Source organism: Melozone crissalis, unplaced genomic scaffold, assembly GCF_028551555.1.
Source record: "Melozone crissalis strain CALT ecotype California unplaced genomic scaffold, PUWL_Pcris_2 ptg000012l_1, whole genome shotgun sequence".
In the NCBI taxonomy this organism is placed as follows: Eukaryota; Metazoa; Chordata; class Aves; order Passeriformes; family Passerellidae; genus Melozone; species Melozone crissalis.
Genome location: NW_026535790.1, coordinates 8,443,492 through 8,566,959, shown reverse-complemented (window position 1 = coordinate 8,566,959; position 123,468 = coordinate 8,443,492). Strand labels below are relative to the sequence as shown.

The following is a 123,468-nucleotide window of genomic DNA, read 5'->3' as shown; positions in this document are numbered from 1 at the left end:
TGCCTGGCTGGGCTGGGCTGGGCTGGGCTGTCCTTTTCTCTATTAATTCACTTAAGATTTTTTTCTCCCATAAATGACTGAGACAATGAGAGCTGCACGGCTGAATCATGAGCTTTTTCTTGTGCATTTCCCTTGGATTTAATTGCCTGAGCAGTGGTTCAGCTCCTGCCCTGAGGCCAGGATGCCGCAGAGTAGTTCCCTTTGACAGAGAACAAAAATATCTCGGGACCAAGACCATGCTTTGAGCAGCTCAGAGAGAACATTACAGACTGGCTGCAGCAGTGAGCCCCCTCACCAAAAACCCCAAAGCCCTGTGATAAATGATGTTACCCATCTGTGCAGTGGGGTCAGTGTTAATTCCCACAGCTTTAGCACATCCCAAATGTCTGCAGCAGGGAGAGAAGGAGCAGTGGGGCACAGGGAGGTGAGCAGGGTTTGTGCTGTGTGGGTCCCAGTGGATGTTGGCTTAGCTGAGGTGCCCCTGCTGATCTGCAGGAGGGTTTCCCATCCCACATGATGCCATCTGCTCCCTGCTGCCAGGGAATGAGTGGGACAGTGGGAGCCAGTGGGGACAAACCTGCTGGGACTTGGATCTCCTTCTGGGCAGTGTGAGGGCTCGGCTGCAGCAGCCATGCTCCTGAGAGAGGCATGAGTCAGGCTGCATTTATACAGCCTGCAAGCTGCTGGTGTGTAATGGCACCTGAACTAATTGCCAAAGCTCGGTGAAACTTCCAGCAGCACCAGATCCCCTCGGAGAAGCTCAGAGCTGCCAGGGGCTCCTCCAGGCTGGGGGCCCTGGGAGGGGGCTGGCTCAGCACAGGAACCATGTCATGCCAGGGCCCATTGTGCTTTTGATTGTCCCCTTTTGGTACCCCGAAAGTCTCTTCCTCTTCTGTGGCCAAGGATTTCCAGGTCTCCTGAGGAAACTGCCTTGGTGGGGAGAGCTGGCTGAGGGCCAGTGCCCCGTCCCTGTTTGGCACAGCTCTGCAGCACAGTCACCTAAAAAGGGTGGCTGTGTTTCTCATTAACCACTTTTGCTTTGCTGGGGCTCGGTAACTTGGCTGGAAACTTTCCCTCCTGGGTGCAAATTGCCAGAGCTGATCAGAGGTAAAGCACAGATCTGACAGGAGCACAATTCCCACTGCGGTCCCTGCTCAGAGAGCCCGTCAGCCTTGAAGGACACAGAGCCAGAGCACAGGTGATGGGAGAGAGAAAAGATTCACAGCTGGCACTGTGCATGTGGGTGCCTGGAGCTGGTCAGAGAGGACAGGGCTGCTCTGAAAGAGCTGATGCTGCTCAGCAGCCCTGGCTGCTGTCCCCAAGCAGGGTCCTGGGCACTGCGCTCCTGCTGTGCTGGCAAAATGTAGCTGTATTTGGGAATCTACCAAAAAAGTCTAGTCCAGCTCTCAGGGTTACCATGGCAACTAGATATTTGCTCATTTGTATTTCTTGAAAATTATACTGGGCTGCTGATTGCCTCGTTTGTGCAGCTCTTTGTCAGGACGCCAGCAAATCCCTGTTTGTCAAGGGCTGTGAGGGAGCGAGTGCTGCTGTTGTTGAGCAGATTTCTGAATGGGAACTCTGCTGGAGTGTGGGTGTGTTATGACAGCGTCCTCCCACAGACACCCAGGAACAAACCCCTGGCCTAGGAAGAGGGTGCTTGCTCTGCTCATCCCCTCTGACATCATTTGTTCTTTTGCTATTGCTTGGGTTAACATAAAATCCAAGTGACTTGTGATGGGAGACTCAGGCTGGGATGGGGGAAGGCTTGACAGAAAGCTCTCTTCTTGCATGGAAAGAAACTCAAAATATCCTCTGGCTGTTCTTGAGACTCAGACACAGGACAGGAGAGCAAGAGATTTACCTGTGTCCCCAAGTGTCCAGGGGAGGAGGTGAGAGCCACACGAGTGGAGGGGCCCCAGGAGCAGCACCCACAGTGAGATGGGCTGGCTGTGCTGCTGCTCACAGGGGAATAACCACCCTCCTCTGCTTCCAGAGTGCACAGAGACTTGCAGCAATACCAGCTCACATTAAATGCTTATGGGTTTTGGTATTGCAAAGCTGGCACAAACTGTGGAGCAGTGGGGAAAGGACGATGCTGCAGGGCTGGCTGGAACTTTCAGAGGCGGCTGGAGAAGAGGATAGGGCAGGTTTCTCTTTTTATGCTGAAGGAAAAATGAATTTGATTTGGATGTTGTTCAGGCTCTTTGACCCTGGGTTCCTGAAAGTGACTTGACTCACAACCCAGCAGCTGTTTGAGAGCTCAGCATTCCTTGTCAAGTGTTTGCTTAGCAGCAAAAAGCCACTTGCCATGAGCTCCTCTTTCAGCTTGTTGAGATAATTAAATTTAGGGCTTGTCCACATGGGGATGTAAGACCTTCATGGGGTCCCTCCCTGCTCAGAGTGCTGGCACAGGTGCCCTGTGGAGCACAGGGCTGCTGCACCTCATCCCCATCATAGGCAGCTGCTCTGTCCCCATAGCACAGCACAGGCTGCAGCCAGGAGACACTGGATGTGAAGATCCAGGCAGAGGGAGAGGAAGGAAACAGCAGCAGCACAGGTTCAAGCAATTAAACGTGGTATTTCATCAGTGTGGAGGGCAACTGCTTACAGGAAAGGGCCATGGCCTTTATTAATCTCCAAAGCATTTTATGACATCATGGTCCCAAATAAATGCTGAATGTAAATGGTGAATGTAATAATCCAGTATGGATAGCTGCTCTGGATTTAGGTGGGTTGTGAAAGTGATTGTAATATAGCAATAGCAATAAGATTAACAGCTCTAATGACATCTTAAATGCCAACTTTGCAGCTTGCCCTTTTTTCTGCACTGACTCCATCAAGGGATCAGCAGGAGGGGGCTGAGGGCTGTGTCCCTTGGCACATGATCCCTCTGATCCCCCTGTGCACCTGCCCCACTGGGATTTCAGTGTTAGGGCCCCACAGCCACACAAGTGAGGCAGAGCAGCTCCTGCCCTGGCAGTAGCACAGTTACTGAAAATCCTTGCTCAGATTTGATGGGTTTGGCTGTATTCTGCTTCTACAGCAAGTTCACCCTTCCCTGCACATTGCCCTGGCCCCTTGGTGCTCCCTGCTGCAGGCATGTCCCTTGCAGGGTGACTGCCAAGGCAAAGCCACCAGGCTTCCAAAGCATCCTGGTGCTTTGGTCCTTTGAACCCTGGGTACCCCAGGATGTTACTTTTGGGAAAGCACTGGTGAATTTTTGGGGAAGGAGAGTAGTGTGTGGCTTTGGGTGGAGAGGGGTGAGGTGATGATGAAGGATGTGGCTGTCCTTGCACTCCTGGTTTTAGGAAACAGCCATACAAGACACAGAATGCCTGTCAGGGTGGGATTTTTAACCCCAAAATGCCAGTGCAGGCTCTCACTGCTCATGGTGTCTGGCAGCTGCAGCCACCACATTTTCCCTCCCATTACTTTCTCTATTTTTCTGGTTTAAACTGGGAAAACCCAAAAAAAGCTGCTGTTTTGTTTGAAGAGTTCAGTGTAGTGAATGACCCATTTTTCTTCTTGGATGAGTCATGGATCCTCCTTTGAAAGATCTCATTATTAATATGCCATTTGGGGCATACGTCTGAATTTTCCAGCAGTTTCCTTGTCTGTGCTGGAATGAACCCACAACACCATCATTAATGGCAGTGGAATTGCTTCTAGATTTATGTCTTTACAGTCTGTAGTTTGGGCTAAACCACCTTTGGTTTCAGGAGAAGTGAGATCATCCAGGAAAAGAGAAGGAGCTACACAAGTACTTTTGGCAAGATGGAATCTGATCTCTCTTAGTTTACCCAAGGCTGTTTGGTTTTTCTGTGGGGCATTTCTGGCTTGCATTCCCCGTTGGAAAGTCAGGCAGGCTGGGTGTGAGCAGTGCAGCTGACACAGGTGAGTCAGTGCAGGGGGGATGCTGGGGTGCAGGACAGCCACCGTTCCCTCCCTGGCCTTCACGTGTCTGCTCCAGGCACACAGGGGTTCGGGAGCCCATCTGCAGCCCCGTGCCAGCTTTGTCATCGAGAGAGCCTCTTGCCACCCTCCCTGGTTTGGCACGTGTGTCCCTCTTGGCATCCCTGGTTTCTGAGAATGCACTGCCATATGTTGGATGAGCTATGGGCCGTGGGGAGGAATCACGGCTCCCACTGCTGCCATCCTCTCCCGCCAGGATCTGTTATTGATGATGCACAGCTGCTTAGGGTGGGGCTGTGATCAGGCTGGGAAGGCAGCCCCGAAGAGCTGGGTTGGACTCGGAGCACAGAAAGACCTCAGAGCCGGGGTAGCTGCCCTGCTGGGGCTCTCCAGACCTGCCAGATGGGCCCCGGGGCGCTGGAAATGCTCAGCCCCGACACGGACCTTAATGCACCGCAGATGAGATTATCCTAACGCAGGGAGCTCCCGGAGAGCCGCTGTGCCTGTCACCGATGGGCTGTGCCTGTCACCGATGGGTGCTCTGTAGCCAGGCTTCCCCTGGGACAGGCACCGTGTCACCCGTGGCAGGGCACCGCTGCCACCCTGAGCCTGTCACCCTGAGCCACCCTGAGCCTGTCCTCCTGCGAGCCGCTCTGCCGGCTGAATTTACCTGCAGCTCTGCCCCCTTAGCTCCTTCTGTTTTCACAGGGATCGTAGAGCACAGCCCTGCATCCAAAACAAACTTCAGGTTCTTCTGTTTACAAAGCTGGGACTGAAAGCTGCGACCTCAGGCAGCGGCAGCAGCCTGGTGGGGTCCCACAGGCTCCTGGGGATGCGCCCCAAAGGACAAAGTCAGGCAAGAAATGAGGATAGAGTAGGGGGGAAAAAAGCAAATGGAAGCAATCATCTGATGGATCTATTATTTGGGGAAAGGCAAACACTAGGATTGAGGTTTTCCCCCGAGTTTCTCTGCTGGAGATCTGATGGTGCACTCGCACAGGTCGGTGTGCACTGGGGGCACTGGCAGCCGCACTGTGCGAGGGACAGGGGAAGGGAGACTCATTCCAGACGCAGAGCTTCACCAAGGATGCTGTTAAATTTTTTTTTTTTTGTCCCCCAGACAACACTCAGAAGATGAAGAACAGGTCAGTGACATCGGCAAACGCCTGGATGCCCAGCCCATCCCGCACTCAGGGCCGGAGGGGATGACAATGTCACCAACGGATGAGGCGTCCGCAAAACCATTCCTGCGTGTCCTCCGCGGGTGCCGCTGCTCGGCGGGGACCGGGGGCTACACAGGAGCTGCACCGGGAGCTGCACCAGCGGCTGCACCGGGGGCTGCAGGGGAGGCTGCACTGGGGGCTGGGGGCTGCAGGGGAGGCTGCACTGGGGGCTGGGGGCTGCACGGGGGGTGCACCGGGGGCTGCACGAGGCAGCGGCCCCGTCCCTGCCCCACGCGGTCCCCGCAACCGCCCCGGCCGTGTGTGACACCGACTGTCCCCCCGCCGTGCCCCGCTGTCCCCGCTGTCCCCCCGCCGTGCCCCGCAGCCCGCTGTCCCCGCGGTCCCCGCTGTCCCCGCCGTGCCCCGCCGTGCCCCGCCGTGCCCCGCTGTCCCCTCTGTCCCCGCTGTCCCCGCTGTCCCCGCCGTGCCCCGCTGTCCCCGCTGTCCCCGCTGTCCCCGCCGTGCCCCGCCGTGCCCCGCTGTCCCCGCGGTCCCCGCTGTCCCCGCCGTCCCCGTTCCCATCCGCGGGAGCGTGCTGCCATCTCCCGGCTGCGCACACCACCAGGCGCGGCCGCCCGGCCCCGGTGCCCGTGGCACGGAAATGTCCCTCAGGCGCTGCTCTGCCGCTCTGTGCGGTGTCACCGCTGCTGCCTTCACCCTGTGGGTGACCCTGGTGCGAGGGGAGAGCCCCGAGCTCTGCCCGAGGTGTCACCGTGGTGCCACCGGACAGCCCGAGCTGAGCATCCGAGAGATCACGCCGTGTGCTGGGACACCAGCAGCTCTTTTTTCCAAACAACATGCCAAGCGGCTTTTTACTGTTTCAGCCCAACAGAGATAAAGATTTTCTGTGATTTTGAAAATTATTTACTGAAATGGAAAGTCTCAGGCCCACCTCTCTGCTTCAGGGGCACGCTGCAATATCCGGAGCCACGTAATGAGCCCTTTCCTGGGCTTAAAAATGGAGCTTGGAAGCTGCAAACAAGTGAGTATTCTATTTTATATACAGTGTTTAGTCTGTATGTGGCCAGGATTGAGTGGTAACTACCACCACCAGGCACAACAGGTTTCAGGGATGATCTTCAGGAAGTAGAATATCTGATCCCTCTCTGGTGAGCCCCATCCAGAGCTAAGCGTGACTCAATCCATCCATCCCCACAAAATCCACCAGTGTGATTTCTCTCAAAACAGATTGTGCTCTGACAGCTCCAGGGTACCAGCAGCTGTAGAGGTTATTTGTTGGAATGACAGCCCTTCTTTTTCATTTGTGTGAGACCATATAGCTCATCTGGGGTTCTTTGAAAAGGAAAAGAGAAAATGGAAATTTTTGGAAAAATGTAAGTGAGTAGTTGTGGCTGCTGAGGCTGGATGCAGGAAATGCAGCCTGACAGCTCACTTCCCACACCAGGCTGGGGCTGAGCTGCCCCCCACACTGCAGTGACATGTTCTGAACCCCTGGGGCTGGGTTGGGCTGTGTGATCCCTCCTCCCCTGGTAAAGCACCCACCACTGGCACTTGGTGCAGCTCCACCAGAGGTTTGGCTGCAGCTGCAGCAGGGCTGAAATACCTCCTGGGGGTTCACCCTGAGCAAAACTCTCTTTTGGGATGAATGCTTTTGGGAGAACAGCCCACTGACAGTCATCCTGACCAGCATGTGTTCTACAGGTTCCTCCTATCCTTCCCATGGTCATAAAGCAACGTTTGAGCAGCCATTAAAAAAAAAAATTGCCTGGGGAGATTATCAAGTCAGAGTGTGCCAGGTGTTTTGTTGATGCAGATGTGATCCATTTGTATGTGATGTCTCTGGTAGTGATGTAAACTGGTTTCCCAAATATAAGGCTGTCAATAAATCACTTATCTGACACTGAAAAATAAATTTCAGTGATGCTGTACTGAAAGGAGGTGGGGGGAGCATGGGATGGGGCTCTGCTCTGAGCTAATAGCCCATGGCTGAGGATGAGAATGTTAAATTGGTGCAATTCAGGCTGTTTTTCTTGTCTCTGCCCGGATCAACAGCAGTGAGTCACCCCGGCAGAGCCATCAGCTGCTCACAGCGCCTCGGTGTGCCAAACCTGCTGCTGTCTGTGTCTGCCTGGGGCAGGACTGACCCCACCACCCCCAGCTCCAAACCATCAGCACTCCATGCTAACACGGGCTCAGAAGCCAGGCACTCCACGTTTCATTCTCAACACCAAAAGAAGCCGTGCCCTGCTGCTGTGCTGGGCTGGCAGAGTCCGAGTGGAAGCTGTAGAAGAGGAGCAGGAGATGGAGGCCAGAGCTGCTGCCTTGCCAGTCCCACAGAGGCAGCCCTGAGGGTCTGGGTGTTGTGGAACTGTTGTGACAGCGATACCAGAACCCTGCAAGAGGAAGCAAAGCCAAGCTCTGCTTTGAGCCTGCCCTGCAGCCCCTGCACTCTGCCCGCCCCTGTGCCACCACAGCGCTGCCAGAGCAGCCCTGGATGCCAAACCAAGGCTTCACCTCCCCACCCCAGCTCAGGGAGGATGCAAGGGCAGCAGGGTCAGGCCCAGCTGAGCCATGCCAGCCCCCTCTGGGCCTGTGGAGCTGCCTGCCTGCCCCAGGGAGCCTGGAAATCGGGTGAGGAGAGGGCAGTGTGGCACTGTGGTGAATCCAAATTCAAGAGAACTCCTGGCCTGTCCCCAGATCCGTGACTGGAACTCCCTGCATGCACCTCTTGCACAGGGCTGTCAAGGCTGGTGGGGTCATACCCTTCCCCATCCATGGAGATATTGTAGAAACATGTAAATGTGGCACTTAGGGACAGGGTTCAATGGTGAGCTTGGCAGTGCTGGGTTAACAGTGGGGTTAAATAGCCTTAAAGGTCTTTTCTGACCTAAATTATTCTCTGATTCCATGATGAGTGCTCAAGGCTCCCCATGGCCCTGTGGATAGGAGGCACCCCCACTGTCCACCCCAAAACCTCCTGGTAGGAGGAGCAAGCCAGTGCTTGGCAGGATGGAGAGGGGCAGTGCCAGGGCTGCAGGCACTGTGAGGCCTCTCTTCCACATCTGAACACACACATGGCCAGTGGCTGGGGAATACCTGGGTTTATCCAGGAAAGCTGCAGGACATCGATGTCACAGAGCAGCTTGATATGATTTGGAAAGGCAGCAGAAGAGCCTCAGTACTTGTCATTCTCCAGGCTTGACCAGCACAGCTTAGGAAAAGCTCAGCCAGCTGGAGCTGGCCCAAGGTCCTTGCAGGTACAGGTGTGGCACCTAAAACCAGTAAATTCTGAGACCTGCTGCCAGGACCTGGGAAGGGCTCAGTTTGCTACAGAGCTGAATATCTCAGCAGCTTTTCAAGGTCGGTAGAGATGCCCTTTCGCCTTGGAAGTCCTTACCACCGCAGACCCTCTGCCTCCTGCTTTGGAACGGGAATGTGGCTGCAGTTAAAGGGGCAGAGCCGAGAGCTGCTGCTGCGCACAGAGCCAGGGCTGGGAGAGCCTGAGCCTGCAGAATCACCGCTGCTATCATCAGCACACCAACCTGAGCCTGCAGAATCACTGCTGCTATCATCAGCACACCAGCCTGAGCCTGCAGAATCACCGCTGCTATCATCAGCACACCAACCTGAGCCTGCAGAATCGCCGCTGCTATCTTCAACACACCAGCCTGACTGACCCTCTCCCCTGAGCACCAACCCCGCAGATATCAATCAACCGGCAGGCAGATTAGATCAATTGGATTTCTGCATCTAAAGCTGATGCCCACTGATTGGAAAGCACTCCAGAGCACAGGCAGTTAACAGGGAGGTGTTTCCCGTTTGTTTCTCAAAGGAGATAAGGGTACACAATGAGAGGGGGCAGAGGAGACTAGGCAGCTGAATTAACAAAGAGTTTGGTATGCTTCGGGTCTGAGGGTTACAACAGCCTCAGGAATTCGCTAATTAGCTGTGTCAGATCATTATCTTGCCAGCCAGTGAGTGAAAAAGTAATTCAGTTTAAGCACACTTTTTTTTTTTTTTTTTTTTTTTTTTTGTTTTGCTCCTTGGAAGCTACTTGGCACTGCTGCATCTCCACGTGTGGCTGTGGTGCTGCCCAGGTTTCAGTCATGGATTCCCCGGGCTCTGTGTGACACGGGGACACGGGGACACGGGGACACAGCCACCCCCAGCCCCTGGGGTGACACTGCGTGCAGCCTTGCTCCTTGCTGCTGCAGGAAAGCAAAGGAGGAGAAAACATCAGGATTTGGGGTTTTTTGGTTGGTTGGGGTTTTTTTTGTGGTTTGGGAGGGGTTTACTTTGGGAGGGGTGTTGGATTTTTGATTTTGCTTTTGTTGTTGTTGTTGTTTGTTTGAGTTTTTTTCTTGTCTTTTTTGTTGTAGTTTGCATCCAACAGGCCTCTGAATAACATCTCAAGGATGGGACCCTTTAGAAAGGAATTCAGTCCTTAACTTCTTTCAGTCATAAAGGACCACATGTTTTGGATAATATTGAATTATTTTAAGAATACACCTTTGGTTTTCTGAAGGAGACACTGTGATAAATTATGACCGCAACTCCCAGCCCCTCTCTTTAAGTCTGGCAGGGGGTGCCCAAAGGAGGCTGTGACCCCATGGGAAGCCCAGGCTGGAGCAGGGTCCTGACAGGACCTGTGCAGAGAGGAGCCCAGGCTGGAGCAGGGTCCTGACAGGACCTGTGCAGAGAGGAGCCCAGGCCGGCAGGACCTGTGACCCTGCAGGGACCCCACACTGGAGCAGGCAGTTCCTGCAGCCTGTGGGGGACTCACACCGGAGAAGTTCATGGAGAACGATGTCCTGTGGGAGGGACTTCATGCTGGAGCAAGGAAGGAGTGTGAAGAGTCCTCCCCAGGAAGGAGGAGGAGGTGTTTGGGTGCCACAGCAGAGGTTCCTGCACATGCTGGGTGCATGGTGAGACGGGCTGTGTCCCCATGGGAACCACGGTGGAAATTGTCCCAGACAGGCGAGCAGGAGCCCCTTGCTGCAGCTGGGATCAAGGATGGGAATTCAGTGCCATGTCAAACCCCATAACCAGCCCAGGGGAGTGGGGCTGACATCCTGCTCTGCCTCCCCTAACACACAGCACGGGGAGTTAGCTGGAGAAGCTGAAACAATTGCTCTTGAATACATTCCAAAACTAATTTAATACACGATGTCTGCTGGGACTGGGTGAGTCAGAGCACTGTGATGGGACTCTGAATGTGCTGCAATTTATTTGTACTGAAGTTTAAATAAGATTGATGGAGCCATAAAGCCATTATTGAAGAGGCTTCATGGTGGAGCCCAGAGGGAAAATGAAGCATAGCAACAGGCTCTCGATTCTGTAACATCCTCCCACCTCACTGTGGGGTTGTGATGGTGGTAGGTCTTTGTCAGCTGGTGTGGGTCCTCAGAGAGCTGTAGGTGGCTGTAGACTGGTGTGGATGGCTGGCACTTGTGAGAGTCACCAGAGCTCTGCAAGAAGATTTCCCAGGAGATGAGGGGTGGCTTGTGGAGCTGTATCTAGTAAATAATGGAATAGTTAGGGTTGGAAGGGACCTCTGGAGATCATGCAGTCCAATGGCCCTGTCAAGGCAGGGTCACCTGGAACAGGTCACACAGGAATGCATCCAGAGGGGTGTTGAAGGTCTCTGTAGAGGGAGACTCCACAGCCTCTCTGGGCAGCCTGTTCTGGGGCTCTGCCATCCTCAGTGTAAAGTTCTTCCTTATGCTGAGGTGAAACTTCTTGTGTTTTAGTTTATGGCCACTGCTCCTTGTCCTGATGCTGGGCACCACTGAAGGACCTGGCACCATCCTCTTGGTACCTTTGAGATATTTATATACATTGAAGTCAATCTGGATTTCTGGTTTGATATGAGATTTTGTCAGAAGCTGGCCTTGAGGAAGAAGGCTTGCAGCCCTGGTGAAGACTGAGGCCAGCACAGTGGGGATGATTGCTCAGTGTTTCCAGTGCCTTTGCCCTGCAATGGACCCCAGCAGCAAAGCCAGCCAGGCTGGAAGCTGTAGGCTGCCCATCTGCCACCAATGCTCTTGGAAGCAGAGCAAAGGAAATTGGATGGATCATATAATAAAACTAGAAAGGATTATTGGCTTTGGTTTGCTTTTCAAAGATTAAGAAGCTCTTTCAAGTGTCTTCATTTATCACCTAGATATAGACCAGCACAGACAAATACATTTATGGTGCAAGGTATCTCTAAAGGTCTTTCTTTATACTTCACAGTTGTGAGGTATCAAACCCTCAGCTCTTTTGTGATGATTCATTCAAAGAAAGCTGTAAAGAGCAGCAGCAAATAGAAGTGAAGCTGTGGCAGTCTGCAAGCACAGGCTGGGCATCCCAGGGTCCCAGGCAGATCCCAAGGTCCCAGCAAGTGCTCAGTGTGCTTGGGTGGCAGGGATGGTCAGGAAGGGTCACAACAAGCCTGCTCCAAAATGTTTACTGTCCTCCTAGTTTGGCTGAACCCTCTCCATTTGGGTTTGTAGAAAGGTTTGGTGGCAGCTGCTGCCTTGAGGTTGCTGCAAATGTGTGGCTGACACACACGGTGTTTCCCACTTGGAAATCTCTTCCCAAATCTCAGCTTCAGGGCAAGAACAGGAAAGACTGGGGATGCACTAGGATTTCCAGCTGGGATGTTTCTATCATTACTGAATAAAAAGTGCTGAAGAAGAAAGCTTCTGGGTAATTCAGTCTGCAACTGGGTGTGTGTGACTCACCAATATGTTGACATGTACTCATTTTAGTCAAATCTGGTGTTTGTTTCACTGGTAGTGTTGATGTACGAAAGGCATTGAAATTAACTGCTGCATGTTAAAGATCAGTTAGGTTTCACTCCCACTGAAAATGACACTGGTATTTGGAAGACGTGCACCCATGGCTCCTTTACACTCACAGGGAGATTTATGGCCCAGCTGCAGAGACGCCATTTTCTCCGCAATGAACATCAACAAAATTTGGTTTCTAGCTCTGCCCTTCCTCCACTTGGGTATGATTTTGTGTGCTGGGAGGAAGGTTCTGGAAAGAGCTGGCAGTTCAGTGCCAGCTGGGAGCCACCTGCTGCTCATCAGACCCTGCTGCCTTCTCCTGGAGCTTCTCCTGGGTGACCAGGGGAGCTGATGATACACACCACGTGTGCTGGCTGCAGGTGCAAACGTCCCCTGCTGTAAAAGCTGCACCCTGGAAGCATCACCTGCCATAACAGCACCTTAGCGGGAAGAAGAAGCATCATCCCAGGTACCTCCAAGGCAAGTGATGTGGGGTCAGTTTGCAAGGCTGGTGCCTGGGGCTTTGGACTGCTTTTTTAGAAAAAGACACGAAGCAGGAGAATGTGTGGTTAAGGTACCTGCCTGGGTTACCAAGAACACTGAGTTAAGCATGTCCCAGTTTCCACGGGCATCCCTGTGTGGGTGTCACCAGGCTCAGCTGGTGTGCTCCTTTGCTGGTTTGAAGCAGGGGGTTTTGCTGCTGATTTTGTACTCATGAAACTTTGGATACAACTTACCCAGGATCTTGAGCCACTCCTTTAAAGGAAAGTGGTATTTCAAGGAGTTAAACACACCTCTGGGATGCATTATTCAAAGTAATCCTTAAATGTGGGGTAGCACCTGCCTGGACTTTCCTGTTCCTGCAGTGGGTGGTGCAAGGAGGTGAAAGAGGCTGTTGCTCAATGCCTGTGACTAACCAACCCTTCCTGCCACAGCTGCTGCCAGGAGCACACTCCCTCCCTCCCTCCATCCCACCTCAGCCCTGCTGGAACCTGGGGTGCTCTGAGAGAGCAGATCTGGGCCAAAACACCCCTGGGGAAAGGGAGCTGGGGGGTTCTTTCCACCCTGATAATTTCCCTGATGTGGTAATGGGGCTTGGAGAGGGGCTGCAGTCAGGGGGAAGACTGTGCCCAAGAAACACCCTGCTGCTAAAAGAGAGGAGAAATGGACAAAGTGGGGTGATCCTTGCGCTGGATCCGTTCCTGGACTGGTTTTGCACTGTGCTTCCCCAAAGGTGTAGTGGCTTATTTTGGGCAGGGCTGGTGCCAAAGCTGGTGGAGAGAAGGCTCTCCCCTTGTTACGAGGGCAGTGTGCTTTCACCAAACAGGTAAAAACAGGGCTCCTTCCTGCCATTTCTCCCTCTTCCACACCTAGAGCTTCAAACGCTGCTGTGTAGAGTATATGTATGCCTTTCCCTGTGTTTGGTTTATGCTGTCTGCCATCCCTGCATGAGGAGAGAGGCAAACTGGGTTTGGTATAGATGAGGTACAAAGTGATTTCAGCTGCTAGGAGCAACAGACCGAGGAGACAGAGGGAGCTGTGTGCTCTGCCTCGTGTTTGTAGATGTCACTTGTCATTTCCAACGGTGTGTACGACTTTGTCAGTTTAATCAAATTGCTCCTTCTAACACTAGATTTGCCCAGGGGCTTCTTTCCATTCCCTCCTGTGTTAGGTATGAGGCACGGGCAGGGAAGGGCTGGGCACAGGGCGCGGTGTGCCAGGGGCTGCCAGCAGCGCTGTCCCTGCCCAGGGCCGGCCCCTGGGGACTCCGGGGCAGCTCTGGGCCACCAGAGGAGTGTGTGGCACTGGCGCAGAGGGCAGCAATGACAGCCTCACGTCAGCGGCTGCTCGGCTGTCTCGCCTGCTGGGGACTATTTTTAGCCTTATCGCAGAAGCGCCTCCTCGCCCGCTGTAGTTGCTTAGCAGCCCCGCGCTGCCTGGCGGGGACGGATGGGGATGATGATGATGATGATGATGATGATGATGATGAAGGCACACGTGCAGAGGTTTCCTGCGGGCTCCTCCGGCCCCAGCGAGCCCGGAGCTGCGGCTCTGTGCCCGCTGCCGGTGTCCCCTGCAGGGACAGCCCCGGCGGCTCCTGCATCCCTGCCCTGCGCTCACCCCTGGGCAAGCAGAGCCTTCCTTCCCTCTGGGTTTGCTCTGCTTGGGGACAGACATCAGGAAAAGGGGCTTGGGCTCCACACACGCCCCCCAGGAAGTCCCGACTGCGCGGCCAGGGAAACGCGGTGCAATAACCCCTGGCAGGAGGCTTTGTTTACTCTTTGCTGAGCTGGTTTACTTTCAGATGAGCTGTTTTCCCTGACGTAATGTAGAATTGCATGTGTCAACAGCAGCCTACCAAGATTGCTGCTGTCTGAGAGGGGAATTATATTTGTGGTACCCTCAGTTAGAATTAAGGCTCTCAGAAGACAAAAGCAGTTATTTTCTCGAATTCAAAACTCTGGTACTTAAACTATATCTGCTCCAATTGATCAAATCTATTGAGCTACAGATAAGCCTGTAAATACATTAAGCTGAAGAAAGATTTGTTTTATGTCTCCATGCCCTGACAGGCTCCTTTTAAAGCAAGAAAATCCTGAAATTAGTCACTGCAGGTACAAATACAACACACACTCAGGACTTTTAGGGGCTGCTTTCCAAAATGGCAGGAGCCCAGGCTGATGCACAATTGTAAGCACGGCACATAATTTGATAAACCTGAAAAATTAGGCTGAGACTGTCTGTGCATTTTGGGGCACATCATATTCCTGTCTGCCCAAAACCCTCCAGGAGATGCTGCAGCTCCTGTTCCTGCACTTGCATCCCCCCATCATGTGTGACCAGACGTGTGAGGAGTGTGTCCAAGCTGGAGAATGGTGATTCAGAGCCACAGAGCTTTGGGCACAGGCAAAGGAGGCTCTGGGAAGAGGAAGGCAGCAAGGGTGTGCAAGGAGGGCTGCTGGAGTGGGAAACTCTTTGATCTGGGCAGTGGAGGGAGAGACTGGAGGACTAAAAGCCCGTTGATAAGCCACTGCCTGGTTATCAGGGAGGGATGGTCGTTGCAAGGACAGATGCTATTTCAGGAGGATGCTGCTTGTGAGACAGAAGGTCCCTGTCAGGCACTGGGGCTGGAACACTGAAGGCAGGACAGGGTTTCTGCTGAGTGTCAGAGGCTGCCAGGAGGAGTCCAACAGCATCCAGACCAGAGGCTGGATTTCCGCTCAAGGGAAATGATCCCTGAATATCACACCCTGTTTAGTCTGGAGTAGGGTGTGCTGCTATGGGGAGGGGTAAGAAGCGTGAGTGCTACCATTCAACATGAAAGCCCTCTGTGCATACCTGTAGTCCTATTGATTTAGCATAAAAAGGCAGAAATCAAATATCAATTCAGCCTTATTTGCCAGCTTGGTCCCCAGATTATGCATTTTTAGAAAGCCATCCTACATTCTTTCTTCTCGAGAGTTATAGGCTGCCACTGTGGGTAAATGTCAGCCAAAAATTAAGTAGGGTGTGAGAATGGGGCAGTCATGCATTTTCTGCAGTTGATGGTGACACCAAGGACCTTTCCAGTAGCTCGTGCTACTACCCAGCTCGCTGGCAATCCAGCAGAGAGCTCAAAAGGAAACATAAAGCTCTGAGGAAACATAAAATCCAGTGCTACACAAGTAGTGCAAAAAGAGCTGGTGTGGTTATGATTGGCACCCTGCAGTAATCTTTAATCACTTTAAGATTAAAAGGCAATTTCTGAGCTACTGGAAACTCAACATTTCAGGAAAATCTTTCCCTTAAAGCATGCTGAAGTGATGGAACGTTTCCCTTTCACGTTGTCTTCTTTAACTGATGTACAGTAAAGGATGGGGAGCCAGTTACTGGGTAGGTTTTCCAAACAACCCTGGGGAAGATGGATCTGGCAGAAAGCAGCACCAAGGAGTGGAGAGTCCTGTCCAAGGCAGCCAAAGGCAGGTGTGTGTTTTTGCCATGGTCCCCAGGAGCTGATGGAGAATGCAGTGCTGAGGTGTGTGTGCTCCCAATCCTCTGCAAGTGCAGCCTTGTTTCAGTGTCTGGCCCGTGTCCTGGCTGAACCAGCCCAGTGTGTGCCTGACTGTCTGCACTGACGCGCTGGGGTGGTGCTGGAGGGGTGATTCCTTCCCTTTTGGCTCCTGTTTATCACATCAGTGCCTGTGCCCCTATCGATTGTTTTCAGGCATTGTGCAATGCTAAAGAGCACAGGTAAAGCCCCTCCCTCTGCCCCTGTGAGAGATGCTTTTTGTGCTCTCCTTCAACCAGCTGAAACCACCAACCCGTGCCTTTGCCAGCCCAAGCCCTCGCTGGGCCTTTTGATGTGTTTAATGAAACACTTTGTGCATCCAAATTCCAGATGCCTCAGGCTCTGCCACCTGCTGCCAGCTGCTGCTCACCTGGGCTTTGCTGCAGCTGGGTCCAGGCCTTGGGAGATTTTTCTATCCTGTAAAATAAATTTGAAATAAGAAATAAGGTTTACATGGTTTAGGACAAGGCTTTATCCTACTACTTGTTTGCTTAAGGCTCTTTGCTTTGGCAAGCATGTCAGGAGTGGGAAAGGAAATGAGTGTCACCATTTGTCGCACATTTAGTAATGTTGCATATAGAAAGGTAAATGCCAAGTGTACATATGCCATTTTATAAATAAATGCTGGCAGAGAAAGGCGATTTCTACCCAATTATGTGCCCTTTTGGATGTAAATGTTATGGATGTGTGGTAATATTTGGCCATCTGCTGCTGACAGCAAGAATTGCACGGGCATGGCAGGAGGGAGCCCCTTCACATTGGCTCCTGCAGAAGTTGTGGCCAGGAGGGGGGACCCGAGGGACCCCAACACCCTGAGAGGGGCTTGGGTCTGCCCCACATGATGTGAGGGGGCTGGCAGCCTCATCTGGGCTTCCTGACATCTGAAGAAACCCAAATCCAGTTGGATCTCCCCATCTTGGTCTGTAATAGTATCTGTGGGTGGCAGGCAGCAGCTGGCCCTGCTGGCCCGTGGCAAGCTGTCCCAGGCTGCTGGGGAAGTCTGTCTGTCTGTCTTTCAGTGGCTGGAGGTGTCTGTAGGAATGCACCTGCCTGATGTCTGTGACCCACAGGGTCATGGAGCACACCTGGGAACAAAGCCTGGGTGAGAGAGGAAAAGGAGAGGTGTGAGGAGAAAGAAGGGGAGGTGAACAAACACACAGGGTGGTGGGAAAGGTCTAGATTAAAAGGAGGTGGGAAAGTTGGTATTGTGTTTACAAAAACAGTTCTGTAAGGGCATGGGATTTGGCAGCGTGTCCAAAGGAAGACACTCAGGTGAGCTCTGACAATATCTGAGTGTCTGATCCTCCTCCCATCAGAGGGAGCTCTCAGAAGCTCATCCCTGACACCCCACAGCACGTCTGGACATCTGAAGACTGTCAGCTTTGCCCACATGGATAAAAGGCATTAAGGAAATATCCCCTGTTTTTTTAAGATATGTTGTGTTTTCTGCCCCATGTATGGGGCTCTGCTCTCACACCAAGTGTTCTGAGCTCTCTTCAAGTACTGTGGATTTAATTGGCTTCCCAGGCAGGCACCTTGCTCCATGGTCTGTCTTGCTGGCAGCCTTGGAGATATTTTGCTATTGTTCTCTTTCACTTGGCACACAAGTGTCTGCACACAGTGTCCAGAGTAGCCAGGCCCAAGTCACTGATGACATCATGGTCTCTGGAAGAAAAACTTCCTCAGGGAGTAGGGCAGTGTGTGCAGCTTTGGGCTAAGTACAATAAAAAATCCCCTATTTTGTGGAGAAAATGAAAAACATGCTCAGAAAGACCACAGGGAGTAATAAAGCTGACTGCTAGCAGAAAATGTGCTGGGTGAGCCCAAAGTCAATGCGCTTGCACTTAATTCTGTCCCAGCAGCTACATATGTAGGATGAACCCAGCTCTCAGCAAATTCATCCTTGTGCCTTGGTGGTCCTTTCCCTCTCACAGGACAGTCTGTGGTCCAGAAGGACCTGGCAGGACTGAGCAGCAGCTGAGCTGCAGGAGAGGAGTGCTCTCAGCAATCCTCCTGTCTGGGGAACCTGGCCCTTCAGGAGCCTGCCGAGCCCCAGGTACTCACTGCAGTTTCCCTTTCCCTTCTTTTTCTTTCTTTCCTTTTATTAAAGCTGACTGCTGGCAGCAAACTGTAAAGTCTTCTCTGTTGACATTGCTGCAGGAGAATTCCTGGGCTCTTCCTGATTTGCAGGGAATATTGCAAACCCCAAGGAACGGAAGACTCAGCAAGGAGGGAGGGAGGAGGAACGGAGCTATTCAATGGTCCTGGGAGATTTGCATCTGTCAGCTAATAAATGCAGTAGAATAACAATGAAATTAATTTTAAATCACCTAAACAATCCAAGAGCAATTACTTCATTTAATTATAAGCAAGATGAGGGAAACAATGGGATTTAATTTCAATAATACGTCTACCAACTCAGCTATTATTTTAATTTAATTTAAAGTGACAGAACTTCCTGCATTGCAGTACTCTGCTTGAAAATACCATGCTTTACCTTCACTATTCAGTCAATAAACCATGGTATGGACTTTGCTTAATATTAAGCACCTGATTGAAAAAGAAAACAGGGCCCTACACTTTGTTTTGAAATTACATTTCCAAGACTGTGCAGCAATATCTGTAATGAGAGCTGAAGTTCACTTATTAAGAATATTTTTTAGATCCCTCCAAGTATTGTAGTTCCTGTACAGAACACACAGCCATCCCAGGCTCTCCCTGAAAGGGCTCAGCACTCAGTAGGATGTGAAGGGAGTCTTCCAGTAGTCCCAAGCTGGAGCAACATATCAAAATCTGGGCAAGTAGAAAGAGACATGAGAGCAAAAGTAGCAGCTGGATTTGTTGGCTGCAGGAGAGCTGGTGAATGGCACAGCTGGAGAAGTTTGGGCTTGCTGTCTCCTGTTTTTTTGCCTTTTTTAGTTGCATGGTTTTTGGGTTTTTGCTGATATTTTTAGCATTATTCCAGTTTGGTAGCATTTAACTTGGTTGCTATAATAACTGCTGCAGAAGCTGTCATGAGGGAATTTATTCTGTCTTTGTGAGTATGTTTGCACTGCATGAAATAAAGAAGGCCTGAGGCAAGCTATTGAAGAACAAGGAAAAGACAAAATATTGACTCAACAATTCAGTGAGCATCGTCTGCCCACTGTGCTGAACAAGGCGTGGGTCCTACAAGAAAAGTCTCCTTGATCACGTTGTTAAAGAATGTCTTGAAAGGCAAAGAGACAGGAGTACTGGAGACAGCTGCATGGCCTTGAGTAAGATTGATAATTTTTGAATACTTGACTTCACAGCATATGAATATATAAAATTCATACATGATTCATATAGGTATGTAAAGGAACTGATATATCCAGCCATATATTTCTAACTCTTGTAAATCAGTGTTAGTGGTTTAATTTATTCTTGTCTTGGTGCTTGTTGCTTTTATTAAGAGCAGTTCCTTCTGATGTCCTGAGTCACTTTAGAGAGAAGGACATGAGGATCCAGCTTTAGCTCCTCCAGGCAGCTCTCTCAGTCCCATGCCTGGGTTGTTGTCAAGGAGACATATCTCTGGCATACATCTTCTCTGTGGTTTCTCCTCTTAGTATGCTTTTCCATTGCTATGGAGACTATCACAAACTCATTTAGCAACTCCCCGGTGCCCCACGAGGAATATGTATTTCATAACTCACTCTTCAGAACAAGAAGTGCTGTTTAATTTTTGGCTGCTCACCTGCATGTCCAGCCTGCCTATGCCAGGGACTGTTTGTGCTGAGCCCAGATGAGCTGACACAGCGTGGCTCTAAGGGCAGGGCTGCACTTAGAGGTGACTTCAGTGGGGATGGTTTGGAAGCTGAGACAAGCCTGGTGTGTGGGAGGTAGCCAAACTCTTGCCCTGGCTACTTGGCATGGCTCTCTAGGTCCAAACCCCTCTCATTCTCCAGATCTCCAGCTGGCATTCCGCTGGATTCTGAACAGAGGTGAAACCAAGAAAAGTGCCTCCCTCTAAGAGTGCAAAGGAGAGGGAAACAGAACCTCTCAGCTGCAGGGCAGGAGGGAGGGAGCAGTGCAGCAGGGCTAGCAGGGGCAGGGAAGCAGGGAGAGGATCCCTGGCTGGTTTTGTCAGCCTCCTGCTGCTGCAGATGGGCTGCACCCCCTCGGGGCAGCACCAGAGTTTGTGACAGTCCCACGGTGGCACTTAGGGAGCTGGGGCACAGCTGCGCTGCAGACAGCAGCAGCCCAGCAGTAGAAGTGGCACCAGCAGCCTGGAGGAGCCCAGGTGTGTGCACTCAAACCACTTTGGCCAGCACAGAAGTGTAGGCTTTAATGAGAAAAGCAAGACATAAGAGAAGTTATCACTTGGGATTTACAGCAGCTGCTGCCCAGAAAAGCTGTCACTGCTGGCTGAGGGGCCTGCAGCAGTGGGTTGGAGCACACCAGAGTATCTTCCTTCTGGGACACAAGGGAGAAGGATCTGGCAAAATGGTCCCACAGGGACTTAATGCCATGGAAAGATCCCTTCTAAAGCTGATGCAAGTAAGCAGGAGAAAATAAATGGGGCAGCTATGAAATAATCAAGTCCCCTGTTCAAGGTGGGAATTACAGCTCTGTGGTGAGACACTGAGGTGGCAGCTGAGGCTGAGGTTCCCAGCTCCCTGCCCTGTTTCCCCACTCCAGTGCACAATCTGACATATTAGCATAATCCTCAATTCCAGCTTGCATTAATGTGTCACTCCATGCCCTGCAGTACCTCAGCAGCACACAGACTCTCATTTGCCTACTGGGGCAGGGAGGCCATGGCAGCTGAGATGGGGACAGTGACTCTGTTACCTTCCCTAGGTAAGTCAGAGTCCATCTGGACCCTAAAGTCTGTAAGTAGCCCCAGAGCATCCAAATCTCCACCTTAGTGCTACACAGGGCCATAAATATTCAACAGGTACTAAGAACAGCTGAACCCAGCTAACAATATAAATAAATAAATAAAATGAAGTAATTAATCAATTCAGTCATTTAACAAAAATGTACAAGTTTACATATTTTACAAAGGCATGTGATTTCTAATGAAGTAAGGTTTGGGAAACCCAAAGGATTCACATCTACCCTGTCACTTATGCAAATCACTCTCTGTTCACTGATTTATAGCATCAGTTGGCTGCACATGAAATTGCTTTAAAATGCTGATGTGCATCTCCCTGATGTGTATTGGGCTGTTCCCACGAGCTGCACTGAGGCTGGCTCAGCACAACCCGGAGCTGGGCTGGTGTAGGATGTGCACCCCAAAATCTCCCTCTGCATTACAGAGCCAGCACACTCACAGGCAGTGCAGAAGGAAAAGAGGAGGGAAATGCACTAGAAATCTACCCTGGGCAGTTAATTTCAGTATCTCTCAGCAGTGATGGGCTGCTTTGTAATTTGCTTCAGTGCTATTTTTAATCCTGTGAAGTTCAAAAAGTAAAGGATATATTTCACTCAAACTTAGATTTGTTGTTTTCAACTTGGATCCCAGATTTGAAATTCCAATTAGTATCCATAGAAATGTGTGTATGTACACACTACACATGGGATTGTATTTCAGGGGAGTAGCTATGCCCAAGCAGCAATTCCATGTGCAGCTCTGGTTCATATGGCTACATTTCTCAGAGGCACTTTTTTTGGTCTCATCGTGGGTTTTCTTCTGGGTGTTTAAAGGCTTGGCTTGCTCTTCAGCTGTGTGTTGGTGAAAGCTTACAGCCAGGATTTATGGATTTGCAAACATGTCATTAAGGGGTTGGTGGATTGGGTCTGCATGCTTGGAGCTAAATTCCATTTATCTGGAGAGTAGGTGTTTAACTAATGGCACATCAGACATGGGATAAATGCAGGGCAGCTTCTAGTGTCAGTATTTTACAAAAACATCTGAATGAATGAGCTGAGAGAACAAAACATCGACTGTTTTTATATTCAGTGAACAGAAATAACAAGAAAAAGCACCATGATGAAGCATCTTTGTGCATTAGTGATTATTGCAAAGTTAATTTTATTCATTCTGAAGGATCACCATATCTGTAAGACCGTGGAACAGCAAGTTCAAGAAACTGAAAGAACCAAATAATTGCAAACCATATGTTGAAACAACCTAATTAATATCTCAAATAAGAATTTAAAGGAACTTGTGCAAAAGAAAACAGTAAGTTTATGTAACATTTCTAGCTGAATGAAAGGCTGACTGTGTTTGTTAACAGGGCTGTAATGCTCTGTGTGCATTGGTGCACAGGCTGTGGGTAAGAAGGATGGTGGTGCTACAGGGAGCTGGGAAAAAGTGTAGCATAAATGTGATCTAGGAGAACAACGAGAAAGAGACAGAGAGAGATGTCCTCTGTTTAAGGCCTCATTCTGCTTCAGATGATGAAGCTGTCTTCTATAGCAGAATTATTAGACGATATGTTATGTTATGCTTCAAGATGCAAACCTGATCAAGGTCTGACTATTCTAAACATTAAAAAAAATGTAATTTCTGCCTGGAAAGCTTTATGATACACAGCAGTTTATAGAATAACATATTTTTAAGTGAGCAATCACAAGTACTGAGGACTAAGGAGTATGACAAAATAAAAATTTGAAAGAACACGTCAATGGGGCTTGATGAGATATGCTGTCTTTCTTTTGCTTATTTCTGAGTAAATCCTTGCAGTTTGCTCTGTAAACATGCAAAAATTGAATTAAAATAATTTTATGAAGGCTGAAAAAAAGCAAAACTTGAAAATCAGAGAAAATTCAGAAATCAGGTTGACTGGGAATAATGTGTGCTTTTCATGTACAAAGCCATATGCTATTTTTTCACCCTGGCCTGGAGATGAGTCAAAGTTGCTTTTGAAGGAAGCTGTGGTTTGTAAGGCTGTTGTTAGAGAAGCTGCAAATTGTAGTGATTTATCCAAGGCACTATGGGAAGATGATTTGCTGGTTACAATGCGTGTATGTTATTTGGGAAATCAGATTCCCTTTTACATAATGCTAGACAGCTCTCCCACACCAAGCTTTTCATAGGCTCAAAGGAATTCTGAGTCCTTGCACTGCATGTATCAGGCAGTAAAAGGCAATTTATCCTCCTTTGATTCAGACTGAATTGTGTCATTATTGAGCCATGGACACAGCCTTTCTCACAAAAGTAGCATGCAATAACAACTATGCAGGTGAGATTTCAACCAAGCAGTGCCTGGGGCCTCAATTCCCCTTGTGGAGACTTTGAACCCTCCTGGGTTTGCTCTAGATAGTGCCAGTGGCTGCTGTCACAGGGATGCCCATACTCTGCAATGCCCTGCTTGCAGAGGAACCAGAGAAACTGCTGTTGCTCCCTGTGTTTACCCCGATTTTATCCACATGCCACTATCCAAGTCAATTTGTTTTCTGCTGATGAGCAGATATGTTTTCCCACCCTGTTAGCATGTTCTCATCCAAACATCCAGAGATGTGAAAGATTTTGTCTTTTTACCTGGTTTTGTATGAAAGAAGAGCTTACATGGTCCATTGGCCAGCAGATGAATCATGGGCCCTCTAGGAATTCCTCTAGGAATTACTTTTGGTTCCATTGCCAGCTTTGTGGTTGGACACTTCAACTTGTGAGTTTCCACAAAAATGCCCTAGAAAGGTTGTGGGAAAACCTGAGTGGTGCTTGATAAATGTGTGCAAAACTGACAGAAAATCTGGTTGCACATCACATAAAATTAGTCCTACAGAACATTGTCTGGGTCAGAGCACTGAACTTTAAGAGATAAGGACTTGCTGTTTAAATCTCTCTTTCTGGACTCATGGCTCCTCTCTTTCCTGCTCTGATGCCGTGTGTTTTCTCATAAAGGCTGGTTATCGAGCTGTCTCACGAAGTATGACTCAAGTGACATCTCTACTGATCTCATCAAAGTCTTTTCCAGAGGCTTCAAGGAAAGATTGAGAGATAAGGACTTGGTAATGTTGAGATCTGGAACACATTAAAAAAACAGGTAGGAAAATGAGCCTAGAAAAAGCAATTAAAGTTAGAGAAGATTAAAGGATAAATACCTTGGGGGAGTTTACTGTATGTTTCACTTCTGTTTGTGCTGCACCTTTTAGACCAATTTTTCTTTTCATTTTCATAGCACTCCACTATCAACATAAGCACCAAACTGATCTAAATTAACAAGTTGGATTCATTACACCATTCAAACAAATTTCCCTGGGCTTATTACACCTAAAGGCTTGATACTTTCCTGCCAGCCTCTTTCAAATTACCCTTTCAACAAACATGACATAAACTTGGGTCTGCAGATCATGAAAATTTATATGCAAGAGCAGTTATTTTAACAGGTGGAAATTCTCAGATTCACCAGAAAGGTGAAGCATCAAGTACACCATTAATTTTTCAAAAGGGCTTCAGAGTGTAATAGTCTTTTACTATTGGCATCCATGGTGAGAGCTAACTGCTTCTTGCTGCAACTCTGCCTTTCTCTGCAGTGCAGCACGGAGCACGCCAGCTCTGCTCCACCACTGTGCAGCATTTCATCATGTGCAATTGCTCGTGAGCCCCGATTCAGCTTTTCCCTCCTGCAGCATGCAGTGCTTCTCAGGCTTCTGCCCAGGCTCTCAGGGATCATGCAAGCAGCACAAATCTCCCCACAGCCCCCTGAGCAGCCAGCTCTTGCAGCACCATGAACTGATCTGCAGCCAGGCTTGGCTTGCAGGTGACAGAAATCTCGGGCAGGACAGCATGTCTCGCTGAGCAGAGGAGAGGGAGCTGCTGCTCATGGAGCACCTTGCAGTTGCTGTGAGTAAAAGCACATTTGATTCTCAGCCAGCACTGTCTACACATCAGACATTCAGCTGTTCCACGAAGTTTGATTTTCAGAGACGTTGAAAGATTTTTGTAACGGAGTTGTTACAATGCTGTCAATTTAACTACGTAACACACTGCAGGCAGACTATGACTTTCCTCTAAGGAGCTCTGTGTGGATTCCAAAACTCAGAAAAGGATTGCTGCAGTTCCCACTCTCCTGACACCAACATGGACACTACTGCTTTGGGTTATCTCATCTTTTTTACCCTGGCTGAAATTTAATACATATAATATGACTGCATGTATCTGCAAAAAAAATTACTCTCCTACTATTTTTCCTTGGACTTTCAGGACCTAAAGTTTTAAAGACCTGAATCTGGTTTAAGTTATGTATTTATCTAGTCAAAATTACTGCAATAACTACTTGTTTAGAAACCTGTCACTTAAATGGAAGTGCTCAGTTTTTATGTTATGTATGACTGTTGCTGCTAATATGTAATAATATCTAGGACATTTAAGGAAGTATACACTTAAACAGAAAAACATACTGTTAATAAACAGAATATGAAGAAACAGCTTATATGCACAAACAAGGACTAATGTAGCCCATGATGTAATTAATCTGTGACAGGTTGATGTCTGTGACAGGAACTCAGATATTTTCTCATATACTATGAGTATGTACATATGTACATAATGCTAGGGGATGTATATCTCAGCTAGGAGATGTAAAATACCTCAAAGATGTAATAATCATAAAGAAATTCAGGAGAGCAAGTTCTAAGAAATTTAATGTCTTCTATTTGTTGCTCTGTTGTAGAGGAATACTGTTCAAGAAAAGATATCCTCTAAAAGACCTTGAGGAAGTGGAGCAGATGGTTGTATGTGCTATCCCACTTAAATTCAAAGCGGCTTTATAAATACTCAGAAAAAATAAAGCAATATTTCCCTAGTCTTTTATACAAGTAAAAGAAGCTAAAAGTTGATTTTTTGTTGATATTCAAATTGGAATTCCAAAACAAAAGATTGACTATTTTACACTAAAATGATTTTCAACTCCAAACTGGTGGTGAAATAATAGTTCAATATATATTGTTATTAAAATTATTTGTACGTTGGATTGCTGTATCCATACACCTTATAGGATAAGGAAACATTCCAGTTTGGGACGAGACAAGGTAGGCCTCAACAGGGGCTGCAGCATTAGTTACTGATGGACAGTGTCCCTGCTGGGCAGAGATCTCTGTGGATCCCTGCACCTGCACAGGTTTTTAATGAGAGCACAGTGGGAGTTCTGGGGGAGCTCCTGTGCACGCCTGGGGGCTGTGCCTGAGCCGCCAGTACAACATGTTCTGGACACCCTGTGCTCTCATGCCTGCACAGACTGGCCACACATCACGTGTGCTCTGAGACTGCTGTGCCCAGAATAGTCTGTGGGGCCAGTCGACTGAAAATTTGGGTGGTTGCTGCTAGAAACTGGGTTATGCCATCAAAACAGTAGAATTGGCAGGTATAGGGAGTAAATCCTCTAAGAATCCTTTCTAATTTTTAAGAGGCATCTATCTGAAATACACAGACTACAGGATCTTGGCGACTGGTGCTTCTCTGCTCTGGTTAAATACTGTTTTGCTCCTTGGCTTCTGTCCTGTTTCCACAAGAGGAAATAGCATCTCTTTCCCTCTCATGGCTGGTGATTGTTTTTCTCTCAATCTGTAGCTTTATTATGAATCAGAGGGAACCAAGGGCCAGGAGTGACTTGCAATCCTCAGCACATGCTGGTTTCTCCAGACGTACTGCTTAGTAAGGAAATAAATTAGCGAGGGGTAAAAGACGCAATATGGTGCTTACCACCCAATTTCAGCACATTAAATATATACAATCTGCACTTCATTCCCACTAAAAATAACACTCAGATTAATGCAGCTTTCTTTGATATATTAAATAGAGAAATCACTAGCATGAATTACAAAGCAGGGAAAGTGTGGTTCACGGTGTCTGTCACTCCAGAGCTGTGCATTAGGATGGATGTGGGCAGTTTGATGGAGCAGAGTGAGCATACACCCAGGAGTGAGACAGGGCACATATCTCCACAAGTGTCATCGACTCCTTCTGGAATTTAAGGCAGGTCTTTTAAGTACATATATTTCTTTTTTGAGAGAGTCCATATTTAAACACTTTAATTTTTAGCAAGACCTCAGAATGTACAGCTCCAACTGATGTCTGTGCTGGCTACTCAGTATCCGAGTTCCAAACTTGAGGACTGAAATTTAGAAGGCAGTTTTGAAAATCCTGGCCTCAGCTTCCCTGGGTTTCTTAATTCCTAGTGTGATATCTGAATGGCCTTATCCATCTTTGGCTGATTGAAATCTGCTGAGAAAATGCTGTAGGAATAATTATTACTCTATCTCACAAATCTTGATGAGCTTTTTAACTAATATCTTTAATACCATTCAAATTTCACAATATAATAATATTTATAGAAATATATCTAGAATATCTTTTATTTTGGTAGCTACATAATATCTTACAGTGTTAAGGCTGTGCACAAAAGCAGTTTAGAAAGCTGAACATCACTGATCCATTTTACAAATGGAGACAACTGCACTCTGAAGAGGGATCTGCATTAGACCACACAGACTGCAGCAAATTCACCACAAGAATACAGGATTTCTGATACAAAATTTACTTTACTGAACACTAAATCAGTGGTTCTTAAACTCCTGGTGGATACAGGCAGTTGTTTGTCATAGTATCCAGGTTGCTTTCTTGCCCCCCCTGGGAAAATTAATTGGAAGTGTAGTTAAAAATAAGTTGCTACTATTACCTTTTTCCTTAAGTGATTCATGTTTGTTACCCGTGGGATGCTACTCAGTAATGAAACGAAAAGAATCAGTTGCTGCATCACTGGGGCAGAGAATCTGCTTGACTTAATTGGGAAGGGTCAGCAAATTTGCAGCAAGTACTGTTGTTATACTTACAGAAAATAATTTTGTGGTGTATTGTGTAATTTTGGATGTCTATCTCAATTTTGAAGGACGGGAAAAAATCTGTCATGGCTTACGGAATTGATTGGCTTTGCAAAACTAATTCACTTAAGATACACAAATGTACATCAGTTGAAAGTCAGACTGATGGCCAGGGGTCATTGCATAGAAGTGGCATTTTATTGTGATGAAGCCTTGTGATGCATTTTTTTCTTTTTGTCCTGAAATTGATCTTGAAATCGCTGTGTCTTGCAGGCATTGCTAAGTGAGTGCAAGGCAATAGGAGTGTATCAGCAGGGTGAGGGCTGCCCAGCAGAGTCCGAGGGAGGCGGCAGGATGCCATCTGTCTGAGGGAAGACTCCAACAGAACCCTGGCATAGTACAAGGATTTCTAATATGGAAATAGGCGCAGGAGATTTTCAGAAGTCTCCTCAGGTCTTGCAGTGGTCTCCAGCCTCAGATATTGCTATTAAAAAAAGATTTTGTCTACTCATGTCTCTTTGCTGAATATCTAACTAAACTATTGTGATTTTTCATAACTAAGGAATAGTCTGCTGTCAGGAATTGGACTTAATGAATCAGCTATTGTAAGTTTCCAGACCTCGCAGGAAAAATAAAAATATGCCAGAGACGGTGTACACACCTTTTTTTTGGGAAATGTCTTAGAATATCTACCAAATGGAGGTGACCTTTTTTCTCTCCTCGGAATTGTCTGCCTCCCTGGTAAGAGATGGGCTTTGCCAACAGTGGGCACCAAATGCCCTTCCAGCAGCTGTGAAGATAGCTTTGGAGGATAGCATGGACAGCCATGGAGATACATGGATGTGCATCCGGGCTTAGAAGGACACTATTTGGCTTTTGAAATGCATTTTAGAAGGTTCCTGTAAGGAAGATGGGGAAACCTTAGGGGTTCAGTGTTTAATGTGGGCCTGGGCAGCATTCTGCTGATGGCTGCTGAACATCAGACTCCCCGCCATTCATGGACGGGCGGTGTGCCCTAATGGGAGAAGCGTGGGGATGGGGACCTGTTCCATCCGGAGGGACACAGCTCCCCACAGACTCCAGCCGGGCGTGGGGCAGCACGGACAGACCCGTGCGGAGGGAAGGGGGGATGGCAGCAGGGCAGGGTCCGCCCTCTAGCCCCGCTCCGGTTCTGTCAGCCCCGGCTGTTCCCGGGGCTCAGGGGCCCCAGGCCCCCCTTACGCCTTGGAAACCTGGGAGCGCCGGGAGTCCCCTGAGGACTCGGGGCGTGAGATCCCCTGGCTCCCGTCAGCACTCGGGGTCTGGGATCCCCGGGCTCTCCTCACAGCTGGGAACTGAGAGCCGCCGCCTGCCGCCGTGTCGCGGGCACACCGGGACTCCTCAGGCGCCAGGGTGCCCTCGGGGCCCGGGGTACCCTGACCCTCAGGATATCGTCTTAAGCTGCGCCCAGGGGAGGTTTAGGTTGGCTATTAGGAAGAAATTCACAAGAAGGATTAGACACTGAAATGGGCGGCACAGGGAGGTGGTGGAGTCACCGTCCCCGGAGGAAAGACTGGACGTGGCACTCGGTGTCATGGTACAGTTGACGTGGTGATGTTCGCAGAGAGGTTGAACCCGATGATCTCAGAGGTCTTTTCCAACCCCAGGGATTCCGCGATCCCTTCACGCTGCTGGCGTTGGGACGCCCCGGCTGCCCTCCCGCACGGGCCCCCCCGGCAGCTGAGGGCTGTCACCGGCTCCCCGCAGGGCCGGGGGCTGACACCCCTGTGACCGCCCGGGGCGGCGCCGCCGCCGGCCAGCCGCTCCCGGGGGAGGCGCGGGCGGAGAGCAGCGGGGACCCCCCGGGCGGGGATCCCGTCCCGCGGCTGCCGGAGGCGGAGCCACCGCCCCCGCGCCCCGTGCCCGCCCTCCCGGCGTGCCCCGCGGAGGGGCGGGCGGCTCATGTCCGCCATCCCGGCGTGCTGCGCGCCCGGGCAGCAGCCGGAGCAGCCGCGGCGGCCGCGTCTCCTCCCTGCGCTGTGAGACAGCAGCACCGCCCGCGGAGCGCGAGTGAGGAGCCGTCGCCCGCGCCTCTCCCCCCGCGTCCTCCTGCTCCTGCTGCTCCTCCGCCCTGTCCCGCGCCGCTGCCCGGCCGGCCATGCCGTCTCGGGCAAGGTAATGAGCCGCAGAGCCCCGGGGTCTCGGCTGAGCGGCACCGGCAGCAGGCAGCACTACCACCCGCGGGGCTGGAATGACTGGCAACCCAGGTGGGCAGGGCTGGGGCCGGGGGCGCGGGCTCGGCGCTGTGAGAGCGGGGCGGGCGGCTCGGCCGGGCCCCACCGCCGGGCCTGGGGGAGCGGGGCGGCGGCGGAGCCACTTCCTGGCGGCCGGGCCTAGCGCGGGCGGGCCCAGGCGGCGGGACGGGGCCGCGTCTGCCGGAGGCGGGACGGGGCCGGTGTGTCAGCGCTCGGCGGGGTGGGAGCTCCCGCGGCCTGTAACGAGTGCGGCCGGTGGCCGGTGTGTGCCTGCGGGCAGCGCGTCCCTGCCTGGCGGCCGCGGCGCGGGGGAGCGGGGGTGGGCTCGGGTCCCCTATTCTCAGCCTGGTTTGCAGCTGGAGCACAGCCAGGGAAGAGCTGAGGCTGCAGGAGTACTCGTGGTTTTTTGAGGGTTAACGCCGTACTACATAGGTTTATTTTGGATTTTTTTTAAACAATCAGGGGAGAATAGTTGATCTATATAAGCGCTCAACCCAGCCTAGTAAAAATGTGTTGTAAGGCTTTAGGTGTGTTTACATCTGGCACGTTTTAGTAAAATTCAAAATCTGTTCACTTCTTTAGTTAGGTGTAGAGAGTGTATTTCAGCTCCTTATTATTTCTAATCTATCTCATGCCAGTGTATTTGCTCTGCTGCTCAGTCTTGCTGTTTTCAACGTCAAAATTGTCATGTAGAAATCCTAAAAAAAATTGATGTGTCTTAGGTTTTTTTAAAAAATATGTTTGTAGAGTTTTTGAAAGTTTTACACAACATGGGACCCTACTTACAAACTTTCCAGTAGAGACCAGAGTGGCACATGCTTGGGAATGTATTGACAGATGATGGTCCCAGTCTCATGTAGTTTGGACTAGAAAAATTGGGTAAATGAGAAGGTCACTTCAGCATTTACTGTGAAAGAAGCTTTCCTTTTGCTTGAACAGCAAACAGGCTAACAGCCCAGCCTCTAGGGCCAGTGCTACAGGCTGTTCAATTCTTAATGGTCTATGGGGCATGGTTATTTAAATTCTGATTTCTTCTGTGATTGAGATACTTGGTCACATAACTTACTCTTTTTTCCTCACTTAAGAACTTATGAACATTATTGGTGACATTTTCTTAGAGCATCTAGATTTTTTTTTGGGGAGAGAATGAAGAAGATTGATCTCGTACTCCTTACCTACTTCTTCAGTTTTCTTGGCTGCAGTCAGTAATTCTGGGCCCTAACTCATGACCTTTCCACCTGGAAGAAATTGGATGTGTCTTTGCAGTGGATGACTTCTATAAATGGATTTTTCATGAGTTCTGTCTTTTTATCTAGAAAATACATTTTCTGAGGGCTAGGAAGCCGATTTTATCCAATGTAGTATTGCCTACAGAGGCTTCAGTAGAGTTAAGGGTGACAGTAAGAGTGTAGCTGCAGAAATGCTTTGCCTGGTGAAAAGGTTTAAGAAGTTACCTCCATGTGTGGCTCTGGTGTGTTCTCTGTAGTCTGGTGCCTCCTTAGCTCTCAAGTGCAGCTGTGTGACCTGGGCTGCTGAAATAATTGTCACAAATTGCCACAAAGCCACAGCAGAGCCAAAGCTCTGAGAGCACCAGGGGTAGTGTGGCAGCCTAAAGGAGCCTCAGCATGGATAGGGCCTTGTTCTGTTACCATCACACTGTGTGATCAAGAGCTTCTGCTAAGAAATAGCCAACACCTCTGTGTTGGTCCTGACACTTCTCAGAATTTAACTGTATCATTTCCTTTAAACATTACTTTATTATTATTATTATTATTATTATTATGGTGGGGGATACCAGGAATCAGAAACATTCACACAATCCTGAACACAGCACATTTTCATCTATGTGCAGTGCTCCATTTTTTTACATCTCAGAAAGATTGATGGGAAACCTGAGTCTACACTATGAATTTAAGGACAGTGCAGAGATTAAATCAGTCTGTCTATTTGGTGTTAACTAATTTTTGAAAGTGATTCACATGCACGGTTGAAAGGAGGTCTGTTATATAAAACTGACAGTCTGTGTTGCTTTCATAATTTGAAATATGATCTTGGACAAACCCCACAACACAAATATACCCACATATTCTTTCCTTCCCCTTTCTGCTGGCTGTTTGTTTCATTTACTTCAGGTGATACTGCTGGTGAATGCTTTCTTGCAGGGTGTGGAAGAGGTGAAGGAAGTGGCCCAAGCAGTGAAAGCTGTAATAATTGTAGCTGTTTCAAGTTCCTAAGGGCGAAAAAAGGAACTGCTGATACATGGGTGTATCATCAGATGGATTGTTTTCAAATGCACTTTTTTGTGTGTGTAAAAGCGACTAGATTAATTTTCATTAGTAGGTCCAGATTTCCTCTCAGTTTTTAGTAATGCTGGTCAGCAGTGGGGCTTGTGGTGAAGAGTGTGAAACTGAAAGTTGGAGTGCACAGCTTTTTTTTAAGAAAAAGTAGTTTTTAATGAAAATGAGATTTCTTTTGTGTGTGTGTGGGTGCAGTCATACATTATGGACTGGTTTTCCAGCAGTGTGTGTGCAAATAGTGCTGCCTGTGTTACAGAGGAAGAAGTTGTCCTGATGTGCAGGGGGTATCACTTTGTGCACTGCTGTGTGCCAGACTCAGTTAATAGCAACACAAAAACTTTGTAGACAGATGTTGGATGGATGTGACAGAGAACACTAAAGGATTTCTTGAGAAGACTTGATAAGATTTTGTTTCCCCCTTCTCCTAATCTTTGCAGCTTTCTAGACCTTTGCTTCTTTCTTTCTTTTCTCTTTGTTCAGCAGATCTCACTGCATCTTCCCTGTTACAACTCTTGGGGCAAGAAATAAAATGATTTCCGTGTGCAGGCCTTGTGTGTGAGCAGAGTTCATTTGTTAGAGTGCTGAGGGCTAATTATGGACTGAAACAAGCAGTCCTGCTCTTTGGGAGGAAATGCAGGAGTGTGAGTGCAGGGTAGCAGGTTAGCAAGTGCAGGGTGCACTGTGGCATTCTTAGGTGAAAGTGTGAAAAAGAAGATAAGATTTTAATTAACAGGACCTCTCTCTCCCTCACCTATCATAAATGTAGGTTAGCAGGGGAGGATGTGGAAGAGTGTAAAACAACATCTTTTACATCTGAGCAATTTTCCATAAGTGTCCTATTAGGTTTTAGTACTGAAATAATGAAAATGGCATGTGTCCTCTCCTGCAGCATAAGTCAGTGTTACAAGTTACTAATTTCTGTTAGCATGGTGCTTGCCAAACCAAGTTACTGCCTGGTCCTCATGGGTTTAAATCCAATGAGACAAGACAGTAAAATATGGTCTCCTTCCAGGTAGATTGTGGCCCAAGCAGCCCTACTAGCAAATTGGCTGGAAGTTTGTAACTGAGGACAAGTAAGTACCCTGTCTTTAATTCAGACAGGTTGGGAGATACTGGCAGGGAGCAAAGAAACTCTTTAGACCAAATGGCCCAGGAAGGTGCTGCTCAGAGCAGTGCTTTGCACATGGCTGTGAGGGGCAGAGCAAGCTCTCACTGTGGAAATTGTCTGGTGATAATGCTGCATCCAGGCAGTGAATGACAAACAGGTGATGGTAGCAGTGCTGTGTAGAAGGAAAGTTGAGACAGAGACTGTTTCTTCTGTGCTTGCATGTAGAACAAAGTACCTGTAAAATCTTTGTTAGAAATAGGCTGAAACCATTGTTTGCATAGGTGAGAGACCTGAAAGTTGGCAGCATAGTGGTGTTTGAGGATGTTGCTGGGATTACCTAAGAATGGGTGTAGAGTCATGCAGGGTGAAAGTGGATATGACTTCTGTCCCTTCAGGGGTAGCTGAGAGAGAGGAGAGCAAAGGCTGAGATAGGGAAGGAGAGAGAAGAGTAGTCAGTGATGTTAAGGTAGCTGAAAGAATGAGATGCAGGATCAGTTTTAAGGTTCCATTGTGAAAACATCAGTGGAAGCCTTGGGAGGAGATTCAGTGGACTGCCTGTGGGAGATGCTGAACAGGAATGGGTTCAGTCTGGAGTTGCAGCCATAATTCTTGATCTCCTTTCTCATTTGTTCAAGTATGATGATAACTCTTTGATCTCACACCTTCCCAAGCTTTTTTTGGGTTTTGGTAAAATGGAGGAGCTGAAATTTGTAATGTAAGAACCTTTGTTTTTAATGTGAAGATAGAGGAGAATGAGATGTGAGAAAGATTAAAGAAGATGAAAGTGTGTCAGTGGGAAGCAGAAGAAACTTGGAATGTGGATTGTTTTCCATTCAAGAACAGCCATACTAAATCAGACCAAGGGTTCAGCTAGTTCAACATCCTGTACCCCAAAATGTCTGTTGGAATTCACCTGTGGAAAAAGAAGAGGATGTGTAAATGTGATACCTTTCCCTGACATTCCCTTCTCATAATGCCCAGTGTGGAACAGAATGAAATTGGTGAGCTGCTGTCTAAGAAGGGAGTGAAACAGAATCAGAGGTGATTTGAAATGTTGCTGTGATGGCAGGTAATTGTCCAGCAATGGAGCTGGCAGAATTGCAGTAGGAAGATAGTTAATTAGTTATTTCATGAATAGAAAACACAGCCACTTGTATTTTCTCAGCACAGAGAAGAAGCAGAAGTTGGCTTTGGGGTGGGCTGTGGCTTGGCAGGATGGACCAAGTGATGAGAAGATCATGGCAAAAGGAAGCTCTGCATGCCAGTGGCAGAACAGTCAGAAACTTGGTGGGAAGCTGTTAATTTGGGTGAATACAGTGACTCTTTAAAGTTTTAAATATTTTACTGATACAGAACTTCAGTAATGAAGAATTTATTGACATTACTTCAAATAAACTTGGCAAATAGAGCAAGTAAGCAAATGAAGTCAACTGACTTGGGTAATAATAGAGCTCACTCAGTAGAGTTGTCTTGGAATAAATCTTTCATGTAGGTTCTGTACTTGAAAATAAAATCAAATAGAATAATTAAGTGATTTTTGTCTCAAAATATTGTCCATATGGCAGGGTTGTTCTGAAAAAGCTACACATAAAGAACAGTGTACACTAGATTGTAGCAAGTTTCTTGGACAAAAATTCTTAAGGCTTCCATATAACAAAAATAGCAACACATTTTTGATCTATTTTTCTTTTTTTTTCTGGGTAAGTTAAACTAGTTGCTCTTAGCTGTGCTCTCTTCAGTCAGACAAATTGGTAAGTCAAATCATATTTATACTTTTGATGAAATGAGATAGTAGACTTATTTTTGAATAGTCTGTTTCCCTTTGTATGCCAGTGGAAAAAAATAAGCAGCCTTTTTGAAGAGGGAGGACACACTAGTGGCTATTTCTGCTTATTTATGTGGGTGAACTATTTTCTTTTCCTGTTGGACAAAGGCAGGTTTAAAATCACCCTGCAGAAAACTGGATGCAGTATCTTCTGTTTGAAGATATTGCTAAAACAGTGTCTGCAGCCACTTGGTGGTGATGGGCAATCTTCCACCAGAACCAGACACAGATGAAAACTCTCATGTGAGCTCTTGAAGTACTTTGTTTACTCTCCATCAGTGAGCTTTTCAGGTAGAAGTAATGCAGTGTAGTCTCTTATAAAGTGCCAAATAATAAACTTTGGAAGCTACAGTATGAGGTAATCATAGTCATGTTCATCCTTGCAGTTTCCCATTTTGATTTCATCTAATATAGCATTTGTATTTTTGCTTATCTGTTGCTAACATTGTACATTGAGACTGTCAATATATGATGTTTGTTAGATGTGTGGCAGTGTCAATGTATTTAACTTAAATTTGTTTTTACATAGGATAATGCTGAGCATTAGGTCTGTCCTGTAACCTGCCATCTGCTTGGTGCAATTTCAGTGTAAATATCACCATGTGAGCAGAGCTGTGCTCTCCTGAAATGCAGGCATGGGCTGAGGTGACCAGCACTACAGTCCTGCCCATTGCCTGGGGGAATGGCTGGAGGGAGGCAGAAAATGTAATTATTTTTAAGACTTTGAGAAGTACCTGAGCACAGAGTGCCTACCTGAGTTGTGAGGGGCTGTCTTTCAAAATCATAACCACATTCCTGATGTGAAAAATGGTATCTTTGAGAAATGCATTTGGAAATGGAGTGTGTCTGCCTGTGAGTGTGCACAGCAGTGTCACCCAGGTGTCTGGGGCACAGGGGCAGGTGGCAGGTGCTGGGTCACAGCCCCAGCTCTTGATGAGCCCTTGCCACAAGTGCCCAGAGTGGTGTTGCAGGAGCCCACAGTGCAGCTCTGGAGTTCCCTTCCCACTGAGGAGTGGTGAGTGCCCCTGGGCAGCTGGAAATGCTCAGGTCTGTCAGTCCTCTGCTCTGCCTCTGCTGTGCAGCTCCTTGCAAGCTCCTTCCCATTGGAAATCCCCTTTCCAGGCAATACAGGCCACAGCAGTTGGTTGGTCACAGAATACCAGCATCTTTCTAGGATGATTTTTCTCTCTGCCTCATAAAGATTGCCAGGAGTTTCTATCCTATTGAAGCTACACGTTTATTGTAGTGGGAACAGTGTTGTCAGTGGGCATTATTGTCTCTTAAATTGATATATGGGAGAAAAATTACATTTTTTACTAAAATTGGACTCACCTTTTAGTTGGTGATAAAGTGTGAGCAGGTTGGCTTGCAGTTGGCTGTTCCAGAAGCCAGAATGAAGTGAGTGTGTGGATTTTCCTGGGGAAACAATAGGCTCATGTGTTTTACCACAGTGGAAAATTTTACAAAGCGTTCACAGGCTGTCCTGTGGGAAGTGGGGTTAGCTGAGAACATGTGTAGTCCTTCAGTTGGTAGGGATGCACAGAACAGTGTTAAAAATTGTATATTTAATCAGCTTTTCTACAGACAGAAATTTCAGTGTTAATGGCTGACAATTAGAGATGATTCAGTTTACAGCACATTGCCTTAAAAAAAGCAATGCCCTTTGGGATGGTAAACATAAGAAGCCATCAGTACTTCAATTTGCCAGCTGAAAATTTGTCAACCTGTTTCATTGAAAGGCTAATGTTATTGCTCAAAGTGAACTGGGAGGTTTTAAGGCAGGGAGAAGATCTGGGGTCTCTGTGTATGTCTGGAAATTTGTACATGATTTGGTCGCATTTGAAGTTCATACCATGTGAAGTGCAGAACTTTCCCGTTCAGCATTGCTTGGGTGAATGATGGTGGAACAATTGAATAAAGATTTTTACAATCCTAGTAAACTGTCATGAATAAAGACTTTAACTAAGGCTTTGCCTCTAGAGTAGCATAGCCTGTTTTTCAAATAGTCCAAGCAAGTGCCCAACAAAGCAGTAGATGTGATGGCACAGTGGATACTGAGTGAGAAAAAGTGTCTTACTGTCTATGTCTAAAAATGAACTTGCTTACAGTGCAAAAGGGAATAATACCTGCCAAGCAAATATAATGTCAACTTTCACTGTGAGAATATGGAAAAAGCAGTTTTCATATTGTTCCAAACTGATGTATAATGTATTTTAACATTCTCAGGAGAATAAAATGTGTGTCTTTAATTCCAGTTGGTTTTGCAAGTGTCAGTGCTCATGGTATTCCTCTTCCAGTTGTACTGAGGCTGAGCTGTGTTGGACAGTAGCAAGGCTTTAGTACTGCTTAAGTAACAACTGCTTATCAAAAAGTTTACCTGTGCTTTTCCCTTTTGGCCTTGAGATGTATTTCCCTTTTTCCTAAATTTGTCTACCAGTTCTAATCACAGTGTTGTCTTGCAAAGGAAAAATGAAAGAAATTTTCTTTAAGGACATGTGGTGTTTATCCTTACGCAAATTGTAGTTAATTTACAGAAGTGATCTGTCCTGCTTTTTTGCTAAATAATCGAATGAACTATCCAAGAGTTTAAGTAAAAATAGTAGATCTTTAGAGTAGGGAAAGCTTGTTGTGAGTAATCTGAATAGTTTGATTCCAAATACACTGGAGTTGAGTGAAATTCTGCTGACTCTCCCTTTGGATGGGTATTGCTTTATTTGTTTTAATGTCATCCCCCCATCGTTGCTCGTAAGAGTGCATTTAAAGTGATTGGTTGAGTTTATGTTCTGAAGTCTCATGCACACATGTTTATTATTAAAGTCCTGTATGTTTAAAAATTAAACCATTTAGTGTGTCCAGGAAGAAGAGTTGATTTCATAATTCTAATATTTTCCCTTAAAAGTTTAGTCTGGTCTATGTCAGTTTTCTGATATGAGAGTGGTTTGAAGCTAATGCAGATTTTTTTTTAAGTTGCCTTTCATCTGCAGACATTTACACTTAAGGATCACAGCTCTTAATTTACCTTTCCGTTTTTTCACAGTAAAGTCTGCTTCCTTCTTTTTTTATTTTGTAAAAACTTCAGATGTGATTTTTGTGCTGATGATCAGTTACATTCTTCCATCTAATAAGAGGGTTTATGTTGCTGAGTAAGGCCCATGGCATATTACATAAATGTTCATCTGTAGGTTAGTGATGACTTTCACAAATGATAGGCACTGTGTCATCCAGCTGTGATACATACCTGGACCTGGTTGTGTTTTATTTGTCACCTCTGGGAAATAATGTTTTCCTTGTACAGACATGTAACTGGAAAGAGACTTGAGAAGGTCATCAGAAAAGGCACTGGCACACTAGAATGCATTTCCTTTGCAAGTTGCTGTGATAATTAGTCAATTCCTGTCCCAATGTGAATTTAAGGTCACTTTTTAAGCAACAGGTTAGACAAACAACTTTTTTGACATAGTGAAATACATTTGGGATTGTCATTTAAGTATGTTGCATTTGTAAGTGAATGTGAATCCCACTCCTGTTATATCCCTACATAAAAAAAATATTTTTCTCTTTGTAGAACTGACAGTGCATCAGCTGACCAGGACAATTTAAAATATTCTTCATCCAGAGATCGGGGCAGTTCTGCCTCCTATGGATTACAACCCTCAAATTCAGCTGTGGTGTCTCGGCAAAGACACGATGATATCAGAGTCCACACTGACATACAGAATGAAGAAAAAGGTACCCAGATTGCTGTTTCATGTGTGATTGTGAGGGGATGAGCAGGGAAAGGCAGGAAACTGAAATGGTGGAGAAACTCTTATTTTGTTTTGGGTTTTTTCCTTCCCTTTCCCCCAAAAAAGGCTGTGAACTGATTTGTCTCATTGCCACTGTATCAGTGTTTGGGAGATTTGTCAGGCATCAAAGAAGTGCTTTGGTTGTTGTGAATACTGAGGAAAACATGCAGTTGTGTTAGGAGAAGAATGCAAGAAGGGCTTGATGTATTAACAGAATTAGTACTTTTTTCTGAAGAGTGATATTCTGGATGTGTCTGGTCTTCAGGCTGTAATTTCTTCCTGAATAGTTTCCAGTACTTCTGGTATTGGATTAAATGGGCTACAAGGCTGATCTATTGCCTGTTGTAGCCTTTCTGCACCAAACTGGAATCTTTATTCAGTAATCAGTTCTATATTCTTATAATTAATGTCAGTTTCTACTTTCATGTACCTCAGTCTGACTTCATGTAAATCATGTGATGTCTGATTCATACATTTTTACTGGTTTTGGTTTTTTTTAATCCTTAGGATGTAAATACTATCTCTAGGAAATAACTAAACAGTCAGAATCATATCTTTTCTGTAATTATGAAAAGTCTGTATTCTGATTTTTTTCCCTTTAATTGCCAAATACAGATATCAAATTGGAGGATTTCTTACTTGCAGAGTCAGTTTTGACTATGTAAATCGTCAGGCAGGCCAGATTCAAGAAAAAATCTCACAGGAATAGTAGTGTGGGAGTTTTTGTTCAGGAACCTAAAAAGTAATTTGAACTCCCCCCATTTCTGACTGTAAATAATTGCTGTATCTTAGGGGAAATTACAGTTGGATGCAAATTAATTTTTTTATAAGTAGAAGGTAGTGTTAGTAGGTGGGAGAAGCATGAAGCATGTTTATCTGCATAGTTTGAGAACCTTAAGATTTGTTTTACTTCAGTAGAGAAACTGCTTAGGAGGTGAGTGTATTTGTCTGTCTGCTAATGTGGAATGTTGTACTGTGTTTGACACAGACTGGCATAGGGGGTTGTTCTTGTAATTTGAAGGGTGCTGGTATTTAAAGAATGTACTGGCAGTGCAGTGAAATAGTAAGTTTTGGACAAATTCAGAAAGGTAGTTTGTGAAGTTGCTGGGGAAGTGCCATTTGAGAAGAAAAATGTACCTGGCTCTCCCTCCAGTGCTGTGTCTTGCAGGGCATGTCTCTGCTAGCTCAGCACTTTGTGCTGTTCTGTTCAGGTGTGTCTTGAAAAGAAGTGATTAGGATATTCTAACTATAAAACCAAGTTCCAGGTGTATCTAGTTCATTTTTATTATTGGAGAAATTTGTAAGCTTAAAGATGCAGAGTAGTTTCTCTGTTTACTAAGATTTTTCAGTTCATCTGTTGGAGTCTGTCAGCATGGAATTTTCATTTGAGATCTTCTGTCCTGACTTCCATACACCCCCTACCCACCTCCCCCCAGCTTCTGGTGTTAATAATAAAAATCACTTACAAATTGATAATTTTTGGAAGTTTTTCAGGTTTGAAAACCTCCAAGGATGTGACTGTTATGTTTAGGCTCAAATGCATTATTGCTGTTAGAAGTTACTTCTTTCATAGGACAATGTGCTTTGTTCTGAGAAAATTAAGTGAAAGTGGCACACTTGCTTGTTTCTGTTTAAAAACTGAGCTGTAAAAAATAATGTTGTAAATCTAAATAGATACAAACTATCTTTGCTGTAATTGTAGTTAACCAATTACAAGTAAGACTTTGCACAGGGTTTTCTGTAATGGTAGGGCAGCCCCATGGGTATAGGGATGCACAAATGTATACTGGTAGTTAATATCTGCTTTTTATCAAATATTTTGCCTTAAAGAAACTTGTTAAATCTACTAAATTTGTTAAATCTACTAAGGTCTAGATTCACCTCAATGTTTGAACTCTACTTTTTTATCAGTCCATTAGTCTGTTAGGCAGCTTCTTATGGGGAGCCACCTCTCCTTTTCCCCAGACCTTTTATACATTGAAGCAGGTGGACTTGTGGAAATATCTCTTCTGAAAGAAACGTTGCATGTTTTTTAATGTTCTAGATTTAATTTTATTGGTTGATTCTTCCCTGTCTTGGACAGGGAAGGCACTTCAGAAATGTTCCTTGGAGGTGAGTCTAATACATTGAGTGAAGGATTGGGCAGGCTCAGGGAACAGTTTTACTTCTCTGCAGTATTGAGGGGAAGAACCTGCCCTCAAAGTGCTGTGGCAGGCTGGAAAATTTCCAGTCTCAGCATTTGAGTGTGTTTATTCTGGTGGATCTAGGAGTAAGATCAACTGAATTACTCAAAATTATGCTTTTATTTTCATTTTCTGTTGTTACCAAAGATGTATCTTAAGTGGGAGAATGGAGAACATAGGCTCCTTAATTGAGGGTGATACCAGTATTAGTGAAAATGTTGACCTTTATGTTTAAGGAGAGTTGTTCAATCTGTGCAAGGAGTTCATATTTGTCTTTTCAAAAACTTTTTTTTTTTTTGGCCATTTTACTTAGCTTATGTGATGGATTCATAGGAAAAGCAGGATGGAGATTTCATGTACATAAAGGAGCAAATAAATGAAAATACCTAGCCATATGTACTGGCAGTTTGACCTTGTATTTTACAAGGCCTTTCATGTCAAAGTAACGATAAGAAAACATTAAATGCAACAAAATTGATATTAAACTTTATGACAATAGTGGTTTTTTTTTTCATGTACAAAAAAAAGACAGACAAGATTCTTAATGTGTGACCTGGAAATTTACAGGAAATAACAAAACATTGATGCGTGTGGAAGTGAAGAAGGAAGCTAAAGGAGGTGGTGGAAGATAGAGCTGCTAATTTACATATGAATTGAATAACTCACAGCTCAGCACCCTGGGAAATGTGTGGTCTGAGAGCCTGATCTGATGTCACATTGGTTTGTCCACAGGTGGCTACAGTGTCAATGGAGGATCTGGGGAAAATACTTATGGTCGGAAGTCGTTGGGGCAAGAGCTGAGAGTTAACAATGTGACCAATGCTGATTTTACCAGTGTTCCGCATGGGAATCGTGCTTTAGCCACAAAAGACATGAGGAAATCACAGGGTAAGGACATGGCTGATATTCAGGAAGAGGATATCTCTTTTGGCAATATTTCTCATGTTCAGAATGTGAAAAGAAGTTCTGTGGTTATGCAGTCTGTATGGATTTTATTTTATGTGATACATGATCAGATGTTGTTGATGGAAACATGTTTTGCTCATTTTTTGTCTTGTTTTACTGTTCTTTGTGCTGAGGCTTCCTCCATAGGTTTGGCAGATCTCTCAATGACCTGGCTTAGGCTGTTAATCTTTCAATTTCCTTTAGATGGCTTTTGAACTCTTGCTTAGATTAGCCAGATTTGGCAGAGACATCTCCAAGAAGGAGAACTTGCTTTGGATTTGTTGCAAATGGATGCCTGAGTAAAAAATTGGTAATTAATGAGCCGCAGTGTGGGAAGAGCAGCAGTGGTTGGGAGCAGCTCAGCTGTTCCTGTTCTCCCTGGGCTGCAGGACAAGCAGTGATCACGTCCTGTCACTGTGTCCTGAGCCTGCCACTGCTCCTGCTCCCTCTTGCTGAGGAACAGAGGCCAGGGAGGAGCTGGAAGTATCCTAAGAATGTGGGCAAGGTCTGGGGAGATGCAGCAAGAACAAATTTGGAGTTTCAAGAGGGTGCAGGAATGCTGGGCTTGTGTTTTTGAGGAAGAAGGCTTCACTCTTCCCACCATTTGAGGTTTGAGTCATAGTTAAAAAAAAAAAGTTATTCTAAGCATTTTTTGAATGGAAATAGAAACTTTATGACTAAGCACTGTCACTTATTGCATCACTTAGTATAAGTAGTAGTTGAGCCACTGGTAAAATCTGCCTGCTTTATGCCAGGCACATTATAAACATGAGGACAGGCTGTTTCTTGTCAAGAATTAATATTTCAGAGGAGAAAAAAGAATATTCAGTGTACATTGCAGTGGAAGAGCTGAGGTGTAAGTGGTGCCATGACTGTTTCAAAAATGTGATTTTAGGAATGGATTAAACTCAGACTTTAGAATCCCATTCTGGTGTCTTGGTCTAAAGTTATGTAGTACTTTTAGTGTCTTTTTATGTTTATGTAGAGGAAGTAGAACACTCTTAAAATGAAAAAACTTTCTGCCAGTACTAAATAATAGTTAATTCAAACTGTTTTCCTGGGTATGTGAGCATCCCTTTAATACTTAAAAGGTTAGGATATATAATTTTGGATTCCTGAAGTTGCTGCCTATGACTTGCATATTTTCTCTCCTTGAAATGTCAGATTTCAAGAGTTTGTCCTTTTGAATGTGGCTGTCTTTGATTGTTGTAGGTTTCAGCAAGTCATTTTGGTTTTTTGTGTCTTTAAAATACAATGGGATTATGCTGCAACAAGATTTTGGGTTTTAAGTTCTTTGATGTTTTCTTGCTAGTGTATTCATTAAACTATTTTTAAAATAGTCTTCTGTGAATTAGTGTGTGGCTGAGACCTTGCTGAATTTTCACAAAGTGGATGTCACAGGTATTTGTTAACTACTGCTTTGATTAGTGTAGCTTCTTTTGTGTTCTTGGTTAATATTTTTTGCTTCTTTTTTTTCCCTAAAGTTGTAATTGTGACTTAACAATTAGCTGACCCTATGGGGGAGTAATGCCAATGTAGATTAGCTATGAACTGAAGAAAGAGAAAGCTGCCTTAGTCACACCAGATGAGTGATGTCTAGCAGAGTAGAGCAGAAAGCTCTGTAGCTGTCTTGGATTTTCTCATTAGTCATGTTGAGTAAGGATGCCTCATCATACTCTATGAATCCTCTGATTTGAACCACCATGAAACATTTAATGTTAAACTTACTGAAAGAAATTTTATTTCCTTTTTTCTAACGAGGGCAATTAACTATTTGTGTGAATTCATAATTTGTCCCTGAAGCAGGTGAGCTGCATTGTGGCCATGTCTGGTACTGTGTGCTGTTGGCCAGGTTTGATGAGGTGTTGCCTTAGGAAGGTTCATTCTCCCCCATCATAATCTGCTGAAGTGAACAGCCAGGTCCCTCTTCATACTGGGGGCTTCTGTTCCTCAGTAAATGAAGAGCAGATCTATTTTCCTGTTTGAAGCAGAACCCTGCTACCTATCAGAGAGAAATTGTTTGTTTGTAGTTGCTTGAACTTAAATCTGGTTCTTTGCTTCGGGAAGCAGCTTGTTTTTTCCACAAGGTTTTCTCAAAGTATTGTTTGTTGAATTATTTTTGTTTATTCTACAAGAAGTTTGGTTTAATCTTACCCCACACCATTTTTTTTAGTTCCATTTATGTAGAAGGAAACAGTCCAGATTTTTGTGTGGAAGTAAGACACTTCTGCTTAGTTCTGAATGAGTTCAACAGGTACTGGGCTGTGCCCATGAAGAAATGAAATATTTTGGTGGCTAAATTGGATTTTACATTTAACTTCCTTTTATGAAAGTTTAAAACCAATCAGGTTTTATTTTTAATTATTTTCTTAAATGACTATTATGACTTATTGATTCCACTCATACACATATTGGACAACACAGTACTGCTGATAAATGCTGTAGGAACAAATAAAGAATTTCTTTTTCTAGAGCGACCGTTGTCTTATTCTGACGAGTCTCGACTGTCAAATCTTCTTCGGAGGATTACTCGGGAAGACGACAGAGACCGAAGACTGGCTACTGTAAAGCAACTGAAAGAATTCATTCAGCAACCAGAAAACAAACTGGTCAGCAATTCTTCCTTTTCCATTGCATTGGGTAGTTCTTGTTTTATAAAATTGTCTTTTTCAAATCTGAGTATTGGGATGTGTCTGCAGGAATATCTTGTATACAAAGAATTTCATTCCACACGAAAGGAGAGTGTATTCCTGGATTGTCTGTCTTGTTTCCATAATTCAGGAAATGTTTTATTGGGATGTATTGCCTTAAGCTAAACTGTTGAATGCCTGAACTAATGTAGATTAGCTGTTAGAGGAATTTACATGGCATGTGTGTGGCTTTCTTTGACTGCTCTTAGGAATAGCCTCTGGATCCCTCAGAAAGGAAACAGAAGGAAAGGGAAGTGTTGTTGTCTTGTTCAAGAACTGCTTCTGTATTTTAAATTAAAAATACACAGGTTTTTTATTCTTGTGAACAGCTCATCTTAGAGCTACTCAGCTTTCTAACTAAACATCTCTGTATGTGGGAAGAGAACTAAGTAAATCTTTTTTCATTACATCTTTAGGAGTTCTGGTGGTTTGCTGAAGTCTCTAATGTCCTCAAGTGTTTTTTAAGGATATGGGGATGGGAAGGGAAGTATCCCACTGTGGGTATAAATTTTTAATATTACGTATTTTGAAATGAAATATTAAAGAGCATATTGTCTGACACATCTCCCCCACTGTTTTGGAAAGCTTAAGATTTCTCTAAGTACTGAAAAAGCAGGAAGTGATGGTTTAATATCCTGCCACTCATTTGCAAGCAGTGCTCTGATACTTTAGCTGTGGGATCTGTGTCTGTCCTTACTCATAAGAAATTGGTTCATTTTCTCATTGTATGTTAATTAACCAGTGATAATTGTACTCTTTTCCAAAGGACATGAGACTTGAATATGGGGAATATTCTGGTCTGTGCACATAGGTGTAAGCAGCCCTTGTGCAAGCCTGGTTAACACTTCAGCTTTCCTCTTGTTGCTACAAGGGTTTAGGAAGTAAATGTCTTCCACAGTTATTCTGTGGTTATTTTTAGAGACTTCCATTGTTCTTCATGAGCTTTTTCCCATTGTAAAATTTTATTTTGTAACTGCATTTTATTTAGGTTTATTGGTATCTCAGAATATACTGAAATTGCCATTGTAACGTCTAAGTCAGCAATGACAAACTTTGTTAGTGGTCAGAATATTAGAAGTTTGTCACCTAGAAGCTTCTCTGAGCTCACTAATGAGAATAAGATCAGATGTCAAGTGATATCAAGGCCAAAACTTCATAATGGACAGTTCTAGCAGTAGTTCCTGCAGGTCTTGACACTACTCAGTGTAGTTTAACTGAGTTGTTTTCATCTTCAGGGCTGAAATATGAGTTCAGAGTAAAGTGGTAGAAGTCAGTAGTCTCTTGTCATCTAATGGAGTCCAGCTTTAGCTTCTAAATTATAGAGATGTCTTTTCCTTTTTAGCCTGTCTTGCAGGTACCAGACACATTTTCAAAGTGCCCTTATGAGTTCTGAGGGGTCAAGCATGTGGATCTCTGTCCCTCCAGCCTCAAAAGCATGATGTTGCTCAAAACTTTAAACAAAAACTGGCTACTATCCACAGTGTTAAAGAGGAATGTCTTTCTGAAGAAAAGAGAATGAACCTTTTTATTAACTTGTCAAGGAAACTTCCTGTTAATATGTTACACAGTTGCAGCTAATGTGTGATTTTTCAGTCAGATCAGTAAAGTGGCAGAGATTTAGTGCACCTTAGGAAAACAAGTCTTTCTGGTTATGTTTGCTGAGAAGCACTAGTTCATCAATAATGCTCACCTCCAAAATTGTATTTCATTTCACTAAAATGCTGGGTTGCCTAAATAGAAACTTTAATACTTCAGATTATATTATGAGTTCCATAAAATTTTCCAGTGATACAATTGATTTATTAGTGTTAGAAATTTGGGCTTTAGTAGATGCTACTCATGAGCTGTGTGATGTGTCTTCCATGGTGATGTAATGTTATCAGCAAGAACTAAACTTGGAACAGACCTTGATAGCAGGCTGCCAGTATTTTCATGGCTACTGTAAATAAATATCAAATATAACATCTAGGATAATATTGCAGTGTTGCTTAATATAGTTGATGCTAGTCTGCAGTGGCCATGGAAAGCATAATGGCATTCTCTTGGCAAGGAGAACTGGGAGTGTTGTGTTTAATGTGGGTGTAAGCAGGACCTATTGTGGAGGCAGTATTGGGCAATTGCTGTGCTTATGCCTTTTATGTATCTTATATTACAGGTACTTGTTAAACAACTGGATAATATCCTGACTGCCATTCATGATGTGCTCAATGAAAGGTAAATTGAAAAAATGCTCTAAAGGAGAAAAATAATGTCAGTATTAGTTTGAAATAGAGAGGGAAAAGTTTGAGAGAAAGTGATTTGCTAGTTTTGCATGGGTGTCCCATTGCAGGAACAGAATGAAATTGGGGGAAATAAAGGCTCTTAGGCATATCAACAGTTCTGTTGGGCTGTCTAGAGTACACCTCCCTTGGACAGAATGTGGAGGCACAAGTGTGGCTTTGGTGCTGTGGGTAGTGTGGAGTCTGTCTGAGGTGTGTTCACTCAGCTGGTGGAGCTGTGTACTGCTGTGGTGGGGTAGCTTCCAAAGTGAAATGAGTTTTTTTACAAGCTGAGTCATTTACATCCAATGAAGAATGTATGTAGAGGATGCTGAGGTTTGTGTGGGCTTTTTAGGTGCTTAGGTCAGTGTTATTTCCCAGACTCAGCTGCATATTAAGAACTATTTCTATTGGGTAGTGTGTTGCTAATAAAACAGCACATTTGCATACTTTTATTCCAGTTGATTTACTCCATAGAAATAATATTTCTTAGAATTTTATCTTAGCTTTGCCACTGCTGCCGTTAAGTAGGAGAGAAGCAGCTTCATTTCTGCATCTATTTTCTTTTGCTATAGAAAATGCATAGTTCTGTTCATGCTTCTGTTTTGCTGCCATGGCTGGAGATCCCAAGTTTCTTTTTTTTCTCTCCAAAAATACAGTAGCAAATTGCTTCAGGAATTGAGACAGGAAGGAGCTTGCTGTCTTGGCCTTCTTTGTGCTTCTCTGAGCTACGAGGCTGAGAAGATCTTTAAATGGATTTTTAGCAAATTCAGTTCATCCACAAAAGATGAGGTTAAACTTCTTTATTTGTGTGCAACCTACAAAGCACTAGAGACTGTAGGAGAAAAGAAAGCATTTTCATCTTTAATGCAGGTAAGACTACAAGTTAAAACATGATTATTAATGATTTTCTCAGTGCAATGCTTGAATGAAGTTTTAAAACTGGAATGAACAGTAAGTAATGCTATATTGGCATAATAAATAAATATCATTACAACTGGGATGCAACTTTCTGAATGGGATTATTTGATTCTGGTTTAATTAGAAAAGAATGACAAGTCACATACTTTGATGCAACTTTCTAGTATTTATAGCAATCCAAGAAGAATCTTTTTGAAACAAAAAGATAAACTTATGTGGAATGGTACACAAACCCCAACCTTTTGATTGTTATATGCCACCTCCTATTTACAATTTCTAACTGGAATTGTGGGTAGATCTGAGAATGAGTAGGATGTGTGCAGACAAGGTGATGTCCCTTTGTACAAGTTTTAGGGTTTCTTATTTTGGGTGTAGAAGAGCTATGGCCAGGTCTGTGCTCCAATTTAATAGTTACTTTACAGAGCCAGAAAGCTTCAGCAGGAGAAATAGGGCTTAAAATTGCACAGTTGTTCTGTGGCTAAAGAAAAGTGTTCCCTGTCCCTGCCATATATCAAGCAAATGCCCCCTTGAAGTGATTATTTTCATGCAGTGTATGTGATGCCTTTTACATTTTGTTCCTGCAGAACGAGTAGAGTTTTGTTGATTGAATCAAAGCAGTTTGTTACAGTGTGTTGTCTCTCATGTTTAATGTGAAATATCTGGTGCCTTTGCTTTTCAGCTTGTAATGACCAGCCTGCAGTCCATCCTAGAGAATGTTGATACACCAGAGTTACTGTGCAAGTGTGTCAAGTGCATCCTTCTGGTGTCTCGATGCTACCCACACATTTTCAGCACCAATTTTAGGGTAAGCTTTCTCTGTGCTTTGTGTTTTCTTTCTACAATGGAAATGTTGGTGCATTAAGTTGGATAATGACTCTGTTTTCACAATTGCTTTCCAGGACACAGTGGACATCCTGGTTGGGTGGCACATAGATCATACCCAGAAACCTTCTTTGACACAACAGGTCTCTGGTAAGTTTGGCCAGAGGAGCTCATGGAGGGTCTCACAGCCTGCTCTGGCTTGCAGATGTTGGGGGTTTACTTACGCCAGTTTGGGTCTTCTGACATGCAAGCTGACATAAAACCAAACTGAGTTTTTGGCTGTGTAGCACGATACTTTGTTCTGAACTTCTTAGCAAATTTGCATTTTCCATTTTTTGCTAATTCTGGAAAAATGCAATGCTTTATTCAGAGTACATTTAAAAACCAATTGTTTTGTGCAATTTTGTAACAATCTTTAATAAATTTATAGGTCTTAGTATACCCTCTGTGAAAAGATATGTATTTTTCCTATATACTTTTAGAGAATCTTTCTCATAGAGATACTTTAAAAAATGAGGAGAGTTTTTCCAGTAGCTTTGTCAGTTTTCTTGGGAGTTATTCACAGCAAGTTTATTATTCTTCTTGTATCATAATCCTGGATTCTATCCTTGGTGTTTACTGATGTGGAGCAGAACTGAATCTTAAAAGGATTTTTGCAAAAGGACAGAAGAAGGAGATACAATTTGTATTTCTTTTAAAAACATCTGGTGTTAGTATTTTCATGTAGATGACCTCTTAGCTCAGCAACTTTTCCCTCAGAAATATGCAACTAAAATTTAATGATTGTATGTCACCCTGTATTAATTAGCTTGGTATTTTTGTACAGGATGGCTGCAGAGCTTGGAGCCCTTTTGGGTGGCTGATCTAACTTTTTCTACCACACTTTTGGGTCAGTTTTTGGAAGATATGGAGGCTTATGCTGAGGTAAACAAGACTTTATGGTATATACCAGAGTTAACTGTTATGGTTTTATTAATAAACCCACAGCTGTGATTTTTATGGCTGTATTACTTTTGTAGGCTTTCCTGGGGAAAAGAGGACCAAATTATGGAGTATAATTCAGTCATGTACAATGACCAGCTGCACAAATACTCATGAATTATTTAATTATTATCACAACAAGGTTTTTAGCCATTGTTGATTGAGAATATAGTGTTGTAGTAAAACTATAAGCAATTGACCAAGCAGGAATGCCTTTATTTCTCAAGAGCTGATGTGAAGACAGCTCATGATTTTTCCTTGGTGCTTTCTCTAATTGTCCAACCTCAGAGTGTTTCAGAACTAGTAAGTGTTGGGGAGAGAGAGGAGTTCTTAATGTTTCAAAAGACTAATGGTAAATCTGTCTTTTTAAAATAAAGCAGCAGATTACATTGTGCAGGAAATAATGCAGCAGGAACTGATGGAAGCTGAGATTATATTCATTTAATGTGCTTCATTTTGACTTTGTAACCTTTGCGTAGTTAACAGGGCATAGAGTTTATCTGATGCTGTCATTAAAGAAAGAGCTTTGGGGTTGGGGGGAGTGCTGTATTTTAAGGTGTGTGTGCTCATATGAATATGTACCTACAGGTCAATTATACTGCATTGTGTATGTTAATATACAGGTCCTGTAGGTAAAATTGTACTTGGAACATAATTTGTGTCACTCAAAGCAGAACCAATAATTTGGTCAGTGTCATTCTCTGTGCAGCAGGGCCTTTGTTGGGACAGCTTTGGGATTCTCAGGGCAGAGCAGTAAATCACTGCTTATCAGGCTGGCTGCTGCTCTGCTCAATGTGTGTATTCTTAGTCACGGAAGAGTTTTAAGATAACGTGTGCTAACGTGGAGGAGGTGCTTCCAGCCAGTGTGTTTATCTCACAGTGGGGTAGAGCAAGGCTACAGCTCTGCTAATGAGATCAGCACTTCTGGGAATGTTCCCAGGCACTGGTGCCAGCTGGCATGGAGTAGGCTGTTAGTGAACTCTTGGTCTCCAGATCAACATAGTTCACATGTGTGATGGGAATGGCCAAACATCTCCACTCCAGTTTGGGGATGGGAATATTTTGGAAGAGTGGTAAAAGTGTTCAGAAAACTGTTGTAACAGTGCAGCAACACAGATGATCATGTTCCAGAGACCAGGAACTTCATAAGCCTAAGGTTTAATTTACAAGATATAGTCTGAGTACTTTGTTTCAGTGGCTAAACTCATTGCTACTCTGTGACTTCTTGTTATCATTGTGTGCTTATATTCCACCTTCACGTGTGTGTAGTTAAGAGATACTGGATAAACACATCTGTAATTGGATTGTACAGTTTAATGTCTGGAAAAGAGATGAAGTACTTTCAGTGTCACATTTGGATATTTTCCCCATGTGTAAGTTAATGGTGTGTGCTGATACACAAACCTTGTGTGCTGCAGGACCTGAGCCACGTGGCGTCAGGGGAGTCAGTGGATGAGGACATTCCTCCCCCGTCGGTGTCGCTGCCCAAGCTGGCCGCCCTGCTGAGGGTGTTCAGCACCGTGGTGAGGAGCATCGGGGAGCGCTTCAGCCCCATCAGGGGACCCCCCATCACAGAAGCCTATGTAACTGATGTAAGAGCTCCATTGCTGTGCCTTTCTTGGTTACTCACATGTTTTCTCATCATACAGCAATGCATGCCATTGACTGAGTTGATTTAGATTTTATGAACATCAATGTGTATATTCTCAGCTTTGGATAAATCTTATTTTTTCCAAGAGATATGCTACAATACTTTAATAAAAGTATAGATTGTGATAGTGGCACATGAAAATCGTATCAGAAATTAATTTTTTTTAGACATTTTAACTTCCTGTGGCTGGGTTTGCTTGTTATCTTTGAAACCATGTTATTGTTTATTCAGATAACTATGGCACTGTAGAAACTTGAATTCTGCTTATGAGTTTGATTTTATAAAATGTGATGATTTTTCTTACTGTTGAAATTTTATCTATTAAATCTGATAGCAAGCTTTTCTAGCTCTATAGTATAGGGCGGTGTAAACTCAGAATAAATATTATATAATATGCTAAGTAGCTGATATAGTTCTGTAATGGGTGAGGAGATAAGATAAAAATACCTGCACTCAAACTCTTGTGGCTGCTGGGTGACCTGCCCAGCTGGAATTTATGTCCTTGAGAATTTTGTGAGAGACACAACTTCTTGGGTAAATAAGTGTATGGATTTCCCAGTTGAAGACAAGACAGTTATGTAACTTCTGCATTAATCTGCAGGGGATTCTTGTGACAAAAGCTCAAGAAAACTCATCTGTCTTTTTCAAGGGGAGTTCTGTTGATGTTAGTTGGAACTGAACAGAACTGTGAATCATGACTTTAGGTTTTGTAGATCTCTAACTGAATTGGAAACCAAGCAGTTGAAAGTTTGTTTTTTCTTACACTTCTGAAATGTAATGTCAAGATGACATTTTTCAGAATAGAATTGAACAAACTGCAGAGCAGGTGATGGGACAGGATATCAAATGCGTGTGAATACAATTAATTAGCATCTCTCTTTAATGGAGTTTAACTCAGTTGTGTTTTTAATTTTGTAGGTTCTGTACAGAGTAATGAGATGTGTGACTGCAGCAAACCAAGTGTTCTTTTCTGAAGCTGTGCTTACAGCTGCCAATGAGTGTGTTGGGGTTTTACTTGGCAGCCTGGATCCCAGTATGACCATACACTGTGACATGGTCATCACCTATGGATTAGATCAGATGGAAAATTGTCAGACTTGTGGCACTGACTACGTCATTTCAGTCCTGAATCTGTTGACACTGGTTTGTACATGTTTTTATTCTTGTGAGGGAGTAGAAAAACAGTATTTTGATCAATCTTTAATAATTAGTAAAAATTCAGGTAAAGTTACTTATTTTTGTGCTTATCCCCAGATTGTTGAACAAATAAATACAAAACTACCATCATCATTTGTAGAGAAATTATTTATACCAGAGTCTAAACTACTTGTTCTTCGTTATCATAAGGAGAAAGAGGTAAGAGGAAGTAACTTCTACAGGTGTGTTCCAACAGCCTTCATGCACTTCCTAGAGTATATTAAGCTGTAAAACTTAAGCTGTAAAGCTCATCTTAAATACATTTTTTTAGTCTTAACTGAATATCTGAAACTTCTGAAAAGGCAGATATAGCTATTTCTTTGTTTTAGCATTGAGATTTGATAAGAAATTGGAAAGTTTGCCATAATCCCAGGTAGAGAGGTTCTTAGTTCATCTGGCTTTGATACTCAGTGTGTTGAGTGGATGATCTAGAAAATAATTAGTAGAGTCTGTAAGTAAGATGTACAGAAAACTGAAAATAGGTATCTGTATCAGACTAAGCTATTCATAGATAAAGAAGAGTGATCTTAAAGTCTTTGTTGCTGATTAGTGTGTTTTATGATTGTTTGTTTTAATCAGTTATTGCTGTAATTATGTTCTCAAGGTCGTTGCAGCAGCCCTTGCTGTATACCAAGCTGTATTGAGCCTGAAGAACATTCCTGTTCTGGAGACTGCTTACAGGTTGATTCTAGGAGAAATGACCTGTGCTTTAAATAGTCTACTCCATAGTTTACATCTTCCTGAGGCCTGTTCTGAAATCCAGCATGACTCTTTCAAGAAGCTTATATCCAATGTGGATAATGCCAAGTTTGTTGTTATATTTGACCTCAGTGCTCTAAGTACTATTGGAAATGCTAAAAACTCATTAATTGGGGTGAGTAAAAACTCAACAGACAGTTCATGCAATAAGTGTAAAAAATACTTCTTTACTTAAAATTAATGTATTACACCAGTAGGGCACATATGTATAACTAAAATGATCATATTTGTCTCTCAACTTCCTAAGTTTTAGGAAAACTCCCAGTGTTACAACTCAGGGGAAACAGTGGGTGGATTGTATCTCCAGTTGTTGCATAATGAAAAGCAGTTTCTAGGGAAGAGCATCTTATCAGGGTTATTAAGAGTTTAATGCCAAGATCATCATAGTAATTGCTTTTGAAACTCAAGACAGATAAAAGCAGCTGTAAAGTGTCCTTTGGTAGTATATTAGACATATGAAAAAGCTTTCCAGATCTTTCCATATAAAAACATAAATTACTTTTAGCAGACTGCTAAAAAATGGGAAAGAAAATAGTTACAGTCAGAAAACAATAGAGTTAAATTATTTCCTGTGGGGGAAAAAGGGAAAGACATTAATTGATGGTATGAAAATTACAGTTAAAAGTAGATCCTAGTTTTTATGTTTCTGTGATTGTTTTATAGATGTGGGCCCTTTCACCAACTGTGTTTGCACTGCTGAGTAAAAACCTGATGATTGTTCATGGTGACATAGCAGTTCACTTCCCTGCTGTCCAGTATGCAGTGCTCTACACACTGTACTCACACTGCTCCAGGTATGGGGTTTGATAATTCAGCATATTTTAAGAGCACTAGGATGGACTGATGTGAATAGAATATATTGTTGGAGGAATGAAATGGAATAGGCTGTTACAATCAAGCTTTTGCCCAAACTTCCTTAATTAGTTTTTACTTTCATTAATTGCAGGGAAGCTGTATCTCAGCCAGTAAAGCATATCCTGGCTTAAAGTTGGCCTTTTATTCAAAGATAGATTAGAAATCTGGTGTTTGACTAGAGATAACTGAGGGGGAACTCTACTTGAAAGTAAATTAGGAAAGATTATTTAATGTTTTGCTTACTGAGAGATCTGGGAGAGGTAGTGAGATGTAAACAACAGATGTAAATAGATTTTAGACCTTATTAATACAAACTGTTGTTAAAGTAAGGGAGTATACAATTTTAACTCTTACTCTACTTTCTTAGCTGTGGTGATTTTTCATTAAGCATTGGATACCAGATGCAGTTGAGAACAGGTTACTGGCCTGCATGGACTAATAGCAAATTGTAGCTTTTTCTTTTAGGCTAGGGATCAAAATATTTAGGTTTTGACTGAGTATGGTGTGTGTGTGTGCATGTGTTCATTTAACTTTCTTGCTGATTGTTGATGTTTTTCTCCTCCTGTAAACTTCAGGGAAGTATCTCAAATCTTGGGGTGGTTTTACAGTTTGTTTTTCCTTGCCTTTCCAGGCACGACCACTTCATATCCAGTAGCCTCAGTTCTTCCTCTCCCTCTCTGTTTGATGGAGCAGTTATAAGTACTGTAACTACAGCAACAAAAAAACATTTCTCAATCATACTGAACCTTTTGGGGCTACTGCTTAAGAAGGATAACCTTACTCAAGATACCAGGTAAGGAAAATATTCTTAGAAATTGGAAAAAATTTTTTTGTCCAGTAGAATACATTAATTCAGAAGCCAGGGTAATTTAAATTTGTAAAACTTGGGGTAAATTTATCCCGTTTGGGCTTTTTTATACATTATTGGTGAAATTGTGGAAAAATGTAGCTGCTTGTTTTTATATATGAAAACTAGAGAAGTTTAAACCATTCTGAGAATTATCCAGTAGAAGCAGAGCTATCAAAATTCACTGAAAGAAACAGTTTTGCAATAGTTGCCATCCTGTATTACCAAAATGCTGTGAAAGCTGGGGATATCTTTAAAGTTATTTCTTAACTTGTTTAGAAAGTGTGAGCTATGGTGTGATACTGATGTACAATGTGAAGTAGTTTGAAAGTACCTTTCTGTAACTCTGTAGAGTGACTAAACTCTTGGTTTTTGAAGGAAACTACTTACAACATGGGCTTTGGAAGTGGCTCTTCTGATGAAGAAGTCAGAAACATATGCACCGTTATTTTCTCTCCCATCTTTTCATAACTTTTGCAAAGGACTTTTAGCAAACAGTAAGATATTGCATATTTTTATGTAACTGTCTTTTACATTTCAAAATTAAGTGCATAAATAGCCTTGTCCCACTGATAGTAGCAATTGTACTTGTTTCATTTACTTTAAGGATGCTTCAAGGTTGTATTGTGCAAGAACTTAGACTCTTTATATGATTTTTTTTTTAAGTAAATGCCTGTTACTTAATTTTCTTAAAATAAGTTGCAATCTTAAGAGATTTGACACATCACTGACATTTTTGGTAGATCAATTTCCCAGTCACAAACCATTTCTCAAAAGCACTGAACAGTTCTGTCACGTATTCAATTCCAAAATCTGTAAATAATATGGGAACAAATGCAGAGTAGTGCAGAAGTTACCAAATTCCAGCAAGAATGACTTTTTTTTCTCCTTTCAACTCCTTAATTCAGCACTTCTGGAAGATGTGAACATTTGTCTTCAAGCATGTAGTAGCCTCCATGCCCTGTCTTCCTCCCTTCCAGATGACCTTTTACAGAGGTACTTGCCCAGAGTTCTGTAAGTTATTAGAATTCTGCTGATGATGGGGATATTCACCCTTCTTTCCTTCTTGGTGCTGCAGGTGTGTTGATGTGTGTCGTGTTCAGCTTGTCCACAGTGGTGCTCGTGTGAGACAAGCTTTTGGAAAGCTGCTGAAGTCAATTCGTTTGGATGTTGTGTTGAGGTGAGTTGCTCAGACCAACTTCAGTTTAAATAATGGTTTAGTTTCTTCAGGGACACTCAAAATTAAAAATAATGCCAGTGGGCGGTCATCATATTGTCTTAGTTCAAAATCAAAGAGCATGAGCTTACAATGGTAGTTCTGGGTTGATATTTGGGCTTGATGATGTTAAAGATCTCATCCAACCCTCTGTGATTCTAAGTGTCTTGCTATCTGTCCTGTGCTTTTACTGGTCTAAGAACAGTATGTACTACACAAAGTAATTAATAAATTTGATTAGCTGTGCACTGAGTATTTGTAAGGTCCCTGTTATCCAGAGCTTCAGCAATATGTCCTATAATTTGCCTTGAAGACCTGAACTCTGAAAGAACTTGGTATTAATACCAAAGCATGTAATTACTTCTAGTCATTACCTATAGATATAATGTGTGTGTAACTCTCTTACAAACCTTGTTTTGGTTTATTCAAGTACATTACAGCATGGGTTGTTTTCCCTCTCTTCCTGCAGTAACCGTACCCACACTGAAATACAAGAAATTTCTTTGGCTATAAGAAGTCACATGAGCAAAGCTCCAAGTAACACATTCCACCCACAGGATTTCTCTGATGTCATCAGTTTTATTTTGTATGGAAACCTCCACCGAACTGGGTAAGAACTCCTTGTAGAACTGAAATCTATCGATGTTGAAGTTGTAGTAAACAAGTCCAAGTTACATTTAGTTAAAAATTTCTAATTATCATTATAAACTATGTTGCTTTACTCTCAAACTTTTTAAAATACTTCTAAGTATTTATAAAATGTCTTAAATACACACCTTTTGGCATGTTTTCCTATGTACATTGCTGCTTGGAAGTTAATTTTGTGAGAGATTTGTTTGTGAACAATAGGGAGATGAAGTGTGTACAGTATAAACTTGTTAATGCACTGATGTTTCCTTCAGGAAGGATAACTGGTTAGAAAGGTTATTCTATAGCTGTCAAAGGCTGGATAAGAGGGATCAGCCCACCATCCCTCGGAACCTGCTGAAGACTGATGCTGTGCTGTGGCAGTGGGCTGTCTGGGAAGCAGCTCAGTTCACTGTGCTCTCAAAGCTAAGAACTCCTCTGGGGAGAGCCCAAGATACATTTCAAACAATTGAAGGTAAAGAAAAAATATACTTTATTTTGATGAGATTTTTTGGTAAGGTTGTGAGGCAAAGGTGTTCATGTCTAAGGCAAGAGGCGCAGTGGATTTATTTTTCAGTGCATAGAGATTTTAAAGATTCTGCATAATTACTGTTAACTTGTGGTAGATTTTGAGAGCTAGCATTGCTATCCCTTTGCACATTTAAATACAATACCCTTTGGTAACTCTTTTTTTTCCCATGTTTTGGTAAAATGTGCAGGTATTATTAGGAGCCTTGCAGCCCACACATTAAACCCTGATCAAGATGTCAGCCAGTGGACTACTGCAGACAATGATGAAGGACACAGTAGCAACCAGCTCAGGCTTGTTCTCCTTCTGCAGTATTTGGAGAACTTGGAAAAACTGATGTACAATGCATATGAAGGATGTGCCAATGCCCTTACCTCTCCACCCAAGGTTTGTCTGTGTTGCAGTGCTGATGTTGCTTGGAACAGTCTGGTGAATGAGCAGTGTTTTCAGGATTGTTCAGTTCTTAGCCATGGAATTCCAGAAAAACTTCTCACAGTTGGAAGCTCCTAAAACACTTTGGCTTTAACTTTGCCATATTCCTACAGAACATGTTAAACCAGGCTTTGTTTCTGGAATACCAGCTTGCATAGTGCTACAAATCCAGCAAGACTGTAGTACCTCTGATTTGTAGCAGTCACTTATTTGTAGATTGTCAGCAGCCCAATTTAAAAACTAACACAGTTATTTAAAGCTTTAATTGCTTTTTGGGGAGTGTAGTAATTATTTACAAGCAACATACCCCGTTGTGTATTTTTAAGTGCAAAACATTCTTCACTGTAGAAACAAGCTGTTTAATTACCAGACTTTGATGTGACAGTAATACATGATTTATTGTCAGGGCATATTAAGACTTCTGGCCTGCCAGTGTTCCTGGCCAGTTGCATGCTACATGTGATTTCAGACAACTTACATTAATAAAATTAATGATTAATTGAAGACTGGAGAAAATAAACTTTCCTGCCTTTGATATCAATCTTAAGTACTTAACTGTTTGGGTTTGTGCAGAGGAATGTTGTTGTGAAACTTCTTTCCTGTCTCTGAAGGTTATCAGGACGTTCTTTTACACCAACCGCCAGACGTGCCAGGACTGGCTGACACGGATTAGACTGTCCATCATGAGAGTGGGATTGCTGGCTGGCCAGCCTGCTGTCACAGTCAGGCATGGATTTGATTTACTCACAGAAATGAAAACTAATAATAGTATCTCTCAGGTACTCTCTTTTCAACCTCTGTGGACTACTGCAGAAATATTCACTATGATATTCTAAAAGAAGTAAGCTAAGGCAACCAGTAGTTACTAAACCAAGTGGTATATAAAAGAATGAGTTATTTAAAGCCACATTTTTAATTTTTGTGTTTTTATTGTGGTTGTGATACTGTGGATTGGAGGTTAAGATATACTGAACAGATGTGGTCAAACACTACACAGGAACAAATGCTAGAGTTAATTCACAGTTTTAATTGAGCAATTTCTAATTTAGTGGAAACCTTGTGAAACTGATGCTGCATTAGTGTGAGGCCATCCCAAGCCTGAGGTAGTGTGATGTTTGTGTCATGGGAGTACCTTTCCTCTAACTGGCAGCAGCCAAGTTCAAGGGTGGGATGGAAGGATAAAGTAGTTAAAGCCTTCTTGAAAGGGTTGAATAGTTTCTTCAGTACTTGATTTGATTTGCTTAAATGTTTTACCAGAGGAGGTTTACTAGTTCTTTGTTACTTTGTGCTCCCTTACAAATTCTCATGCAGGTACAAAGCCACCACACAGCGATTGCTCACCATTGGTGTTCAGGCTGTGGGTTCACAGCTCAAACTCTTCCCTTGGCTCCCCTGCTCTTCCAAAAGCAGTGCAGTGGATGGGTATCAGGAGCACTTGTAGATGTGCATAGTGAAATACTGCTTCACCATTTCTGAGCTTTCACCCACAGACAGGGGGCTCTTGCATTAGATGAGTTTGTTAAATTATGCTTTTGGTTTGCATTTAGGGAAATGAATTGGAAGTGACAATTATGATGCTGGTAGAAGCATTATGTGAGCTTCACTGTCCTGAAGCTATTCAGGGTATTGCTGTCTGGTCTTCTGCTGTAGTTGGGAAGAGCCTCTCCTGGATCAATTCTGTAGCTCAGCAAGCAGAAGGACGGTAAGCTTTCACAAATTATTGGTTGCTACAAACTTGGATGTTGTTTCCTTCTAGGGAAAGTTCTGCTTCTGAGTCTTTAAAACTGTGGCATGAGTCAAGGCTGATGAACTTCCATGTCAATTGTACTCAGTGAATCTTTTCAGAGATGTAATATGTGTTTCATCAGTATCCAACTCTACTCATTCAGATTAAAATTGTGACAGTCAAATATAAAACTCATTTCTTTCTTTCTTTTTTTCTCTACTTGATTTGAAGTTTACATTAAAAGTGTCATGGGCAAGCTTTTATCAAATGCTGTAACCTGGAAATTCAGCCAGCAACCTCGTATCCTATCCTAATCCCTTTCTTTTGCTGAAGGTGATATGAGTATTGGAGTAAAATAATGCACAAAATCTAGTTTATTTACAAAAAAACCAAAAACCCAGCCTGGTTCTTTAAGATGCTGACTGAAATATTGAATTGTTTTAGGTTTGAAAAAGCAACTGCAGAATACCAGGAGCACCTCTGCTCCATGACTGGAGTGGATTGCTGTATAACAGGCTTTGACAAGACTGTTCTGAAGTTGGCCAATTCCAACAGTGTGAACAATGCCAGCCCAAAGCATTCCTTGAATGGTCAGTGTTTGTTTTCTTTTTAAGAGAAATACAACTGTGTAAATGTGTACATAAAATAAGAACATTCAGTGCTACAGCCATGGTGATGTCTGACTCTGAAATCTGAAAACCTGTTTCTGTCTGCAGTTAAACTGAACCACTTATTGCCCTTGAAACCAATGTTATGTGTAGATAGGAGGGTTTGCAGTACTGAGGTCTAGCTGAATGAAACTAAAGGTAATAGGTAAAATATTTTGTAACTTACTAATTTTAATCTAGTTTATTTTAGATCATCATAATGTGAACCTTAGTGTTTATGACATAATTGTATCATAAATGCACTAGTTACTCAGAGATTTTTAACTTCTAAGACTTGGTTGCAGTATTCTGTTTCATCTTTGAAAATGAACATCCTTTGTTCCTAATTTAGTAGTTCTGTTTTTCTGTTTTGATGTTCCTTTACAGATATAAACTAAATTTTTTCAAAACCTCATCCGAAAAGGTTCTCTTTTCCCTTAGAAAAAGCGTCAGTGGAAGAATCCTTTAGAAGTTGTGTAACTTTGATATTTTTTTTAAATGAATAGTTTTTCTTGACAAAAGATATAGAAATAATGTTTGAGTAATAGAACTGCTGTTTGAAAATATATCTTTAAGTGTGTGTTTATATCAAATTTTTTCATTCCATAGGAGAAACTAGAAAAACTGTTCTGACTAAGCCAAGTGAGTCTTCACCCGAAGTGATAAACTACCTGGGTAACAAGGCATGTGAATGTTACATTTCCATTGCTGACTGGTCTGCTGTTCAGGAGTGGCAAAACATGGTCCATGAACTGAAGAAAAGCAATAGTAATACCTCAATCAACCTGAAAGCAGATTTTAACTACATAAAGTAAGGGTATAATTCATTTTTTCAATAGTACCTAAGAGTTCATTGTTTTATAACTGAAATATTAATGTTTTAATGGATTTTAAAAATTGGATGTCAGTTTCTAAGTAGAGGCATAGAAAGAAGAGAGGTGTGTTCTTGGGAGGGTGAAAACTTGGCCGTGGCATTGACAGATGAAGAGATAACATCATTCTAAATAGCTACTGTAGCTTTCTGGCTGCTGAGGCTGCTTAGTATTCAAGAAATAAATCCTTCATTGAAGAAAAAAAGATGCCAAATTTATTCTGCTTTACTCAGCAGAAGATGAATCCTTTTGCACAACTTAAATAAAATGTATCTCAGTGGTTCTTAAAAATATCTTAACATACTAATTTAATGGAAAAAGTGTAGGAAAGAAGTGGTCTTGGCCACTGAGTTTTTTAGTTTTGTTTCTTTTTTTAAATGAAATTTAGAATTGTAGCTTGTGCATTTATTTCCTGACCTTTGATATTTTTCTAGTTTATGAAAAAATACTTGTGCCATTGAATAGACCTTCAGAGTTTAAGGATAATTTATTTTTATTCGACAACTTGATTGCTTTCCATTCCTGCATGATTGTGGTAAACATAGTAAAATCGTTTTGGCTGAAATTTCTTGACTTGAAAAATAAAAGCACAGAAGGAAGCAGTGAAATAAAATCTGCAGGTCTGGAAAGGTGACTGCTTCTGTCAGAGAAAGAGGCTCTTCTTTCCCTTTGGTTCTGGATTCTTTAATTTGGTGCAGAACTAGTGCCTTTTATTGATGTATGTGATAATTGAGATTTTTGCTTAGAATTAGTCATAAGTGCTCTGTAGGATTTGGAGTTAGTATTGAGTCTTTTCTTTTTGCTGTGTAATAAACTTGGCAACTGGAGTGAAGTAAAAAATATGAAAATAAAACTATAAATGTTAAATTGCAGATCTTTGAGCAGCTTTGAGTCTGGACAACTTACTGAATGCACTGAACAACTAGAATTATTACCAGGAGAAAATATCAACCTGCTTGCGGGGGGATCCAAAGAAAAAATAGGTATAAATGCATAAATTAACATTTACTTCAAATGCAAAATAAATAATTCTTTGTGCATCTCTATAAATGACAGACTGAAACATCTGAATGCAGTTTGCAGTGTTCAGTGGACTGACCATAACCCTTAATAATCAAGCTTCAAAGTGATTGGCAGTGGTCATACTAAATGTTGATGCAAATGTGTTTTCTGGAGTTAATGTGACTGTTTATAAGTAAACTATGATGAATATTCATAATAGAATATTATGAATACATACACATATAAAAATAGATATTTTTAAAATTAGTTTTTTTTCCTAACTTCCTTACTGTGAAAAATGCATTATCAGATGGTGAAACATGATAAAATTTGGCAGTTCTAGTTGGTTTCAATTGTTTAATCTCCATGTAGACATGAAGAAGCTCCTTCCTAATATGCTAAGTCCTGATCCAAGAGAACTTCAAAAAGCAGTTGAAGTACAGCTTTTGAGAAGTTCAGTATGTCTGGCAACAGCTGTAAACCACATAGAACAGGAGCAAAAGTGGCAGTCAATATCTGAGTAAGTTGAAATGTGCTATGAATTAATGTGAAAACTGAAAACCTGTTCAAGTTTGTTAAACATAACTTTGTGTAAAGCTTCAGCATCCATAGCAGTTCTAGCTGTTGTGAGTTACAAGCTTACTGAGGAAAAATAAGATTGTTTAACATGGAATTCATATAGTTTATAAAATACTTGAGTTGATAAAGTACTTCTGTGTCAGCTTAATAATAAAGTATTGTAATGTAACTTATATGATATTGCAACACTTTCTGACCATCCTTTTAAAGATACTGATTTTGTTTTTTCTTCAGTAATTTTGATATCACTATTCACTCTTACAGTCTAGCTAAGAACAATGACTGTCCTGACCCTTTAATTTCAGAAATCTTATCAAGTACCTGAAGCAAACCTCCCGCATTGCCATTGGGCCTTTGAGGCTTTCCACGCTTACCGTGTCTCAGTCTTTGCCAGTGTTGAGCACTCTTCAGTTGTACTGTTCTTCTGCTTTGGAAAACACTGTATGCAACAGGCTGACATCAGAGGTAATTCTGTGTGTTTAAAGCCTAAATTGGGATAATGTCTTTTGCCATGTCATATTGTGGAGTATTGAATGTAAAACATAGATTAATTGTTTTGATTGTTAATCGTATTGTAAAAAGACCTTATTTAGTTTTCTAATGTGCCTTGACCCAAGTTTTTATAAGTTTACATCTCAATTGGACTTCTCTCTATAGTTATAAATATACCTCTCTTTGAATTACACTTACAGTATTTTTGAACTGTTATTGATAGTTGCCTTTTAGAGTGTTGCTATTTCTTCTCTGAATACATTGTAACATGCACTTAATTTACTTTCAAAACAACTTAAAAATATTCTAATAAAAAAATCACTTCAGCAATTAAGAACTGAACGTCAGACTTCAACCACTATGAATGTTCTCGATGTAATTTCTAGTCACATCATTCAGAAGACAATTCTCCTTGATTTTGAGCAGTTCTTAGTGTTGTCCTTTCGAAATCAAACATAAAACATATTTCTCTTAGTTACAGTGTGGTTACTATTATAAATAAGAATGTTTGCTCTAAAAATAGTCTTGGGTTTTAGTTAATGAAAATGCATTGTAGTGAAGTTGTCTCCCAAGACAACTGTGCAACGTGTGTGCCTCTTGCAGGACTGTCTGATACCTCTCTTCAATGAAGCGTTGAGGTCATGCAAGCAGCACGATGTAAGGCCATGGATGCATGCCCTGAGGTACACGGCGTACCAGAATCAACTGATGGAAAAGCTTAAAGGTGTGTAAGCTCTCATTATGGTGTTGTGAAAAGCAAATGCAGAATTTGAACTCCTGAAAGCAGCAGCTGTGTCTTTTTCTAGTATTTTAGATGAAGTACTTTTTAAAAGCCAAGTTTTTTTCCTTCAGGTGTCTTGTTTTACTAGCCATTGTCTTGATTAGTCCTGTGATGTAGACAGTGTCAAAAAGAAAAACATTCTGAAGTGTTTAATAGTTGTATTGCCCCTTAATTGCTCATCACTTTATACTTTAACTGCTTTTACTTTTGAACATTTCAACATTATGAATAATGGGTCTTCACAAACATGAAAGCCTTAAAATGTGCAGTACGATAAGAAGTAATGGGAGAAAAAAAGTTCTGTCAGGGAAAAAGTAGGCTTATTAGCTAAGAAGAATGGTTATAGTAGAAAAAAATCTTTTGCCTAGCAGATAATCTATGGATAGAATTTTGGTTTCAGATGGGGTATATAAATATTCTAGACAGAAGTCCTCTCAATCTCTGAAGCAATTTTTACTGATGCCCATGTACACAATACATTGGACAGAAATTCTCTGTGTGCCAGACAGTGGTTTAATACTTTTGTTTACCATGTCTTGCTCCTTTCTTTAGAACCAACAGTCCCTATCAAAAGCCACCTCATGGAACTGGGCTTAACAGCAGCGAAGTTTGCACGGAAGCGAGGAAACATCGCCCTGGCCACGCGGCTGCTGGCGCAGTGCAGCGAGGTGCAGCTGGGGAAAACCACCACGGCACAGGACCTCGTCCAGCACTTTAAAAAACTGTCTGCACCAGGTCAGATAGATGAAAAATGGGGTCCTGAACTTGATATTGAGAAAACAAAGTTGTTATACACAGCAGGTGAGTGTTATGTTGTAGGGACTTGTGGTTTTTTTTCCTTATAACCAGGCTGATTCCCCTCACCTTGAAGTCACAATAGGGCAGTATCACTAGGAACTGATTTCATCCCATTAGCTGTTGTCTGTCTGAACATGTTTTCATAAGTTTTTTCATGCTTATCATTCTTCAAAAGAGAATTTTCTGTGTAAAAATATATTCCTACAAGTTGTACCTGAGTGTGCTAAATTTCAGAACAGTTTTAAATAATAGCAGTGTACTGAAGATCTGCTTTCCATGATATGCAGGTCAGTCAACACATGCCATGGAAATGCTGAGTTCTTGTGCCATATCTTTCTGCAAATCTGCCAAAGCTGAATATGCAGTTGCTAAATCTATTCTCACACTGGCTAAATGGATTCAAGCAGAATGGAAAGAGATCTCAGGACAGTTGAAACAAGTATATAGAGCTCAACAGCAGCAGAATCACAGTGGCCTGACTACCTTGTCTAAAAACATATACAATTTGATTGAGCTGCCAGCTGTTAATACACTGGAAGATGAATATCCTAGGATTGAAAGTGAATCTACAGGTATGTTTGTTCTCATTGTTCTTAAAAAATAGTTACTGATAAATATAGTGAGGGATATAACATCAGTTATATTGATAAAGACTAAGTGCTCCATCACTCATGTATTTGTTTTCCTAATACACGTGTCAAGGGTGTGTATTTTGTGCAAAAGGTAGCTATACACAGTTAAAAAACCTAAACTTCTTAATACTGATATTTCATATTTCTGTCACATTTTTCCCATTCAAGTAATGGTGGCCTGAGAAAGAAACTGGGATATGTTTATTTTGTGTTGAGGATATCTGTTATTGCCCTGTATGTGTTTGCTTTCAGCTTGTGTATTTGCTACAGTTTGAGTTAGATCTTTCAGGTTTAAGCATGGAGAGGATTTATGTTATGAAGGCCCCCATAAGTGTGAAAAGTACTTTAGGATTTTTCATTATCTTTAATCTGTAATTAATCTGAACACTTCTGCTGTTGCTGCAGAATGTGTTCTCATTCCTGATTTCCAGCAGACTTTTCTTTAAATGTTAAAATAAATTCTGTGTTTCTTTAAACTTGGATTTCATAAATAACTTCATTCCTCTCATGCAGAGTCAGAATTATTGTAGAGCTGTTGGTGGATGTTAAACAGTAGGTGCTTTCTGACTTGATGGCAAAGAACATAAATACATACACAAATAAATACAACCACAGTGCCCTGGGTATTTCATAGAAATCTTCTTTCTGAAGCACTCTGTTCCTTTGGAGGTCATGAGTTCCTTCCCTCAGTTCCACTTCTCTGTGAGAGAGGAAAGAATTGTAGAGTGTCAGCAGTGGTTGTTGGCAAATGGAAACTAAACTTTATTTTGAAGCTATGTCAGAACTGAAAAATAATTGCATTTTGGAAAATTTTGCACTGTTGGGTATTAATTTTACTAAAAAAATACTGTATGCCCATAATTTAGTGTTATTTTCTGTGCTAAGGAAGGCCTAAGTAGGTTTTACACTGTAACACATATCACTCCATTTCTCCCATCACAGTAAACATTGGAGTTGGAGAACCAGACTTCATCTTGGGCCAGCTGTATCACTTGTCTTCTGTACAGGCACCTGAAGTAGCCAAGTCTTGGGCAGCCCTGGCTAGCTGGGCTTACAGATGGGGCCGCAAAGTAGTTGATAATGCCAGGTAAATACAGCCTAGTGCTTGAATTTGTGCGGTACAATTGCTTTTCTTAAGATAAACCTTATCTGTGTATTTATGATTGCTCTTGTATGTGGTCTGAAGTTTGCCGTAAGCAGAGAAATGAATTTTCTCCTGGTTAGTTGCCTTTGTGAAACAAAGCTAGCTTAATTCTGAGATAAAGATGATTTCTTCCTTCAAAAAGTTTTATAGATAGACTTGCAGTAGCTCCACAAATACTCATGTAATGGGGATCAATAATTCATTGACTGTTACAGTCAGGGAGAAGGTGTTCGGCTGCTGCCCCGGGAGAAGTCCGAGGTTCAGAACTTGCTCCCAGACAACATTGCAGAGGAGGACAAAGAGAAAATCTATGGCATTCTTGGGCAGGCAGTGTGTCGGCCTGCTGGCATCCAAGTAAGTGTAGATTTGTTTGCGTGAAAAAATGTTCAGCGTCAGCATGAACCTTATTTTCCTCTTCTTGCAGTTCATGTTAACTCTTGTAAATGTCCTAAAGTTAAAATTCAGACAGCACAAGAAACCATCTGTTAGCTATGGGGTAACCCACCTGTTGGATGAGCTATGGTAATGTGATCAAGTAATGCAGTTGCATGAGCTGCTAGGCAAAAACTGACTTAGGAGCTAAGACTGCTTATAGAAATTATTGGAGGACTTAATCAAACCTGCTTTCCCTTTATTTGCATTTAGGATGAAGATATGACTCTACAAATCACTGAAAATGAGGACAATGAAGAAGATGATATGGTGGATGTGATATGGCGTCAGTTATTAACAAGTTGTCCCTGGCTTTCAGATCTTGATGAAAATGCAACAGAAGGATTAATTAAAGTCTGGAGGAAAGTTGTAGACAGAATCTTCAGTCTCTATAAACTGTCCTGCAGTGCATACTTTACATTCCTCAAACTCAATGCTGGGCAGGTTAGTGTTGATGTGGAAGCCAAGTTACAAAGTTTTTTAAATGAGGATATGATCTATATACTGAATTTAGAGGAGTATTTCTGTTTTCAAGGTTCCACTTGATGAAGAAGATCCCAGACTGCACTTAAGAAACACCTCTGAGCAAAGCACGGATGATGTAATTGTGATGGCAACCCTGAGACTGTTACGGTTGCTTGTGAAGCATGCTGGAGAGCTTAGACAGTATCTAGAGCATGGGCTAGAAACTACACCTACTGCTCCTTGGAGAGGTAAACATATGTTATCTAGCTGTTAAAATTGATTTTGAGACATTTTCTCTAAATGCAGGAAGCTGTTCATTGCACTTTGATAAAATTTTTATTTAATTGTGAGACAGCAGACCCTGTCTTTCACTAAATGATGTCACTGAAGATGTTAAAGTCTGCCACATGCTCTAATTGTGAAGTAGATAAGTAGCACAGATTTTGATCCCCTCCTTCCCCCACCTGAAGACATAGAAAAGAGAAAGGGGATGTGGTTTGTGAATTATTACATCTCATGGCCACTCTATAAAACTAACGATGTGGGTTTTTTCTAGTTACGGTTGAGAAAGATGTGTGACTAAAGCCACACGTTTCAGAAGTAGCTGTTTGTCATTACATTGCAGGTTCTGGTTGTTCAGGGACTTTCCCTCAAAAGTTATCATGTTACTGTGGGAGGCAAAGAAGAGGAGGCCACCTATTGTAAAATTGCACTTTGTTTTGGGCTTTTTTGTAAATTGGTAAATTTGTACTTCTTTGGTTTACATTCTCCCTATGCAAAAATAATGGCATGCTTTTAAAATAAAATTCTATCTCATTTGAAGAGAAATGAAGTGAATCAGCACATTTCCCTTTCCTCTTTCTGCAGGAATTATTCCCCAGCTTTTCTCCCGCCTCAATCACCCAGAGGTGTACGTACGTCAGAGCATTTGCAACTTGCTCTGTCGAGTTGCTCAGGATTCTCCTCACCTCATCCTCTATCCTGCAATAGTGGGAACCATTTCACTGAGCAGTGAGTCCCAGACTTCAGGTATGGAGAAAAGGAATAAGTGTTCAAATTAACTTAGGCTACTATATTTTTATATACTGGGTAGGAAGATGCTGAGATGTTTTTTTGTTTTCTCAGTTTTGATCTTAAGAATATTTTTATTATGGGAACTCAGTGATATCCTTAATCTGATTTACCAGATTTTGCAAATTTTTCTTATACTTCACCAGTACTTAATGGGGACCTGATGCTGAATAAACTGGAGTGATACAACTTACTGTAGCTAATATTTTATCATCTGATTTTAATTCAGGAAACAAGCTGCCTTCTGCCATCCCTACTTTGCTTGGTAATATACAAGGAGAAGAACTGTTGGGCGGTGAATGTGATGAAGGGAGCACTCCAGCTTCCCAGGAAAGTAGTAAAGATGATACAAAAGCTGGATTAAATGAAGACCAAGCAATGATGCAAGATTGCTACAGCAAAATTGTGGAGAAACTCTCTGCTGCAAATCCAACAATGGTATTGCAGGTAAATAATTCAAATGTATTGCTTGGGTGCTTGAACCACAAATATGTAATTTATGTGTCTTGGGTGCTGGCCTACTGAAAGTTTGCTGTATCTCTGTCTTTCTTTCAACTTGTTCATGAAACAAATCTGAATTTGAGTTCTTTTGAAAAGTGGCTCTTGCTTTCTCAGGTTCAGATGCTTGTGGCTGAGCTGCGCAGGGTCACAGTTCTCTGGGATGAGCTGTGGCTGGGAGTTCTCCTGCAGCAGCACATGTACGTCCTCAGACGGATTCAGCAGCTGGAAGATGAAGTCAAGAGGGTCCAAAACAACAACACTCTACGGAAGTATGTCTGTTTCAGTAGCACAGGGGATAATCATAACAAATGTTTATTTCTGGGGAAGTAAAAAGTCAAATGAATCAGCAGTGGTGTTGTTCCTGAATCCATACTATCCCAGCTGCTGCTTGCCTGGGACCTGATTTCAGGAACATTTTCTGCTGCAGCTACTTCTCCAGTCAAAGGAGTGAAACAGTCTACCTGTGAATCCGTGTTGTGATCTCTTTAGTAATAGCATGTTAGAACCCAATGTATATTGTATTGTGGATGATGAGATCCTTTAGTTCTCCATTTCCAAGTCAGATGAAATGAGCATGCACCATTCAACATGCCTAATCTATTTAGACATCACTGTAAATGCAGATATTTGGAGAAAACAAGAATATCTTAATCTGATTTTAGTTTTCAGTGTTGAGCAAGTCTGTCTTTTTCCCTCACCTGGGTTCTCCTGTGAGCAGAATAGTGGAAGAGCAGATCCACTCACTGGGCACCTGGCTAAGCTTAAGAATGCCTCTTGTATTCTGTAGTCAGGACTGACATGGAATGGGGGAACAGAATGATCTGAATGTCTCTTCTCCTTCTTTATAGTGTGGTGCGTCCTCAACAGGTAGTAGTAAAAAAGTCCTTTAATAAAGGAAATCATTTGCTTAAAGTGATTTCTTCTCAGAGTTTCTAATCAGGGTTTCTGGTAGTGAACAATGTATTTTTAATGTTTTTATTGAAACATGTGTGATTCAGAGGAACACTTACTCAATATGGAATGAAATACTCTTCCTTTTAATATGATCATAACTGAAGACCTCATTTTAGAGAAGTAATAATTTTTGTGAGTTCTTCAATGTCTTATTGTTTAATGCTGTCCTTATGAGAACTTGGTTTTCTGGCATTAAGAAGAGGTTTTTGTGGTTTTTTGTAACAGAGAGGAGAAAATAGCAATCATGCGTGAGAAGCACACAGCTCTGATGAAGCCCATTGTGTTTGCCCTGGAGCACGTGAGGAGCATCACTGCAGCTCCTGCAGAAACTCCTCATGAGAAATGGTTTCAGGATAACTATGGAGATGCAATTGAAAATGCACTAGAGAAGCTTAAGAATCCTTTGAATCCTGCTAAACCTGGAAGCAGCTGGCTCCCATTTAAAGAGGTATCACATGCAAGAGGAAGAGTACAATGTGGGATGCTGTCAGCTTTGGGAGCAGAGGGCTTTCTTTTAAATACTGTCTTTCTGAAACTCTGGTATTTGTGTTTAGTTGATTTAAGTTTTAACAAGTTAATTCTGTTTATCTAAGCATAGTCCTTGGGCTGTGCAGCAGCCTTCAAATGATCAACCCTTCCCACTGGTCCTTTCTCAATTATGTTATCTTTTCTAGTTTATGGATCTGAAGAGAAACTAAATATTCACTTGTCTCTCCAGAGCCAGCCTGGTGTTTTTAAAACCAGAACAGAGGTTTTACATGCAAATAGACCTTTTTTACTGTACTTCCTCTTCTGCTTTGCAGAACATACAAGCATTCAGCTATATAAACAGGAGGCTGCTGAATTCTGCTGCCTTTAACCACAGCTCAGATATTTATAAATACAGGAGCAAACCTCTTGAGGAGCATGATTTGTTGTGGTTTTGCTTTTTGTCACTGCACAGGGTATATATTTGCTGCATAGAGGATGTTTAGTTTTTGTAATCTTCATCCTAAACTGTGTCTGGATTAACAGCATGTGGCAAGAGTGCAAAGGAGTTTAGGAAAAACCTTTGTTTTCTGGAAGATGAGCGCCATAAAGTCTGGTTTGATGATTTTTGTTCTTACTTCTAACTGTTAAGGTGAACATCAACCTAAAAGGAAAAACTTTCTTTGGAATAGGTAATGCTGAGCTTGCAGCAAAGAGCACAGAAACGAGCCAGCTATCTCTTAAGGCTTGAAGAAATCAGTCCTTGGCTGGCTGCCATGATGAACACTGAGATAGCACTTCCTGGAGAGGTGTCCACCAGGGACACAGTCACCATCCACAGTGTGGGCAGCACCATCACCATCCTGCCAACCAAAACCAAACCTAAAAAGCTGCTCTTCCTGGGTTCAGATGGGAAGAACTATCCCTACCTGTTCAAAGGTAAGTAATAGAACTTTTCTCATTCCAGCTACTGTCTGTTGTTAAAAATTAGACTGTATTAAAGTTAGGAAGATTGTGTGGTGCACTTCTAGTTTTATTGCTTGAATGATACAGAGAAAGAAGAGTTTGAAGCATTTGCTCTCTCTCTTCCCTACCTCCCACTTCTCCAGATATTTTTCAAGGAATTTTGCCATGTGAAACCGTAAGTCAAATCCCTTCTTTACAAGGCTTTCATCAGAAGCAATGCTCTGCTTGGATGTTGATAGGATTAGCTGGATACAATTTTCCAGAAGCTTAACGTAGCCCCTAAAAGACAACTTTAGAGACTTGTTTTGCCTGCATGGGAAAGGCCTGTTTGTTATGTTGTAATGATTGAGTGTGCTGCTCACACAGCAAGCTGGCATAAACTGGTAGGTAAATGCCATGTAAACACTTTGCTTTAGGCCAAACAACTCATCCTTAATCTACATATTATGAAGATATTCACAGTCTGAAATGTAGTAGGTTTAAAAAAAAAAACACTAAATTTTGGGCTTTAGGAGAATTCTTTTATTTAGAAGCTAAATTTTAAACAAATTTCTTGCAGGTTTGGAAGACTTGCACCTAGATGAGAGGATCATGCAGTTCTTATCCATTGTGAACACCATGTTTGCCACGATCAACCGGCAAGAGACGCCGCGGTTCCACGCGCGGCACTACTCGGTGACGCCCCTGGGGACAAGGTCAGGCCTCATCCAGTGGGTGGATGGAGCCACGCCTCTGTTTGGGCTGTACAAGCGCTGGCAGCAGCGGGAAGCTGCTCTGCAGGCACAAAAGGTAACACCTCACTTCTGTGCTAAGTGGAGCAAGGCAGAGGAGAAATGCTTGTTTTGATTTGCTTTGTGATTCTAAGTCACGTGGTCTTACAAGGATTGTTTTGTTCATAATAATGCAGGAGGGTTCTGTGTGTTCATGTATCTTGGGACTTCACCAGAAGTCAATAAATTGTATGTCTGTTATTTAGATACAATCACAGTATGTAACATAAAAATGCTCTTGTGGCATGATAATTCAAGAGAACTGTTTTTTACAAATAGAATTAACCTTGGTTGAAATAATTTTAGTTCTATATCTTGTTTACTCATTTCATTCTAAATGCAGTCTTTGCAGTTATATTTATGAGATCTACTTTGAGAGTAGAATTAGGCCAAAACAATGGCCTTCAATCTATTTAGACCTTAACTACTGAATTTTGAAAGCAGTCTTTGAGCTGAAGAAGTCATGCTCAGTCAAAGCATTGATTTCATATTTAATTCTCACCAAAATTGAATTTGGGTTATATTTCTGTACTAATACATCAACTACCATTTTTATTTCTTCTAGGCCCAGGACTCTTACCAGACCCCTCAGAACCCTGGAATAGTTCCTAGACCCAGTGAACTTTACTACAGTAAAATTGGACCTGCTCTAAAGGCAGTTGGGCTTAGTCTTGACGTGTCACGTCGTGACTGGCCCTTGAATGTCATGAGGGCTGTTCTGGAGGAGCTGATGGAAGCAACTCCCCCGAATCTCCTTGCCAAGGAGCTCTGGTCATCCTGTACCACACCAGATGAGTGGTGGAGAGTTACACAGGTGAGTTACAACAGCTGTATTTTACATAGGAGAGGCTGTGGTTTTAATGGGATGAGGGGCACCAACTGCCTGAGGTGTGGTACTTGTGAGTTTGGAGAGCTGGTGCTGCTGTGAGTTTGAGGAAATGTTGGCAATTGTGCCATTGAATTTAAACATGGGTATAGACCAGATAAGTCTATGTTATTATGCTAGAGTTATCAGCCAAAAAAATGAAAACTTCTTGTAAGATACCATCAAACAACAAATAGAAAACTGCTTGGAATAAGTTGGGCTTGATTTATTTTACACTTACACTTAAAATAATGTTTTAAGATGGTAGTCAGTCCAATGTGTTGGCAGAGGATTTCCCACAAATAATTTTTTCCTGAAACTCTCTTTTAAGTCGTATGCAAGATCCACTGCAGTTATGTCCATGGTTGGCTACATCATTGGTCTTGGAGACAGACATCTGGATAATGTTCTTATAGATATGACTACAGGAGAAGTTGTCCACATAGATTATAATGTTTGCTTTGAAAAAGGTAATTTAAAAAATGCTCTATGTTATTCAAATAAAAGGTTTTCTTTCTTAGCAATTAAAAGAAACAACTTAATTTTTTATCTTGAAGGGAAGAGCCTTAGGGTGCCAGAGAAGGTTCCATTCCGGATGACGCACAACATTGAAACTGCGCTGGGAGTGACAGGAGTGGAGGGGGTGTTCAGGCTTTCTTGTGAGCAGGTATGGTTGGAGATCTGAAAACTGAGGGCCATCACTGGCCAAATACTGTCTTAGAACTTTGCTACATTTTGCTGCTGGTTTATAGATCCTTCACCTTTCTGCTGTGATTTTAATTGGACTTACTTTAGCTATACCCTGTGGTAGGTATTTAAGAAACATGAGATTGATAAATGTCCATGCAAGTAGTGGTACAACTATAATTTAGGGTGAAAGGGGGACTTTTAATTGTAGATTAAAATGTTTTGTTTTTCCTGAAGTTTTTTTGAGATGTTTTACTTGCCCTCTCCCTTTGGAACTCATTCTGTAAAAACATGACAGATATGTTTTTAAAAACAAAAATGCTCTGAGGAAGGGAGATTTTTCCTCCTTAAGCGTCTGTGGCTTGTGCATAGAGTTTGTGTGGAAGGCTAGATCTTCTACAGGCTTAGCTGTATTTGTACCTCCTGTGGTGTTCTTCCTGTCTCTGTAGTAGTTAGGCATAACTACTACTATCCATTATGGATTTCTGTACCTACTCAAGTAGAGTGTTTTACCTCTGAGTTTCCACTACTCTGCAAGGATAGCACAGAATCACAACGAGTCTGTTTAAAATACGATGCAGGTCCTTCATATAATGCGGCGTGGGAGAGAGACTTTGCTTACACTGCTGGAGGCTTTTGTTTATGATCCACTGGTGGACTGGACAGCTGGAGGAGAGGCAGGATTTGCTGGGGCTGTCTATGGTGGTGGTGGCCAGCAGGCTGAAAACAAACAGAGCAAAAGGGAAATGGAAAGAGATATTACACGGAGTCTCTTTTCCTCGAGGGTGGCAGAGATAAAGGTGAGTTTACTGCAAGAATTTTCTATTTTTAATCCAAAGTAGACTCTGCACTCTCGTTTTATTTATTTGCATTTTGGGAATGGGGGGAAGATATGATCATATATCAGCAGCAGTTCATGAATTTTATTGTGATAAATTCAGTGTATGTGAAGGGAGGTGTTTACATTGAACTTGCAAGTATTTAATTTTCAGTTTCTGCATGCTTAATTCTAAAATATGTTTTAGTGCTTTGCTTGAATCTGGGCTAGGAGAATAACAATAGAGATTTAGAGAGCAGTTTAAATAAAGAATGTCTGTTAAGATTTGGCAGTTGTAGCACTGGAAGCAGTGCTAGATGAATGGCATTGTTGAAGGGTTAAGTTCTGCCATATCCTTACATTCTGCTGCCAGTTGGATTTAGTGCAGTTGGTGACATCTGTGTCTTGATTGCAGGTGAACTGGTTTAAGAACAGAGATGAAATGCTTGCTGTGCTGCCAAAACTGGACAGTAGTTTAGAAGAGTACCTGAACCTGCAGGAGCAGTTAACAGATGTAGAGAAGTTGCAAGGAAAACTACTGGAAGAGATAGAATTTCTGGAAGGTGCAGAAGGAGTGGATCATCCCTCCCACACACTTCAGCACAGGTATGGAGGAGCCAGGAATTCTGTCAGAAATCTCACAGTTGAGTAGAGATGGTGTTTTAGCAATGTGCTTATGGGTTAAATGTTAGACATCTGTACATGAGTGAATAGCTGGGTAAAAGCTATTGCAGTAGGCAGGTCTCTCCTGGTACAGAACTACTGAAACCTTTTCCTACTGAATAATCTTGTTTATGTCCTGCACCTCATACTCCATCAATATAACTTGTGCTAGTCCAAGTTCCCCACTTGATCCTCAAGGCAAGAGAGAGAAGGTTCTGAAAGTGGTGTCCCATCAATATAATTCACTTAAGGGAGCGATTGATAAACAGCACAAAAATATTTTATTGTAGGTTTCTAATTATGTTTTTGAAGATTATTTGAAATTAATCAAGTATTTCAGAATTGCATGAATAGGCACAGGCATTAATTAGTTTGTAGGAAAACAGAATTAATTAATAATGCAACACTGTTAGTTTAATGTGATTGATGAGAACATGTTCATTTCCTCGTTAACAGTTGCATTGTTCAATATTCTTTTGTATTCTATAGTGTTAAGAATTTTTTTTCTCATAGTACTTACTTGATTCTGTGGCTTCAATAATTCAGGTATTCTGAGCACACACAGTTGCAGTCTCAACAAAGAGCTGTCCAGGAAGCCATCCAGGTGAAGCTGAATGAGTTTGAGCAGTGGATAACTCATTACCAAACTGCCTTCAGTAATTTAGAGGCAACACAACTTGCAAGTCTGCTCCAAGAAATCAGCACCCAAATGGACCTAGGTACAAAATAGTATTTCTGGGGGTGGTTTTAATGGTTTGAAAATAACTTGAGTTTAATATCAGGAGGCATTATGAGTATCCTCTAACTTAAAGGCAATGATCTGTATGTAATAAGTTAAAAGAAAGGGGCTTCTTTGAAGGGTGGTTTAGAGCACTTCAAGGTTTCAGTGCCAAGCTGTCTGAAGGAACTTATCCCGAGGTAGGATAAGACAGACAAGATTCTCTTACCTTGTGCTTAAAATTCTCAATATGAATTCTCTATGCTTCCTTTATCACAAGTAAAAAAAATTTTTTTTGAAAAGGTGTTAATGTTCAGTATTTGTATGGTATAAAACGTGTCTTCAGACATGTCTTTATTTTTAACTTTCTTTCTTAAAAGGTCCTCCAAGTTATGTCCCAGCAACAGCATTTCTGCAAAATGCAGGCCAGGCACATCTAATCAGCCAGTGTGAACAGCTGGAAGGAGAGGTTGGTGCTTTTCTGCAGCAGAGAAGATCTGTGTTACGTGGCTGCCTGGAACAGCTGCACAACTATGCAACAGTGGCTCTGCAGTACCCAAAGGCTGTGTTCCAGAAGCACCGAATAGAGCAGTGGAAAACCTGGATGGAAGAGCTCATCTGTAACATGACAATAGAACGTTGTCAGGATATCTTTAGGAAGTAAGTTGACAGAATAATGGCTTGTTCAAAGAACATAATTTTCAAGCTACTACCCTAATTTTATCATTTAAATAAATGCTTTCGCAAGGACCTATCTAATTATAAAGCAAACCAGCATTAAGTTGTTATTCTAGAAATTTAGAGTGAATATGAAAAACTGCTTTAAAAATACCATTCCAGAATTTAATCTGTGTACTTCAACAAGAAAATCAAGTAGCATTGTCCTGTAATGAACAGATGGAGCATTCACCTTTGTGGCTTCAGAGTAGTGATAGTTTGAGTTTTAGAAACTTCTAGTATTTAAAAATCAATAAGGAAAGGGTTTTTTTTAATCTAGTAGATTTTCAAGTAGTTTCTGGTCCTTTTTGTCTTGTTAAATCAAGTTGTTTCAACTATATTATGGCTTGACTTAAGAGATCTAGATTATATTTGAGCATTTCCTCTGAAATCTCTTTCCTTTCTTTTTATCTTCTATGCATTCTTTGCTTCAAGGACAGTTGTCTTATGTCCTTACAAATAGGCGTGGAATATGGTGCATTTTAAGACCTTATAAAAGCGTTTTTAGGGGAGTCATCGACCTCTTGCAGTATTTAGAGTTAAGAATCACAGAATCACAGAATAATGAGGTTGGAAGAGACCTCTAAGATTAGAGTCCAACCTATGCCCTCACACCTCAACTAGCCTATAGCACCAAGTGCCATGTCCAGTCTTTCTTTAAACACATCCAGAGATGGTGATTCTACCACCTCCCTGGGAAGAGCATTCCAGTACTTTATTATTCTTTGGGTGAAAATTTTTTCCTAATATCCAACATATCCCTTCCGTGGCATAGCTTGAGACTGTGTCCTCTGGTCTGTCAGTGCTGCCTGGTGGGAGAGACCGACCCCACCTGTGTGCAGCCTCCCTGCAGGAAGCTGTAGAGAGCAATAAGGTCACCTCTCAGCCTCCTCTTCTCCAGGCTAAACAACCCGAGCTCCTTCAAATATTCCTCATAGGGCTTGTGTTCCAAGCCCCTCACTAGCCTTGTTGCCCTCCTCTGGATGTGCTCAAGCATCTCAACATCCTTTCCAAACTGAGGGGCCAGAACTGGGCACAGTAGGTGATTTAGGAATGGTTCAAATGTGGTGTTCACAGGGGTTCCAGGATGAGGGAAGAGATGAGAATCTTGACTCCGTGTTTCAGAAGGCTGATTTATTATTTTGTGATACATATATATTATGTTAAAACTACACTAACAGAATAGAAGAAAGGATTTCATCAGAAGGCTTGAAAGGAATGGAATGATAGTAAAATCTTGTGACTCACCAGACAGTCCAAGACAGCTGGACTGTGGTTGGCCGTCAATTAGAAACAACCACGTCAGACCAAAGATGCACCTGTTGTATTCCACAGCAGCAGATAATTATTGTTGTTCTTTTCCTCTGAGGCGTCTCAGCTTCTCAGGAGAGAAATCCTGGCAAAGGCATTTTTCAGAAAATATCATGGCTGCAGAACAGGGAGTGTTTTTCCTAGCTGCAGAGCAGAAAGCAGTCTGTTACCCCGAGAAGGGCAGCGTGGTCAGTGTGTGTGTGTTGCACAGGTACGAGCTGCAGTACGCGCCCCAGCCCGCGCCCAGCGTGTGCCAGTTCATCACGGCCACGGAGATGACGCTGCAGCGCTACGCGGCCGACATCAACAGCCGCCTGATCCGGCAGGTGGAGCGCCTCAAGCAGGAGGCTGTCACCGTGCCCGTGTGCGAGGAGCAGCTCAAGGAGATCGAGCGCTGCATCAAAGTGTTCCTGCACGAGAACGGTGAGGAGGGCTCGCTCAGCCTGGCCAGCGTCATCATCTCCGCTCTCTGCGCCCTCACCAGGTGAGTTCCCCATGGGAGAGTTCCTGCTGGAGGCCTGTTGTATTGCACTAAAAGTTTGTTTAGTTGTTGTTTAGCCCTGGGTGATTGGCAATTTGTACTGAGTACGTTATGTCATGTAGGTTGTTATTTCCCTTCTCCCATCACATGGTCTTTCCCTCTGCTAGACCTACCCCCTGGTGGTTTGGGCTCTGGTTACCCCTCCCCTCACCCCTCCTCAATGGTATCCCATTGGCTATGGTCCTCTTTCCCAGCCCCCATTGCCTCGGGTATAAAGGTCTCCTGCAAGAAGGTCACACCCTCTTTTCCACCTGGGAGGTCACCAGAGCCTGAAGTGTCCCTTCCCAAGCCAATAAACGGGACACTCATCCCCATGTGGAGAAGAGCATTTCTCATCTTTTGCTTTGTCCGTGTAAGACCGTGTGGGCCAGGGTCCATAGCTAGCCAGGGTGGACTCCAACAACAGCCCAAGAGACACAGATTCTTACAGAGGCCACATCACAGGACCAGTCAGTGATGGATTCTGTGAGGAGAGTGCAGCAGGCACTGTGTCTAAGTGTCTCTGTTCATCCAGGCGAAACCTGATGATGGAAGGTGCAGCGTCCAGTGCTGGAGAGCAGCTGGTTGATTTGACATCCAGAGATGGAGCCTGGTTCCTGGAGGAGCTTTGCAGCATGAGTGGCAATGTCACGTGCCTCGTGCAGCTGCTGAAGCAGTGCCATCTTGTACCCCAGGACTTGGACATTCCCAACCCCATGGAAGCATCAGAAGCTGTTCACTTAGCCAATGGAGTATATATCTCACTTCAGGTGAGTCTTTTGTTACTTTTTCCCCCATCCTTCAAGTTTCAGCGATGTCATTCTTAATAGATTCTTCTTTAGTGGGCTAAATGTTTGTCTATGATGCTGCTGAGATTTTTTTCACAAGTCTTGCTCCTGATTGCTGTATTTGATTGAGCTGAACAGGCATTTGCTTCTGTTATTTACATTTTTATTGGTTATAAGAAACTGTTTAGATCTATACATGACAAAAAACTGCTGTCAAGTAAGTAACCATGAGGAAGATGTTGGTATCAGCTTTATAGGCACACCAGCTTCATGTCTCCTTTTCATTTTTCTGTTCTGTTGCTGGCAGTCCAGACCAACTTCCAAACTCTTCAAAATGTGTTCTTTCTGTTTTCTGCTCCTGCTAAACTTTACTTATTTTCACCTCAATCAAATAGTTTCAAATAAACTCAGAAAAGCTGTTGTACAGGCCCCTGTCTCCAATATTGGGTAGGAGAAAAATGCATTTATAATTTTGTGATTCAGAAATGTTTCCACATAATTAAAACATAAAAAAACTATGAAGGGCAGTCTGAGTGAAATATCTGCTGAAAACTAATGTGCTTTATAAACTGTGGCTGGTTAAATAGATTTGTGAGGCTTTTGGTTCCATTGTATTGATTTGAGAAATATTTTCCTCTTAAACTGCATAACTGCATTTGGATTTTCATCACTTTTTTTTCCCTCTTTGAAGTTGTAACATTTCAGAACTGTTTCAGAAATGTGCATGGCAGCAGTTTCACTGCATTGCAGTGGGGATCTTTCACCCACACATTGTTGTCCTCCCTGTGAGCTCTTAGATAAGATGTACTCAGTGAGCTCCCTGCTCACTTGGCAGTCAAGATAACCAGTCTTTTTGGTGTGTTTCATCTCCTTTTGGAGACAGAGCAATCTGGAGACAGACTGGTTCTTCTATAGCTGCCTTTAGCCCTCTGCTGCATTCTGCTTGGGGGGAATTGCTCTGTGCCACTTAAGGTACTGTTTTTCTTCCTTGCATTGATTTCTGTGGCAAAATTATCACTCCCTGGCAAGTTTCTCTTTTTTTGTCTAGTCCAATCAGTTTAAGAAATCATAAATTCAGTAAATAATTTCATTTGCTCATAGTTATGTAATGGAAAAGAAAAGGTGACATTGATGAAACCGATTCACAAATTTTGAGCTCTGTGCTTCCCAGCCTCTGCTGAGGATGGCTGCCAGGTATTGCTGCTGGTGCTGTGGAGATGGTTGTTGCTACATTGCTACAGATATCAGACCTTTGGCTTTGTACAGGGTTTAATGTGTTCCTGATTTCTTCAAAGTTGGTCCAAGATCAGACTTTTGACTCTTGGCTGACCACCATTATGTTATATTTTAGATAATGATAGTGTACTAAAATGACAAAAGATGTTGCATGTCATATTTTTTTGAGGGGGAAAAGTTCTTACTTTTTCATACCTACTTCCCAACAGGAATTGAACTCCAACTTCAGGCAGATCATTTTCCCTGAAGCACTGAGGTGCTTAATGAAAGGAGAGTACACTTTAGAAAGTATGCTCCATGAGCTGGATAATCTCATAGAGCAAACAACTGATGGAGTCCCTTTGCAAACGCTGGTTGAATCTCTTCAAGCCTACTTGAGAAATGCTGCTATGGGTATAGAGGAGGAGACACACACTCATTACATTGATGTTGCAAGGTAAATCACTTTTTTTTTAGTTCAGGTATGAGAGAGTGAAGACTGAAGAACATTAATTTGTCTAAAATTATTTTTTTGTTTGAGATGCAGGCTTTTCTTGCCCAAGAATACCTTCAGCAGAGGGCAGGGTATAAAGTGTGCACTTGTTTCCTCCTCTGTGTTTGTGTGTTTATCCTCCATATCCACAGAAATATGGAGATGTGGCAATTTACATTTACATCTGCTTAAAACTGACTTTTGGTAGTCAACTTCTTCCAAATATGTAGTTGTGATTTTATATTTGAAGTGAAAGGATACTAAAAATAGGAACTTGTTCATTAGTTTGTGGGAGGAACCTGTGAAAGGGAGAGCTTGTAACCATGGCACTCCTCATCAGGAGTGTTTGATGAGCAGCTTTTCCTTAATGAGTCAGTGACTTGATTAAAAAAGCAAAATAAGACAAAACATTGAGCAAACAAAGACTTGTGCATCTTGTAATGTGGGACAGTAAATTTCTGGGTAGGTGCTTGATGCACAACAAACCAATTCAAAATCTGCAAGTGGTGTTTCCCTTGAGCCAGTTGTGGTGGGTCCATCAGTGGTACAGTGAATCTGTGGAATCAGTCAATTTAAGAAAATTCTGTTTATTGTGGACTAAGTGAAACCATGTAAATTTTCTTTCTTTTTTTCCTGTTAAGAGTACTTCATGCTCAGTATGGTGAACTGATTCAGCCCAGAAATGGTTCAGTTGATGAAACTCCCAAAATGTCAGCTGGTCAGATGCTTTTGGTAGCGTTTGATGGAATGTTTGCTCAAGTGGAAACTGCCTTTGGTTTATTGATTGAAAAGGTATGGATTTGTTCTTTTTGGAGTACTGTTTGAGCCAGCATTAGGAAACCTCCAAAAAAGCCAAATTAATTCATGTCCTTTACATTGCTCAGCTAAACAAGATGGAGATACCTCTTGCTTGGCGTAAGATTGACATAATCAGGGAAGCCCGCAGCACCCAGGTTAACTTCTTTGATGATGACAATAATCGGCAAGTGCTGGAGGAGATTTTCTTTCTGAAGAGACTGCAAACAATTAAAGAATTTTTCAGGCTCTGTGGTACCTTTTCTAAGACACTGTCAGGTAAATAAATAAATGTTATCAAATATTCAGTGTGCCTTTATCCACTTCTCATCCTGTTCAGAAGAACATAAAGTAGTAACTTACCCTAAATATGGGGTAAGGAAGCAGCAACTAAAAATGAATTCCCGTGCTTGTGCTGTGTTTGTAATTTGGGTATTATTCTTCTAGATGCATCAAATGTGTCATTTATAACAAAAGTACTATTTCTTTCCCTTTAAAAGGAATCAGTTCAGTTGAAGATCAGAATGCAGTAAATGGACCTGTTCAAATTGTCAATGTGAAAGCCCTTTACAGGAACTCTTGTTTTAGTGAAGATCAAATGGCCAAGCCAATTAAGGCTTTTACAGCAGACTTTGTGAGGCAGCTTTTAATTGGCCTTCCAAATCAAGCTTTGGGACTGACCTTGTGCAGTTTCATCAGCGCTCTGGGTGTCGATATCATTGCTCAGGTAGAGGCTAAAGACTTTGGAGCAGAAAGCAAAGTTTCTGTGGATGACCTGTGCAAGAAAGCCGTGGAGCACAACATCCAGATTGGCAAGTTCTCCCAGCTGGTGATGAACAGGGCCACAGTCCTGGCCAGCTCCTACGACACGGCCTGGAAGAAGCACGACCTGGTGCGCAGGCTGGAAACCAGCATCTCCTCGTGCAAGACCAGCCTGCAGAGAGTGCAGCTGCACATTGCCATGTTCCAGGTGAGAGCCCAGCACAGCTGGGGCTGGGCAAAATCAGCCTGAGTTACAGTGTCTGAGCACAACAAACATGCTATTTTCTTGAATAAGTTTTAAGGTATTTTAGTGGGCTTTATAAGGTGTTCTGGTTATAATATATGAGGAACAGTGTTACTGCTGGCTTTTCTGGAAGACTGGCTGCTTTACAGAAGCAAATTCTGCAACATATACATTTTTTTGAATCAATACATGTAATTTTTTCAATAGCTATTAAGTTGTTTTTTAGAAAATAGGTCATTCTCTGGCTTTCTTACCAGCAATGCTGTCCTGTTCTCCTCCTTTTTCTCAGATTATGACTTTAAGGAAGGAGATGGCTTAGAACAGAGGGTATGAGGTGCTGAATGTCATTTTGTACCTTTCCTTCAAAGTTTTAATGCATTGACTGTCTCCTTGCTCCACTCTTTGCTTCATTAAAAATACAAATAGCAGCAGTATCAGTCCTGAGAAATGCTCCTCTGAGGCTTTAGATAAATGCTATTGTGTACCTTTACACAGGTATCCAGTTGCGTTGTACTATCAGTGATCTTAATTTTATAAGGGACAAGGCTTTCTCCTGGTCAGTTAATAAAGCATTTCATAGACCAATAAGAAAAATTGTCTTGGTTTTAAGGTATCACAAGTGAATTGTTTCTGAATATTGACGGCTTTTCCTTTAGATTAAAAAGATGTGTGTAAATCACATCTGATTAATGGTATAAACATCCAAGCCAGCAAAGCATCATTTACAACTACGTGTATAATTTAATGCTCTTGAATGATTTAGGACTTTGAGCTGTTCTGGTACTGTCTGACACACAGCCCTTTTAAGCACCCTTGTTTATAAATGGTACCAGAGCACTGGAATTGCTGTTTGTGATGTAAAGTATTTTGTGCTGAGCAATATTGATAATCAAGTGTTGCTGTTGCTTTCTTAAAGTGGCAGCATGAAGATCTGCTCATCAATCGTCCCCAGGCTATTTCTGTCACTCCACCTCGTTCTGCAATTTTAGGCAACATGAAAAAGAAACTTCACACGCTCAGTCAGATTGAAGCTTCCATTGCCACGGTCCAGGTATGGCTGTTTGGGGAGGGCTGTCCAGCAGCACATTGAAATGTGGCAAGCACAAACTGCAAAATCATCTGCCACATTCAAATTATGGCTTGCTGTCTTACACAAATATGGGGGTGTTGTCATTGATCTCTTTCAGTCTGTCTGATGGATACTGTTACATTGTTTGATTTTGCTGTCTCATCCAAAATGTTCTTTGGAATAGCAGTAAATGTCTTTCACAGATTTGTATTATTCTGCGAAGTATCTTTCTTTCTGAAGGCTACTAATGCTCCTTTTCTTTAAGTTTGTGTGCCTTAGATCATCCTTACTGTCATTTTTCATAGCTAAATGTCAGAAGTTCCTTTTGTAGAAATGGGCAGATTTATTTTTCTGAGTGTTAAAGTTTGTATGCTGTGACTTTGCTCAGTATTTTAGATTCCTTTGGTGCCAGTAATAGAGAATGTTTAATTGTTTGTTAAATACTGCTTAGCTTCCTGAATTTTAATTTCCTTTTTTAGTTGTGAAGGTACTGTTTATAATAATTTCTTGAATTATTTGCAAAATAATGGAGGGACTCTTTGATGATATATAATTCTTAGTCTAGAAATCTGATTACTTTTGCTTTTTTTTGGTGAGTTAAAGTCTAGACAGGTAGGCTTTATATAACAGTCAAATCCAGTTGTGATGTGTACTGGAAATAAACTTTTAAACAGCATAAACTAACATTTGTCAATCATGAATTACACAGTATTTTACATATATGGCATAAGAAAGTGTCTGCATGTGTTATATATGCATAATTTATTTAAAGCCAGACTTAGAATTCTGTATATCACTGTGAATTATCTATATGGGCTTGTTTCTTCCCCAATGCAGGAGAAACTAGCAGCACTTGAAGCAAGTATTGAGCAACGTTTAAAATGGGCAGGAGGTGCTAATCCTGCACTGGCCCCAGTCTTGCAAGATTTTGATGCCACTATTGCTGAAAGAAGAAACCTTGTACTGAAAGAAAGTCAAAGAGCAAGCCAGGTACTATGGATAAGTCCAGTACTCTTGATTCCATGAGTGTGTTCACTCTTCATTCCCTTCTTGAGGTTTATGTAGAAGATATTTTTCTGCTCTGCATCTGAAGAGCAAGCATAGATAATCAAATACTTCTGGGAATCCCACTTGAAAGCAATAGGAATAATCTTTGTGAGAATTGCTGCAGGGTTGGATGACCCTGGGATGATACTGCTACTGTAACAGAGCAGTTTCTGTCTGTTTAAAATCCTCACTTCAAAGTACATGAAAAAACCAGTGTTTGTCTGATAGGCAGTTGAAGTGAAATAATTTTTCTCACTGTTTGCTTTCCAGGTCACTTTCCTTTGCAGTAATATCATCCATTTTGAGAGTTTGCGCACCAGAACAGCAGAAGCCCTGAACCTGGATGCTGCCCTGTTTGACCTGCTCAAGCGCTGCCAGCAGATGTGCTCCTTCGCATCCCAGTTCAACAGCTCCGTGTCCGAGCTGGAGCTGCGCCTGCTGCAGAGGGTGGTGAGCACAGGGCAGGGCCTGAAACCCCTCAGAGTCCCTGCAGGGAGCTCTCAGCTCTGCCTTCATTCTCTGGGTTGTGTACCTGCAGATGGAGTGTGGCTGCAGAGTTCATGCTGTCAGTGAAACACTTGGCAGTGCTGTCTACACAGCAAGTGTGTTTTAGCTCTGGGTACAGATAAAGAAATGTTTCTGTTATTTTTAGGGCACTGGTCTCGAACATCCTATTGGCAGCGCTGAATGGCTTCACTCAGCTCACAAGCAGTTGACCCAGGAGATATCTACACAGAGAACAGTACAAACAGAAAGAGAACAGCAAATAGAAACAGTTTGTGAAACAATTCAGAATCTGGTGGATAGTATTAAAACTGTGCTCACGGGTCATAATAGACAGCTTGGAGATGTCAAACATCTACTGAAAGCTATGGCAAAGGTATGCCTGAAACATCTTTAAATTTATTCCTCAAACCTGTGTCAGTGCAGTTTAAGAAAAATAACAGTTGTAGCTATGTGCTTTGTAAAGTATCTAGAAACAGTATAAAGTTTGTGCATATGGAGTTCAAGACATAAAGTTCATGTTTAAGAGCTTTCTAGCATTAGCCTTAGCAGGCTTTGTTTGAACTGAACATTTTCTCTTTCTTGGCAGTTGAAACATTGTGTTTACAGATTTAGAACCAAAAGGAATTATAAAAGATTTTATAATTTAAAGATTTATTTCTTCATACATAACTACTGAAAATTACAGTTATTTCTAATCAAATGACAAACTGAAGGACTGAAAGGGCTTAGAAATCTCCACTTTGTTCTCTTAGCCAAAATATGGCAGTTGACCTTTTTGCACATCTTGGTTACAGGATGAAGAAGCGGCTCTGGCAGATGGTGAAGATGTTCCCTATGAGAACAGTGTTAGGCAGTTCCTGGGTGAATATAAATCATGGCAAGATAATATTCAGACAGTTCTGTTTACATTAGTTCAGGTTATGGGTCAAGTCCGCAGTCAGGAACACGTTGAAATGCTGCAGGAGATAACTCCCACCTTGAAAGAACTTAAAACACAGAGCCAAAGGTAAGAGTTACCTTGTCTCAGGTAACAAAAGGCATTTTGCAGACCTGCTTTCATGTAGCAGGAACATATCATGAGGCACATGCTTGATGATTTTCTTAGAACTCAGAAATCTTCTTGCAAAATTTGAATTAATTGAATTTTTGGGTTTTCAGTAAGTCAGGTAGTTGCATGAGTATTTACCAACTCCATTATGTTTCCCAGTGTCTACAATAATCTGGTGGGGTTTGCATCACCCTTAGTCACGGATACAGCAAATGAATGCTCCAGCCCAACTTCAGCTGCTACATATCAGCCAACCTTTGCTGCAGGTAATGCTTGCACAAGTACAAACATGAAACCACCAGGAATTGATATTAGAGAGGGAATCATAGCTCTTACTGAACTTTGAAATACAGACAATTTGCTTAATATAAATAAATTCTTAGCAGTGGAATAAAACTTCTTGTTTATGAAACTAAAGAAATTAGAAAATTGAAAGATTGAAAACCGGTGGAGAATTTAAAATGCAAATTTAAAATGCATTTTTTCTGAAAAACGGATTGGTCTACTTGATATGCATTTAATTGTGCTTTTTCTTGCCTCTATACAATGCTATTATTTTGAAGACTTTAAGCACTTTTAAATTTTCTTTACAGCTGTACGTAGCAATACAGGGCAGAAAACTCAGCCAGAGGTGATGTCACAGAATGCAAGAAAGCTAATTCAGAAAAATCTTGCAACATCAGCAGATACTCCTCCAAACACAGTCCCAGGAACTGGCAAAAGTGTTGCTTGTAGTCCCAAAAAGACAGCCAGGGACCCTAAAACAGGAAAAGGTAAATACAAACCTTAAAAAAACCAACTAGGAAAAAACCAACAACCCTACCACTGACAGCAACAAAAAAATACCTCAGTGAGTTCCTGTGCAGGAGTGTCAAGTTGCATTAACTTTGTTTTGTACCTGTAGCTGTGCAGGAGAGGAATTCCTACGCAGTTAGCGTGTGGAAGCGGGTCAAAGCCAAGTTAGAGGGCCGAGATGTGGATCCCAACAGGAGAATGTCTGTGGCTGAACAGGTGAGTTGGAAATAAAGTTCCAGTAGTGGTCCTTGCTTTAAATACATGCTAATTAGCAGGTGTGTGTGCTGAATTGTGCCTTCAGGGCTGAAATCCTGGTGTGAATGGGGGTTCCTTTGGGGATGGGAGCTATTGCAGTGCAAATCAAGGTTGATGCAACTGCCTTGTATTGCTGCATTTTTTTTTTTTACTGTCATATGCTTTTGTTTTTTCTATGGGAGGTTTATGTGGAGCCATGAATCAGATAAAATTGTCTTTTGTCTGTCACTAAGCTAACATTTATTCCACAGCTGCTGGTAGCCAGGGAGAACACGAGATCTGTACAGCTGCCCAAGGGACAGAACTTGTCTGTGTTCACTAACACAACACACAACTCCTGTCTCTGGGCAACGGAGTCAGGGGACACACAGAGTCAGTTGTCCACATCTGTTTGAGAATGGTGTGGCCACTTCCAAGATAGGGGCTGTGAATGAGATGATAATGTGATTTTTTTTTTTTTTTTGCAGTATAGCTTCCTGTTTCTTATGTGGACTGCACAAAGTTATGTCTACAGTTACTTCAGATTTTTTTCAGTGAAATATTTACAGGTGGCATTCGACAGTAAATTCTAAGATCACTTAAACACTTTCAAAATTCTAGCTTGTTTTTAATTCCTTGTTTGACCTTTTTAATAGGTTGACTTTGTGATTAAGGAAGCAACTAATCTAGATAACTTGGCTCAGCTGTATGAAGGTTGGACTGCCTGGGTATGAGTAGGGAGACAGCAGCTCGGTCTGGTTCAGCGAGGTCAGACATCCACCAGAATCAACTCGGCCTCAGGCATCCGTAGCCGCACCACAGTCGGTGGTGATGCATACTGGGGCTTAATCTGAGGAAACCTAGGAAATCTCGGTGCACTGGGAAGTGAATCCTGCAGGATAGCTGCACTCAGGGATACGCTAAACACAATGGTCTGCAACCCCCACGGTCAAGGGTGAACGCTCACCGCTTGAGCAACACGGTTTGTCTTTCTGCTACGGAAGAACTGCAAACGTGTCTGGGGGTCAGCTGCAGAAAGAAATCAGGATGCTACAAACGGCAGAGTGATTTGGAACTCAATTCCACCTGACCCTGTGAACAATTCAGGAAACACCGAACCCTGTTCAAAGAAAAACAGAAAAATGGGGCCATGAAGAAATCACAGCAAGGGCAGATTTGAGGCGTTCAGATCCTCGTTCCTCTTGTTCTGTGGCAGCAGTGCTGGTTGAGTTGACCAGTTAGTACGGGAAAAGGCTACAAAATGTAAACTTCAGAAATGGACTGAAAGCAAAGAGCTGTACATCAGATACACGCTGCATTGGAAGAACTTCTGAGATAGAAGAAAAAGCCTTTGTTCTCTTCTCCCTTTCCTCTTTCCTTTCACTTCTCCCTCCCAGCCTCTCCTCGCATACACCCCTCTTGGCTTATTCTTGTAGGTTAGGCGTACTTCCAATATACTTTTTATTTCAATCCTTCTACTTCACAGTTTAGTCAAATTAACAACTTCAATTCTGTTTGGTAAACAATTTCTCCAAAAGCACCGAAAATATAGAACATCAACGATTACTTATGAGTTGGATGGTCAAATGCAAAATGTAATTTTGGTTATTTTAAAGTCATTTTTGTGATTCTATTATGTACAGTTTCTCAAAATTGTCACTGTGCATTTAAAAGTAATGATTCCTACAGGCATTTGATTTAATGTGCACTTCCCTCTGCTTGCAGTGTACACTTTTTTGTAATTCAAATTGTCCCTCCAATCTCATTCTACTGTGATTGCTGTAGTTTCTTTCGTACGACGTAGCTAATCCAATGTAACCTTTACCTTTTTAAAAACCAGGATAGAGTATCTAGTAGAGTTTTACATTGTTGATGACAGATAAACAATAAAGTGATGTTCCGGTGGAGGTAGAGTGATATGCTTTTTACTTCATTTTCCTAATCCTTTTAGTTCACACTTGTGAATTCTAGTGCTTCACTTCACAGGGGTATACATATAATCCAAGAAATGAAGGACTCTCAAATTTTTGTTCAACTAGATCTGTAAAGATTTCTGCAAAGTCGTTTTCCTTTGCCATATTTCTTCTATTGATGGCTATTCAGTAATGCATCCATAAGGAATCTTCCACCAAGGTTTTTTTTAATCAGTTCTCAAAGTGTGATTATGGTCAGAAAAGTCTCTCTAAAAATGGCATCACTTTTCCTTGGATCAAGGTCCTGCTTGGCTGCTGGTTGTCTGAAAACTTCTTTGCTTTATTTTTTAAGCAGGACATATTTAGGAAAAGGCAACTTCCTTTTCTTAGAGAAACAAACCCCACAGAATTCAGCTACAACTGCAGAATTGTAAAGGTGCTGATAGCTAAAGCAGAAATGCACTCTGGTGTTCTGAACCCAGATAAATTCATTGCAGCTCTGTATAAAAAGTTTCTCTTTTGTAAACTTGGTGAATTCATTATGGACAGTTGCTGAAAATTGTGGGAAGATCCTTAATGCCATTTTAGTCACTTTTCAGAGTAAAACCACACTTTCAATACAGCATTTTTCAGTCAAAATCCAAGTATTAAAAGATTTGAGCCAAGCCCACTACTGGCATAAAATTAATTTAATTGAAAGGGTTTGCAGCAGTTCATCTGAGTAGGAAGCTTGGCTGGTGATTTTTGGATAAAGCCAGCAAACTTCTGTTCCTTTCAGTATTTGCACTATGCTGACTGCTCTGCCTCCGCAGTAGGTCTTAGAATTCACTTTCTCCTCTGTTGCCAACTTTTTGTGGACACGCACTTTGAAGTGTAACAGTTTTCAACAGTCATATGGCCTTCCTTGCACTCTGATTGCCTGATTACCTCTAGGGAAGTTGCAGGCTTTGCATCTACCAGTCCCCGTGCGAACGCATTCCACTGCCGCCGCTCCCTGACCCTCTGCCACGCTCGCCGCGGGAACGCTGCGGGAATGCTGCAGTGAAGAACATTCGTGTGCACAACAGGACACTTGGCACTGTTGGTCCTTTCCATTTTTCTCCAGTTCAAAATGACCTTATGAACAATCTGTTGGAGAAGTGTAGTGACAGGAGTGTGTTGTAGCTGCTGTTTTGTTTCTTGGAAGCTGGGGGGAAGGGAGGGGTAATGCACTCACCTGTGGCTCATGTATTATACCTCTGCCATCCAGAAATGAAACACTTGTGTGGAGATGGGTTCTTACTGCGTAATTTAATAAAGTTTTAAAAAATAAAAAAGGATATGTGTTTTTAATTTCCTTCCTGTGCAACACTGTGTGGGTTGTGAAAATTACAGGGAAGAATAAAAGTGCCTGATACAAACAAATACAAACCAAACCCCAAATTAGAACAGGATTCTCCAGAGATTTAAATTTGCATAACTAATGCAAGGGAGACAGCTCAGATGTGCTGGAGCTAGTGAGACTGGTACTGTTCACATGTGTGCTGACACATTTTTCTTGGAAATGTTGACAGTATGGGAGGTTGGAACAGTCTTGATGAAACCTAAAATTCAGGTTCTGCTCACACATCCTGCATAGTAAATAAGACTGAATTAGTTACATTCTCTTAAAAAGTGCTTCTTACAAAGACATAAGGGTCCTTCCTTTATTTTCAGTAGAACTGGCGTTTATTTTCTCTGCAGTGAGCCACACCTAGAATAGTGCAATTCTAGAATCACCTCTCTAAGTACATACAAACCAGCTGAAGCTATAGAAGTCAATTCAACTGAGGGCAATTTTGTACCTGCTGCTTACCTGCAGTAAATATTAACCAAGGGACCATGCTATAAAGTGATTTCTCAAAGCCAAATTCCACATATGTTCAGCAGTTTTGTTACTCCCTCACAATTCTATAGGCTCATGGTTGAGATGAAAATTTGAAAATGGAGTTGGTTGTTTGCCTCTCTTCCTTCTCCCCTTTTGGAAAGCCATGATGTGAGCATGGCTCTGCCAAATGGGTTGCTGGGGTGTGTTAAACTGGAATTATTAGTGGTGTCCTAGGTTATTTTGGTAGGACAATGGCACAGTCAATACAATGGCACAGTCAGTACAACAAATGGGAAATGCAGCAGATCTATACAGTTAACAGAAATTAGTTTTGTACTTTTTATGTACTTCATGGTCTGGTTTTGCTTTGCAACAATTGGTTTTGCCCTGAAGGATTATCCTATTTAAATAGAATAATGTTTTGTCTAATTTTTCAAATGTCTGTAAAAGACTCAAGTCCCTCAAGCTGAAGCTCTGTTTTTCTAAGTGCTGTAGTCTTTAAGGTTAATTTACTTCAATTATTCATCATTGTTCTGTGCCTGGTACATTAGCCATTCTGTTTTAGTGCACTCAAGTACTTCAAAGGTTTCTTTGCTTTCTTTTTTTTCCTTTTTTTTTGTCAAGCTTTTCTTAAAATTAGCAGACACACTTTATACATGAAAGAATTTGACTAGGAAAAATAGTTCAGAGGACCTGCCATCTGTGTGTTTGTTAATGTGGTCCCAAATTATAAAATGCATTTTTTCTTTAGTGAAGTTGTGAGCATACTGTTACCACTTTAGCTAAAGAATTTCACAGAAATTACGGGTATTAGCTGCAAACTACTGCTGTGTACATAAATGCATAGCTGATTAGAGCAATTCTGCCATTCATCAGGCTAATGTTTTATTAATAGCATAATAAATGTATATTAGGTATGCTGAAAGGGTGGAGGCTTGACATGTAAACTTTGTGTGCCTGTTCTAAGTGCACAGAGCAATAACACTGCCCCTTTTAAAGGTGCTTTGAAGCCAGCTTGGGGATTTAGTGTTCTGTGCATCTGCTAAGAGAGAATCTTGGTGCAGGAAGAATGGATCCCATTGCAGCATGGTCTGTGCCATGCATCCAGGCAAGCAACACAGTTGGGTGTAGCTCAGGTAGGGTGCAGGAGGTGCTGAGCTGCTGCTGATCCTGCACCATGGCTGAGATTTAACAATGGAATTTTTGAATACTTCTACATTAGGGACACATTTTTTAATGTGACCTGGTGCCTCTCCAGGCCTGGCTGCTCAGCGAGGGAGGGGTGGGCAGGTGGCAGGGCCTGCCCTGTGCTGTGTGCCATGGCCTCTCTGGCATTGCTGGGCCTGAGGGCACCCAGACGTGTCCCTCTGCCCCTCTGAGGCACGGAGCAACACCTAATAGGAGGGAAAGGCACCTCCACGGGCCCTCTGGATGGAGAAAAGCTGCAATGCCACCTGGCTGGGGTGAAAGACTGGCTGGAGATGATGGCAGTGCCCGCTTTTCCATTGGTAAGTGCTTCGGTTTTCTGTGGTGAGAATCACATAAATGGATGAAACCAGGAGCTGGCTGATGGTATCTCATAGCCAGAGCAGTGTTGTTGCAGGGCACTGCAAATATCTGTAGAAATTGTAATGCATCATAGAATCACACAATGGTGAGGGGTTGGAATGGACCTTAAATATCATCTAGTCCCAACACCCCAGCATCGAATCGCCCTGGGCAAACCTGTTCTCACCACCCTCAGTAAAGAATTCCCTCCTAATATCTAACCCAAATTTCTCCTCTTTCAGTTTGTACCCTTTACTCCTTGTCCTGTCACTACCGTTCCTGATGAAGAATCTCTCTCCTTGTAGGCCCCTTCAGACACTGGAAGGTTGCTATGAGGTTGTTGGATTTCTGTGCTGTTTAGATGGTCTGGGAAAAAGCCCAAAGATGGCCTTGGGCCCCCGGGTTCGAAAGGACGAGAGGAAGCTTCAGATTTGTTCTTGGTCTTGGTGTTTATTAATTGCTTATCTAAAAGATTTTCTCTTGGCCTGACAGAGTTCTGCTCAGCAGTCAGCCATGGGCACACACTGAAAGCCCCTGGGGCGGTCACCTATCTTTATACCCGGAGTTACGTATACAATATTTATCATTTTTCTCCAATACCCTCTACCCATATTAACCAGTGTTCCCCTAGTAAGGTCCAATCCCAGAGTGCCAACATCACCACAGAAGATGGAGGCTTAGAGGAAGAAGAAGAAGGAGAAGGGCACGCCCCAATCCCTCCATCTTGCCTCTCTAGACCCCCCTTGTACAGGGATCTTAAACCCTGTATCTCACACTCCAATTAACTTGTCCCTTCACCATTCACCCCAGTGAAATCCTCCCGTCCTCATACTGATGTCATCTCCCATGTGGGATCAAAGTCCAGCCACCAGACATTTCTGGCAGCATTCCAGGACTCCCGAGCCCCCCAGGGGTAGTCTGGTTCACCCTGCACCCCAGTTCTGAGAGACTGAGATCCCACATGAGGTCATGCCTCTGTATGGCTCCATGCTCTTTTAAAAGACTAATAAAATTATTGCTTCCATCATCACTTCCTTATGAAATCACCTTTTGTGTGAGCTTTGCTGTGGTAAAATTACAGATTTTGAGAGTGAACTCCACTATTTATAAGTGTAAAAGTTACACAAAAATACTGTTAGTGGCATGTGAATGAATTTGAAAGTTATTCAGTATGGCATCTGTTCTTTACATACGTTCTAGGGTGAGTGAGAAGCACCCTGTGAAAGACCAAACCATTCAGGACAGACATATATTTGCTTTTACACTATCTCCCTTAGTCCTTCTCTTTTATGTCTCTATCAAGCTGGTGCCAGAGCAGTTTTGGTGCCTGAGATGTTTTCTTTGCTCTCATTATAGCCTTGCATTGCATCCTGGGCACGGTGATTACGCTCATTAACTCACGTGCCTGAAGCATTTAGAGAGCTGAGTCAGAAGCAATATTTATATCCCAGCGCCTTTCTCCTGTATTTATTTCCATGCTGCCACAAGTTCTGAAGGAAATAAAACACCTTGCTGGGCTTTGATGTTACCAGGAGAATTGGCCCAGTGCTGGGCACTGCTGAGGCCGCACCTGGGGTGGTGTGAGCAGGTCAGGGTCCCTCTGTTCAGAGTGGACACTGAGGGGCTGGAGCGAGCTCAGAGCTGGGGAAGGGGCTGGGGAAAGTGCTGGAGCAGCTGAGAGAGCTGAGGGTGTTCACTGGGACACAGGGAGTTCAGGGCATGGAGCTGGGGAAGGGGCTGGAGAAGCTGAGGGAGCTGAGGGTGTTATTGGGGATACAGGGAGTTCAGAGTAGGGCATGGAGCTGGGGAAGGGGCTGAAGCAGCGATGTGAGCAGCAGCTGAGGGAGCTGAGGGTGTTGTTCACTGGGGACACAGTTCAGAGCAGGGCAGGGGGCTGGGGAAGGGGCTGGAGCAGCTGAGGGAGCCGGGGGTGTTCATGGGCACACAGGGAGGCTCGGGGTGACCTCAGGGAGTTGGTCAAAATGGTACTGGAGCCAGCTGGGCGTAGGGCTCTGCTCCCAGGAAATAAGGGAGAGGACAAAGGGACAGAGTCTTAAGCTGAGCCTGGGAAAGTTTAGGTCGGACATTAGGAAGAATTTCTTCACAGAGTGATTAGATATTGGAACGGGCGGCACAGGGAGGGGGTAGAGGCACCGTCCCTGGAGGTGTTTTAAGGAAAGATCCGATGTGTGTCACTCAGTGCCGTGGCGCAGTTGACAAAGTTCGCCCGCAGAGCTGGAATCAGAACTCTTATTCCAGCGTGACTTTTCGGTGGGGGTGCCGCCCCTCCCCGGAGCCGAGCAGCGCTCCCCGCGCGGGCCCGGCGCCGCCTCAGCCGCACTGCGGCGCGCAGGGGGGCACGCGCACGCCCCGCGCCGTTCGAATCACAGCAGCCAACCAGCGGCCGGCAGGGCTCAGGGACTGGCCAATCACAGCGCTCAGGCGGCCCGCGGAGGCTATAAAAGGCGGCTGCGCGGCGTGCGGAGGGAGGGCGTGGCCGGCGGTGCGGGAGCGGCGCAAGATGGCGGAGGGGGACAACAACAGCGTCTACCAGCTGGTGAGGGCGGGCGGGCTGGCGGCCGCTCGGGCCTGCTGGGGGCGGCGGCGGCGGAGCCGAGAGCCAGGCCCGCTCTGCCCTGCCCTACCGAAGTGGGGGCTAGCGGGGGCCGCTCGGCCCCGCGCTGTGTGACGCTGGGGCTTCGGTGTGGGGTGGGCTCGGGGCTCGCGGCGGGTGCGGGCCCGGGGCGCGGGAGCGGCGGCTGTGCTGCTGCTCGTGGGCCGGAGCCCCCAGCAGCGCTCGGCGTTGCGTGATCTGCGGCGGTTACAGCCTGTGTCCGTCTGTCAGTCCGTGTCCGTGTGTGTCTGTTTGTGTGCGTGCAGCCTCCCGCCGCGGGACCGGAGAGCGGCGGGCGTTGGGTGATTCAGCTTAACTAAACGTGCCAGGATATGCTCGAATAGTTAAATAAACATAAGGCTATATATTTAGTGATGCCTCAGTTGGTAAGCGGCTGCTGAGGGAAATGGGGAAATGGCAGTAAAAAGCGGTGCAGGGGCAGAGGCTGGAGGCGTTCGAGCGCTCGGTGCTGCACACCCGGCTGGGCACAGGGAACAGCTCCGGGAGCTCGGAGCTTGGAGGGAGGCTCCAGAGTCTGTAGAAAATCCACGAGCTGTGTTGTGTTTGTTATTCTAGTGCCGTCGGAGTTTTCATTGGAATTAAATGTAGCACATAGCTGGGAGTGAAACCTGTTCTGTTAGCTCTGCACGGCAGACGTGCGAGTCTTCGTGGCTTGTCACCTCTCGCTGCTCGGGCAGCAGTCGGTTCTGCTCACGGTTTACCTGAGTTTTGTAATCTCTGAGATGCCATCTCGCACTGAGGGGACACTGTTAAGCTCTGTTAAATGTGGAACACCTCAGGTGAACTGCTTAGCAAGCTGATGGCAGCACAGGTGGGGCCTCCTTGCAGGAGGGGTGTAGGGAGGAATGTAGGAATCACATAGGAACGAACTGGAGTTGAAAGGTTGGAGTTGGGCAGCTTGTGGGAAAACTTGCTGTCCAGATGTCATCAGTTGGGTTACTGTACTGTGGATTCTGAGTCTTTATCCATCTTCCTCATAATAAACTAGCATTGGACAGCAGCTAGAAAGCTTCAATTTAATGTGGTAGAGTTGTCTTGGAAAATACATTTATTTTTAAACAGTTCTCACATTACAGTTTTCCAGTCATTGACACTGAAAACTTGAGAGGCTTTAAAACGTGACATTCTACTAATCTGGGGGTATGGGGTATGGTAAATGGGAGATTAGGGGAAAACACCTTGGCAAAATCTGGGAGGAGGTATTGTTTGGCCTATACGTGCTGCTAGGATCTTAACTATATAAAGGCATCACTGCTACAATGTCATAACTTACTACAAAACTCACAATATTATTACTAATTTAATTACTCAGAAAGATTTATGTCTGGGATCTTTAATCATTACACTGTTGTTTTCTTTTAGCAACTTCAGAGTGGGAATTAATTTGATAATCTGGTTAGTTAAAGGAATTTTCTTCTCTTTTTGTGTAGGCAGCTGAAACTGCAAGCTTGGAGGAGCAGTTGCAAGGATGGGGAGAAGTGATTCTGATGACAGATAAAGTTCTGCGCTGGGAGCGAGCCTGGTTTCCCCTGGCACTGATGAGTGTTGTTTCCTTCTCCTTCCTGTGAGTACCTGCAGGAGGGAGCTGCAGCATCATTGCATCTTCATGGCTCTGACCAAGCCTATTAAGAAAATTAGTAGGACACCTGGAGAAGTCTAATAGGAAGGCTTTTACTCTAGGTTCTTTTTCTTAAAATGTGTGAACTTTGTTGGAAATTAAAAACAAAAGTAGTGAAAGCAGGAAGTCACATGATTCACATCCTGCTCAGAATGGTTTCTGCAAAAGCTGTTTGCCAGCAGTAGTTGCTGGGGTTTTTCCTGTGCTCAGCTGAATGTTCTTCAGTGCTGCATTCATGTTCTGGCCTCATTCTTTGTGCCCTGCTTCTTGGTCAGATCTCATGATCTCCTTTGGTTCCCCCCACAGCACCAGCAGTATCCTTACAGAAAGCTTGTTTCCACAGAGCACAATATCCTACTCTCCCTCTTTGCTGTGGGTTCAGGATCAGTTCAGGGTTTTTTTCCACAGCTAAGGTTTTTTAATATTCTTTGTCATGTCTTTGAGAAAGGAGAAAAGGGAAGACTGCAGGTAACTTCAATCAGCTGGGTGGAAAGATGTTGCCTGTCTGATTGGAGGTGCTGGAGGCACTTGGATGTGCCTTTATGTAACATGGTAGTAAAGATGACCTGACTGCCTTGCTCAGACAGCTGTTTGTGCCAGCTCTGCAGTTTGCCAGCTCTGTCTGTTCCTGCAATAAGGAGAGAAATTACAAAAATAAAGGTTCAACCAAGTGAGACAGGAATCATTTTGGCTAATATAAATTTTTTTGCTTTTAGGGGAGATGATGATGGAAATCAAATGGAAACTGAAAAGTAACTTTTAAAAGAAGTAATTGTGTGAAGTTGAGGGTATTCTGTTATAAATTCTGTGATTATAGCAGGGAAGATCTTGTGCTGAGTAATACTTTATGGAAATGCAGAACTGCTTGAGGTTCTGAACTCACCACAATGACCTTGAACACCCAGCACAGTGTCAGTGTGCAGATGTACAGAGCACATGGCCCTGCAGTAGCACTCTGCAGATGTACAGAACAGCCCCACCATGGACTGGGTCATTTCTTTGCTTTTACTGTTTCAGTTTTCAGGAAGTTCTGTGAAGTGCAGTTGGAGAGCAGAGGGCCCAGCTGCTATCAGACACTTGGGGGATCAGCTGCTTCTTACCCAGTTGCCCTTCTGCTGTGTTTGAGTGATGGCAGACTGAGTATGGAGAATGCAGCACTGCTTTAAGTGGAGTTTGATGGCCAGAACAGGTTTGGCTGGCTCTCCCAGGAGAGACAGAGCAAATGACAGCCTCTAGTGGATCTGAATTCTGTGACTTGAGCAACAAAATTAGAGCTTTTACTCTACCTGGTTATTTCATTTGTTCACTCATCATCATCATCCCTCAATCAGTGTTAAGGCACTGTTGGTCAATTTCTGAGAGAATAATAATGATGAAATTTTACTTCTACTGAACTTTGTACCTTATTTGCTTGTAGCATATTCTTATCTGGTCTATTAAGAGAAAATGGTGTTTTTTGTAATTTTGTTTGAGGTTAGGCAAGAGAGTATGTCTGCTGTTGGAAGCTCTGAGCCAGTCTGAAGAAGTGACCAAGTATATTGAGCAGTTTGAGTACTCAGAAATAATTTCTCTTCTTTCTGCAGGATGATCTACTATTTGGACCCTTCAGTTCTCTCAGGTGTCTCCTGTTTGGTCATGTTCCTCTGTTTGGCTGATTACCTGGTTCCTGCTCTTGCTCCTCGGATCTTTGGCTCTAATAAGTGGTGAGGAAAGCTTCAATTGAAAGTTTGAGTGTAATTATGATCTTTGTCAAAATGGATATTTGATTTGTGGGTGTCAAATGGTTGCTTTGTAGAGTCATTGTAGTGAGAAATCAGCAGTCTCTATAATACATCAAGTGAGGACAGTAGCAACATGTTCTTCATTCTTTTTCTGAGGATAACTACTACTACAACATACCTTTATTGTTCCTTTTCTTCTGTAAAAATCAGATTGTTTTTTTAAGAAGCAGGCACATTCTTTACTCTCCATTAAGCAGGCTAGTTAGTTCTGCTAGACTAGTTTTTAGTAATAGATAATATATACTGAAAAGTGAAATTATGTGGAAGAGTACTGATTGTATGTTTGGAAAAAAGCAGTAGTAAATGTGATAAAAAAGAGAGTGATGCAGAGATTATGAATGTGATTGTGAGTGAAACAGATTTGAAAAAGGCAAGTCTTATATAAAAGAAATAACTTGAAGAAGAACCTAATTTGACCAACATTTTGAGTTAAACGTGAATTTTAGTGTATCTGCTTTAGGATAAATGTTCTTATGTAGGTAAGCATTATTTGTGTGTCTCATACTGGTATCAGATTAAGGTCAGGGAGTCAATTTAATTAACATTCAGTATGCAGGAAAATTACATGGGCACTTCCTTGCAGTGCTCAGTAAGGTTCAAGCTAAGCAAAGGAAGTGCCAGGATAAGCACTGGGTACTTCTTTACTGGAAAAATGCCATTGGAGATTTTTTTTAAGTTGTTAAATTAAATCTTGAATTCTTATTCTGGCTTTTTCCCCTCTCTTTAATAAAAGGACCACGGAGCAGCAGCAAAGGTTTCACGAGATTTGCGGCAATTTGGTGAAGTGTCGCCGCCGGGTTGTTGGCTGGTGGAAGCGCCTCTTCACTCTGAAGGAAGAAAAGCCTAAGATGGTACTGAGTTCTAGGAGTTCATCTATGTTGTTTTAAGATTTTATGTGATTTAGCTTTGTCTGAAGTATTTTAGCAAGGCCTGAATGAACTGGTGTTCCAAACCAGCAGCTGGTGCTTCTAGCTGTGACTTGGTCACACAGTTATTCAGACCTGGAGTGGTAACATAAAAAACTTAAAAACTTGCAGTTCTTGTAGTTTAGGAGCATACCCTTGATAATTAGATAAAGGAGACTGGATTTCTCTGGATAGGTAAATTTTTGGAAACAAGGTGTTTGCAGTGTGCACAAACTCCAAAACCCTGGATCTTTAATAGTGTGTCAGCTGGTGCATGAGCTACTGAGCCGCTGTCCCAAACCAGCTGTGGGTGCAGCATTGGGGATGGCACAGGCTGGCACTAAGGGATACCTGGGCAAAAAAGAACATGCCCCCTGTTCAGCTGATGGTCTGAAAATAAGTGAGAATGGACAATTACAGATCCTATAATCTCAGCTTTAACATGCCTGTGCATAGGTGTCATGGGTGGAAGAGCCAGAGAGCTTCGTGTTAGTTTGAGATGTTGAAGTTCTGCCAAACACTGAAGGGAAGGCAGAATCCCCAGCAGCTCTGTGGTAACTCCTCCCTTTTCACTTTTAGTACTTCATGACCATGGTCTTCACTCTTGCTGTGGTTGCCTGGATTGGACAGCAGGTTCACAATCTCTTTCTGACCTATCTTATTGGTAAGTGTGGGCATGCAGAACACAAGGAACTCTCTTGTTAGCTGCCTGAAATGGATTAAGACTGGTAGAAGTAATTTTTGATTAAGTGTGGTGGGGTGTTTTTGTTGCAGGGTTATGTTTTTCTCTTTTCAAGCAATTCATGGGGCTTAAGGGAAGCAAAGAATTGCAGAGTGACAGAAGCTTGTTAATGGAGTATTGTTTTTTTTTTTCTCCTTGTCCTCTTTAGTAAGCTTTGTGTTGCTGTTTCCTGGACTAAACCAGCATGGGATCATCACAAAGTACATTGGAATGGCAAAAAGGGAGATCAACAAACTTCTCAAGCACAAGGAAAAGAAAAATGAATGAAGGCTTAAGTGCTGTTCACTCTAGTAGAAGGTTTTCTTGGGAACAGTTTTGAGAATTAATGTATAATTAAGACAATAGAAGTTGTATTGCTCACTGACTTTTTTTTTTTTTAATTGGCTCCCTGATGAAGTGAAAAAGTCATTCCAGCAGCTGCTGTGGGTTTGTCTCTTGCTGTGCTGAGTATGAGTAGGGCTCTGCAGCCTGGAGCTGATCCTGTCTGAGACATCCTCTTTGATGTATGGAGCTTGTTAAGTGTCTTGATCAAACACCCTGGGCATAAGCAGCCCAACAGCAGAGCTGTAATGCCTGATAGTGTTTCTGTGACTGTGTTAGATTTGCTGATCATTAATTGTGGCTGCAGCAAGTGTGAGAGGCAGTTCTGAAGGCTGATGCTTCTTGGAGACTTGTTACTACTGATCCTTGTGGCAGGAGGACAATTAGCAGAGTGAGAATGGCCATGGCTGAGGGTGCACATCCAAAATGGGGGCAGAAGGTTCCATTGTCTCACTGAACCTGTTTGGCTGTGTGTACCTGAGAATGTGTGGAGTAGGGGTTTGGAATATATAAATTTGTACTTCAGTTATTAGCTGTAGTGTAAACTCATTGCACTGAGACTGTAGAAAATGAGTGAGGTGTGTGTAACCTTGAGCTGATTGTTTTGGAAACTGCTGTTGTCATGGAGCCTTTGTAGCACGTTTGGTTTTATGAATGTTTGTCTGTATACAAAATCACTCTGAATATGCTGAGTTTGACTCTGTAAATAAGCCTGAATTGTTTGTGCTTTTCTATGATCTCTCCCTCCTTTTTTAAAACTGAACTGTTTTTCTTTAAAAAGCTAAAACCTGTGTTAATGTTTTAAAAGTTTACTGTTTTAAATGAACTCTCTTCAGTGTCTATTGTAACTGTTGAATAGGTAAATACAGACTAAAGAGAAACTACTTGAACACTTGCTCCTCGTCCATGTCCAGAGAGGGTGTCAGTGCACTTTTCAGTGTAGCAGGGGGTCTGGGAAGGGTTGAGGGAGTGCTGAAGGGCACACATAGCCTGTCGGTGGGGAGATCCTGGGTGTGTGCAGCCGAGCGGTGACACGGCGCGGTGTCCCCAGCTGTGCGAGAGTGGAGAATGCCGGCTGCTGGCACAGTGCAAGTGCCCTGTGCCCCTTCGGAGTGCGAGCTCACTGCAGACACAGCCCATGCATCGGCGGGGGCTGTGCTCACCGCAGCCCCGTGTCCCCGTTGTCGCGGTGTCCCCATATCCCCGCTCCGCTGCCCCGGCCCGGGGGCTCACCTGCGCGCTCTGCCCGGCGGAGCGCAGCTTTTTGTCCCTCGCGCCCCGCCGTACGCGAGCGAAGCGTCCCCGTTCCCATGGCAGCCGGGCGGCGGCGTCGCTCCGGAAGTGCGGCACGCGGTCTCAGCCAATGGGGAGGGCCAGACTTGAGGGGCGAAGTCTCGCGATATCTCCGCCCGCCGCTGGCCCTCCCATCAGCCCGCGCGGCCCGGGCTCTTCCTTTTCCGCCATCGCGCTCTCGGTGAGTGGGGCCGGAGCCGCGGGCGCGCAGCATCCGCCCCGTCCCGCCGCCATCCGCGCCCCGCGCCCGCTCCGCCCGCGCAGCCGCGGGCACCGGGCACCGCGCCACCCGCCTGGCCCGATTTGAGCCGCCGGCACCGGCCCTGGCGCCGTCCGGAGCCGCCGGAACGCGGGGTGGGGGGCGGCTCCTCCCGCCAGTGGCCCCGCACTCTTCAGCGATGCGCGGCGGGAAGCGGGAGCGGCGGCCGGGCCCGGGCCGGAGCTGTGGGGAGCGGGGCCGGGCCGGGCGCGGGGCAGCCGCGGAGCCGGTGCGCTGAGGGGCCGGGCGGAGGGAGCGGAGCGCGGGCAGCGGGCGCGGTCGGGCCCAGGAGGAGGCGGCCCCGGCGCGGGGGGCTGGCGGCTCTCACCGGGGGCGGGAGTTGGCTGCGCGGGGCTGGTGTCTCGGTGGTGAAAGTCCCCGTGTGCCACAGGAGCTGCCCCGGTGTCCGGGCAGGGACAGCTCGGGGGCAGCGGCCCGGCTCTGTCGGAGCGGTGGCCGTGCCAAGTCATCCCCGCCGGGCTGGGGCTGCTCCGAGGCTCCTCCTCGCGAGTACCTGAGAGCTGCTGCCGGGTTTCCTTTGCGAAATGCTGTGTTTGTGCATCCTGCAGGGTTTTTGCACATCGGTGAGCCGAGCAGCATCTGTTGATTTAATATCATGTAGGATCTAGTTATTGCACAGGATCGGTGCTGTGCAGTTGGGTGTTAATTGCGTTTTAAGGGCAAACTGATTTACCTGCGGAGCTGTCACACTGCTGACAGCTGTCTGGATGGTGCTTTTGAAATCGTGTGTGTGCTTTGATAGAGCCACATTTAACCCTGTCAGGTTTCTTGACGTGTTATGGTAGTGGTGGCTCTTGATCACAGCTGAGCGTGTGATCGCTTCTTTAGCTTGAGACTGCTTTTCGAGGTTTAATACAACTTTCTGTCAGTGTTGGATGTTTTCGGTGTAAAACCAGCCCTGACAGGAGTGCGGCTCGGCGTTTCCGTGCCGAGGAGCCGGTGCTGTAACTGCTGCCGTCCCTGCAGGCACCATGGTGCGGATGAACGTGCTGGCCGATGCTCTCAAAAGCATCAACAACGCAGAGAAGCGCGGCAAGCGCCAGGTGCTCATCCGGCCGTGCTCCAAGGTGATCGTCCGCTTCCTCACCGTCATGATGAAGCACGGTGAGTGCCTGCCCTGCTTCCCCTGCTCCCCGAGGGTGCTGCTGGGGTAAAAGATGGAAATCGAGGTGCTTGAAGTAGCTTCGTGTAACACAGTTAAATAGATGTGTTATTGTAGCTAAGTGTTGTGTGTGTCTCTGTCTGCTGGTCTCCTGCAGGTTACATTGGTGAATTCGAGATAATTGATGATCACAGAGCTGGGAAGATTGTTGTCAACCTCACAGGCAGACTCAACAAGGTAGGATTTGTCTTCCTGAATTCAGTTCTCTAAAGAAGTGTTTAAATAAAACTTTTTTTTTAAATTTTATGTTTGTCTGCTCCATTTTAAAAAGAACTTGCTGTAAAGGAGGTGGTATTTGTTGAATCCATGTAAATAAGAGCAGCATGGATGTTATCAGTTAAAAGGGTTGTTAACTTGTCTGGATTCAAAGTGGTATGGGTCACTAATTATATTTCTTTTAAACTCTGACTGTGTAAGATATGCTCTCAGGGAAGTCTGCTTGTAAGTGCTGGGTATTTCTCTCTGTTCAAAGGCTTTCTGGCCATGTGGTGCTTTCTCAGTTTATTTGATATTTAAGCTGTCTGGAAGACTTGTCTTAGAGATAGGGGCTGAGTTGGTTTCCAGTTGATGTTTGATTGCTGCAGATGTGGAGAAGACAAATCCTTCTCCTGCTGCCAGGTGGGCTTTGCTTGCAGTGAGGAGAAGTTGAATGTTACATTAATTGGTGCCTGTGAGGTTCCTGGGCCATATGAAGCATTCATTTGTGTTTTGGAAATTTTTAAATGCTTATGTCTCAAACTACTGAGCTGTGTGGTTCTGTGTGACTTGCTGTGCATCCTTGTTTACAGCTGAGCTCTTCCAGTGAGAGTTGGCTCTTCAGTAAAGAAATAAAAAATATTTCTTGGTCAGAATATGTTGGGGGCTGTCCTCATGATGAATTTGCCATGTGAAAATTGCAGAGTGTATAAGGCAGATAACGCTGACACCCCCAAATTACTGCAGTAGTTACAGTAATTACAGCAGACACACTTTTATTACGTGTCTGTAATAAAAGTGATGTGGGTCAGGTTTGAGGGTAGTGTTCCTTGAACTCTTCCAGGATGATATGGATCTTCCAGGCTAGTGGATATAATGTTCTCTCAATCATTGCAGTAAGGGAACAGTTGTTCAGAAAAATGTGCACAGTGCAGGAAGGTGTGCTTCTGGTTTGGGGTTGGATAGTTGTTAAAATGATTGGAGCCAGTGAGGTAACTGGGGGTGGTGCTGGTGGTATTGGTCAGTGATACAATTACCTTGAAAATTCCAGTAACATGGTAATTCCTTCCTGGTTAAAACCTGAGGGTTTTTTTTGCTAACTGTGTATGATGGTTAGAGGTGGAATATCCCTGAGCAATCCCAGGAATGTTGCTGATGTTACAGCATGCTTTAGTGCTCCCCCCAGGTGTGGGCATCATGTGGGTGGTGTGGCTTCAGCAGCAGTTTAGGCTGTGCAGGTGAGGAGGAGGAGTGAGGCTGAGGCAGGAGCGGGTCTGGAATTGCTGGGTGTGAGGTCCTGGTGTAACAGAGTGTGTGACAGCACTTGGTGAGGTCCTGCAGGCAGGGAGCTGGGATCACACAGCTGCAAATCCTTAAAGGTCTTCAGTTTGTAATGGAATCCTCTCTTACTTACAGTGTGGTGTAATCAGTCCCAGATTTGATGTGCAGCTGAAGGATTTGGAAAAGTGGCAGAACAACCTGCTGCCTTCCCGTCAGTTTGGGTGAGTATGAGGAAGGGTCAAACGTGTGTTGTGTATAAAAATGTTACACTCACAAACTGCCTGAGTTACACTCACCTGGCAGCTTTTCCTCTGATAGCCTGGAGTTAAATTCTAGTGTCAAAATCCATCCTCCATATAAATGTCCTTTTAAACCAGTTTTACAGGGGCACTGCTAAGCAAAGATCTGTTTGTTTGGCTTTGGTAAAATCCTTGTTTGACCATTTCACAGTTTAATGGAAAGTAGGACTTCTCTCATGTTTATTTTGGTTTTGTGAATGACTGTTTTTAAGTGGGGAAGGAGTTATGTAAGTTACCAGGTCAGTGAAAGTAAATTGTGCTACTTGAATTCACATGTCCTGTGTGCAAGTTAATCAGATATGAAGTGATGAGGAACTTGGAGTCTCTGTTAAACAAACCTCCAGAACACAGGAAATCATACTATTACACAATGTACCTTTCCTTCACAAAGTGTGTGGAATTGAGAGCTGTAATTCCCAGTGCACCAGGATGGCAGAGCTGGAGGAGTCTCCAGGGCCTCAGCCAGTCTGTCCCATCAAAGGAAGGATTGATTAAAACAGTTCTGTGCTGTTTCTGTTCTTAAAGCTCCAGCAGTAACTCCTGCTTCAGCTGGCCCTGTGTAGCTACTCTGTCATTGGGAGCTTTAAGAGCATTTACAGTGGTGGGACAGGAGGTTCTCAGACCTGGGGCTGTGTGGGTGAGTGTGTTGGTACTGCAGATGTTGGCTTTAGCAGTGGCAGCTGCTGCAGGTGCAGATCCTGCCCTGCACCAGGCAGAGATCCCAGCTGAGGAGCTCTGGCACTCTGGCACCTGTGCCTGCAGCAGCATCTGTGGAGGATAGAAGTGAACTTGGGCTAGAAACCTGTCCAGCAGCTGGACAGGGAGTGCCCAGTGGGAATCTGCAGGGAAAGAGGCAAATAATTGGGGACCACAGTCTGTCAGTGTCCTGTGTGTGCTGCAGGGCTGTGCTCCTGAGAGGAGCTGCTGTGCACTGTTGGCAGTCAGGCTCACTGTGCTGGGCCTGTTACAGGAACAGGCCCTGCTGTTTGTGACACAGATGGAGGTGGTGCTGTCAGCTCTGCAGCAGCCTGGAGCAGGGAGATTACCTGAACATTTGCTCTCTCTTGGCAGGTATATTGTCCTGACAACCTCAGCTGGCATCATGGACCATGAGGAGGCGAGACGAAAACACACAGGAGGCAAAATCCTGGGATTCTTTTTCTAAAACTTGTAAAAAAAGAGGATACTAATAAATTGTTCAAATGGACTCTGCTGTTTCCAGTGGGTATTTCAATGACTTCAAACACTGCCTGTGACAGTGCTTGTAACAGCTCTTCAGTAGTGCTGGAGGTCCAGCTTCGCTTCAAATGATGTTTGGGTACCACACCATCCCTGATCACAATTCTGTTTCTGTTAATGATATAGTGTACTTCTAAAAGTTACCACTGGAGTGGCATTTTGGGGTCACTGTACAGGAGAGCCTCAGCAGGGGAGCCCTAGTGCTGAAGTAATGCTCATGCCAGCTGTCCTGCTTGGGCTCACCTCCCAGGTGTTCAGTACATGTGTCTGCAGTTAGTTACCTCTGTGTGATTCTAGAGTTTCACCTTTTGCCTCAATAATAGAAGATTGATAATAATAGAAGATTGATAATAATAGAAATAGCCTTGCCAGAAGCTATTTCCTGTTTATGGTTAAAAAAGTTGTGGGATGTGGGATTCTGGAATAATTAAAATGGTTGGAGTTTTGATTTCAGATCACAAACTTGTCCCACATCATATGGTGAAAGGAGTAACTGAGGTTGGGAGGTGAATTATTATTTTCCTTCAAGTTTCTTCTTTGAAAGTGTTTTGGAACCCCAGAATTTTGGGTAGAGTAGTTGCAGTGCAGCTGCTTTGTATGTTGGCACACAGAAACAGCTGTGTGGGATTTCTTTACATTTTCAGAGTGAGGGAATAAGGTTGTCTGAACCTACAGGTAGGAATATTTAGTATTGAATGAGTTGGTGTTTTCTTCAGGCACGTGACAGCACAGTGTCCTTGATGCAGAGAAATCAGATGTGTTTCAAGGCACTTCATGGAGCTGTACAACTTGGTAGAGGACGGGCAGCAAACTGGGCTGGTGGCATTGTCCTTCAACTGCTGGAACTGCCCTGCCTTGTTTCACTAGGTTTGGAGTCAGTCCTACCAGGAGGGAGCCTTTGGAGATGCAGCAAGTGTTTCAACACACTCTAAACCAGCTGGTGAAATTTGTGATTCTGATACAAACAGGTGGAACCCAAGTTTTCCTGCTTGGTGATACATCCCCATGCCCTCCATGTACAGTTGCTTGGGCTGGAAGTGTCCTGCCTTGAGGGTGATGCTTCATCACAGACCTTGCCATGGAAAGGTCTCTTCAGGCACTGGGTCTGAGCCCAATAACTCTGTAACTTGGTTCAGTCTGTTACTCTTTATGGAGGAAAGGACAAGGTGTTACTGTTAAGCAGAAGGTTTTCACTCTGGGCAGGCACTGCAGTGTCACTGATGTGGTTGGTGCTCCCCGAGGAAGGTGAGGGCCAGCAGAGCTCTGAGAGTGCTCACAGGGGATGTGGTGGCAGCAGCACCCTGCCCTGAGCCTGGCTGAGAAGAGCAGGGGCACAGGATAAAGCTGGTGTAGCTGCTGGGTCACAGCTCTGATGGACTGGAGACAAAACATTCAAATGGCATCACTGGTTCTCAGTTTGGCTGGAAACAAATCTGTTCAGCTGCAGGTCTGTACACTGAATTAGAGTAGTTACAAAGTCAAGAGTCTGTTTCAGCCCTCATGTTGTTGTCAAATGGAGCTATTTAGTGACAGGTGGGGTTTTTCCAATCCTTAATGGGTTTCATTCTGCAGTACCAGGCACTGACAGCTGAGATTTTGTACTTCTTGCTCAGAGTAACCCTGAAGATTGTATCAAGATTCACGATTCTTTTTATAAAATCTTTATTTTCTCAAGTCTAGAATAGAACACGTTTCTCATACCTAGTAGAAGAAGGCCAATGACAGTTTCAAAGCTTCCTTTGGATGAATTAACTATGGCAAGTTTCCTGCTAGTTTGACATTTGTTTTAAATCAGTTTTACACAGGACGTACATGGCAGTTTTCCTGACCTAGCTTAGCTGTGTGTCCTTAGCTCCCACAGAGACTCCTGAGGTAACAATTTCTGGTGTTCTCAGTTGACAGATCAATTGGGAATGAACTGTAAATTTATTCCAGCAGCCAGCCCAGTGACTTTTATAGACTTATTAAATGGAAATTAGAGGTGTGATGTAACAGGAATGACTTGGAGGAAAGGAAGCAGCAGCAGAAGCACTTTTTCCACAGGATCTCTACAAAAGTGACTGCATCCAGGCTTACCACATGTGGAAGCTGATGTGGCTGATTGGGATTCATGAGATGATCTCTGAGCTTGACCCTCACTGGTCAAGCTTTGCTGCTGGCTGAGAGCCATGAACTCTGGAAGGTGGCCTTGGGAGCTGACAGGAGAGATCATGACAACACAACAGCTTTAAATGGGTTTGCAGGAATTCCTACTCCCAGATTTGTTTAAAATCTGAAAGTGGTGTAATTTTTTAAACCTCAGTGATGTTTAGTGGGCTGAGGGCATTTATAAGCCTTGGGCAAGCAGTCTGTAGGTAAAAGCATTTTGGGTAAGAATAGGATTGCTAGAGGTGGAAGGGGAAACGGCACAAAGCTGAAGGTGCAGTGTGGATTGCAACAGGTGATCAGGGGCAGGTGAGAGTTCAGAGAAGGGGTTTGGTACCTGTGGGGCAGAGGGAAGGAACATCAGTGCTGGAGGAGCTGAGGGACAGAGCAGCTGACAGGGCAGGGTGGGAATCCCTGAGGAATTCCCTGAGTTACCAGCTTTGCCCTGGGGCTGTCCTGGGTCCCCCGTGGTCTAGCACTGAAGGTGGTGGTGTCACCTCTGTGCCCTGCACACCCATCTGAGCCCTCTGTCCATGCCTGGAGCAGCCCAGAGCTCACCCTGAGCCCGTGCTGGAGCTGCCCTTCCTGCAGCCCCATCCTGCTGTCCCCTGCTCACAGCCACGTGTCAACATCACAGTCCAGCCCCAGGGGCACAATGGGTCAGAACTGAATTTGGATGTGAAAATGAGTAAATTGGATGCAGCTGGGGGAGGGTTGGTGATGCCCCTGTGAGGTACAGCCCATTCTCACCTTGCAGTCAGATCAGTATTTTGGGGTGCCCCTGCTCCTCATGCCGTGCCTAAAGAAGAGGATGAAGGATGCTCAAACTGCCTGCTGTGGATCCAAACAGCGATTTACTGGCGCCTGAGGAGGTGTCAGCAGAGGGCAGCAGCCGGCCTCAGTCACTGGAGATGGAGAGGAGGATCCTGCGTCCTGTGCCCGCGTCCACAGTGAGAGTTTTCTCTGTCCTCGATTCTTTGAGCCTACTTTAAGGTAATATTGGAGGTGTGAATAAGTGTGGATCTGCAAAATACTGCAGCAGGCTCAGGAGCCTGGTGTGTGACTGGATATGCACCTTTTCCTCCTCATCCTTTTGTCTAATGTTATTTAGCTAATTTAGATTTAAGACAAAGCTATGTCTAACTGCCTATTAATGTAAGTGTCCATCTCTCAGTAAATATCTGGGTGGATTTAACCACAGTTTGGTCTGGGGAACTGTTCTAGTGAAGTCGGAGGGTGCAGAGGCTGGTGGCCTCCATTCTTGTTCATGCCTCTGATGTTTTCTCTGCTCAGGTGCTGCTCTTGTGTCATTAATGCAGTAATGGGCTGTGATTATCCTCATCCTCAGGACAGCCCATCTGATCAGGCATGTGATGGAGTTGGGACACTGATGCTGTTGGTACATTTGTGCTGGGGCAGGATTCAAGTTCCTAGTCTGGCTTTATTTACATTTTACTGAGGCTTTTATCTGCTGGTGCTGAATTAATCATTGTGTGTGCTTTCCTGTGGCATTGTCTGCTTTTGGACAAGGTGCTCTAGCAGGATATGTGACCCCCTCCCTCCCCTTTCAGACTGCTTTTTTAAGCGATTGGGGATAATTCAGTGTGAGGGCCATGGAAATAGAGAGAATTCCTGCCACTCTGTAATCCATTGCTATTTCCTCTTGGACTTTTATAATTTATGACTAGGCGTTGATTTTTTTCATATTTAATTCACTTGATTTATTGTTCTCACTCTGTGAACAAACCATGCTACACATTCTCCAGAAAACTCTTTCTCCAGGAGCTTGCAATCCCCTGCCTGCCATCTCTAGATGTCTCTCTTGCCTTAATGTAAGAAAATATGAAAAAGACAAAAGTACTGAAATACTTGGTATGTGATCCTGGATAGAAATGTGTATGTGCAGCACTCCTCCATCTTCAGCTCCCCATTAGATTAGAGTGGGATTGGCCTCTTCATTTGTGGGAAGAAATGTGGCACAGCCATTCTTGTCTTCCACTGATGCAAGTTAACTCTACTTTCAGCTGGACCAGGCTGTAGGCAGGAAGAGGCAAGGATTATATCTGGGAGTGGGGGAAGAGTAGGTGATGGATGAGGCTAGAGAGAAGCTGCAGCTGCAGCCACCTCTGGGCACTGTCTGAGACTCATTAGATCCATGGGTGGAGCTCAGTTTCTGTTTGGTCCACTGCTGTTTGTGCCAGTTTAAAAAGCAAAGTCCAGGAACATCAATGACAACTTTAGGTTTTTGGTATCTTTACAAATCAGGCCTTTAACCATAAGAATGAAAAAAAGGGGAGAAATTAAAGGTTATTTTTTCTTTTTCTCCCTACCCCTCTGCAATGCACATGGGTGCTTGTCTCTTCACTTGCAGTTACATGCCCAGGTGTATCCTTGCACAACAGGATCCTCAGCACGTGATCCCCACGTCTGTGTGGGCAGGAAATCAGCTCTGGCCCTCCTTCAGTCCCTGGGGTTCCTTCCTTAGGGCAGCAGCATTAGGCCCTCAGTTATCACCTGCCCTCCTCATGTTTGAAACCATTTCCACCTCGCTGGGGAGGCTGTGGGTGTCAGAGCTGACTGCACACCTGTGGTGTTCCTGCTGGGACCTGTGCTCTGTCCAGGATGGGCTCATGGGTCTGTCCCTCTTGGGCAGAAACCAAAGCTTTGCTTGTTTTCCATGACTGGTGGTGATTTCTGGTTCTATTTCCAGTTTATAGTCCAGCCCAGGCAGCAGGAGTTGGGGTTTTATGTGAAGCCTTGTGCAGTGTGTGTTACATCAGGGGAAAGAGGAGAGGTGTGCATAGGACCACTGAATTCATCTGCAGGCAGGTGTTTGCTCTGGGAAGGAAGCAAAAATCAGGAGACTATTTTTAGCTCTGAAATACTTTTACTGAATGACATTCAGTCCTTGCCAGCCTTTGATGAGCAGAGAAATAATCCCTGAAGGGAAGAGATGGAGGTGCCTGGATCTGTGCTGGGCTGCTGGCAGCTCCCAGTGTGGCTGGGACAGCTGCAGGGACAGCAGCCACCTGCAGCCACCACCTACCCAGGCATGGGCTGAGAGAGAAGTGCTGGAGTGCAGGAAGGCATCTGAGCATGAACAAAAATGATTCTGAGCCCATTTCCCTGAGAGAGAGCCTGTCCTATGGAGCAGGACATGGGGCTGAGAGCCACAAGCCCATGGCACATCAGGAGCCAGCCCCAGCCCCAGGCCAGAGAGCCCATCTTGCAAATTGCTGAATTACAAAGCCATTGCTGGTAGGTGGTGGCTCCAGAAATAGATACAGAGATAGCACATAACGCTCCCTGATAGCTGAAATAAAAAGAATTAAACTGTACAAAAGTGTGCTTTAATTGCTAACTCTCTCCTGTCTGCTTAAATCACTAGAAATAAAGGTCTCCTCCTTAGTGATGAGCAGTTCCAGGCAGAACAGACGTGATGGGGGAAACATGTTTGGAATAAATACTGATGTGAATGACACTTATTAGCAACAGTGTGGCATATTTATTTCTCTGTAGTTAGCATAATAGCACAGCTTGAAACGAGAAGGGTTCTTTACTTGTGTCTGTGTGTGCGTGCATAAAAATAACAATGCCTTGTTTTGGGCAGAATGCAGATGATTCTGCTGTGTCTGCAATTAGCTCTGGTGTTTGGGTGGTGCCAGCTGCTGTGGCACTGAGAGAGGGGCCCAGGCATGGCTGTGCTTGGGGCAAACCTTCCCTCCCTTTGCTTTGGGCAAACCTTCCCTGTGACTGCGTTCACAGGGGTCTGAGGATGAGGGAAGAGACAAGGATCTGACTCCATGTTTCAGAAGGCTTGATTTATTATTTTATGATATATATTATATTAAAACTATACTAAAAAAATAGAAGAAAGGATTTAATCAGAAGGCTGGCTAAGAATAGAAAAAGATAGAATCATAATGACGGCTTCTGTCTCGGAGAGAGAGTCCGAGCCAGCTGACTGTGATTGGCCATTAATCAGAAACAACCACATGAGACCAATCACAGATGCACCTGTTGCATTCCACAGCAGCAGATAATCATTGTTTACATTTTGTTCCTGAGGCCTCTCAGCTTCTCAGGAGAAAAAATCCTAAGGAAAGGATTTTTCATAAAAGATGTCTGTGACACTTCCCAGCCTGTGCTTTGGGCAAACCTTTCCTTGCTGTGGCAGGCAGGACTACTGTGGATATTTTTGCCCTAATGAGGGGGAGAGAATGATGCATTGACTCCATCTTCTCAGAAGGCTAATTAATTACTTTATTATACTATATTATTCTATACTATATTACATTGCATCTAAACTGAATCTGCCAAGCACTCAACTCTGCACACCCTGCACAGAATCTCATGACTGTCAGCGACAGTCCTGACACACTCGACACACTCACACACACACACACACACACACTGATAGGCCCTGACAGGCCAAGAAGACAAAACACCATCACTGTGGGTAAACAATCTCCTTATTGCACTCTATTTTGGCACAAACACAGGCACAGCAAATGATAAGAATTGTTTTTCCTTTCTCTGAGGTTCAGAGAACGTGAATCCCAGAAATATTCTTGGGAAGAACTGTGCCTTGCTTTTCTCTGTGAAATGTGGTGACACAGGACAGAAGGCAGAGCAGCACAGCTGGCTCCTGTCTCCCCTCAGTGCCTGCCCCTGGGGGCTCTGCTCTCCTTTGGGTGCTGCAGGGCTCCTACAAGGGCAAAGCAGCCCCTGCCACCTCCCCAGGGCTCCTGACCACAGCCAGCAGGTTCAGCTGGAACTGTGCCTGCATTGGGAAACATTCTGATTATCTCACAGGAATCAGCCCCAGGTGTGAGGGTGACTGGGTGAAGGCTTTCTTGTCTCCTCAGGAGCCAGGTGGGGATGAGGTTGGCTGCTGGGATGTGCAGGTTACCTTCCCTCCTGCTCCTGGGAACCTCAGCCTTGTCCTGCTGGTCTGTTCCTGGTGCTGGCGCTGGGGGTGCTCCCTGTGCCAGGGTCTGGCTGCCCTGACCCTTCTCCTTCCACAGGTTTGGCATTTCTCACCCTCATGGATTTCTCACCCTGCAGGGATTTAAAAAACATTGAGCAGTTCAGTGAGGGCATCAGACACTACTGCTGCCATATCCTCCCTCCCCAAGGTCCTGGAGCAAGGAGGGAGGGAAAGCTTTGCTGGGAGTCCGTGCTGGGCAGACACTGCCAGCCAGCACAGGGAAGAGCTTGCAAGAGCTCTTGGAGCTCCTTGCAAGAGCTTCCAGACAATTCTGGCATGTGAATGGTTCAGTGGGCATCACCTTTGTGTTGCTTTGAAACAGCAATTTCTCCTCTCTTCTGCATTTTAATGTCAGAATGTGTGGATATGGACAGTACTGGACCTCTGCTGTCCTGCTCCAGCTTGGAGTGAAGGTGTCTGGTGGATTGCACAGCTGCCTGGGGAAGGGGAGACAGCAGGGTGGACAGACAAAGGGACTGCTAGAGCCCTGTTTCCTTAGAGGCATTTCAAATAAGAAGCCAAGGTGCTCTCAGGTGGGCTGTGAGTGCTGAGCACTGTCTCAGGAGCCATCTCACAAGTCTTTTTGTGGAGTGGAATAATTATACTGTGGTAAAAGTATTTACTTGCTAGGTATTTCCCTGCCTTATTGTACTGTGCTCTTCCATTGCTGAAATGTGAGATGAAAAACCTGGGAGTAACAAACTTTCTGTTTTAAGCCCACTTGATTGAGTGCTTGGTTCAGAAATACCATAAAAGTGCCAGACCAGAGCTTGAAATATCACATTACCAGGTGTCAGGCTGCTTATAACTTCCACTCTGGGATTGTTGAGGAATTTTTTTCCTGTTGGTCTTTTAATGAAAATGCCAAAGGGGGAAAAACTATTACACAAAAATAAAAAATGCTGCTTTGATTGAAAATAAAAATGCTGAGGCAGCAGCAACTTTGAGTAGCACTTTGTATGTTGCACTGCCCTGACAAAGAGTATTTCCCAAGCCTGGGGGATGCTGTGAGGGTCTGCTCTGGGCACAGTCCTGCTGGCTTTGGTTTTGCAGGGAGGGAAAGGTTACAGTGCTGGCTTGGCTGGAGTCACAGAGTGTCCCCCGCAGAGCAAGGGCAGTGTGACAGCTGAGGGAGCCTGGCTGGACCTTTGGTGGCTGCTGGTGACCTGTGACAAGGTGGGGACACTGCTTTCCTGCTTGTGCTTCCCTTACAGGGCTGCTCTCCCAGCTGTGCCAGTGCAGGGATGTGAGAGAGCTCCTGGCACTGCTTCTGTGCCAGGGCTGGGACAGAGCAGGGAGGGACTTCCACTGCTGGAGGCTCTGAAATGTGGCTGGGGAGCAGCTTTCAGCTCTGAAAGGTGACTTGAGGAACAGCTTTCCCCTGTGAAAGGTGGCTGTGGAGCAGCTCTCACCTGTGAAGGGTGGCTGGGGAGCACCTGAGTGCTCTGGAGCACGAGCACCCAACAGTGGTGCTGGGAAAGAAGGGTGGGCAAGGCTAACACTGAGTGCTGCTGGAGAGGTGGGGAGGCCATCTCTGACTGAAGGGAGGAGGAAGATGCTTAGTCAGAGTTGGAGATCCATGTGGCAGCTCAATAACCCCCCTGGGATGGAGAAAATGATGCTCTAGGGAGATGGCCTTGTCCAGGTCCAGCTCATGGTGACTTTGGATGGCATCAGTGCCTTCAGTCCTGGCCTTCAGCAGTGTGTCCCTGCTGCCTGGGCATTTTCCCAGTGGGGTGGAGCGTTGGGGAAGTTGAATCAGGAAAGCCTTATAAATATGATTGCTTGGCAAAAGATTTTGAGAATATAGAAACTATAAGTGAGATTGAAATGAAAGCAAGCTTTGAGATACTTTAAGCTACTGAACAACAAGAAAACAATGGTGTGGCCAGCTGAAAGCAATCTCTTTTTGATGAAACAATACCCTCTGCTTGCAGACAGGTCCAAAGATCAGAGCAGACTTTGTTAGCTTAGCAGAAGTGGTCTAAAGAGTAGTTTTTAGGGTGTAAAATGTAACATAGTATGGTAATGTAATGATTATTCTAAGCTGTATGTAAATGCTGTAAGATTTGTATCTTGTATTGGATTGGTTATTTTGTGCTGTCAAGGATGGAGGTGTCCCAGCCTGTACCCCAGCACTGGGACAGGCTCCTGCTGGGAGCTGTGGTCCTCTGGCTGTCCTGTGCCTGGCACAGGAAGGTCCCTCCTGCCTGGGACACACAGAGAGGTGCTTGGGGACACCAGGAAACCACCTGGGGAGGGCATGGTGCCCCAGAGCAGCCTGCATTTGTGGGGGTTCTGTGCCCCTCTCCAGCTGAGCAGATTGCTCAGAGCAGCCTGCATTTGTTCCTGTGCCCCTCTCCAAGTGAGCAGATTGTTCCTCTGGGGCTCCAGAGGCTGCAATCCCTCCCTGCAGGAATGCTGGCACCTTGCACAGCAGGAGAGGGAAACTCCCAGACGTGGCAAACAATCTGCAGCAGCTAAAGCTACACCAAAAGCATCTTGCATGGAAAATCAGACAGAGCAGGAAAAACAGCACTTACCATCAATATAACACAGCTGAAATCTCTTTCTTGGAGATAATCATCTCTGACTCCAGCAGTAAAAATAAAGGACAGAAACTGGAAGAAGCCAGAAAATGTGGTCGTGGGAGTGAATCTCAGTGAAGTGAAAATTAAAAACACAATGAAAAGCATGGAACTGCCTTGAGTGAAACCAGCTGGCTGCCCAGAACTGCACCCAGATCCTGTGGGAGGCACAGGGGGTGTGGGGAGCAGCAGGGCTGGGCTGTGCCAGTGCTCAGCTGCGAGGGCACAGAGAAAGATCAGGATCTCAGGGTTCCCTTGCAGCCTGGGGGACATCCAGGTGCTTGCCTTTGGTTCCCAGTGTGAAGGATAAAGGGATTTCTTCTGTCTGAAGGGCAAGGGCTGATCCTCGCTCCTGCCTGAGATCTGCCTTGAGCTGAGCTGTCCTTCCTCAGCAATCCCCCACATTTAGGGCTGTGCAGGCCAGGCCCCTTGCAGGGCTCCAGCAGTGGAAGGAAAGGTTTCTGCTGGCCCAGAGAGGCAGCACTGCCAGCTGGGCTGGCTTCAGAGCAGCCATAGCCTCCTTATTGTCCCTGCAAGGTGGGACATATACAAATCAGAGCCACAAACCTGGGCTCCTCATGCTGTTTCCTCCTTAATTTTTAAGTGCTACAGGAGATGCACAGCCTTTTATCAAAGGATGTCAGTGTCTGGTGTGAATATGTATGTCTTTTGACTATTCCAGGCTGACCTTGATGTGTTTGTTATGCTAAGTGTCATAAAAATCAAACTGCTAAATTAACTGGCTGCTATTTCCACAACACCAAGGAAGCACCTGGGGCCCTTTTGCTCCCTGCAGACAATGGCTGAGGGAGGATTATGCAACTCCTGCTCTGCTGGTGGCTGCTCTCTTCCAGAGCTGCCATGGTATTTTTAGATGCAAAGGAGAAGTGTCTCCTAACTATATGCTAATCACATTTTCAAAGCTTCAGCTGATATTAAAATGATTCAGCCGTGTCCTGAATTCACTCACTTTTGTTTGTTGCCTTTTGTGTGCTCTGTGTGGCTTTTCATACAACTCTGCCTATTTTCTACCAAAATCATGGCTTGGGAGCTGCTGTATGACAAAGGATGTTTTTATCCTTTTTTGAAGATCTTTGGAGTTTTCCTTAGTCCCAGCTATCAGAAATACAGACTCATGCATATATATTCTCTCTGCAGGCAAAGAACAGAGACAGGAGCAGACTTTACAGCTGTGATTCTCAAATTTTATTAAAGGGCTGCCTGACCTTCAGGGGAAAGGAAAGTATTTGAGAGCCATCATATCTGATGCTGCCACCCTGATGTTCATTTATGGCCAAATAACTTTTTGATGGGATTTTTTTATTAGTTTTTCTTGCCCTTTTGTGTACTCTCTTGCCTGGTGGGAATGTGCTCAATAAATGCCTTTGTGTGTGTCTCCCACAGCACCCTCAGGCCTGTGCTGAACTCGGGCCTGCAGCCCTCATGGCCTCTGCCCCCTCAGCCTGATGTGCTGTGTGCCAAGCTGAGGAAAAAAGTCACTTTACTGCACATAGTTTGCTGAAATTAGTCCTTTTCTTAGCAAAAAGGTGCCACATAGTCCAGGCCATTGTCTGGTGCTCAGGAAGTGTCCCCAAATCCAGTGCGGCACACCATGGAGTGCTGATACAAGCTGGGAACACAGCAAGGGAGGGTTACAGCTTCTCCTGGTGAGAATGGCAGATCAGAGCAGGGCCCATGCTGCTGGGGCCACTGCGGGTGAGGGGGAGTGATGGAAGACTCAGCTGGGCTTTACTGGTGTTCACTGGTGTCCCTGAGCCCAGCCTGGCCTTACTGGTGTTCATTGGTGTTCACTGGTGTTCACTGGTGTCCCTGAGCTCAGCTGGGCCTTATTGGTGTTCCTGAGCCCAGCCTGGCTTTGCTGGTGTTTGCTGGTGTCCCTGAGCCCAGCCTGGCTTTTCTGGTGTTCCTGAGCCCAGCCTGGCTTTGCTGGTGCTTCCAGGCCCAGCTGTGGGGCAGACGAGAGCCATGAGCAGCTCTTCACAGAGGTAGGTGATGCTCTGGGGATCCCCACATGGGATGGTGCTTCCAAAACCTTGAAAATGGCCTTTCTGTGGCCATGAAGCAGCACGTGGGTTTGCTGTTCCCTCCCGGGCCACCTCTGCCGGTGGCTGAGGGGACACTGGGCCCCTCTCCCAGGGATTTTGGGGTCTTTGCCCTTTCCAGGCTGCCCTCTTGGTGCTGAGCCCAGCCTGGGGGCTCAGATGGGCCAGGCACCTCTGGAGGCCCTCAGTGCCCCTGAGGAGGATGGGCTGATGGCCCAGCACAGCTCCTGGCCCACACAAGGTTTAAGGGGCTGCAGGCAGGACCCCCCAGTCCTGCCCAGCTGGAGCTCCCCCATTCCCTCTGTCCCATCTCCCCATTCCCTCTGTCCCATCTCCCCATTCCCTCTGTCCCATCTCCCCCATTCCCACTGTCCCATCTCCCCATTCCCTCTGTCCCATCTCCCCCATTCCCTCTGTCCCATCTCCCCCATTCTCTGTCCCATCTCCCCATTCCCACTGTCCCATCTCCCCCATTCCCACTGTCCCATCTCCCCCATTCCCTCTGTCCCATCTCCCCATTCCCTCTGTCCCATCTCCCCCACTCTCTGTCCCATCTCCCCATTCCCTCTGTCCCATCTCCCCCATTCTCTGTCCCATCTCCCCATTCCCTCTGTCCCATCTCCCCATTCCCTGTCCCATCTCCCCATTCCCTGTCCCCCTCCTGCTGTCCCTGTAGCTGAGTGCTGCTGGAGGATCTGTGCTGTCCCCCCTCTATTCCCTGCTCTTCTCTTTTTCCCCTCCTTCTCTTTTAATCCCCGTCTTGCTCGGATTCAACTTCTTTATCCTGATCTTCAAGGACCAAAGCAAAATGCTTCCAACAGCTCAGGAAGCTGGTCAGATTTGCACTTAGCATATTTAAATATTTAAATATGTAACATATTTAGGGTTGAATTAAAGCAAAGGGAGACAAAATTGGGAGCAGATTGAAGAATGAGTGTGTGTGTGCATGTAGGGAGGAATAAAGGCAATGTGTGCAGATACACAGGGAAAATAAAACATGGGAAAGGAGACAGAGAGAGCCTGGTCCCTCATTGTTGTTGCATCAAGCACACTGTGACTAATGGTGATAATTTCCCATACCCCCCAGAACCATAACAGAAGAAAAAACCTAATTGTCATCTGCCACCCACTGCTTGTAAAGCAGCTTCTCTTAAATAGTTCTTATGTACTGAGTTCAGCTGTCAAAAGGAGCAGCTTTTTTTCATGGTCTGCAGAATGCATTTCAGTTTGAACACAGCTCCATGCAAAGGTCACCCCATCAAAAACGTTTCCCTCAGCAGTGAGCATAATGGCAAAGCCCAGCATTTTGCAGTCTACTCTCAAAATTTTACTTGATATTTTTAAAATGTTAGACAGCTGGAGATTAAATTCCCTTTGATGGGCAGGATTTGAGGGAGAATGTTTTGTAGAATACTTTGGGTTTCCCCCTCCTCTCTGCCATGCTGTGGTATGGGCTCCTTAGGAGCTACTTATGACAGGTAGTATGAGCCATAAAAAGAGCAGGAGACAGAGGAAAATTGCCCATTGTTCTTCAGATTGGCTGCAGTTCCTTAGGATATCAGTATGTGCTCCTGTGTGTGCCAGTGTTTCAATGGTAGTTTGGATTCTGGATGCTTAAATTACTCTCCCTGTCAGTGTTTCCATTTACTTGACACGATCCAAAATGAAAAGATTTTGGGAGTCAGCCTACAGTGAGAGGGACCACAGGAGAGAATGTCACTGCAGGCAGTGGGCAGGGGTCCCACAGCAGCAAAAGGAGGTTTTCTGCTGCCATTTCCCCAGGAGCTGGGGCTGGGCAGATGTAAGTGATAATTACAGGGGTGTCTGCTCTGTGTGTGTGCCCTCCCACATAATCTGGCAGGGGAAAACAAGACATGGTCAGGCTGGCTTCTGCTGGGCATCTGAGGGTGGCTGCTGCATCTTCAAGGATATAACTTGCATGTTTCATCCACATTTTTACAAAAACTTTGCTATGTTTTTGGGTTGTGGAGGGGAAGGTTGGAAAAGGTTTTATTTGCCCCTAGAGGAAATGTTTTGTGCTGTTGTGCTGTCTGGGTTAACTCGTGGTGACTCTTGCCCAAAGGACTGTGTGTAGACCATGAAAACTGTGCTCTGCATCAGCCTCTACCAAATATGTGCTGAGTGAACTTCTGAGACAGCAGGGACAGCTGGGACAATGCCAACAGCACCTTATCTGCAGGAGATGCTGCCCAATACACCCTGAACAAGTTCTCTAGTAGTACAGGTGTTGCATTTTCTCAGCATGCATCAGGACTGAAAACTTCGTGTCTCTCCAGGCCTTACTCTTCTTGTAAATGTTAAATTTCCCTTTTTTAAAGGGCAACTGTACCACAGGTAAAAAAAATCTTAGTTACAAGTGTGCTTTTAAGGCAGCAGAACCTGCTTTGTTCTGTTGTACTGGTAAAAATGTCTGGACAGGCACAGGCGTCAAAGTCCTGGCCTGAATAAACTGGCCTGGAATTAGGCAGAGGATGTTTTGCAAGGGTGTTCCAGCTGGGGAAAACTACACAGTCTGGTCTCTTCTTGCTCCTATGCCACTGTGCAGCCCAGAGAGCTCCTTGGTTTTTGCAGTGTTGTTCATGGCTGAGTGACAGGGTGAAGGATCCTTTACTGGGCCCCTCTGCAGGTGACAGTGCCACGAGGTGGCAGTGGCCACCAAATAATGTCTGGCCACAAGCAGGGTGTCCAGGAGTGCATTTGTTGAGCTCTTTGGTCAATGATTTAAGAGAAGAAGCACAATCCAGCCCCTAAGTACCAGCTGAAGCACTGCTCTACCTTATAGCTGTCCTTTGACTTTCACGTAGACCCAAATTCCAATTTTGCCATTTTTTTGAGCACCTCATCAAAGTCAGGGTGAGAGGAGACCACTCTTGCTGAGCTGTGCCTTGCTGTTCTGTGTGCAGCCTCAGAGCCTTGCTGCCCCTGGAGAGCTTGCTCCTGTTCAGGCTGCACATTCCCTGCAGGATTTTTTTTTTGGTGTTTAATGCAATTGTGCTGCTATTTTTTTTCCAAGATATCCCATTTCTGGATGATATTTATATTTTGCTCTGGGCTGCCTGGGATGGACAGTGGGAATTGCAGGGCAGATAAAATCCACATTGCTTGAGTGATGGTGGCTCCACTGCCTTCTCACAGCTCTCTGCGTCTGAAGGGGCAGACCTTTCCTGCAGTTTGCTGGGACAGAATTTTAGAGTAGTAGAATCTTTTAGATAATTGGACAGAATCTTTAAGATAATTGAGTCCAACCATTAGCACAGCACTGCTAAGTCCACCCTTAAACCATATCTCCCACACATCTTTTAAATAACTCCAGGATGGTGACTCCACCATTTTCATGGCATCCTGTTCCAATGCTTGACAACTCTTTCAGTGAAGAGATTTTTTTTCTAATGTCAAACCTTAAAACTCCCTTGGTGCAACTTGATAGAGACATCTTTACCATGCTTTGATATTTTTTGCCATCTTTGATGTGACCAGTGTAAAGCAAGAACCAGTCTAAGAGAGAAAGGATTTTGCATTCTGCAGTCCAGTTACTGAATAATCTGAAGGCAGGCCAGGAGGGTGGAAAGAAGGCAGGAATCACCTCTACTCTGTTTTTATTGGTGATAAATCAAGCACAACAGCAAGACGTTAATAAAACAGTGTGACATTTTAGGTAGAATGTTGCACATAGCTTAAATGAGTTGCCCAGCTGTGATGGGAGGCTTCACTTTCCAACAGGGCTCTGCTGCTATGACATCAGAGATGGTGGATTCTGTGTGCCGTGGATTTCTGTAGGCACACACCTCATTTCATGTTCCTCTCTGTAAAATGGATTTTGTTTCACCCAGCAGAGGTGATGTGAGGAAATGTTTGTTGATGTTTTTGGGGTCCTTGTCTATTTTTGGGAGAGTGCCATGAAGGGCTTGAATGGCAAATTCTTCCTGTCAGAGCACACCTGTAATTAAACAGGTCTGCTTATCCGTGAGACAGGCTTATTATTGCTTTTTCTAGCCTTGATCTAACAAATTGTGCAATGTGCTCTGGCACACATCTGCTGCTCTGTGCCTGCTGGGGAGGGTGGACACCTGGTGCCGGTGGAGGAAGAGCAGTGGAGTGGAAGCAGTGGCCTCAGTGGGAATTTCCTTTGAAGGTAAAAGCCCTGCATGGCTGTTTGTGAAACCCTGCAGCAGGGGTAGGTTTGTTGTCAAGCAAGAGACACTGTGAAAGCAAATAACTGCAAATTGGCCAAGTGCTGGCTCAGGATCTGAGAGCTGTGACAGGTGAGCTCAGCTGGCAGCAGCCTGGCTGTGTCACACGCTGGTGGCTGCTTGGCACAGACACCTTTGTGCAGGGTACCTGCTGCACGTGCTGCTGCTGCTGCCCAGGGCCAGACTGGGCTCTTTGTCACACTCTGTGCTGGGCTGTGGCATTCACATCCTCTGAAAAAAGGATTTTTCTCCTGGGAAGCTGAGAAGCCTCAGAGAAAAAGAAAACAATTCTTATCTCATTTGCTTCTCCTCTGTTTTGCTCATGTGGAATGTGTTTGGAGATTTTTTACCCACAGGTGATTGTTTCATTGGGTTCTGGTGTGAGTTGTTTTCACTCATTGGCCAATTGGGGCCAAGCTGTGTCAGGACTCTGGAAAGAGTAATGAGTTTTCATTATTATCTTTTTAGCATTTTAGTAAGTATCCTTTCTGTATTCTTTATAATAGAATTAGAAATTCTTTATTCTATTCTATTATATAAACATAATATAGTATAGTATACTATACTACATTGTATTTAGTATAATATAGTATAGTATTCTTTAATATAATATTATAAAGCAATAAATGAGCCTTCTGAAAACATGGAGTCAGATTCATCATTCCTGCCTTCGTCAGGGCATTTCCCAGCAAATACAATAGTGGGCCAGACAGGAAAATGACATACACCATCATGTGCCTGGTTCTGCTCTCCTGAAGCTGAAGGGAGAAAGGGGAATATCCCCTTGTTGGGAGAAAGGGGAAGCAACTGATTGGAAGAAGGGTGGATGCCAGAGTGCTGCATCTGCCAGCGTGGACACTCCAGCCTTTGCAATATATAAATAATGGAAAATGTGTGTGCTTTTCTCATTGTGTCAGTCAGAAAGCCCTGACCCAGCTGGAGGAAAATAACAATTTAAACAGAGATGTCATCAAGCAGGATGTTCCAGCTTGTTAGAAAACAACTT

General features: G+C 44.0%; 3 protein-coding genes across 3 annotated transcripts; all 3 read left to right on the top strand.

Annotated features, from left to right (window-relative positions):
- Positions 1-29,645: 29,645 nt before the first annotated feature.
- Positions 29,646-90,624, top strand: SMG1 (SMG1 nonsense mediated mRNA decay associated PI3K related kinase). Its single transcript, XM_054270573.1, has 63 exons — positions 29,646-29,896; positions 38,680-38,843; positions 41,815-41,970; positions 44,500-44,636; positions 46,873-46,931; positions 47,635-47,848; positions 48,576-48,701; positions 48,796-48,868; positions 49,545-49,642; positions 51,118-51,291; positions 52,269-52,493; positions 52,605-52,706; positions 53,152-53,421; positions 53,970-54,100; positions 54,793-54,954; positions 55,387-55,505; positions 55,917-56,004; positions 56,087-56,188; positions 56,694-56,834; positions 57,127-57,326; positions 57,571-57,767; positions 58,424-58,591; positions 59,360-59,514; positions 59,983-60,128; positions 60,795-60,996; positions 61,931-62,040; positions 62,432-62,579; positions 62,944-63,103; positions 63,734-63,854; positions 64,464-64,712; positions 64,997-65,281; positions 66,284-66,428; positions 66,701-66,839; positions 67,131-67,361; positions 67,453-67,630; positions 68,250-68,411; positions 68,683-68,900; positions 69,069-69,223; positions 70,134-70,356; positions 71,069-71,315; positions 71,902-72,131; positions 72,678-72,926; positions 73,309-73,447; positions 73,535-73,644; positions 74,246-74,464; positions 74,897-75,087; positions 75,691-75,863; positions 76,243-76,522; positions 78,102-78,374; positions 78,946-79,180; positions 80,644-80,870; positions 81,548-81,698; positions 81,791-81,980; positions 82,202-82,671; positions 83,624-83,758; positions 84,614-84,766; positions 85,094-85,273; positions 85,476-85,703; positions 86,125-86,336; positions 86,538-86,644; positions 86,972-87,151; positions 87,283-87,389; positions 88,064-90,624. Exons 1-63 carry the CDS (start codon positions 29,808-29,810, stop codon positions 88,139-88,141), a joined length of 10,986 nt encoding a protein of 3,661 aa, XP_054126548.1. The 5' UTR covers positions 29,646-29,807; the 3' UTR covers positions 88,142-90,624.
- Positions 90,625-95,192: 4,568 nt separating this feature from the next.
- On the top strand, positions 95,193-101,600 carry ARL6IP1 (ADP ribosylation factor like GTPase 6 interacting protein 1). Its single transcript, XM_054270785.1, has 6 exons — positions 95,193-95,271; positions 96,780-96,913; positions 98,551-98,670; positions 99,482-99,599; positions 100,233-100,317; positions 100,544-101,600. The coding sequence occupies exons 1-6, from the start codon at positions 95,236-95,238 to the stop codon at positions 100,660-100,662; spliced, it is 612 nt and encodes a 203-aa protein (XP_054126760.1). The 5' UTR covers positions 95,193-95,235; the 3' UTR covers positions 100,663-101,600.
- Positions 101,601-102,139: 539 nt separating this feature from the next.
- On the top strand, positions 102,140-106,433 carry RPS15A (ribosomal protein S15a). The gene is made up of 5 exons (XM_054270912.1): positions 102,140-102,190; positions 103,256-103,393; positions 103,549-103,628; positions 105,063-105,148; positions 106,298-106,433. The coding sequence occupies exons 2-5, from the start codon at positions 103,261-103,263 to the stop codon at positions 106,389-106,391; spliced, it is 393 nt and encodes a 130-aa protein (XP_054126887.1). The 5' UTR covers positions 102,140-102,190; positions 103,256-103,260; the 3' UTR covers positions 106,392-106,433.
- Positions 106,434-123,468: the final 17,035 nt, after the last annotated feature.

Bases quoted from the DNA above. Each gene is read 5' to 3' on its own strand.
- RPS15A (XM_054270912.1), top strand. From the start codon at position 103,261: ATGGTGCGGATGAACGTGCTGGCCGATGCTCTCAAAAGCATCAACAAC. The intron at 103,394-103,548 runs GTGAGTGCCTGC...GGTCTCCTGCAG, and splicing joins CACCGTCATGATGAAGCACG to GTTACATTGGTGAATTCGAG. The intron at 105,149-106,297 runs GTGAGTATGAGG...CTCTCTTGGCAG, and splicing joins CTGCCTTCCCGTCAGTTTGG to GTATATTGTCCTGACAACCT.
- ARL6IP1 (XM_054270785.1), top strand. From the start codon at position 95,236: ATGGCGGAGGGGGACAACAACAGCGTCTACCAGCTG. The intron at 95,272-96,779 runs GTGAGGGCGGGC...CTTTTTGTGTAG, and splicing joins ACAACAGCGTCTACCAGCTG to GCAGCTGAAACTGCAAGCTT. The intron at 96,914-98,550 runs GTGAGTACCTGC...TTCTTTCTGCAG, and splicing joins GTTGTTTCCTTCTCCTTCCT to GATGATCTACTATTTGGACC.
- SMG1 (XM_054270573.1), top strand. From the start codon at position 29,808: ATGAGCCGCAGAGCCCCGGGGTCTCGGCTGAGCGGCACCGGCAGCAGG. The intron at 59,515-59,982 runs GTAAGCTTTCAC...GAATTGTTTTAG, and splicing joins GCTCAGCAAGCAGAAGGACG to GTTTGAAAAAGCAACTGCAG. The intron at 86,645-86,971 runs GTAATGCTTGCA...TTTTCTTTACAG, and splicing joins TCAGCCAACCTTTGCTGCAG to CTGTACGTAGCAATACAGGG.